The 144,179-nt window shown below is 37.0% G+C and overlaps 10 protein-coding genes across 25 annotated transcripts; 3 read left to right on the top strand and 7 right to left on the bottom strand.

Moving 5' to 3' along the window:
* The first annotated feature begins 3,371 nt into the window (after positions 1 to 3,371).
* LOC126801651 (nucleoside diphosphate kinase 1) lies at positions 3,372 to 4,933 on the top strand. Its single transcript, XM_050529072.1, has 4 exons — positions 3,372 to 3,506; positions 3,888 to 3,936; positions 4,088 to 4,319; positions 4,532 to 4,933. Exons 1-4 carry the CDS (start codon positions 3,456 to 3,458, stop codon positions 4,644 to 4,646), a joined length of 447 nt encoding a protein of 148 aa, XP_050385029.1. The 5' UTR covers positions 3,372 to 3,455; the 3' UTR covers positions 4,647 to 4,933.
* Positions 4,934 to 5,390: 457 nt separating this feature from the next.
* LOC126802104 (uncharacterized) lies at positions 5,391 to 9,824 on the bottom strand. 2 transcript variants are annotated; one of them, XM_050529652.1, is made up of 9 exons: positions 9,590 to 9,824; positions 8,491 to 8,600; positions 8,034 to 8,102; positions 7,716 to 7,831; positions 7,567 to 7,621; positions 6,930 to 7,050; positions 6,298 to 6,345; positions 6,129 to 6,223; positions 5,391 to 5,907 (listed from the first exon to the last, which is right to left on the bottom strand). In XM_050529652.1, the coding sequence occupies exons 1-9, from the start codon at positions 9,675 to 9,677 to the stop codon at positions 5,806 to 5,808; spliced, it is 804 nt and encodes a 267-aa protein (XP_050385609.1). In that variant the 5' UTR covers positions 9,678 to 9,824; the 3' UTR covers positions 5,391 to 5,805. The 2 variants fall into 2 exon arrangements, with proteins under 2 accessions (XP_050385609.1, XP_050385610.1); XM_050529653.1 differs by lacking the exon at positions 9,590 to 9,824 and adding an exon at positions 9,332 to 9,466.
* An 18,795-nt stretch (positions 9,825 to 28,619) lies between these two features.
* LOC126801563 (uncharacterized) lies at positions 28,620 to 34,311 on the bottom strand. Of its 3 annotated transcripts, none has more exons than XM_050528952.1 (15): positions 33,774 to 34,311; positions 33,639 to 33,685; positions 32,586 to 33,473; positions 32,427 to 32,487; positions 32,279 to 32,341; positions 31,948 to 32,011; positions 31,761 to 31,854; positions 31,483 to 31,566; positions 31,303 to 31,392; positions 31,162 to 31,189; positions 30,373 to 30,873; positions 30,238 to 30,299; positions 29,694 to 29,803; positions 29,521 to 29,608; positions 28,620 to 29,367 (listed from the first exon to the last, which is right to left on the bottom strand). In XM_050528952.1, the coding sequence occupies exons 1-15, from the start codon at positions 34,201 to 34,203 to the stop codon at positions 29,107 to 29,109; spliced, it is 2,871 nt and encodes a 956-aa protein (XP_050384909.1). In that variant the 5' UTR covers positions 34,204 to 34,311; the 3' UTR covers positions 28,620 to 29,106. The 3 variants fall into 3 exon arrangements, with proteins under 3 accessions (XP_050384909.1, XP_050384907.1, XP_050384910.1); XM_050528950.1 differs by having other exon boundaries at positions 29,521 to 29,615; positions 29,695 to 29,803; XM_050528953.1 differs by having other exon boundaries at positions 29,521 to 29,615; positions 29,695 to 29,803; positions 32,613 to 33,473.
* Positions 34,312 to 37,660: 3,349 nt separating this feature from the next.
* Positions 37,661 to 102,448, bottom strand: LOC126803036 (RGG repeats nuclear RNA binding protein A). Of its 9 annotated transcripts, none has more exons than XM_050530785.1 (8): positions 96,883 to 97,195; positions 40,470 to 40,514; positions 39,625 to 40,015; positions 39,464 to 39,529; positions 39,201 to 39,333; positions 38,675 to 38,830; positions 38,535 to 38,591; positions 37,661 to 38,012 (listed from the first exon to the last, which is right to left on the bottom strand). In XM_050530785.1, the coding sequence occupies exons 1-8, from the start codon at positions 97,013 to 97,015 to the stop codon at positions 37,830 to 37,832; spliced, it is 1,164 nt and encodes a 387-aa protein (XP_050386742.1). In that variant the 5' UTR covers positions 97,016 to 97,195; the 3' UTR covers positions 37,661 to 37,829. The 9 variants fall into 9 exon arrangements, with proteins under 9 accessions (XP_050386742.1, XP_050386737.1, XP_050386736.1 ...); XM_050530780.1 differs by lacking the exon at positions 96,883 to 97,195 and adding an exon at positions 102,307 to 102,402 and having other exon boundaries at positions 37,662 to 38,012; positions 40,470 to 40,700; XM_050530779.1 differs by having other exon boundaries at positions 37,662 to 38,012; positions 40,470 to 40,661; positions 97,024 to 97,194.
* Positions 46,423 to 49,311, bottom strand: LOC126803039 (protein mago nashi homolog). Its single transcript, XM_050530787.1, has 3 exons — positions 49,057 to 49,311; positions 47,322 to 47,498; positions 46,423 to 46,750 (listed from the first exon to the last, which is right to left on the bottom strand). The coding sequence occupies exons 1-3, from the start codon at positions 49,273 to 49,275 to the stop codon at positions 46,691 to 46,693; spliced, it is 456 nt and encodes a 151-aa protein (XP_050386744.1). The 5' UTR covers positions 49,276 to 49,311; the 3' UTR covers positions 46,423 to 46,690.
* On the bottom strand, positions 49,977 to 50,882 carry LOC126803038 (uclacyanin-2). The gene is made up of 2 exons (XM_050530786.1): positions 50,679 to 50,882; positions 49,977 to 50,555 (listed from the first exon to the last, which is right to left on the bottom strand). The coding sequence occupies exons 1-2, from the start codon at positions 50,833 to 50,835 to the stop codon at positions 50,143 to 50,145; spliced, it is 570 nt and encodes a 189-aa protein (XP_050386743.1). The 5' UTR covers positions 50,836 to 50,882; the 3' UTR covers positions 49,977 to 50,142.
* LOC126802545 (uncharacterized) lies at positions 58,572 to 60,293 on the bottom strand. Its single transcript, XM_050530190.1, has 2 exons — positions 59,231 to 60,293; positions 58,572 to 59,137 (listed from the first exon to the last, which is right to left on the bottom strand). The coding sequence occupies exons 1-2, from the start codon at positions 60,249 to 60,251 to the stop codon at positions 58,572 to 58,574; spliced, it is 1,587 nt and encodes a 528-aa protein (XP_050386147.1). The 5' UTR covers positions 60,252 to 60,293.
* Positions 66,957 to 68,684, top strand: LOC126802544 (flavanone 3-dioxygenase 3). Its single transcript, XM_050530189.1, has 3 exons — positions 66,957 to 67,268; positions 67,686 to 67,933; positions 68,114 to 68,684. The coding sequence occupies exons 1-3, from the start codon at positions 66,957 to 66,959 to the stop codon at positions 68,682 to 68,684; spliced, it is 1,131 nt and encodes a 376-aa protein (XP_050386146.1).
* Positions 102,449 to 103,292: 844 nt separating the features above from the next.
* LOC126803035 (glycine--tRNA ligase, chloroplastic/mitochondrial 2) lies at positions 103,293 to 119,691 on the bottom strand. Of its 5 annotated transcripts, none has more exons than XM_050530772.1 (37): positions 119,434 to 119,691; positions 119,302 to 119,352; positions 119,151 to 119,218; positions 118,871 to 118,952; positions 118,726 to 118,789; positions 117,661 to 117,716; positions 117,346 to 117,423; positions 117,158 to 117,232; positions 117,001 to 117,071; positions 116,131 to 116,247; positions 115,922 to 116,023; positions 114,943 to 115,069; positions 114,535 to 114,618; positions 113,598 to 113,684; positions 113,043 to 113,144; positions 112,819 to 112,882; positions 112,591 to 112,646; positions 111,982 to 112,053; positions 111,721 to 111,803; positions 110,861 to 110,909; positions 110,012 to 110,074; positions 109,780 to 109,869; positions 109,624 to 109,710; positions 108,928 to 108,999; positions 108,763 to 108,821; positions 108,112 to 108,205; positions 107,613 to 107,831; positions 107,399 to 107,493; positions 106,969 to 107,059; positions 106,783 to 106,887; positions 106,357 to 106,395; positions 105,920 to 106,009; positions 105,722 to 105,823; positions 105,016 to 105,097; positions 104,832 to 104,917; positions 104,315 to 104,416; positions 103,293 to 103,624 (listed from the first exon to the last, which is right to left on the bottom strand). In XM_050530772.1, the coding sequence occupies exons 1-36, from the start codon at positions 119,668 to 119,670 to the stop codon at positions 104,318 to 104,320; spliced, it is 3,198 nt and encodes a 1,065-aa protein (XP_050386729.1). In that variant the 5' UTR covers positions 119,671 to 119,691; the 3' UTR covers positions 103,293 to 103,624; positions 104,315 to 104,317. The 5 variants fall into 5 exon arrangements, with proteins under 5 accessions (XP_050386729.1, XP_050386730.1, XP_050386728.1 ...); XM_050530773.1 differs by having other exon boundaries at positions 103,293 to 103,614; XM_050530771.1 differs by lacking the exon at positions 103,293 to 103,624 and having other exon boundaries at positions 103,892 to 104,416.
* Positions 119,692 to 119,731: 40 nt separating this feature from the next.
* On the top strand, positions 119,732 to 123,259 carry LOC126803578 (uncharacterized). The gene is given in 9 exon segments (XM_050531363.1): positions 119,732 to 119,768; positions 119,874 to 120,058; positions 120,165 to 120,203; positions 120,309 to 120,346; positions 120,348 to 120,429; positions 120,540 to 120,682; positions 120,773 to 120,876; positions 121,768 to 121,883; positions 122,605 to 123,259. Coding segments are annotated over 9 exon segments (852 nt in total). The 3' UTR covers positions 122,713 to 123,259.
* The last annotated feature ends 20,920 nt before the right edge of the window (positions 123,260 to 144,179 follow it).

The raw sequence follows: 144,179 nt of genomic DNA, 5'->3' as shown, positions 1-144,179 counted from the left end.
AATTCTCAAAGAGATCGTCTTGTAAGCAAGAAATGAGAAATTTTATTGAATGCCAATCTTTAATACATCACACATAAACTTCTAATTCCAAATTCAAAAGACTATTACAAAGTCAATGAAAATAACAATGGCGGTCGGCCATAACAATACTTGAATCATAAAGCTAAAGAAGCTAAAACGACTAATCAAAGTCGGGAGTATCCATGGTAGCAACCGGAGGCCTAGCTTTAGAAGCAAGGGGCTCGGGTTTCATGGAAATATGGTGAGTCTCGATCTCATGGTCCTCATCCACATGATTCGATTCGGGTTGTAGAAACTTCTTGTAGGCGGAGTAAGCCTTGATCATCTCTTTGCTAGCGCGACAATCGCGATTAAAGTGCTGAAAGGAGCCACATTTAAAGCATGGAGACTTGCCATTACCGGAAGTGGAGGCATTAGGAGGCGCACGGCCTCCTTGGAGTGTGGGACGGGGACGGCCTCCCCTTGAGGGTGCGGCGCCGCCACCATCACGGGTCCATGTATTGGACCGAGGCCGAGATCGGCCTTGTTGCCTCCCACCACGAGAGTTGTTATTTTGGTGCTGATATGGAGCGTTCCTTGATTGATTCTTTTGCTTAGGAGCTTTCCCATAGTTAGACTGTGGCGTAGAAATTCTTTTAGTGCCAACAGGTCTATTGTTGTTGTTGAGGAGAATTTCAGAATGTCTCTCCTTCTTAGCTAAGAGTGCCATTAAGTCGGCAAAAGACCGGATCTTCCCTTCCTCTACATGAGTGTGGTACGTATGAGCTTGAACCTCATAGTTGATTGGAAACGTGTCCAATGTCTTATTGAGAAGATCTAGGTCGGTCTTGATGACACCAACGGTGCCAAGATCGGATTGCAAGCATAGCATATCCTGATTGAAATCATCCACTCTCTTATAGTCCAATAGACGGATGTTATCCCATCTAACGGTCAATTCAGGAAGAAGCTTATCATGAACGTTGTTGTACCGCAAGCGTAGTTTGTCCCATAATTCTTTAGGATCTTTTACGTTCAAGTATTGCCTCTTGAGAGTTGCATGGATGTGACGTCTCATAAAGATGAGAGTCTGAGTCTTAGCCATAGGTGGGAAATCAGCAGGAGGGTCGGCAAACATGCCTTCAATCCCTCGGCTCTCGAACGCGAGTTCCATGTCGGAAACCCAGCGGTGGTATTCCTTTCCTTCTAGATCAAGAAGGCCAAATTCCGGTCGAGATGGCGATGACATCTACAAACACGAATACAGAATCGATTAGATTCAAGTATAATAGGAATTAGAAGGGGTGACGTATATGGTCACAAGAAAAATCGATGCAAGCGGCGATACTCATGATCGCACCCAAAACAGCGGTGCACTCAGGCGACCACACGAAAATCGATTAACTTCCCTTTCAAAACAATCGTGACTCCCCCAGGACCGTCACACAGAAAACATCGACCAAGAGGGGAAACCCATCCCTCTATAGTCTCATCGGCGTTATAAGAAAGGCCGGAATTAAGACAAGAAGAAGGCTAATAGCGCCCGATATAATATATCTATACGTTCAAAAGCGGGAACGTTTATAAAAATTTACCTTGGGAGGTTTGTAGTATACGGGAGTAGCTTCTCTTGAGCGAAGTCCTTGCTTGTGACTTTCACGTCTCTTGCGTGAATATGCGGGAGGAGCAATTTTGAATGCTTTGAGGCGAGCAGCAGGTGCGGCGAGCGGCGAGTGCGGCGAGCGGCGAGTGCGGCGAGCGGCGAGTGCGGCGAGCGGCGAGCGGCGAATGCGGCGAACGGCGAGCGGCGAATGCGGCGAACGGCGAGCGGCGAATGCGGCGAGCGGCGAATGCGGCGAGCGGCGAATGCGGCGAGCGGCGAGCGGCGAGCAGCAGGGATGCGGGCAGGGGCTGCAGGGCTGCGGAGCTGCAGGGCTGCGGGGCTTGCGAGGGGCAGGGGCTGCGAGGGCAGGCAGGGGCTGCGGCGGCAGGGGGGCTGCGGCGGCGGCAGGAGGCAGCGGAGGGAAGAAGAGAAAAAAAAATTTTCGGAAGGCTCTAAAAGATTCAGGGTTTTAGGGTCTCGTGCTGATAACGTGTTTGAGGATGAAATACTTGTCTATTATTGAATGATATGGGGGCCTATATATAGGCATTTACAACACCACAATCCCGTAGGATTCAGAGTCCTAATCTACTACGGAGATGCTAATCTATCTCCTAACAGGAAACCTATTAGGCTAAGACACACACAAGGGTAGAATAGTAATTCTCCCGGAACAAGTTTAAACTTTTTATGAGTACTAAAAAATCTATAGAAAATCAGTCAAAAAAAGTCAATGATTTTAATAATTTTATGAAAGTCTGTGAACTTTTTAAGGAGTACGTGGACTTTCTAAAAAGTCTGTCAATTAAAATAAATCCACATAAATCCAAATACAATGCACCCTCCTGAATCGTAGTCCTACAACTTGTACAAATTGAGTTACAAAATGTGTTATAGCGTTACGGAAATACACATAAAAATTTGCTAATTATTCACTTAGAATAACTTACCCGTGCTCTTTCTAGTTTGATCATGGTGGAGACCGGTGCTCTTTATATTAGTTTCTCTTGGCCCTAGCAACACGCAAGCCTTGTAATTGGACTCATCACTTGATTAAAGAAAAGAACAAAAACACCAATCTAAGCAAGAAAAAAAAACAGTGACACATTAATAAGATCATTTGCCCTTAAAAAAATACTAGCCTCATGCCCATGTGTGTTATTTACTCTCTCTTTTTTGTAGAAAAATAAAAATAAAACCTATAGTGGGTAGTATTTTTTCAAATATGTAATTATTATCTATTTAAACTGAATTGTATAATCGTTGTTTTCTCTTTCTTTTTCTCCTTCTATTCTTTTTTTTACTTTTATAGTTTCTAAATTATAATATTATCCTTAAAACCATAACAAGATAAATTTTAGATTTTAATAAATAACGGGTGTTTTAGGAAATTCAAAACCTTAATTATTCAACTCTCTTTCTGCCTTTATTAATAGAAGATATTCTTCTAATCTACAAATTCAAAAGCAGACCTCAAGAAATCAAATATTGGGCTTTTGTATGTTAAGACCTAAGAGTAGTAGCTCTAAGCTTATCAAGATTCCATTAATAAGCCACTAACGTCAAATTGGGTTACAAACGGTACATCCAGCCGGGGCACAGGCAAACACAAGTAGACCTCCTAATGATTCTGGAGAGCTAGACAGCTATTGGGCCTTCCACTTCCGTGGCCCTTGTAAAATGTAATAGATTCCTGAAACGTGGCGAGAAAATAGCGGATATTCCTGCGTTTAGGGTTTTCTATAGTTTTGGGTGGTTCTGTATATAAAGCCGCTAGAGAGGAAGACTCTCCACACCATTCACTCTCTTGAAGGTTTAAACTCATCCTTAATACAAATCATTAGCCAAAAGAATGGAGCAAACTTTCATCATGATCAAGCCTGATGGCGTTCAGAGGGGCCTGGTAATCATTCTCTCTTTGTTTTTAATCACCTTGTTTTACTGGTGGTTATTGTTAAATTTTGTAGCTTTAGTAGCGTACTGTACAAATCTTATCTGGGTTTTACTTAGCTTGTTTTATAGATTTGAACTTTGTGTATGAGTCTGATGGTGATTAGTTATGTATATGGTGTTTGATTTGTGTGAGAGCTTTGGAAAATCAGAGGAGACTTGTGCATTTTTATTTTGGGGGTCTGTAGATCAAGATAGAGTTAGGAATTTTGAACTGGGATTGTACTTCCATGTATGTAGTTCTGATTATGTTAAATTCATTTTTTTTTTGGGCTTCGTTGGATTTGTAGTTATAAAGTTTTCAATTGTTCTTAGAAAATTGTGTTTGTTTCAGGTTGGTGAGATTATCAGCAGGTTTGAGAAGAAGGGTTTCTATTTGAAAGGTAACTTTTGTTTCAGATTGAAATTTAAACTTCACGGAATGTTTCAGTGTTTTGACCTTGTCCTACTTGTGGATAGTGAATTGGTTTAGGTGCTTACATCAAGGTCATTATCTGGACTATGATTTTAATAACTTTGGTGGTTTGTATTCAGGCTTGAAGTTGATCACGGTGGACCGGTCTTTTGCTGAGAAGCACTATGCAGACTTGTCTGCAAAGCCCTTTTTCAGTGGTTTGGTTGATTATATTATTTCCGGACCTGTTGTTGCTATGATCTGGGAGGGTAAGAATGTTGTCTTAACTGGCCGAAAGATCATTGGAGCCACAAACCCTGCTGAGTCTGCCCCTGGAACTATCCGTGGTGATTTTGCTATTGATATTGGCAGGTAATTCATATTATTGCTTGAAATATTTCAGTAGCTAATAATGATGACTAGGATGTATTTGCAAATCTTGTTCTTTTGAATGTTAATATAAAGGGTTGCTGCATTTTGAAACCATTTACCGTTTTAGTTAGATGGTATTCAATTCCTTAGACAGTACAATAAAAAAGAGTGTTTGCTTGACAGCAGCTTGACAATGTTTCTGTTGCCTGCAGGAACATCATTCATGGAAGTGATGCAGTTGAGAGTGCAAGGAAAGAGATTGCACTGTGGTTCTCCGAAGGCCCTACTCACTGGCAGAGCAGTGTTAGCCCCTGGATCTATGAGTAGTAAAATTGGCCGTCTCTAGATGCCGCTGATGATAATCTATTTTCCATTCCTCCGTGGTTCACTATGTTAGTTTTGGTTTCTATTTAAGTATCGGTGTTGCCTAGTAAGGCTGAGACGTTAAGCTTGTTCTACTGCTTCTGGTTGAGTGTGTACTATCTTCCCATCTAAATGCTTTGTTATGAAGTTTGATCTAGTGTGGTTTAAGCGTTGGTAATTTGCTACCACATGGTGAACATTGGAATCAAGTTAGAATGGCAAAATTAAAAAAGACTCGTCGTTTATCTGTCTCCTAAGATTCTTGGAGCCGGAAGTTCCTTTTTTTTTTCCATGTCAACTCGGTCATAAAAAGAGTGCAAATGAAATGAAATAGGCTCGTAACTTTCACGCAAAGTTGCTCGAATTCAAAACCAAGCATTCTTGCGTCTGGGAATCTATCACCATGCAATGAGCTAAGAAGAAGCGAAATCAAATCGAGAGTTCCTTTTTGCTGAGCCAAAAAAAGTAAAAGAATCACGTCTAGAAGATAATCTTTCGCCACTTATTTTCAGATAAATTATGGCTTCAAGACTTCCAACTGGTAGTTAGAAAAATTGCTTAAGAAGTATTGACGTTTCTGAGGATTACTCAGAGACTCAAACACATAATAGCTGAAAGCTCTGAATTATGAAAAACAGCTCTTTTTCTACCTCTCTTTTTTGGGCAGGCAGAGAAAAGGGGGCTTCCAAGTGCACAATTTCGTGCTCACAGATTATCAATTATCAGTTATCAAAATAATAATATTTCAGAAATCACTCCAAAACTTAAAAAGCCATAACAGAATCCCAGTCCACAATCCTAGACAAGGTAATCATACCTCTACACATGTTTAAAAACCCCCGAAAGGCCATGGGATGCTCTGGTGAACGCCAAACGTATGAGATTATATTTTCTGTATTTCAAACCTGAATCAAATCAAGACCTGGTTCTGCCCTCTTTAAAAACTCTGGGAAACTAAAATCCAAAAACCATTTCAGGGAATCATGACTTGCAGAAGGCAAATCTCAGGGGGTTCGGGTCATGTACAAACACCATCGGATAGTTAGAGAAATAACAGTGTTGTCGACAATCATGTAACTACTTGTGACAGACCGATTTATAGACTCTAGAAGAAGCTACTACACTATCGTGAAAGTAGGCCGTATGAGGGCAAGTCTTCCAGCCGTGCTACATCTTCAGAGAGAAGCTCTTTTTCCAACTGCCGTCGTGTGGATTTCATCACCGTCTGTAAACAACAAAATGTAATGAAGGCAATCATGTCAGCAAAATTATTGTCTAAAAATGAAATCCTTAAACTGTATAACCACCCAACCCAAAAATCAGGTTAAAACACAAATAAAATCACCGAAATAAAATAAACTGTTTTCCCTAACTATCACAGCCCTAGTGATAATCAGAAGGATTAACTAACAGCCAAAGGATATGTTGAAAGGAGGTAATGCATACATTGAAATCCATATAAGAAGCACGCATAGAAAGCCATTGATGGTCCATTAGCTTGAACGTGATGCAATATATAAGGTCAAATGCTGATTCATTTTCTGTCACAAATAACAACGATATTAGTATATATTGAGCGTTATCACAATTATAAGCCTAGTTAAGGACAAGTTACCTGCAAGAAACTTCAAGAATATTGCTCCCACCAGTGTTCGCGGTTTAACTGCACATAAATCCCACAGATAACTTATGAAAGGCTTTTAGAAAAAGAAAGCAATTATTTATAACCAAGACATTCTAAATCATATGAAAACATGTGCATGGACCCTAGACAATTCTGCATCTTCAATTTACGGTATCTCTCATCTACCATGATACATGGAGCAAAATTGAACAAATTTTTGAAGAAATATATAACTGAAGCATATGTTTCAATTTACTGTATCTCTCATCTACCACGATACAAGGGGTAAAATTGAACAAAATTTTGAAGAAACATATAATTGAAGCAATCTAATAAGCCAAACATATTGTTGGTACTTTGTTTAAAACTCACGTCCAACTGCCATATGTACCTAAAGGTCTTAAAATGAATAGCACAATCCAGAGACAGGCAATATCATGCTAAAAAATCAGTTAATAGGAGAAATCAGATTTTTCATTGCACCGTATCAAAACAAGTTAATGAAAAACAAGCAGCGATTAATTTTGACATGGCAATGCTATTATAAATCACAATTCCCGAGACTATCACTTTGGGAACATATCTTCAAAACAAGATGAACATTGATCAAGAAAAACACCAACCTGCTTCAAGATCGAGCATCTGAATAAGCATGAATGTAATGTTAACACCAGCAACGGCAAATGGGTATTCCCACACTGACCTTTCACCTTCTAGCTTTCGAAGAAGATCCTGGAAAGATTTCTACAATGAAAGTTTTAACTTTCAATGAGACACAAGATGCTTATAAGATAGACCAAATCTAGTTCCCTATGAGCTTCAACTTTGAAATAACCAAAAAGAACAAGAACATGTGAACAGATGCATCCACAGAGTGAGAGAAAAGTAGGCTCATAGCATAGAAATGAATACAAGATAAGACCAGCAAAGTGAGACAGTCATCGGACGACTGCTGATATTCATCAGCCACAGGACATAGTGTAATGAAATATATAGGTGGTTTCAATACTTCTCTCTTTTACTGTCACCTACATGCTTGCAGGGGATAAACTTATTTGGTAAGAAGAACAAGATAAATTTGGAACACAACATAAAGGCTTTTCTAGATCTTTCGCTAGCAGAGTGTGTGTCACCTTTACATGTTCTCTCCAGGTTTCAGCTAGAAATCACATTGAGATAAATACCTTTTATTATCTTGTATCTTCTAAAGGATTGTTCTGGCTTACAAACACAGCATGCATATGTATAGAGGGGACGTACCGGGAAATTCCTAGCAAAGAACAACAAATTCTCCAATGATATAAAACCACCACCCCTACAGAAAATTACAACATCAACGGTAAGTAAACCAATATGAAGGAAAAACCGAGGTACAGTATTGTTTAAACAACAAGAGGTACCGGGTCTACCTGAAATCTGTTGATGGATCTTTTCCTTGCCATCCCATTTCCTTCCATTGCTCAGATATCAAACCACGAAGTTCTTCCTCTGGAAATGCAGCACTCCACAAGGCCCTCAAAGCTTCCTGGTGTATTATGAACCAGGTAAGTATTTATCAAAGTATGAGGATGAACTATGTGCACAGCTGAGAAATTATAACCCATGCAAAGAGAACAGATTCACTGTCATTGTGTAAACACAAAAAGAACAGATTCACTGTCATTGTGTAAACTCACACAGAGAACAGATTCATTGTCATTGTGTAAACTCCATGAAAATATATATACCTGGTGCTCAGGGACTGAACTGTCATAGGAAACATCTATCCGGCTTTGTAGTTTCAACAAGCATTCCTCCTGAGAGAATTTAAGGAGGAAGAAAGAAAGTCAAGAATCAGGAGGAATGATATGTATTAACAGGTTGGCAACTAAAGCAAACGGAGCAGAACCAACATAGTAAAGTTACTGGATCTTGTAAACATCTACCAATTGTTTATGTAGATAGTTTTACTAATGCAAATCCCTCACATAATAAGCAGAAAATGTATGGAAGAAGAGAAAAAGGAAACTGTAAACTTTCCATTCTTGAAATTTTGGGTCTTTACAGTAATCATTGGAGGATTAACAATATTATCCCTACTAAACTAAGACTTGTATCTAACAAAGATATCCTAAGCCATATTATCATAAATAGATGCTATTTTATCATAAACTGCAAGTTTATCCAATTACAAGCATGTGTTACCTGGGCAGGGGTTAGATCAAAGGAAGGACGAGCATCACTCTCTCTTCTCTGTGCACACACGCAAGAAAGTCCCCGGCCAAGCCAAGCTGCTGATCCTGCCACAACCTCCGCTGTAACATAGGAAAAGCCAGACAATAAGTCAATAACGTAGTAGAATTTGCAAATCCTTAAAAAGGAGCTCGCATGTTCTACTTATGCAACCATACAAGTTTCTAGCTATTTCAAAAACAGACATTGTACAGTTTCTAGGTATTTCAAATCAGCTTAAATAGAGATGTTAAGTACTTCATCCATGCCACCAACCACAGCTTTTCAACTTAGCAGATAAAGCAGGTAGACAACTCGATAAAAAAAAAGTTGATACACACAATCAGTAGCAGACAAATAATCTTCCAATTGCGAACATAGACTTGAACCCTACAATCACAAGGATATTCGAAAAGTAGCTCTCAATTCACAAATTGCTCCACATCCATACGACTAAGATAATCAAGATGAATCAAACTCTGCCTTCCAATCATCAGTACCACAAACCATTGAAGTTGTACGATAAAAGTTTGCGACATCAAAATTCGGTAAACCAACAGCATTGATGAGCTAATCCTGTGGCGTTATTCACTGATCTTATCATCGATAGTTCAAATAATTGAAATCGCAACCTCGATGGCATATTATCATCAACAGTTCAACAAAATCAACTCTAATTAAATCAAGCATAAACAAGCAACTGTAGTGACAAAAGCAGAGCTCCAATTCAACTAAACCTTGCATAAAACACTACAACACACACAGAAATGAATACAAAATATTTATAAAAAAAATCAGAAATAAATAGACGAACCCCAGCAATTGATAATATCAGAGAACATCAAGTCAGTGATAGATTCGGCTGACAGTCGCAGCAGAACAATTTGATTACCAGATCTACGTTCCGATTTTACTTTTTCTTTTTCTTTATTTGTAAAAATGGATGAACAGCTCAACAGTCTTAAAAGTCTAGAGAGAGAGAGAGAGAGAGAGAGAGCGAGTCAGCATTAAATAGAAAAGCGAAGAATGAATGAAGAAAGAAGGGAAGAAGAGACAAACAAACAAGTAGTACCAGAACTTGAATGGCAGGGATTGCCACGGCCATCGAGACCTTGCGAAATCCTCCTCACCGCCACGAACGAGCCTCCTCTATCGTCCATACTAACTCCTCCGCTACACCATAACCGATCAAATCCACCCCCAGAGACACCTCCTCGCCGCAACCGCAAATGCCGCCGCCCGCCGCCGTGAATCGCCGGACTGCAAGAGAAGCGTGCGAACCGAAGCTTCTTCTACGTCGCGAGAGAGAGAGAGGAGGTGGATTCTTGGAAGAACGGGAGAGAATCTTGAAGAGGAAAAAGAGGGAGCTAGGGTTTCAGGTGAGGATATGGGAGTGGGATTCCATTAGAGAGAGGAGAGAGTCGGTTACGCAGCTCTGTTTCTCTTTCTTGTTTTAGAGAGAATGAGAGAGCATGAGAGTTGGGTGAGCGAGAGAGAGAGAGAGAGAGAGAAGAGTGGAGGTTACGAAAAAACATATTTTTACTTTTACTGTTCGTCGTTTTTGTAGAAAAAGGTAAAAGTATCGGAGTAATTATTAAAAAACCGGCTGCGCTGTCTCCGATCTCGGTCGTGAAATTCTCAGAATCCCTTAAGAGGGGGTTTTTGATTTTCGAGAGTAACGGAATCAGAAAATGTGATGGTGACAGAAAATCATTTTTTTATATTGAGCAGGTATTATTAGTTTCTGTAAAAAAAAAAAAAGGAAGAAAAAGGTAGAATCTTACTAATTAGGAAAGGACATATGATACACATTTAATGTTTAGGAAATGCATGTAAACATAAGTTACTAATCGATGATACCCATTGAATAGTTTTGTCTCTACATGTGACAGTATTATTTTGTAACTCATGTGTATACACATATGTGACTGAATAATTATTCTCATGATGTGATGAGAAACGGTCTTGTTCAGAATATTGAAAGAGTGGATCGGTTTGAAGTGATCGATGGGAGAGGTTGACGCGTAGTAGAAATGAACTAATATAGAGTGTTCTAGAGTGTATTTTATGGCTTTCGATTGGAAATTGGTGCATTTCAATTGTTCGGTAAACACAAGGAAAGGAGCAAGTTTAAGGTGTTGAATCCTCGCACACTCCAAGGCCTTGTTTGGCTTAAGGAATATAAGCATTGAGTTTCTAAGCCGGATAAGGACCTTTAAAAAATTTCATCAAGTTTTAGAGGTTATTGTGGCTTTGGCTCCCAGAGGAGAATTTGATATTGAATCACCCGTTTACGGATCCCGTAATTTAATCATGAACAAGTGAGTAAAATTGCAAACGATAAATTTGTTCATTTTGTTTTTGTTTCTTTATCTCTCAACTTTTCGTTGGACAACTACACAATAACTACTAGACGGGTGCGCAAGTGTCGAGATATCTCAAGAACAAACACTTGAATATGACTCAAGTATCGAACCAACTAGTTAGAGAGATCATTTATCCAATTTCAAAAAAATTTGCGTTATTGAAATTGTAACCTAAAAGGCTCTGTACGAGTTATGGCCATGACTTATGTAACCTTTTCTCTTCTTCCCCTTCTAGTTACTCATGTAGTAGTGCAATGTCATTTTCCCTATTGCAAATGTAACTAGTTTCCTTGTAGTGAGTACATAAGTTTGACCTTTATCAAAAAGAGAAAAAAAAAAGACAAAAAAAGAAGAAGAGGCCCATATAAAAGCAAACTGAAAAAAGAACACTTTCACATGGGATGTAGCCAAGCGTGGAACCATAGTATGATACAAGGAATTGATTTATGCAAAAGACCCTACCGGGGCCTAACATCATTTTGTAGTTTGCTACCATCTCCAAATTTAAGCAACGGTCCACACGCATGGGTCTCCAACACATCACCAAAGTAGTCGATATATCTTCAGAGCCCTCACTCAATCAGTCAATCTTTATGTCGTGGGGACTATAGCATCTAAATAATACCCAAAGATCTTGACTAAACTATGGTCTCATTGGCAAATTTTTTAGTCGCTAACTTATTTGAGATTCTTGAACCAAGATTTTGTGAAATAAGAGTGGAATGTCCAATGGGTGACAAGTCTTTCAAATCCATCTGTTTTCTATGGTATAAACAACTCAAATTATACGAATACAGATATGGTCAGATCCAAGATTTAATAATATTGTGTGATAAGTTTACGCGAAATCAATTTTTTTTTTTAAACTTCATAGCAAAGTAGTGATAATTTCAACATGAAATGATAGCTTATGTCTTTTGAAACAAGATAGAAGACTCAGAATTCAAGTAAAATGATTTATTATATCTACTTTGTGTTGATAGAGAAACCTAAAAAAACAAAATAAATAAACCCAGAAAAACAAAATAAATAAACTTAAAAAAAAACAAAACAAATGACTGAATTTGTACTGTAGTTGATATATACTTAATTTTTCACTCTAAAAAAATGAGGTGGACAACCTATCCCACCCCTAGATCCGTGCATGAATACAGACTATACAGTAGGCTTTAATATGCATAATCTATATTCCAGTTATATGGCTGGATTTTGAATTATGCTAGTTTCGGTATTCATGTTTCTTAATTAGTCCGCAAGTTAATGTGATGGAGATCATCATAACTGCAAGAATAAGCTGATCGAGACAACAACTTTGATATTTCTGGTGTCCTTGTTAATTGCATAAATAAGAATTGGGTGTACCTGAAGCTGCGGACCTTGATGTACATTTTCTATGTCTGTTGTAATTAGGTTTAAAACATGAACTTTCTATGCTATTGACGTACAGTTGCAACGTGTCATTTTGCACTACTTCATGATCTATGTTTTTGCAAGCTGCTGGTTAAATACTGTAATGCCCAAATTAACCATCGCCCATACATGACATTTAACAGTTAACTAACACATCTATATGAAGGGCAAGGATATCGCTATGATTACTGAAAACAAATAAGAATCCCATAACTGGTGGCAACCGGCCAAGAGTACTGCCGGCCGGGGATTCTGATTTCAATATGGTAATTGACTTCTCGATCGATCAATAACAAAGTAGTGCTTGGCACACACGTCCGGTTGTTGGGGGGAAAATGTAGGGTTTTGAATTTAATTAGCTAGCTAGGGTTTCAATCTGTCGGCCAAATGGGTAAAGATGGTAGGGTTTCTGGGATGGAAATCTCTAACACTAGAAGATATTTTGATTATCTGGTGAACAACAACAACGTACAACTTCTTTATTTAATTAGTGACTATATATCTACATATCTATGGATATCAGTTGTTGCGTGCAACTGATTTTGCCTTGCATCTCAAGCAAATCCATAGCACGTAGAAACTTTATAAAATGGCATAAAGTGAGAGACAAAAGATAGAATAAAAGTGACCAACTTTCCAAACGAAAAAAAGTCCATTTTATTCTTATCAAGTCATGTATAAATTTAAATTCAAGAAAAAAGTCCATTTGATTCTTATAGTATAAATTTAAATTCATAGCACTAACGTGCAATTACACTAATGTTCATGTACAACATAATATTGGGACAGTGAGTAACTATATATATTTACTATTAGCTATATATGATATATAAAAGGACACATATTCATTAAAATGCTTAATATGAAGATGACTACTACATTGACTTATAGAAGACTTGGTAAAAGACCACTTCATGCAACTGGAGAGCAGCTAGCGTTGTTATCAAATCTGGTAAACTGAAAGTTTTCAATAGCAACCAACAAAAATCTTAATTAGATGATTGGCGAATCTTACCTAGAGTAACAAGGGAGATTTAACTAAACAATCTCCTAATTATTGCACATTCTAAACTTTTTTACATCACATTTATAAACTATCGCATTAGTACCTCGACTCTTTACCTCAGCTTAATTTTAGTTCATTCCGTCAATTAACATAGTTAATGACTTCATATTCCACCAATTTCCAGGCGTATTTTTGTCCTTTCATTTCCCTCCGATTTTAACTTTTGTTTCCCTCCAATTTTTAACTTCCATTTACAGCTAATGTGTTTGGTGAGATTTTGAAGCCTATTTTTAGAGCTTTTGAATTCTATTATAACAAGAGCTCAAGATTGGGTTTCTTTACCGGGTGTTTTACCTATGGCTCTAACCGAGATTTTTGGAGATGATTTTGTACTACAATTCGGTGGAGGAACCTTAGGACACCCTTGGGGAAATGCACTTGGTGCTGTAGCTAATCGAGTAGCTCTAGAAACATGTGTACAAGCTCGTAATGAGGGACGTGATCTCGCTCGTGAGGGTAATGTTATTCGTGAGGCTTGTAAATGGAGTCTTGAACTAGTTGTTGCTTGTGAAGTATAGAAAGAGATCAAATTTGAATTCGAAGCAATGGATACTTTGTAATCCAACAATTACTAATCATCAATAAGATCAAATCTTTTATAATTATGTGATGGACTCCTCTGGAAAAACATTGGCGTGCGTGTATGGTTGTTGGTTGATGTACATCTACATTATGAAATATATTCAGGTTTATTTTGTAATTGAAACCTTCAGCTTGTTTGTAATAGTTGTGATAAACGAAGAAGGTTTCGTTATTTTGTTATGAAGTGAGGTGTATTAATTAACTCGTTTTTATTATTATATTTTTATGAACTTGCTTGTGGTAATTTAACTTGAAAGCAATTCTTGAAGACAAATTTGATTTTAGAAGTCACCAGTTTTTTGTGCCAAAACTCACAAAACCGAAGGGAAATGAAGGGATGAAATTACCCCCGAAAATTGATAGGAAATGAAACCACTAAAAGTGTTAATTGACATAAAAAATCAAAATTAGATTGAGGTACTAATGCGATAGTTTCTAAATGTAAAGTATGAAAGTTTAAAATGGGTAATCGTTGAGGGTTCTTTTAGTTAAATCTCCTTAGTAACAAATTAGCTTGAGAAGTATAATTTTAATTTATTAAAATTGGATCACGCTACCATTATTAAATTAGACTAAACTCTACAGCATCTTCTTAGAAGCTATTCATTATTCACTTGTTTTAACAGTAGTAAAGTATGGCATAAATCCATAGGAACTGGTTTTTTTATTCTTTGGCGCGCATTACTTTCAACATGAGTATAACGTTCAATAATTATCATAATTTTTCCTTTTCGAGTTGTAGGTATTGGAACTTGCATAATCATTTTTTCCCCTAAAGGAAGAATTAGTGGCGTAGGATTTAGAATTACAACCTACAAGTATACTTCATAATCCAAAAAATTGGTCAAAACTAAGATAGGATGTGTCTGTGATCATGTTCCCCTCACGTCCCTATGATTATACTATTTCCACTCCCCGGCCAACTGAATATTGCGTGGGTTTTTTGTTTGATCAAGACCTTTGTCCAATGATGTATTTCTTGTTTTGAAAACAACCAAAGTTCAGAATAGATAGATTTCTTCCTCAATCCCCTTCTCAAGTTGTCCACTATGGAGTGCCATTACCTACATACGTCATTAAGATAATTATGGTTATCAATTTATCATCAATAATGAGAGTTCAAACTTAAGCAAACTTAAAATTTAACTAAATCAATGAAATCTTTACTTAAACAATATATGGAAGCGTAGTCCATAAATCCAATGGAAACAAAGTAATAGCCAATGACACTATCAAACTTTAGTTCATAAGCTATGAATGTTGATCCATGAATGATCATCATAAGATGAAAAACAAAAGCTCACAATAATCACAATGAACAAATTTAGTTAGCAAAAACAACAAATAGCACGAACTGCGCCTAATTCGAACTGCTCCAGTTTTATACGGAACTACCGAAGACTTCATCAATAAACTAGGAGAGCCAATGAAAAACTAAATCAATTGGAAAGCTAATCATTTCTAGGGAGAATTTGTTTGTTCATCCAATGTTTTGGAGAATGAAGCCACACCACCTGGTGGTGCTGTTTGCAATGCTTTGATGATTAACTGAAAGACAAAGGCCACATTTTTTGGATGGAATAATATTTTTAAATGAATATTCAAATGTTAGTATCCTCAGAATGCTGATCTGTTGAATTCTAGAATCACCTTGATTCAAAATAAAATTTGTACAACTTAATCCAGGATCTTACATCGCTATCATCATCTGAAACTGATGAAGATCTACTCAGTGTAACACATACTGTGAGAAAACAACTCAAACAAGTAAATCTAACGACTAGAAAAACGAACGCACAATTATAATTCAATCATTTTTATTTATACATGTGGTTATCGATAAGTTTTATTCTGTAGTTTTAGGAGAGGCTGTATGTAAAATTGACTCTCAAGTGAGATAATTAATCTAAAACTTCAAATCAGAATACAAAGAAAGAGGAGCTAGAGGTCCTCATATATAGGTATGGGTTTCAACTCCCTAAACGAAATGGTTGATGAAAAATTATATATAATTAAGATACATAAACTTTTAGCATGTACATGAACGAATATCATCTAGAGTCACGACTCATGATACCAACTAGTACTGGGAGATATAGCTAATTCAAATTTTAAACAAAAGAAAGCAGAGGATCAAGAGGTCCTCCATAGCATGGTGCAAAAGCTGGAGAAAGATGTTTTCCTTTTCAGGTAGCATTAGCATCAAATCCATATGCAACTAAAGCGGGTGGATGGGTCTTGATTGTAGATAGCAATTGAGATCTTGCTCCACATATTCAAAGGTTGTGTGGACATAGTTTGAAGGTTACTGACCAAACATAGTTAGGTCGTGAAAGAGATGATTGAGATCACAGTATATGTCACTCAGACTCGATCTATTAGTGGACAAGAAGAGCTCTCTGAGCTGTCCACAGACATTTTTGAGCTTAGTGGTCTCAGTGACTTTTCTGAAATGAAATAATGTAGCCTTAGTGCTTGTTGGTGATCCTTGGGACCTCATCATTTACTCTTCGACCTTGTTTGGTTCACGAAATGGAAAGAAACCAAAATGAATTTATTGCTCTTTTCCATTGTCATGGGAAATGATAAGTCACATCTTTTTTTTTTCTTATGTTTGGAAAGTCTAATCAATGTAAAGGAAAATCTTACTAATTTTTCCATTATACCCTCATATTAATGTTAAAAGTGAGGTTAACTTAGTCTAATATCGTAGAAGTTTGGATGAGAAAGTGATTTTATGGGGTGTGTTGAGGGAACCATTTTCATTCCCTCTTCTTTTCTTTTGTTCCCAAACAAATGAAAAGAATCACATTTCTTTTCTGAAGCCATGATTCCATGAAACAAACATAATCCGAATTTCCAATATTGTGACCTTTAATCCAATGCATTTCTCCCATAAAATGGTAAAAAGTCATGCAGTAGTGCATTTGTAAATATAATGTGGTATTATGATAAATTATGAGTTTAAATTTCACTGGTATATGTGATAGACTGATAGGTACATGAAGGGAATATATTAGTAACTTAAACAATAATTCTTATGAAAGATGAATTAACCATGATCTCAAGGGAATATAATTAATATGGTACCATTTCACAAAAGCTTTTCTCAAATTATAATCCTCCTTTTCTAGGCACAGCAATGGTCCATAATGCTACTATGTTTAAAGGTGGAGTGGACCAAAAAGGGAACCCAATTTATATGATCTGCTTGTCTATCTATTTCTTAATTTAATTTTCTTCAAGGTCTTGTCTACTTTGAAAGTAACACACCCATCTAATGATTCTAATATGCATGTCTAATTTCTAAAACGCAATAGCGAAGGTCCATTTATGAAATTCTTTTTCGCGGCTCTGTTTCGCTATTCAAGCACATGATTTGATTTATCTTAATGGAGTATTAAGCTAGGGTCCCAATCTATGCCGAAAGGGATTGACGAACCTATGGTTTTATCACAAAAAATGTCAAAGAGATGTTGGAAACAATGTGAGACTACTATAAATTCTATAATCGTTTATGTTTTGTATGTTAGGACTAAAGATTTTATTAGTATCTTTAAATTTTGACATCAAGATATATAACTTGTAAAGGTTGATCAATTTTTTTACAACAGAAAAGCCTTGGGAGCGGCTAACTTACCTTAGGACTCATTCTCAAAGAAAACACAAAGAAAGACTAACCTTAGGAGTAGTAACTATACCCCACTGAAGTTTAAAAGAGTGAAACCTCCTTTGGACTTGTAAATTTCCAAAGAGGAAGCAAACGTCGTTCTTGACTAAACCACTGCAACTTACAATTACCATTACCGCAATTAGAAGGAGAAACACTTGAAAATGAAGTACTATTTCACGCTTCGACCTGTCAACTTGTAATGGATTCTAGGCTTGATCGACATGATCAAACTAATATGTTTAGGAACATCCTGATTGTGAATGCTTAATGCAATTAAGCCAATCTAGTTTTATATAACACCTTGACTACATGATGATTTCACACTAATATTTATCTTTCTCATGAATTAAAAAAAAATTGACTTAAATTTAGTTGGAGGTTTTGATGGAATTTACTCAATTTAGATCCAAAGAAACACCTGGATAAAGCCCAACCCAAAACGTATAAATTTGAAGATCTCCTTCTCAGACTCCGGAATAACAGAAAACAAAATCCCCAAAATGTCCTCACCATCCCTCCGCGTCGCCACCACCGCCCACCGCCACCTATGTTTCAACAACTCACTCTCCTTCCCGGCTTCCACTTTCCCCAAACACCCTCGTAACCTCGCCGCCTAGTGCCAAAGGAAACAGGGCAAAGCCAAGGGAGGTGGGTCGATCAAGGTGAAGGGCAAACCGGGAAATGTGTGGAGCGTGGACAATGATGCTGCTCAGGAGAAAGGGAAGCCCATGAGGAGAAGAGGGAAGAGGAGAATTGTGAAGGGGAAGAGAAGCAGAGATGGTGGTGGCATGTTGGTTTCTAGCACTATGTTGATGGAGGTTGAGACTGTTCTTCAGACTCAGGTAGGTAACATTTTCATTTTGTCTATTTGGGTTTGATGGATTTTCAGGCTTTTGAGTTTGAGTTATCAGATATGTATTTAGGCTATTAGAGTTTAATGGGTTAATGACAGAAGTGGAGATGAATGAGAGGGTTACATTAGGTACTTGGTGTAGAAATTGTAAGTCTTTTTATGGAAATGACTTTTTTTTTTGTTGGACTTTGTGTTTTCCTATTGGCACTGGGTGATTGGAGTAGTTGGGGAAATGTGGGAAAATAGAGAGGAAATGAACTTGTATGGTTTGCATTACCTAGTATTGGATAGTCAGAAACTATTTGCAACTTGGTTTGTGTTGATGAGGAAGTTGTTTCTTGGTTGCTAAGAAATTTTGTGAGGACCAAAGGAGGGGAAAGAATAATAAATGGGACGTGAAAACTAATAGTTGGTTTTAAGATTTGGCACCTTAATTGGAAATTGGGTGATATGGAATCTTGTGATTGGAATAGTTGGTTTCTTGTGTTTGTAATGTTGTAGGAGCTGTTGCTGGTTTAAATTGCTTTTTGTAGTGAAGTGTTTATGTATTTTTTTTTATCTGTCATGAACAAAAATGTTGTATGTAAAGTTGAAAATAGTGGAGAGACCTCCAAATTTCAAGACATTATGTCAAATAAAACTTGGCCCAGACATTTTTATTGACACCTCTTCACATAATTGAATTTGAAGTACTTTCTATTGTTGCTGTTGGGAGTGTTCTTTACACTGAAGTTTCTTCAAATTTCTTTGATAATCTTAGTTTTGAGGTTTTCCTCTAACTGTATAGTAAGTGTGAAATGTTAGGATGCTTTGTAACCTTTTTCCATCTGATATTATATTATATTGTTCTACTAATTTTGCAGGAACCTGTGATAAGACCCTTGGAATACATTTTCTAGTAGCGTCAGTGGGATATGGAAGGGTGTTGGAGCAGTATTTTCACCCATCACTACAGAAATGGAGCCAATTGATTTTGGAAGCAGGGATGAACATCTCTATGATTGCTATACTCTTTCTCGCATTGAGGCTGTACCATCTCCTTCCGGAGGGCCTACTCATATCCAAAGGAAAACTAATTGGGACTATTGGGTGACATTAAATCCTCATGGTGAGAAAAACAATATCAATGAAAGTGGAAGAAATCATGTGCTGCCTCAATTTGAGGACTTTAACTTCGAAAGAAGTGACGTGATGGAAGATGTCCTGGGCAAAGAACCTGGTCTTGTTTTCTTTGAGGTGTGCTTGATTCCTTTCCTCTTCTTTGATCGTTTAGTAATCTCTATGTGCACGGGACTACTTTACCACAAATGAGTGATGACATTATCTTGAATGTTTCAATTTTTTTGGACTTTATTGCTGCTGCACTGAAATATTATCTCGACTTTTGTTTTGAGGATGACTAAAGAAAAATAAAATTTTCTTTTTATTATTGTTAAAATATCTAGATGGATCTTTAATATTATCAAGAGTAGCTTGATTTTATGACTTCTTTTTAAAATCATCTACTTAGTCTCTAATCTACAAAGTTTCATAGTTTGGGACTACTGATGGGTATTATTTGTCATGCTGATGTGTAAAATACAGGATGGATCTTTTTCTAGGGGTCTTGTTGATATCCCCAGTTCGTGAAGTTTAGATCATATATAATAGATGATTGTGATTCATATAAGTTTAGATCATACATTTATAGGAGACCTATCTAATATGAAGGGTTTCTTATAAAATACTCACATTTCAATTAGGTAATTAGAAAAAAATCAAATCAGATTTTTAAAATTATAAAAAGTCATTTCTTAAAAATGCTTAAACCGTAGCACATTGTTTTCAATTCAATTTACAAAAATTTCCACTGCCAGTAACAGATCATCGAAAAAAATATCAGATCTTCTTCTCTGATTTGCTACATATGTGACGGAGAAGAAGCAATTGGAGCCCAGATTGTCAAATCGGCCAGCATGGCGCTCAACTGACCCACACTCTTGGCCCCGCTCAATCGTTGTCGACACCATGCTCTCTGTGGTGGAACGCATCCACAAGACCAAAGATGACGCCACCGACTTCACCAAGCCCCTCAGCTTCGTCTCCATCGGCGTCATCATACCCAGCCAAGTAGAGCTTTGTCTCACCACTCCAATTATCTCTGTGGATTCGTTTTAGGAGAAGAGCTCAGGTGGAAGAAAAACAAAGTTTGAAAACTTGGTGAAGAGCATTAGAGTTAACTCAGTCCGCCCAGATCTGCAATTTGCGAAGGCGTTAACAACTACGACCAGGCTAGCGCGCTCCTCCACCGACCGCTGCTTCTTGAATTACAACGCCGCGTCAGATATTCTCTCATGCCTCCGCCGCGATCCCTCTGGAATCCATGGGGTTCTCATTATTCAAAGTTTGAGTCTCAGTAGTAGACACGAGATAATTAACACTTTGAAAGTTGTCTTGATGACTTAAAACCATCAAATCATTACCAAAGAGCTTCCGCTGCTGCTGGTCAAGATAATAAGAAGGAACACCAGGATTGTTTTGCAATTGGCTGAAGATGGAACTAGGGCTGGGTTGAACAATATTCATAGGGTCATAAACTCTTCACTTTTAAATATGTAATGATCACTAGGGATCAGTAGCTCATTGTCAAGGAGTTGTTGCTGCTGCTCTTGACACAAAGAAGAAGAAGCCACATAAGATGTTTTAGGCTCTTTTTTATTTTCAGAATAGTATTGTCACACTACCTATCACATTAATTTTCTGCTGTGACATGTAGTGTAATAAGAAGTGTGATAGGCAGTGTGATAACTATTATGATAGATAGTGTAATACATCACATTAATGTCGTTATTTAGATTGTATGAGTTGATTTAAGAAGTTCAAGATCACATAATATTAAATAAAGGTACGTTATTTCTAGTATTTCTTGTTCTTGTTGTTGTTCTTCTTCTAGTCACAACAGTCACATAAAATGTTGTGACATGAGGTGTTTACAGAAAGTGTGACTGTGACTGTGATTGTAATAGGTAGTGGGACAGTGGTTGTGACATGTATATAGTGTGATAGGGTTTGTGACAGGTAGTGTGATAGGGGTTGTGATAGGTGTTGTGACATGTAGTGTGATATTAGTTGTGACAGAAGTTGTAACATGTAGTGTGATATTGGTTGTAATAGAGGTTGTGACAGAGGTATTGGTTGTGACAGAGGTTGTGACATGTAGTGTGACTGAGGTTGTGACATGGGGTGTGATAGTAGTTGTGACAGGTAGTGTCATAGAATTGTGACAATGGTTGTGTGGCAGGTAGTGTGACAGGGGCAATGTGTGTGCAAGTGGTTGTGACAGTATGTGTGACGAGTAGTGTCATAGTGGTTGTGACAGGTAGTGTGACAGAGGTTGTGACAGTGAGTGTGACAGTTAGTGTGACAGTGGGTGTGATACCGGTTGTGACAGTTAGTGTAAGAGGTAGTGTGACAGTATGTGTGACATGCCGAGAGGAAATGTGGAAATACGCGAAATTTTGTTAAAATTCAAATGAGATTGGTATAAGTATGCTCAGAATGGAGAATAACTAGAATTATGGAACCTTGAACTTCGGTTTCGCCGGAATTGCTTGGAGCACCACCATCGATGGCGACAACCATTTGCGATGGTTGTTGCACCTTGTACGGTTGGTCAATTCAGAGTGGGTAGTATATCAAATGAAAGAGAGGAGTGAGATCTTTCTAACGGTACCAATTTCGTCAAAATATATCACCGGATGGAAAAGTTATGGCCGAAATTAGAAAAAGAAGAAAAAAAAGTGAGAAAGGGCAAAACAGTCAAGAAAATATTTTTAAAGTGACTTTTTCCTAATTTTGTAGACATTTTTCTAATTTCCACTTAAATGTGATGATTTTTTTTATAATTAATTCATAAATAGTGACTTTTTTCTAATATAAGTTGGGAGATAATACTTTTTTATAATTTACCCTAATATGAACACTTAATACAAAAATTAATTACTACAATTACATAAATACAATATGTCTATAAATCAAGAAGTTGTTGTGCTAATACTCCCCTTCAAGTTGGCACATACACATCAATCATGCCAAACTTGTCAAACGAGTCATAAAATGCCTTTTTCAAAACATCTTTAGTTAATATATCTGTCAGCTGGTTTTATGTAAGAACAAAAGGAAAACTGATAATATTGGCATCAAACTTTTCTTTTATGAAGTGACGATCAACCTCAACATGTTTAGTGCGATTATGTTGTACCAGATTCTGTGAAATATCAATTGCTGCTTGGTTATCACAATACAATTTCATGGTAGTTTTTGGTTTGACACTTAAATCACATAACAGGTTTCTCAGCTACAATAACTCACACAGACCATGAGTCATACCTCTATACTCAGCTTCAGCACTAGACTGTGCCACCACTTTTTGTTTCTTGCTTTTCCATATAACCAGATTACCTCCCACAAAGGAAAAGTAACATGATGTCGATCTTCTGTCTGTGATACTTCCAGCTTAATCTGCATATGTGAAGCCACAAACTTCAAAAGCATTGTAGTGTTTAGAAAACATCAGTCCTCTTAAGCTGCATGGAATCGGGTGCGAGTACGTGGAAGCGATTTTTTTGAATTTTTTTTAATCGGGTACGTTTTGGAAGAGTCATAATAAAATAATATATATTTATATTTAAAAATATATTATATAAAACAACAAATTAATTACTAAAACATTATAGAAGAACAATATGATAGAAAATTAGCCCAATAAATATTTTGTAATGACCTAGAATAAACAACACAAACACTTGAATAACTAACATGATACTAGTAGTGTAGCTAACCACAAATGATGCACATCACTTTTCAGTTAATCCATCATACACCTGATGAGCTCTCTAATCACACTAATCAAGTGTGTGAAATCAAAAATGTATGTATCTACATTTTGCAATGAGTGGCGCACCCTAAAGCTGAATGACTTTGTGCTCTCTCTGAGCTTCATCTTAGTCTAGCCCCAAAATCCACATCATTGATTTTTCACTCATCTAGTTTCAATCAGTATCATGCTCCAAATCAAACTCATGTATAATCTTATATGCCCTTGTTGTCTCACACAAAACTAAAAGCTCAAACAAATCTTTAATTCTCATTCAACTTGCTTGAACGACGCTTCAACTGTATGTTTTTTGGGTTTTCATTCAATTCTAGATTTTTATTTATCTTCATGAATTATCGATTCTTAGAATATGGAGATTTTAAGAGGGATTTATATTAGAACCCAACAATTCTCGCGCTTCCACGACCCTTCCAAAATCTTCTTTTTCGAAACTGCGCTTCTGATCGCTTCCGCATCCGATTCCGATTCCGAAGCGGGAAACGGACCTCCAGGGAAGCTTCCGTGCATCGTAGCACTCCTCTTTCTGGAGCTGATTTCAAGTACCTTAAAATCTCACAACAGCATTCATGTGATCCTAACTCGGATTATGCATGAAATGACTTGTCACACTTACTGAATATGCAACATATGGTCTAGTATGAGTCAAGTATATCAAGCGTTCAACTAATCTCTGATAACGAGCTTGATCGGTAGGAACTTGATATGGATATTCTGCTAAACGATGAGTTTGCTCAATAGAGGTGTCAACAGGTGTACAGTCCAACATACATGTCTCTACTAGTATATTAAGGATGTACTTCCTCTGACATAGATATATACCCTCACTCCCCCTGGCTACCTCAATGCCCAAGAAGTACATGAGTGTATCTAGATCCTTCATATCAAACTTTGTGGCTAGCTGCTTCTGTAATCTATCCATCTCAACAATATCATTACCAGTAACTACCATATCATCAACATATATAATTAGGGTTATTACCTTCCTTTGTTGGCGTTTGAGAAACAATGTGTGGTCTGAATTACTCTGTATCTAACCAATCTTCCTCATGAATTGTGAAAACCTTCCAAACCAAGCAAAAGGTGATTGTTTAAGACCATACAAAGATTTCTCAATCTGCATATGAAGTTACCTTGAGAACCAGCTACATATCCCGGCGGAAGATCCATATACACTTCCTATGTAAGTTCTCCATGAAGAAATGCATTATTGACATCAAACTGTCTAAGTGGCCGGTTTAAGTTAGCAGCAAAAGATAACAATACCCGAATAGTGTTCATCTTTACAACATATGCAAATGTCTCATCATAGTCTATACCATATGTCTAGGTGAATCCCTTCGCTACTAACCGTGCTTTATACCTACTTACCGACCCATTTGAATTATGCTTCACTGTAAACACCCAGCGACATCCCACAACCTTTTTTTCCATGTGGTGGAGATACAAGCTCCCAAGTATTGTTCTTTTATAATGCTTCAATCTCTTACTCCATTTTGGGTCTCCCAATGCATCATGCACTTTGTTAGGTACTAATACATCGGATATTTGATTTACAAATGATTCATATGACTCAGTCAATCTTTTGGTGGACACAAAATTAGCTACAAGATACTTAGTTTTGGCCTGAAGGGTAGGTTCATTTTTTTTTTGTTGATTGACCTCGGATAGACTTATTTGGTAAAGTATATTGTCTACTATTAGCCTCACTAGTATTAACTCTAATAGAGTGGCTAACCACATATGAGTGATCTTCTGTACCAGGGAAACATGGGTCATGGATAAAAGTAACAGCAGGGGAGGCATGAGGGGTAGTTGCGTTGTCAACCTCTGGTATCTCTAGAGCAACTGTACTAGAATCATCTGGTGGTGTCTTCGGAGCTTATGCATCAGTGATCTCAACTAAAACTATCTCAGCCTCTTCACGACACAGCTCTTCAAAATATGAATGCTTCTCCTGAAGAGCAGTATCAGAAGAGGTAAAATAGCTCATGTCCTCAGAGAAAGTAACATCCATAGAGACATAGTATTTCCTCGTAGGTGGATGATAGCACCTGTACCATTTCTGATGTCCTTCATAACTAACAAACACACATTTAAGTGCCCGGACATCAAATTTTGACCTCCGACTTTTTGGAATATGGACAAAGGCAACACAACCAAAAACACAAGCAGAGAGATTATGAAATGAGGGCAAGGAGACATGAGATGCAAACACCTCATATTGAAATTTTCCCTGGAGGACACTAGATAGAAGACGATTAATGAGGTGGGCAGATAGCATCACCCCAAAGATATTTCGGCATGTGGGCACTAAAGAGAAGACAACGAGCCATATTAAGTAAATGACGATTTCCCTTTCGGATACCCCGTTCTGCTCAGGTGTGTAAGGACACGTTGTTTGATTAACAATCTCATGTATTTAAAATAACTCTTGAAAAACACAGTTCACATATCCCCCCCCCCCCTCATTGTCAGAACGAAGAATTTTAATTTTTGCATGGTACTGTGTTTGGACATTGGTATAGAAGACGTGAAAATTCGAAAAAACCTCATCCTTGGTTTTAAGAAGAACAATCCATAAAAGACGTGTGCAATCATCAATAAATGACACATGGTACCTCATACCCGACATAGTAGGTTCTTTTGAAGGTCCCCAAACATCAGAATGAATTAATTCAAAAGGAATAACGCTTTTATTAAAAATACTAGAGGAATAAGTAGCTCGATGACTCTTGTCCAAAACACATGTTTCACAACGTAAAGTTGACTCATCTACAACAATAAACAAAGTAGGCATGTATTTTTTTTCATAATACTATGGATGCCATAAGCGACGGTGTTATAACCAAACTTCACTTAACTTATGAGATGGAACAACCTGCCCCTCAGATATCCCCGACCAATTAACTCCCCGTGAGAAGATTTTAAAATATCACATATATGGGAAAAAAAGTCACATAGCATTTAGCTTCAGTATTCAGTTGTGGGATAGATATCAAATGATGAGATAAAGCGGGTACATATAACACATTATGAAGTTTGATTGTGGGAGTAATACGAACTGACCATTTTCCTAACACATGGAATGCCTCACCATTAGCATTAGTATCATAGGGTACTTGTGAAGAGGATAATACGGTAAAATAAGATTTGTCATAAATCATATGATTTGAAGCACCAGAATCGATAATCCATGTATCAGTACCAACAAAGCTAGAAATATTTAAAGTCATACCAATCTTATCACGACATTTACGGAAATTGGTTCCATTGAGTTTGGCCCCCCAAAAGGAACTATTTTCAGAATTCTTGACAGATACTTCAAACTTCTGAACATTATTGGCATGAAAACTTTCTTCTGTTCCAGAACCCATTGTAAAAAAAATCAACAGATCAGTAGTGATGCAGCGGAAAATAACGATAACAACCTGCTTCAGGTGAACCAGCACTATCGGTGCACTTACACTGACAGGGAGAAAACATGTGAACTTACACTAACAGGGAGAAAACATGTGAACTTACACTATCGTTGCACTTACACTGACATGAAGAAAACATGTGAATCTGCACTGACGGTGTAAATGCACTGAAAACTGGTTGAACACTGAAATCAGGTCGGAATATTGGAATCGGGTCGTTGAAGGCTGCAACCAGGTCGGATTGATTTCTTCCAAGGGGACGACAGCATCTGCACAACGGTGCTTGCTTGACAGCCTGGAAGGTTTTGAGAAAGGAGCAGAACGATCCGGATGCTTCGACTACGGGCTTCAACGACGGCCTGAGACACATATGTCGGACGACCTGCTCGGAGAACACTGTCGAACTTCACACAACAATATCGAGACTTTTATCACCGTATGATAAAACACTAATGCCAGACGTGCATAACACTGATTTGAAACAAGAAAATCTTAACAATGAGGTTTTACTTGAAAAAAAAATGAAAAAAAAGAAGAAGGAAATATCAAACCCTTTTGGATCTGCTCTGATACCAAATCAGATATAATATATGATTGTGATTCATACAAGTTTAAATCATACATTTATATGAGACCTATCTAATATGAACATTTAACACAAAAGTTGATTACTACAACTACATAAATACAATATGTTCATAAGTCAAGAAGTTGTTAAACTAATTCCATAAGTCAAGAAGTTGTTGAGCTAACAATATACTCATATGAGCCGGTGAACATATGCAGTGGCACCATTGTTTTAGAACTTTAGGTGTTTCATAAAACCCATACAAGATCTTAGATCCAGAATTTCCAGAACAATGGTGTCGTGCTTGATTGATTGGTTGATATACAGCATCTTTCAGATGCTAAAGGATATGGAAAAGAAAACAAAATGGTTTCATATTTAATTTTAACTTTTCTAATTAAAGTTTAGTTATTTATTTTCTGTTGATCTTGCCCATCCTCTAGTGCTTGGTTAAAGGTTGCCACAAGAGACTTCGAGTTGTTCATACCATAGAAATCAGCGGTACAAACATCCAGATCATGAGAGTTGCTGTGTATGAGGAACAGTGGGTTAGCCCTGTCAATCTTCAAGGCCAAGGGTATTCTGTTTCTACATAACTTGGGTCTTCTTTAATTTCCAGTGATTTCTTGTAGAGTTATTTTGCTCCTTATGTTCTGTGAGTGAAGAACTAATTCCATGCCTGTCATACACCAACCAGTGATCTGGAGCTTGATTTGAGACTATTTCACAACGAAAACGAACTCAGTCATCAGAGCTAGCTGGGTCATGGAAGGTGTTTGAGGTCAATGCTACTCCAGTATATGGCGAGGACATGGATAAGATGGTGTTGGAACAAGAGAATACTATTCCCTAAGTCTATCTTTGCACAGAGACTGAAAAAAACAGGAGCTTGCCTGGGAATGCAGCTTACTTTGGCGAGGAAGAGATGCTAGACATGCAAGTTGCGACTATGCTTTGGCGTCCAGGTGGTGTCACTGCCTATGCTGATGTAAGTAAGGATGGCACCCTTTGTATTGGAGTTGGGTGGTACACTGGTACTCAGATGAAGGGATCAACTTTGTTATGGAGAGGGATTATGGAGTAGATGGGAAACTCAAGGAAATCCGATCGAAGTCTGAGGTAAAAAGGTGGTCGGATCCATGCCCGAGTAAATTTTCTTTTAAAACAGTAATAGTTTCTTTTTATTGTTTGTATATTTTCAGCTTTTCAGGAGTATTTGCTTGTAGGTTAATAAGATTATCTCCAGATTTTGAAATAGCTTGTGATTTACAATTTTACATACTAAACTTCTCAAAAACCTAAAGCAAAGACGAAAAGAAGAAATGGCGCCAAGAATTGTAGCATGCATCGCCCTATCGGCTAGAAGACTCGGATTAGGTTCGTTTACTCTTGCACAGCCTAAACTAACCTAAAGCGGAACAGTTGTTTTGTGGTGTTCGGTATTATTTCATAATACCTCACCAATACCTCACTACTCCGTTGCAGCTTCTGACGGAAGCCTTCACTGATTGTCTCCTCGTCTCGCTACAGCTCGGTCCAGTGCCCGCTTCAGCAGGGACTGTGACATGTTCCTCCTAAGCAGCAACAAGTGAGGGCTTCCCACATATCAATTACTTTTCAAAGTTTACAATAGAGATGGATTTTCTTTTCACTTCCATCATATTGGTTAATTTACCCGTAAAAAAAAAAAACTAGGATGTTTTGGGCCAAAAAGTTGGGGGGTTTCTGCGTCCGAGTCAAGTAAATCTTAATCTTAGGTTCATGTTAATCTAGACTTTATACAATATCATTCTGAGCGCCCATACCGTCCCGCCTGGACATCCTGTGCTTCCTCAAGCTCTCATGGCATGGGGCAAAGAATTCATGACTAAGAGCTTCCTCTGCAGTGATTCGCAGCCTTGGATTTACTGTCAAGCATTTATCTAAAAGATTGAATAATGATCCCGGAATGAGATTGCAAAACTCAGGTCTCCTTGTGTGAGCCTTGCACCAGCTCTGTAATTTCAATGATGGCAAGGATTTGACATCGAATAACTCCTGGAAAGATCAGCAATTATCAACCCATCAGTTGATGCAGGGCAGCTAAAACTTCCAAGATACATCATATGCCCATAACTTTATCCGACAAGAGAAATGCATGTTTCTGCTGAACCGAATAATATATGATCAAACAAAAGGCTAATAACATACCACTGGAAATGACGATTCACGGTCATGTAGCTTGGCCACTTCCCATAAGTCTTCACTGCCCTTTAGCTTCGCAATATCTTTTATATTCCTGTCATTATTGATATATATGATTAGGAAGTCCTTTGGGATGGAAAAATTAGTGAATTATGCTACTATAAAGACGGGTATCTTACTGTTCAGGGTCTCCAGTAAAAGGAGTTCTTCCTATCATCAGGTAGAGCAGGGTAACTCCAGCTGACCAGACATCGACCCTAGGGCCTTGATGCAGAGATCTGAACAACACCTGTAAAATGGTAAAATCAAGTATCAGAGTAACTAAACAATACATACGCTACAGTCCAAGTCATTCCATTAATAAGAACCTCACAGCAGTTATTGTAGTGGGTGCTGTTAGTTCGGCTCTAACTGTAGTTGCTAGCACATTTTCGTTACTGAAACTATGATATGCATCGCTTTAACGCAGATATACTGGAATTAGGGAACATTTGGGTTTGCCTGTGTCCTATATATGCGTGCGGAAAGTCTACTTTGGACTGATTTTCTCCCTATATATACTGTGTAGGTTTTTATTATGTTGAGGGGGAATGGAAACTCATACTGTTGATGCCATAACACAAAAGAACGAAGAAATAAAAAAAGAAGGCACATATTAACAATTGAAAGAAGCATATGTATAAACCGAAAAGCATCTGAGAAATAACAAGGGCAACACCTAACCTCTGGAGCACGGAATCCCTTGGTTCCAGCACATGGACCTTCTCTCTTTTGTTTTCCGTCCCCTAAGACAATTGAAGCTATAAGCAAACTAGTTACTAGTAAAATTACTTAAACCATGTTTATCTGGCTGCACACCTTTGGTTTTTAGTAAAAAGGCACTAGAAACTGCTCCACCGGTAAAATTCAGAGACATTGGAGTTGTATAGATTAGTTTGCTGTCTGTTTTGCCTGGAGTAGCAGCAATCCTTTTCCTTTTGGAAGCAGGAGACTTTTGTAACTCATTGTTTGGACTAAGAATCACATCCTGTGCTAGGTTAATAAGCTCTTTTCTGCCAAGGCAAGGCAGAGGTTCCCTCACTCTTTCTGTGGATGGAGTCTTGTCTGTCAAATCCTTAGTGGAGGTTATACCTGAGCCATCTGCTCGCTGGATTTTACATTTATTCCCACTCATCTTAGGATCGTGATTCAAGCTACCAACCTGAGACCTCTTCCTCAAGTTCCTCTTAGGGTCAACTGTTTTCTTTATCTCTGCAAGATCACTTCTCACAAACTTCTTTTCTCTGCTAGGTGGAACAGATTTACCTTGAGGGAGAGGCACATGACCAAATGACACATGACGATTTGATTTTAAGCTATCTGAGAAATGCATAAATCCAACTAATCAGAGGAAACTTCTAGCACATTAAAGTTATGACTTTAAAGGACAGCATACAACAAAATCAATATTTAGAAATAACTAGTAAGTAATGATATTTTGCTTGTTTAACTATAGCTTTTTGGCGGGCACATCAAATTGTCAAAAGGATATGTTAGTCAGTGGAAATGAAAGTTACTGAATTTTCCAGAGTCACCACTATTGCAATGAAATAGGAGGCAGATAAGACTAATAGCTAAGGAATAGCTGAAAGTCAAAGACCAACTTACTTCTAGTTGCATATTTCTGCTGTAAATCCTGTGAAATAAACAGTACAAACACACAATCAGATTTCCCTTAAAATGGAAACGGAAAAGAAAAAGAAAAATCCCATATGTACAAGACATCACTATCAAGATCAAGATCCTAACCATGGCAAGGTTGAAATCAATCAGGTATCCTTTACTTAGCCTCTTAGAGAAGAGGAAGTTTCCAGGCTTAACATCTCTGTGCACCACACCCTGCAATCACAATTTAAGAAAATTAAAGCACATTTTACAAAGATTACATGATAATTCAATTGATGTATGGCAACTGTAGTAAGATTGTACCTGCTTATGCAAGCATGCTAGTGCTCTAAACAAGCAATAGCCATACCATCGGAGCTCAAATAGATCAATCTTTTTCTTCAAGACCTAGAAATTATAAGAAAATTTGTTAAGACCTACAAAAAATTGTGAGAGTTGTGCTAAGCATTTATGCTAAATAGAGGTTTTCTCATCACGGCAGAGCAACATTAATTTACATTGACAATTCATTTTTTTTTATACATGTACAAGATGAGTTGGATCATCAGCTCAAAGAGACTTGAGAACTACTAAAGCATTACCTCAGGTCTATCATGTTCAACATGTTCCAAAATAAAGCATTCACTGTCACCACTTCTGAAAGAACCTTCGTACTTTATAATGAAGTTCTTACCCCTGCATCAATAAGTCCAATAGCATTTAGAACTCAGCCATCTTATAAATATGATATTATATTATCCAATCTGTGACCACCTTCTGAATACTTACCCAAAACGCTCAAGCATTTTCCGCTCATTTTCAACATGTTGCTTATGAGCTGTAACATGGGGACCTGAAAAGAAAGCAAACATTTGGCATCAATTATTGAAATTCTTATCTAATATACAGGGAGTGCCACTGCTTATAAAAGTAATAATAAATCAAATAAAACCCAAATTTCTAAGCTTTTAAACTGTTGCTTAATACTATTTTTTAACTAGTTCTGTACTGTGTTTCAAACTACATGCTTTCACTATTAGTCAACACCATTTTAAGCAACTAATATTAGAAACGCAAATGGTCAAAAGTATCATAGAAAGGCACATGAAAGATTGCTTACATTTTATTGCAAACCTTTTCCCATCATTCTTCCTCTGGGCCCTATATACAATTCCATACCCACCTGGACAATTGAGTAACGATAGAACAAAAATTAAATTCTGATCTGGTTCATCAGTAAACAGGAAAAGGCATTAAAATCTGAATACCTGAACCTTCTTCTTCCTCTATGATAAAATTCTCAAAGTGAGGTAAGTTCATTCTCTCCAACTGATTCAACAAACAAACCATTACACATCATGTAGATCATCCAATATAACTATCAGATCCAAAAACAGCACATAAATCAGTTCAATAATAACAATTACCTTAGGAGATATAGAGGTAGTATCCACCTTTTTTTCATTTGGAGGTATGCTATTTGTGTCTTTCTTCAACTTATGCTCTACAGACACAGATCTCTGACCACTTTTACATTGACTCTGCTGTTCTGGAGTGTTCAGAACATCATTCACTTCTAATGACTCCACACGAACATGTTCTTGTGAAGCCGATTTCGTGTACATGCTCTTCAATTTTCCAGAAGAGTTTCCAAGCTGCTTCTTAGTAGAAAAGTATCGAGCTGATAGACAGTGCTTAGTCTCTGCATTTTTCATATTTTGGTCTTTCTCCAAGGCTACAACATTCACTGTACTGTCAAAGTCCAAGCAACGTGTTGGCAATTCACCAAATGCATCCACTTTCTCTGGCAGAACAATCTTTTCACCATCACCTTCTGCTCTTAATTCAACAAAATCCTCCATCACAGAAATTTTAACCAGAGGTTCTGGATTGTCCTCTGATTGATATACTGAACCTTCAACAAAATGAGTATCATGAATGGAAACACCTATGTTGCATTGAACTTCTTGTAAGAAAAATGAGCCAGTAAAATCGTTGTCATGCTTTAATCTCTCGTTACCAGCCAAAGTATCCCAATTTGAACTTGGAGGTAAATTCAAATCAAAGGAGCATCCCTCACCTCGAACTACTTGAAGTGGCTGCTGATTGCATAAACCAGCTTCATTTTTGAGCTGATCATTGAGTACATCGTATCCACATACCAATCCAGGGCTTTCCACACGCATCAAAGCACTCGGCCAAACACCACCATCACCTCCTTCCTTGTGTTCATAAAGTACCATCTGAAGACTTGAAGCCTCAGCATTGCAGTCAAGAGGTAAAGGGCTCAAGGCTCTCTCATTACTCGAATTTCCCTACTCAAGATAATAGCAGGCAAAGTAAACTAAAGTCAACACACACATGTTTTTCGATATCAATCCCCAATTTCCCAACATTTTTCCACCTATCATTTTAAGTTTTAACAGTAATAACCTAATGGAAACAACCATCAATACTAAACAGAACAATAAAATCGATACCTCAATCAAATCGTGGAGAGTTCCTACCATTTCATCTGCTTCACCTGCTACAATTTCCACCTCCAACAAATCAATTTCGCAATAAAATCACTCCGAAATCCAAAACTATGCATGATTAAAGATAACAATTCATACCATCCTCGTTCGGAAACCGCAACCGCCTCTTCGCCACCCGCACCTCAGACTCCATATCCGCCGCCTTCCTCTTCCTGACCTCGGTTCCCGGATAGAATTTCCTCAACAGGAATAGTTCCATAACCATTCTACACTCGGGCGCAAACTCTTCTAGAGCAGAAACCGCCGCAACGGCCACCGTGACCAGTCCTTCTCCTTCCTCCGACGACGACGAGCAGATCGGAGAGTTAGGGATCGAGCAGAGGCAGAGGACGAGCTCCGGCGTCGCGGCGAACAACCGGCACTGCGACGCCAGCTCTGCCGGAGCTGCGGGGCGGCGGAGAGTCAATAGAATAGACAGGATGTGCCATGCTTGCTCCGTCTCCGACGGGATTTTTGTAAGGCGGCGGCGGCGGTGGTGGTGGTGGTCGGAGGCTGTGGAATCGGGCATGGTGTAGGAGTTGAATCGGGAGGGGGGGTTTTCTAATCGGGATCGGAGAGTTTGAGAGGTCGCATCTTGGAGTTTGTCTGTTTGTGGATTTGGAGAAGAAGAAGATGGTGGAGTTTTCTGGGAGTTTATTATTATTATTGTTATTTTAGAGAGAATAAATTGGGAAATTGAGATTAGGAGAGGCGGGAAAATGTAGTGGGTGCAATGGAAATATTCAAGGTTTTCCCGCTCTTCGAATTTGGGCAGGCACATTTACAAGAAAGGCCTCTCGGATATCTCGTACGTCATTTTGTAACATGTTATCAACACAGTACCAGGGAACATTTGGTCTACTGCCGTTGGATCCAGCAAATTTCAATCTAAGGGTTGACATATTTAGATAAAATTATTATGTCTTTTAATTATATGATCATTATAACTAAAAAAAATCTCATCCCCGATAACCAACAAATTTTCATCAAGTCAGAATCCCAATTCTCTTTCCAGATTGGTAGAGGAGCAACTTCATAGTTATCATGAACTTCCATTGAGATAGAGTAGCAAAAGGGTCTGAGAGTTGGTAAATTTTGAGCAGCCAACATCCATTGGAGCCAAAATACCAAACTTACAGCCGAAACAACTCAAGCTTATACGAGGAACGGCGGAAGAAGCAAGAGCATCTCCACAAAGAATGGAGCTTTGGATTATATCAAAATTGAAGATTGGGTTCCTGGGAGGAAAATTAGCTACCAAAAAGTGGGAGGGGATATAATTTGAGATTGAATGGGGCTAAGGTGAGAATTGAGACCTGCAAATAGGAGGTAGATATCATGGTGTTTTGGTCGGCTGCGACGGTGACTACGGAGGCGAATTCTTTGGTCTTCAGTCTAATTAGAGACTGGGTTCTGCTGGCTACTTTGGGGATTGAGAGAAAAGGGTGGAGAGTGGAGATATCAAGAGAAGGACGCCTGTAATCGAACGAAGAAGAAGAGGATGGCTGGATTTTGTTTTATCAATTGTAGGAGAAGACGTAAATGTTTCGAGTCATTAAAAAATAAAGTTTATCAAATAAAAACTCATTAAATCTGAGCTCTTAGATTGTATGATCCAACGGTAGTTAACCATACGTTCTCTAGTCATTTGTTGACCATGTGAACGGGACTCATGCTCTATATAGTTGAGGAACCCTCTCTTCGTCCTCCTCCTTAGGCACTACTGTTGGGAGCTTCGCACATAGTAGTGGCGCCTTTCGTGGCCACGCTGCACTTTGCCTTACAAAATCAAGGTATTAAATCTTCTTGATATTTCAGATATATCCTCTGATATCTTCATTTTAAAAAAAAAAAACGATATATTTTAGGGGTAAATATCTTATTTTTTTCCCGTAGCTGCGATATTTCTCCAATAACATAAAATATCTTCGATATTTCTCCGATATTTACGATATATCCCATATATCTTTGATATTTTAGAGAAATGTCTAAAAAATTAACTTAAAAAAATTAACTCAACTTGAGGATGTCTCGGACTCTTCTTGACCTGGAGTTTTGATTAATTAATCACCTCGAGGGATATAAAAAAATAAGACTAGAAGAGTAGTCATTCAATCAACTAATTTTTAATTTTTCATAAAATATGAGGAGTGAAGACTTGAGTCTTAACTCTTAAAAATCAAGCTATACCAGTGACTAGTGCTCTCTTTGACATTGAGAGAATCTAAAATAAAGGGTCACAACGTAGTCTCATGAAGTTGGAAAAACTCGTGTACTGTTACGACTACGTGATAAACGAGCAAACGATAATGTGATCAATAAAAACAACTATATCGATCTACTTCATGTTGCTATTGAACCACTTTATAATGACATTGATCCTCTTCATGATTGGATTATGGCTGCACATCTCGATGATGAAAATGACAACCCTCTTCCACATGTCGTAAAAAATGCAACTAATTTTGGAATTGATGTAAACAATGTATTATCTGATGAAGTTAGAGACCTGAGAAATGATTATGATAATACTAGTGTGTGGAGCGGTGTAGCAACTCCATATAGTTCAGATAGTGATGATGTGGTGGTGGTGGTGGTGGTAATGGTGCTGGTAGTTGTGGAAGTCGACAAGGTAGTGGAGATACAAGGTTTGAATATGGACAAATCTTATGTAGGTGGAGGATTTGAGCAGTTTACTTGTGAAAGTAATTTTGATCATGCTACCCAAGATGAGAATCATAGATCTAGAGCAGGCGGTCATGGTGCGCAATAGCAAAATATGTACGGGAGGACGACAAGAGGAGTCATTGATGATCAAAGTATTTCATCTGATGTTAGTTCAGTTGGCTTAAGTTTTGATTCTATCAGTTTAGGCACAGAGAACAGTGGGATGTCAAACGAATCACATGAAGTCAACTATCAATCAGGTCATCTTATTTACAATTATGGTCAGTTTGGAGACATTTATGATTAATTATTGAGTTGGTTTCATTCTTACTATCTCATTCTCAGAGAAACTGTTGGTAGCTCAAAAAATATATATGACTATCATGTTAACCATTACAATTTGTACTATACGGCTCGTATGTCTTGGGCAGAGTATTGTAGTTTTGTTGACCAACTTGCATCTTTTCAAGCACCTAAAACCTTTTTTGGGTACTAGAGAAAATTAATAATTGTATTTGTTTGTATGTAATTCAATAATAAATAAATAAATAATTTCGGAAGATGAACGATATTGTTTTTCCAATATCTCTGATATATCTCCAATATATCTGATATCTCCTTTAAAAAAACAATATATCCCCTGATATTTTGTGCAAAACCCTAAATCAAATTCGTTTTTCATGGATTTTGATTTTAGTACGAGCTTTAATGGTCACACCCTGTAGATGAGTTAAGGTACTAGACAAGACAAATCCAACGCCACTAGTCTCATCACCGCAACTAGCTGAAAAGTCCTTGAACCGGCTGCTGGAAAATCTAGTTTTGCTGCCGGTTCACTGCCTTCTCGACCTTTGATCACCTCCGGATTTTGAGAATAACTCCGCTCATATGTCAGAAAAGTGTGTTTAAATTTCAGCTCCAAATTCGAAGTGTAGCCTACTAAACCAGCACCCAGAGCAGTTTGAAACACTGAAGTTTTTAGGATTTTCATTCATCTTTTATTGATTAATCTTTCAATATGTGATTGCGATTTATATAAACAGACCTTAAACATGAATTGTATGATGAAAATACTCATACTTTGTCTTATTTTTGAGGCATGGTCAGCACGCACTAAGTCATTAAAGAATCAAAATAGCCGGACTCACTTCTAACCCAAAATAGCTTTCAGAAGTCTCACGGTTGCCGTACGGCAGCCATTAATTTTGTCGTATTGTCGACGCAAAATTCTTAAAACTATTTTACTTTTACTGATTGAACGTGTATTGAAATATATGACCCAACTGGCATTTCATATGATCCAAGTGTCACAAAAACAAGCATAAAGAGGGGGGGGGGGAATACAACTACATGAGAACGTACGAACCGACTGAAATTAACAATTAAGTCATACGTTTTCTAACAAAAATTAACAGAAGAAATCCAATGTTTCAGAAGGAAATTAACCCAAAAATCAAATGCCATCAGGACTGAAGGTCCCCCACTATCTTACTTGACACCCAAGGTCGGATAGTGAGAAGGATCTTCAATTGGTGGGGCTTTCACGCTGCTTCGGGAGTAGTTGCTGCTAGGCCCCCCTCTGAAAGCACGACCACCACGGTCACGACCACGAGATGGGTAAGAGAACCTTTCTCCTTCAGCTGGCTTCAAAAACTCATTGATGCTGACGGACTGAAATGAAACACAACATAGCAATTTAGAAGCAACCAGGATAAGAAAAGGTGGAAAATTCTGCGATACCACAGCCAAATGTTGATACTACAAGACATCTATATTGCCGTATTATATTCAAAAAGACATGCACATAACACAAGCAACTTAAAACCCAAGGGTATGACAATAAAAACTTCAAGCAGAAGAAATACGACAAGGAACCACAAATGTAAAATTTTTATCACTGTTTTCAAAAAGAAAATTTTCCTGACGTTTCAAGTATATATTCCTAAACCAAATAAACTGCCATGATGTTCAGATAAAGATCACTCGATAATAACAATAGTAACAAAAAAGCAGCATAATACAATGTTTTGCACAAACGCCATTAATCCAAATGAAATAAGGTCAAACTGGGTTGCAATTGTACAGGTCCACTTGCAGTGGTAACAAAATTATTTGGAAAGAGTTCCTAAATATCCACAAAATCAAAACAAATCAATAGAGCATATCAATTACAGATATCGTTAGCAGTAGTACCTTTTTGGCCTTTTCTTCCTTCTCAGCAGATTCTTTCTTCTTGTCCTTATCGGATCCCTGTAAAGGAAAAAATCCAAGTAGCACTGTTAGATAATAAGTTGATGACAAGTTTAAGATGAACTAGGAGACCGACATCTCACCAATTTAATGAAGATATCATCATTTCCTTTCTTGTTTGAAAGCTGTTGCAGAGATTCAAATTCCTTGGTATCAACCTTTCTCTCTTCAGTCTTAAGTGCCTGAAGGGCCTTTCTTTTCTCTTCAAGCACCTTCTCATACTCCTCAAGTGTCATTTCCTATTCAAGAATGCAAAATAAGAAACTGGAGTCAGAATCTCTGTGTTGCATCAATGCATTCACTAGAGATAGTTGTAAATAAACTATACAAGAGTGCCTGCCAGAAATTTCTGCAGCAGAAGAAAAATTCATCCAGCAATACAATTGATAGACGGTACAGCCACATGCATTTTGATCATTTCAACAAATATCAACCTAATTATGAATTCTCGTATCATTTTTAACTAATACATGATAAATATTTTTTATCTGGTGCAGACTATCTATCCATATACCATAGGGTTTTAGCATTTCTAATATCAAAGGTAACCATCCGAGAATAAAACCACCAGATAGTAATTCAGGATATATGTTTACTTTGATAACTCACCTTCTCCTCAGGTTCCTTTTCGTCAGGTTCCTTAGCAGTAGTATCTTTGCTGCCATCTGCTGCATCCACCTCCCCCACAGGCTTCTCATCACCCACATTCTGTTCAGTTGCATCGACTCCCTCTTCAGTCACCCTAATTATTAAGAGATGAAAACCAAATAATAAGAACAAACTAACAAAAAAATAAGGCACATAAAGAACCAAATGAAAGGAGGTTATAGAAAGAGGTCTAAAAAAAATAAAGATAATTCAAGAATACTTACTCAGGAAGTTCATCAGTTTGTGATCCCCAGTTTCCACGACCAGAACCTTCACGTTTGAGTTCATTTCTGTACACAGAATAAGAGAGGTGGTGAATATATTGCATGTTTAATACATTACAGATGTAGCATACTTTAATATGAATAGCTAAAATTGTATATACCCGCGTCCAGTCCCACTACGACGATCAAAGTTTCTCCGCGGGCGCTCCTCATCACCAACTTCACCATTACCAAAGCCACCACGGCGGCCACCATGGTAAGAGCCACGAGGTCCACCATAGCTGCGCCTTTCAGTAGTTTTCCCCTCACCATCTCCCCCATAACCACGCCTTTCAGATGGCCTTCCATCACCGTCTCCACCAGAGAACCGCCTTTTAGGTGCATCCTCGAAAGCACCCTGACCAGCAGGGACTGAGTCCCGATTGTACCCACTGTTGTTCTCATTAATGGCTGAATCACGATTGTAGCCGCCACCTCCACGGCCACGCCCGTATCCATATCCACGTCCACCACCACGGCCACCTCGATTAGCTTCATTCTTTGATTCCCTCACTGCACCAAAAGAAAGCAATATCCAATTAGTAAGCCAATTAAACTCCAAATAAAAACTTTTCACGAAACACAGTTTCATTAAGATAAAAAAAAAGGAGACCCTTTTTTCCGAAGATATATAACTTGGTGAAAGTGAAAACCAAGTGTTTAACAAAACAGTAAGGACAAGAACAATCAAAACAAGTGTTAACCAGTTATCTTCAAGAGCATCTTACAATCAAACTAAAGCAGGAACATCATCTCATTCAAATGTTCATTAAATATCTCAAATGAATTGCAGAATCTCACTATTCAAATTTACCAAAAGAAATACAAAGTCCACCATATATTTCATTGGAAAACCACAACAACAAAACTCAAATCTCAAAGACACAAGCTTTCAATCAACAAGAACCCAATCACAACAACTCGCAGCATATTAAAGAATCCCAATAGCCTCAAGAGAAGAACTCACCAGCCTGAGTAGGAGGTGCAGGCTTGGAAGGCAGCTTAGCCGGCTTGGTATCCACGCCGGGCTTGGTGGGCTGGGCTTTCTTGGGCCCGGCGGCAGCAAGCTTCTGTTGCTGAGCGGCCACGAGCAGCGATGGGTCCTCGGCGTCATCGTCGCCCAACAAATCAAAGGGGTTGAGGCTCGCCATGTTCTCACCTAAAATACCCAAAATATCCTTCCTGAGATTCTGACTACCTAGCTCAATAACAATTCCATTGATACGTTGGGGTTTTAAAGAGTTAAGGGACTGAAATCGATCTGAAAGATTGATGCTTTTGCTTCTGGGGTTTGAGAGAGAGAGAGAGAGAGAGAGAGAGAGATAGATAAACCCTAGCCGCAAGAGTAGAACAGAGAAGGTGAGTAGGGGAGTGTTGGGACTAATCTTCTGTAATTCCCTATTTATATGGGCTAATGTCTCGTGTGTCTTTTTACTGGATGTTTGCCTTTCGGACTATATTATAATGGGCCCGGGTCGGATCATACGGTAAATGAGCAGTCACCCTCGCCAAGAGGCCAACTTTCCTTTCTTGTAAGATGAGATTTTTTTTTTAACTGAAATTTTATTCATCAATGCAAACTCAAGCCAAGAAAATTATTACATATCCACCAATTATCACTTATTTCATGATAGACAGAACTTCATGGCATAACACCAAAGTGATATATAGGATATATCATCTATCTAAACACGTTCACCCAATATAAATGAACTAAGACCGATGCCAACATCGACAAAAACAACAAACAAGCAAACAAAGTAAAGAAGTTTGAAATAAAATACAAAGAAACAAAACCAACATAAAAACAAAAAGGCTGACCCCAAAACAAAAGCTTACAAGGCCAAAGCGACTAAGAAAAAAAAACTAGACTTCCTCCTTCCCCTTGGCATAAGGGGTTGGAGGTTTTCCATCAAAGATGTACGTAAGCACTTGGTCACCTAAGATCGGCTTTGGTTGTGGCGGTTTTTTGTTCTTTTGACCCGGCAGACGACTTGGACCACGTTTCTTTGGCACCAATTCCACAGTAGCAAAGAGTGCTTGGAGCTTGAGCAAAAAATACCATCAGGTCGCTCAATCAATTCCAACTTTGGAGTAATTTGGAAGGTAATTCAAGTATCTTCAAATGTTTCAAAAGAGCATCATTATGAGTATTAGTGAGGGTATTCTCAATTTCTCATAAGCAATTTCTTTGGAGAATGAGTAGTCTCCCTTGAGCGCCTTGTAAGATGGGATTGAAGAATATGAATATCATGTAAATTATTTCTTTAATTTATTGCTTTCATTTCCTTCGATATAGTTTGATCCCATAAATTGGTATTTAGAGCCAGTTCCGATGATGATTTTTTTGGTCCCACCGACCTCTGCTCAGTGGCAATAGAATTGTGCGGAGTGGACAAGGTTGGGATATGAGGCTTAGTAGGATTATCGGTAAGTAATTTTATTTGTTTTGCCTTCATTCGTTGTTTGATGTTGTTATTAAGGCTCAGTGGCATTATATGTCCATTATTTTAAGTTCTTTTTGCATCATATGGTATAATTATAAAAAAAATCACTAATCTTATTTGATGTTTAGTAGTTTATTGAGGGTCAATGGTTTAGAATTTGTTGGTATTCATGAGTTTTTGTCATTAATTGATGGTAAACTGTTATTAAGGCTGTGAGGCATAAGAGGTGCATTATTTCCATTTGTTTGGCTCATATTGTTTCATTTACAGAAAAATCATTAAAATTATTGTAGTTCAGTAGCTTATGCCTTATTGAGAGTCAATGGTTCAAGATGCCAACACATTCATGGTTTTTTTGCCTTTAATTGATGGTTTAGTCACTTTAGTGTTCTTATTTAAGATAGTGGCATTAGAGATGCATGATTTGCTCTCTTTTTTTCTTCATGATATGATATAATTTCTTGAAAAATCCCTCAATACTAAAATGTGATTATTTTGGTTGATTCTGCACCCAATAGCATTTAAAGTATTATATTGCATTTGTATGTCTTTCATATATAATGTCATTACTTAATTAATATTACGGAACTGACGGAAGTAGTTGACGGGGGTTTGCGTATGGGAAAAACAAAAACACAACTAGTCTTGAGTAATATATAGCCCAAAAAGTGTACTAATAGGTAACTATGTAATTTTTTTATTATAGAAAATTACTTAATAATATTAGATAATATTTAAATTAACTAAAAACTCACTTTTTATATTTCTTATACAAATTAGAATATAAATCCAAGCCCAAAAATAAGTTGACCAAAACTGTTTAAGTAATTAATGCAAAAATGTCTAAAAAACCATTATTTTTGTGAAAAATTACCAAGCTATTACTCCAAGATCTAACAAGTTTCTCTCTTCTCATTTTTTTAGTTTTTTTTTTCAGGCAAATTTAAGTTTTTCGGCCAAACCACAACAATTTGAAAGTAAGCCAATATATAAAGTTGTTTCTTACGTCATGGGTTTTCATTTAAGTACCATATTGCATGTGTTTAGAGAAATTTTGAAATTTTGAATTTTGCTCACCAAAAACCACAGTAACAGTTAGTTTTCCAGTTGATAGTAGCAATTAGATCTATAGTGGACAGTAGCAGGTACATTCTCTAGTCAACAACAACACCTTTCAAGTCGGCAAGGTTGCTTAATAAAATAGTAACCGTTAGTTTCATAATCGACAATAGCAGTTTATTTCTCAATTGAGAGTAACAAGTAGCTTTTTAGTCGACAGTAGTAGGTACACATGTAGATGTGATATGTGGTAGTGAGAATAAATTTTGAATGATCTTAAATGTGATGGACTAAAAAGAGACAAAAAAGTAAATATCATATGACATGTGACAGCTTGTCATTCTATTGTCCTTATTTGTACATTTTAGTTCTAATTTATTTTATCAAATTACAAAGTGAGTTTTTTATAAATCAAATTGTTGTCTAGTACTTATTAGTAGTCTGTTATATTTTTTTTCCAATTACATTGGATTGAAATTGTAGCAACGTCTTACATGCTCAAAGTATTGGTATTTTGACGATTGACAATATAAAGACCGTTGATTGTCATTAAAAGTAATAATATAATGGTCGAAACTAATGTCAACATGGATGAATATCAAAATTATGAGTATAAAAGAATTTTGTGAAATTATATCACAAACCTAGCTAAATCCTAAACAGTTTTCATTATCTCCAAATTTTTTTTTGAAACCCTTGAGAAATAAGATGACCAGAAAGCTAGAAAGAGATGATAGAGCAAGAATCGCTTCACTTGAAAGCTATCTGCATCGATCTGCAAGTTGCTTGAGAGTCATGGAATTTTTCATACAACATAAATTTCATGCAAATTCATTCAAGATATTATCTTTAGTTCGGACTTTAGATCGAATAGAAGCATAGACGTCCTGCTAATTTACTCTACATGTATTAAGTGCTTCAAGCTATAGCAACAAAATCTACCTCAGGATTGGGGTTTTCTTGTGGTGAAAAAACTGAACAAACAAATTATCATCAATGGATCTATGTTAGAAGAGGAACATCGATCCAGAGATACATGGGTCTCTAACAAAGGTTATCCTGGTTTTTACTATGAAAATTATTTCCAATGTTTGCAAAACTTTGTTGTAATTCACACTTTCAATAGCTGAATAAGCATTGACTGAGGAAATCTCACAATATTTTTTTCGGAAGCTGAGAGCTCGGAGATTTATTATCGGGGAAGCTTCGAAAATTACCCTGTTGAACTCACACCATTGTTTTTCGTGAACACTAAGCAAATGAGGTGAGCTTATGACCTGATCCACACAAGAGCTTATAGCTCCAATGCATGATCACTGTTGTGAACGACTGAAACTGCTAGACTCTCACTTGAAGTTGACACTAGCGTTTGCGCTCATGAAACAGGTTAACGTAAGATTTCTTTGAAGTGCTTCATGAACGTTAATGTGAAAGTTCTGTAGAACGATAATATGAAAACTAATAAGAGAATGCATACACGTGTATAAATAAATGTAATTTATTGAATATCAAGCGCGGGGTTACAATCTTTGTGAACTCCTCTGATTCTATCTCTGTGTATGACTTGGCTCAAGGGTGATGTGCACTTGATCTTGAGAATTTGAGTTTGATTTGGATTTGATGAAGAACGAGCGATTTGGCCGCTTGATGATTCTTCGTGGACTTGAGTTTGGATTTGGATTTGATGAAAAACGAGCGATTTAGTGGCTTGACGATTCTTCGTAGACTTGAGTTTGGATTTGGATTTGATGAAGAACGAGCGATTTGGCCGCTTGATGATTCTTCGTGGACTTGAGAGACTTCGGGATTTGTCGAGAGTGATCTTGCTCAAGTGATTTTTCTCCTTCTTCTCCAAGTCACCAAAATTCCCTCATTCTCTTCATGTTGAAGAGCTATTTATAGTGTCAAAGTTTCTATTTTATAGAATATTTTAATGACATTTAAAATAATAAATTTCTTTAATTGTATAATTAAATCAATATTATTTTCTTATTAATTTAAAATTAGTTATTCTCATAACTAAATTAATCAGAAAATAATTGACTTAATTATAACCGTTAAGAAAATTTATTAATTTAATCAAATGTCTGATTACCATTTCGATCGTCAATGACATTCAATTTCCAATTAAAGTTGGAATCACGTAGCTTCGATTACGATCATCCGTTTATGTGCTGGCACGAGTTTTATTTGGATCTGCACCAACTTTGTTGACTTTTGGGCCACGTGTGCAATTTGTCGGGCTCTTGGTCAATTTAATCATTTAACAAAGATAATTTACTTCATTAAATTTCATGTGTCTACAAGTTCATATCCTACCTTCCAGCTCAAGCCTCGACATTTGATGCATCTATGTAGATAGTTCATCACTGAATAAGAATTGATTGAGAAATCTCACTTCGTATCTCTGCCTCAAGAGGCATGATACTTATTATAGTATGATCCTAAGATAGTATGTTGCATGCAAACTTGGACATATGGTAAGTACCAATTATTCTAGAAATTTACACTCCCAAAATTGTAATCTACACTCCATCTTTCCTCATTTAGTTAAAATTCTTATAAAAAGACTAAAATTAGGTAAGGACAAAATTTAGAGTACCTACAGAGTATAGAGGAGTGAATCGTAGAATTAGGAGTATAAATTGAAGCTCCCTAATTATACTAGCTTCGGCTATATCACATTCTAGAAACAAACTGATTTTCAAACTCACAATTACTGCCACCAGTGTTATTATATTGCGGTCTCTTTTACCTGCCGATGAATGTCCTACATCCTAAGTCTAATGCTTCTCGAATTCATGTGTTTAAATGGCATCTGATCCTGGTTTTGTAAAATATATTTTGATGCTCCTATTCAACATGGAAGGGTTGGTTTTATCATTAGAGCTAAAACACCAAAGGGCATAAACTTTGATATATGAACTAAGCAAACTCGAGCCAAATACAAATTCTTGGTGATGAAAGGAGCTGAGGAACTGACCCTGAAGGCCTGAATTAAGTGAATTCCGATTTTTATTCACGGATGCATGCATAATCATGAAATGTAAAATGAGCCAAGGCGGAGACGAGGGGTGAGATTAAGTAGAAGTAAAATCAGGCTAGGGATCAAAAACAGAAAAATCTGTTTGGCTGACCTATGCCTCTTTCATCACTAGGAAGATGAAGATATCGAGAGGAATTTAGGGGAAAGAAAAACAGAAGGGAAAATTATATGGTGAAGACGTGAAATAACGAGTAATAAAGGTGAGTGATAGTTTATCTCAATCTAGTCCTACATGAAATCTGGTGGCTCAATTTAGAAGTCCTGGACTTAGGATTCCTCACGGAGAGTTCCTTTTAAAAGTACAGTTCAATTGCATCTAATATTAACTTGACAGTAGCTAGTGATTTAGAAACAGGAATTGAAAAATATCTGACAATGTTATGAATGTTTAATATGAGCGGCCAACAACATGAACGAATGAACCACCTCGACCACAAATACTGAAAAACTGGAGCATCTTGCAACACATAGAAGCATTCTGTTTTGCAGACATTCCGAAATTCACCAAGCACTCCCATAATCATCCAAATCTAAATAACAAAAAGTTGCAACTGTCAAATGATTTGCCTACATGGAAAGTCAACTCTATCTAAAAGCATACACAATGGTGGAATGCAACAACTTGTGGTGGTCAACTCATATAGGCTTGATCTTGAAGTGAAGCGAGATGAGCGAGAACACAAAGCACTTCAGATCCTGAAACACATAAAAACAGTATAAAAAAGAGATCCATTAGTGATGATGTTCACTGTTGTCACAACACATGAACAACACAGATCCACAACCCAGCCGTAAAATAAATCATGTTGACATGCTGAGATAACTACAATGTCTCATCTCGGAAATAGAAGTTCCACAATGGACTTATCCATGCAGCAATTGGGGAGCTACCATATATTATTCTCCCCAGAAAAGCGATTCACATTTACCATGAAAAGGTACATCCGGCTCAATAAGCAAACCTTACGACATTGAACTTTAGATTTGAAACAACTCTCAAGGCAACAATTCTATAGAACAAAGTCAAATAGTGCAGCAGTAGCTTACAAATATTAATATGCTATGTTGGACAAGACTGCCAACTAATACTAAATGGTTGCCATGCATATCCAATATAATTCAGGAGAAAGAAAAACATATTCTAAAATCATAAAAGGAGTATTAACTGACCTGAATAAGATAATAAAAGATGCTAAGACCGCATATCCAATATAATTCAGGAGAAAGAAAAACATATTCTAAAATCATAAAAGGAGTATTAACTGACCTGAACAAGATAATAAAAGATGCGAAGACCTTCAGGATCTTTACTCCCCTGGACATCAACGAGGGATCCAATCTTTGAAGTAGTGAAGGAGATATGCTCGTTCCCCATTACAATCTCAAGCTCCTGCCGTCCAATACGGTCAGGTTCAGGCCAGTTCTGATCATCCTCTTTCATGATCTAAACAAAGGCAAAGATGCACCCAATTAGAAAAGCCAGGCGACAGGGATACTGTATGAGACATAGTACAATGACAAACCACTCACAGCCATGATCAAATCTTAGAAAAAGTAAGTTCACAGATTCAACCAATTTGCAGGAATAATCAACCAACGATTAAGTGATGACAACAGTCCAGGAATACAACTAATCTAATCTTCTAATCTTCCACCATTTCTCAGCAACAATACAATTAGTAAATCATTTGGGAAGATAAGTTTTTTGGAAAAGAAAATCCCGAAGCCAATATGAATATAAAAATGACAGTGAAAACAATACAGAAACCTTTGGCCAAAATGAATTGTAGAAAAGAGAGTATCTAAATGTTTAGGGGTTTTCAGGTGTAGGAAATTAACTTCATTATAAATTGTGAGCATTCTCTATACAGGTCAAGGATAAAGCCCCCAATAAAAGTATGATTATCTTACTTGTGTCACTTTTAACTTTGTTATTATACCCACAAAAATCTCATCTTTTTGAAAGGTTTCTCAAGACAAAAAAATAATAGCGGGAGCAACTACTCAAATTGTATTTCATCATACAGATGTAAGCAAATTCACAATCTCAAAATGAATTTAATGGGCCATCGGAACTACTTAACCACAAGGATGGTAACTTTTGTGGCTTTCATGTGCAGTGTTCATCTGCAAGTAGCATCCACATGAGTTGGAAATCAACAGTTAAAAAAACATGTCCTTATCATTCCAATTCACAATGATCCTTCCAGTTTTCCACAATCCATAATATATTAAAAAAATCTCATTCAATAAGCGTGGAACAGTAGAACCTATATTTTTCCATACTATATAGAAAAACATATATCAACTTACAAAATTAAAATAGTCAATTGACTGCAGTGCATTCATGGTCATCAAACTAGGGAACTTAAAAGATCTTTACCAAACAAACCAAACTTATTTTCCCATAAACCTAACAAATAAAAGAGTCCATCTCCTGCAGTGCAAACATGTTCCTCAAGTAACACAATTTAAAAGATCTTATCCAAACTCACTCAGGCCTTATCCCTTAAATTACACGGTATAGTAACAGCAATCCAAAGCCTATAACTTAGACAATAACCTCATATTAACAGATAACAAATCAATAGCCATTAAAAACCCTCTAATCCTCTAACCCCCCCCCCCCCCCTAAAGATCTCATTCAAAATTACATTTAACACTCCTTGCTTCCACCCTGCCTCCCCACAATAACCCAAAACCCCGAAAGTTGACTAGCACCAAATTCTTCTCCACCCTATCAAATTCTCCATTCACAAATCAAAACAACACGCAACCCCTCAAGATCTCCCTAACCAAATTCAAAACTAGCCTCCAAGACAATGGTGCCCATGAGCTCATACTAAGCCAAAATCTCAACTTTTCCACTACCCAACAAAATCAAACATCCCCCTAACCAAACACAAACCCTAATCCACAAAATTAAATCAACAAAAATTTCATAAACCCTAAAAAACCTAATCAGAAATATAAATAGCGAAGGGTCCGGAGTAGAAACGGACCTCGCTCTCAGTAATGATGCGGCGGCACTCTCGGACGACGGCGGGGGTGACGTAGACCTCCTTGCGGATGATGGTGTCGTTCTTGTAGTTGGAGTTGTTGGCGTAGCGGAGCTTCCCGTCGGGTCGGAACTCGAACTCCAGGAACTCGTGGCCGAACTTGCCCTTGTGGCCCACGTAGTACCGAAGGTAGAACTCGCTGTTTTCTTCTTCTCCGGCCATGCCTCTCACTCTCTCTGCTTCTCTCAGAACGATGGAGCGAGTGAAGAACTAGCCTAAGTATAGAGGAAGTGGGGGGTATATAAGGGTCGGTTCTTTACGAGGATCCGGGTCGGGTTATTTGTAAACGGGTATCTAATTTATGGATTTTCCCATGTTCTTAATTAAACTGGTATCCTTGCTCAAGTGGTTCATTTGACGCACATTCTTTTTGTAGGGTTCAATTGTACAAAACATTCAAAATTCTAATTGTTACTCTACATGAATTTTAATATTAAAGATCTGACAATTCGAAGTCATTTCTTTCACTCTTTATGTATCAAATTGTTACTCTACATGGGGTTTATAAAACATTCAAAATTCTACTGTGCACCACTAGTGTGAGTTCCATCCCAGTTCAAAAGGAAAAAAAAATTGATCTCAATCTTTATATTTTGTTGTCATTTACCTTTTGTACTTACAAAGTGTATTTGATGTAATTCAGTCGTTATTCGAGAAGGTGTGAGTGCTTATGTCCATCTTCGTGCAATATCTTTCACTCTACCCTCATCCTATATATCATTGGCTGACCAAATGTTGAGACCTTTTGTGAAACTAGTTTTTAAGGGAATTGAGGCCGGCCGGCTAGCTTAAAAGACCACAGGTTTATAATGGAGGGCCAACTCAGATTATGTCATTCTGATATACGAATGAGATTTGAAAACATAAAAAAGATTCCAATTTCAATTTGAGTTAACAATAATTATTTTATAAACATAAAGGATTCTACCCTCTTTCATGTATGCTCACACAAAACAAATTACACCACGCACATGGTCAAATTATTAAGAGTCCAACAACAAAAGCATAATGAATAGCACTGCCTCCTCCCTAGCACATAAACGCAATCAAAGTTGCTAGCACAAGTGGAACCCCAACCAAATTCATATGAAGACTACTCGCTGGTGAGTTATTGGGTGGTGGCGGTGGTGGAGGCGGCGAGTCATTGTTCGAAGGAGTTGTGGCGGTTGGTGGCGCTGGGGTGGTGGTTGGTGTCGTTGGCGTGGTGGTGGGTGGAGCCGGCGTGGTACTTGGGGTGCCAGCCGCTACAACATCGACCGTAAGCTTCATGCCAGCAGAACAGTGACCTGGGGTAGGGCATATGAAGTAGCGTGGACCAGCTTTAGAGAGGGTGATTTTTGCGGGGCTATCGCTATAGTCCTCGATAGAATTACTTGAACTGCAGCTGTTGTAATTTGCTGAGGTTACCTCATCCACCTCATGGTTACCGACAAAGGTGAACACTGGCAAATTTTATGGCAACATTCTTATGATTAGTATGTGAAGCTGATGAGCACAAGTACGTGTATGAAAGTTGGTGATCGTAAATTTTAGTACAGTTGGAGAGGTTCAGGATGTTTAATTACCAAGAGTGTCGCCGACGGTGAAGGTTTTGCCGGAGGCCCAAGCGGCATAATCTACACCTGACTCCCAGCCCTTGGTATCACCAACAGTGTGCTCAACTCCAAAAACAGCAGCCGGAGCTGCCACGATGAGTATAAGGAAAGCTACTGCCAGGGCCATTTCTATATCTGAGAATGCTTCACGGATCAGAGAAAAGAGGGAGAGAGTGGGAATGTGGGATAAGTGTCTATAAGCATGGAGATGTAATATATAGGCCAAAAACAATTATATAATGCGAAGTGGAAAAGTCATGCACCTACCACGACATGTTTATTTTGTTAAGGTTCATAGAATACCACTTTTTTCTGAAACAAAAAGATTTATATACATAGAGACAGACTAGCATTAGTTGGTGTGTGGACTTGGTGGTTCTCTCTTTCCTTAATATTAAGGGGTCTAGATAGAACTCTACCTGCCAGACCGCCACCCCTTTTTTCAGTACGTATTTTCAATTCCGGCCAGCTCTTTCTACCTACTACATATATAATTCCTCGTGGAACTGATTGAAGAATATTGAGACTTCGAACAGATTATGAGGCATTCAGTGACTTTCTTTCTACCTCTCTTGCTCCAAAGTCGAATCTGTTTGATTTAGTTATAAGGATAATTAATTTTAAATTAATTAAAAAATATATATTAATTTAATTATATAATTAAATAAATTTATTATTTTAGTGTTATTAAAATATTCTATAAAATAGAAGCATTCACACTATAAATACTCATTCAAACATGAAGAGAATGAACTTGAGAAGAAGAGAGAAAATCACTTGAGCAAGATCACTCTCGAGAAATCCCGAAGTCTCCCAAGTCTACGAAGAATCATCAAGCTGCCAAATCGATCGTTCTTCATCAAATCCATATCCAAACTCAAATTCACGAAGAATCATCAAGCTGTCAAATCGATCGTTCTTCATCAAATCCAAATCCAAATCAAACTCAAATTCTCAAGATCAAGTGTACGTCACCCTTGAGCCAAGTTACATACGGAGATAGAATCAGAGGAGTTCACAAATATTGTAACCCCGCGCTTGATTATCAATAAATTACATTTTATTTGTACACGTATCTGCACTCTTATTTGTTTTCAGATTCTCGTTCTACAAATTGGCACGCCCAATAGGACATTTTTGGTCTCTCATCTCATTCTCTGAAGAAGTTTTCAAATTCTTTGTGTGATGGCTTCCAAGAACAACCAAGCCGTTCCATCGACGAAATTCAAGTCCACAACCGCGAGGTTAAGCAGAGAGGTCGTGCCGGTCAAGAAGTCCAAACAAACACCCTCCAAATCAAAGAGTGAACCGATTGCCTTTGTCACCCGGAGCGTGGCTAGAGCTTAACCCACAACATTTATGGCACTTTCTAGTAAGCCTCGTCAACCAGTAATCACATTGGAGAGCTTGGGAGCAATAGAGCATGCCTCTGAGAGTGGGAAGAAGCAAACGTCAAAACAGAAGGAGCCAAAGGAGCAATCTCTTCTATCCGTTCATGGTGATGGTCATATCCTGAAAGACGTTTTCTTTGATGACGAATCAAGCACGACATCATACCATGGAAGTCCCAAAGAAGATGGCGATAAATTTCATTCTACGGTGCATGAATCCTCTTCTGACAATGCGCAGGTCTTGGTGACGGGGACCTCCACAATCGAGGAGTAACTCTCCAATCTGTTGAAGATGGTTGAAACGCTTACCCGAACAGTTGAAGAAAAAGACGTGCAAATCGCTGAACTTTATAGCAAGTTAGAAGATCACGATGTTGAGAACTTCACCAAAGGGTCACCTGGCAGGAGCAAAGTAAATGAAAAGGGAGAAACGTCCAAGAACGATGGCGACTCGCTTAGTTCCTTATCACTCCAGCAATTGCAGGACATCATCACCAACTCAATTCGGGCTCAATATAGAGGTCTTTCTCGTGACTCCCTCACTTACTCCAAACCTTACACTAAGAGGATCGACAACTTAAGAATGCCGCTGGGGTATCAGCCACCAAAGTTTCAACAATTTGAAGGTAAAGGGAACCCAAAACAACACGTCGCCCACTTTGTGGAGACTTGCCGTAACGCATGGACAAAAGGCGATCACTTATCAAGCAGTTTGTTCGCTCGTTGAAGGGAAATGCCTTTGAGTGATATACAGACTTAAAGCCGGAGTATGTTGACAGTTGGGACCAAATGGAGCGGGAGTTCCTCAATCGATTCTATAGTACAAGGCAAATGGTGAGCATGATGAAGCTGACTAACACGAAGCAAAGGAATGATGAACCCGCAGTCGACTACATCAATAGATGGCGCTCACTTAGCCTTGATTGCAAGGACCGCCTGTCAGAGGTGTCAGCCATTGAAATGTGCATCCAAGGCATGCACTTTGATTTGCTATACATCTTGCAAGGAATCAAGCCTCGTTCTTTCGAAGAGTTGGCTACTCGAGCCCACGACATGAAGCTAAGCTTGACAAGTCATAAGGGAAAGAATGAGTCTCTGGTTGACCAACGAAAAGACAAAGTCTTCGGAAGCAGATTTGACAAGGTTATGAAGAAGCCTTCTAGAGAATCAATGGTCATAAATACTGCACCGATTAAGATCTCTACACGGAATAAGAATGAGTTCAATAAGGTGGAATCTCCTCGAACCTACGATAGGAGTAAACGCATGTTGAAGGAGATGGAGCGAAAGACGTACCCGTTCCCAGACTCTAATGTGGCGGGCATGTTAGAGGATCTGCTCGAAAATAAGATAATAGATATTCCAGAGTGCAAGCGTCCAGAAGAAATGCATCTTGTCAACGATTTGAAGTATTGCAAATATCATCGCCTCGTTAGTCACCCTATAGAGAAGTGCTTTGTTCTCAAGGATTTGATAATGAACCTCACCAACCAAGGGAAGATTGAGTTGGACGTTGACAACGTTGCTGAAGTCAATTGCACTGCCTTAACATTCGGGTCGTTTGAGTCAGTTCCACTCACTTTTCACCGATGAAATCACCGTTTTGTTTCACAAAGTAGGCGCGCGAACATAAGAAGACCAAAGAAGTTAAAGAATGTCCTGCTTCCACGCCTATCCTCCAAGTTGTCTCTAATGCCGATGATGAAGGATGAAGATTGGTCACCCGAAGAAGAACTCGCAAAGGTATGATGTCAAAGTCAAGTGTTAAAAGAAAAATGAGGTGTTGAAACAGTTGGAGAGTCTACCTTTCCAACTTAGCCTCTCTGACTTGATGCAATTGCCAAAATCAACGAGATGCGCACTTGTGGAGTTGCTTATCGACGTAGGAAAACACTCCACGAGCATAAAGGAATGTGGCGCATGTGATGCATATTGTGATACCATTCACTTCATAGATGATGACCTCCAATTGGGTTCTAAGCCACATAATCGATCTCTTTTTGTGACAGGGTACATGCGAGAGCAGAAGTTGAATCGCATGCTCATAGACGGAGGGTCAGCAGTAAATATCATGCCCAAGTTAACCATGTCTCAACTCGATATCAACGTTGATGAGTTATCAAGGAGTCGTCTCATGATCCAAGGTTTCAACCAAGGAGGACAAAGAGCGATAATAATGATCAGACTAGACATGGATATCAGAGAGCTAAAATCAAACACCTTGTTTCATGTCATCGATGCAAAGACCTCGTACAACTTGTTGTTGGGACGACCATGGGTACATGAAAATGGCATCGTGCCATCCATTTTACACCAATGCTTCAAGTTATATCGCAGAGGTGTGAAAACCGTGGTAGGAGATACCAAACCATTCACAGAAGCTGAATCATTGCGGATTCTAAATTCTACACAGATGAGGAGTCAATGAAAGAAGTCATTCCGGTCGGAGTACCCTCTACGGGGAAAGCCGCTAAAGTTAGGGAGAATGATGCCAAATCAAAAGACATCGAACTTCATGGTGAAGTGTCGCAAAAAGTCTCATCTGAAGTGGAAACATCGTATTTGGAAAGAAATGCCAGCCATGCCTTTCTGGTCATTCGCTATGTTCCGAAGTCTAGACGAAGGGAGGGGAAGTCTCCATTTGTGGGGGACAAAGTCACAAGAATGTCCACGAAAATTAAAAAAATGATGATATGAAATTGTTGAGGGAGGAGTCAACATTGCCATTAATAAAGGTGAGCAACCGAAATGTCACAAAGCAGCCACTAAAGGCGTTTGTCAAATTAATTCAAGGAAAGACAGAACATGGATCGCTGCCTAAGAAAAGACCAAGTGAAAGGTTTGATCCTAACGCATACAAGCTGTTAGAAAATGCCAGATACGACTTTGGTTCATTAAGCAAATAGGACGACCAAGCTGCATTAAAGATGGCGCATGAGCTCGATGAATCACAAAAGAAGTTAAGAGAGCAAGAGGCAACAATTGATTCTTCTAAAGCTGGTCTCGGTTTCATTTCGAGCAAGCCAATCAGAATTTCAGGAAGAAGAAGGGTGGAGCGATCCATATTAGTGTCGAGGTAGTTGAAGAGAAGAGTCAAGAGGTTCAGTCAGCCCCTCGCATTTCGTTGTTCGATTGCATTCATCCAGGTTCCTGAAGAGCAACATCTGAACGTATTGAAAGATCAATCATAAGGGCGTCGGTTTTTGACCATGTGAACATGAGAGCAAGTAGAAGTTCAGTCTTCAATCGCATCGGTAGTACAACCACTCGGACTTTCGTATTCAAAAGGATGTCAAGTTCAGACCAAGATAAGAAAGATTCAAACCCCATTCCGCGAAATCCTGCATTGGAAATGATCCAAGCACCTAAGGAACGACAAATATGCAAGAGGAAAATGACTTGTAGTCGAGCGGAGAGAAAAAAAATCTGAAGTCTTATCCCGTCACGCATGAAGAGGCATTGTGTGTTGGAAGTGGATTCCACAGATCAACTCAAAGTGAAGCAACATACCATCATATTCACTGGCCAAAAAGGAGATAGCAAACTCGATAATGGCGGTGAGGATGACATTTTCCAAACCTCTTATCATGTCACGGTGGCAGAAGCAAATGCCGTAGATGAAGACGATCATGAAGATTTTGAAATTGAAGTAGACGAAGCTTCTCCAGAACTTGAAGACGGGGGGGCAAGCCACTATGGACGAACTTCAAGAGATTAATTTGGGAATAGAGGAAGACCCAAAACCTATTTTTGTGAGTACGTCTTTAAGTTCCGAAGAAGAAAAAGAATATTTTGATCTATTGCTCGAGTACAAAGATGTCTTTGCTTGGACGTACAAAGAAATGCATGGCCTGGATCCAAAGGTAACAGTTCATCGACTTGCTGTCAAACCGGAGGCTCAACCAACCAAGCAAGCACAAAGACGCTTTTGAACAGAACTTATTCCTCAAATTGAAGTAGAAGTAGATAAGTTGATTGCCGAAGGCTGCATTAGAAAGGTTGAGTATCCCAAGTGGATCGCAAACATTGTTCCTATCGAGAAGAAGAACGGATAAATCCGTGTTTGTGTAGATTTTCGTGACTTAAATGAGGCATGTCAAAAAGATGATTTCCCTCTGCCAATCATAGAGCTCATGGTGGATGCGACAACCGGGCATGAGGTTTTTTCATTCATGGATGGATCATCAGGTTACAACTAGATAAGGATGACCTTTGAGGATGAGGAACTCACTGTATTTCGAACTCCCAAAGGAATTTATTGCTATAAGGTCATGCCATTCGGGTTAAAAAATGCCGGTGCAACGTACCAACGCGCTATACAAAAAATTTTCGGTGGCATGTTGCACAAGTATGTAGAATTCTATGTTCATGATATGTACATTATGGCAGCCACAAATTCTTTCTCAAAGTGGCAGAGGCGATACCGCTGAAAGAAATAAAGAAATAAAATGTTGTGGACTTCGTCATAGGAATCATTATACAACGCTGTGGTATACCACAGTGCATCATCACAGACAACTTCAAGTTTCGAATACCGCAACATAAAAGTTGAGCAAGAAATTCAACTTCAAGCTTCACTTATCTTCTATGTACAACACTCTGGCAAATGGTTTAGCAGAAAATGCTTTGTAACATTCTGAAGAAAACTGTCAGCAAGAGGCAGAGGGATTGACATGAGAAAACTGGGCGAAGCTCTCTGGGCTTATAGAATGACCTATCGGACAACCACAAATACTACACCTTATTCTCTCATCTATGGTGTCGAAGCCGTGTTACCATTAGAGAAAGAAATTCCGTCATTGAGAATCGCTTTGCAAGAAGGTCTCACAAATGAGGAAAATGTCAAGTTGCGCCTTCAAGAGTTAGAAGCTTTGGACGAGAAAAGGTTTGATGCACAACAAAACCTGGAATGCTACCAAGCTCGGATGTCACACGCCTTCAACAAAGGTTTCGACCATGGTCATTTCAAGTTGATGATTTAGTTCTTACTGTTCGAAGACCTATCATTATGACGCACAAGACTTGCCCCAAATTCAAGTCAAAATGGGATGGTCCTTACGTCATCAGAGAAGTATACACTAATTGAGCTTACAAAATTGTGACGGAAGATAGTTTGAGGATCAATCCCATTAACGGAAAATTGTTGAAGAAGTACCATGCTTGAAAACGTCAAAGCATGTTTCAAGTTTGCACGAGCCTAAACTGCACAAGACAAAAAAAATGCTCCACGCCTGCATGAGCTTAAAACTGCATAAGGCACTCAAAAAATAAAGAAACCCTTGAACTACGTGATGACTAGATTCCTTCTTTAGAAGGGTACGTAGACAGCTTAAGAATAACAAATCTTAAGTTCAGTCACACTAAAATAAAAATAAAGGTTTGTCCATCAAAATAGGAGCATCTTTGTCATAATGTACATACTTCAGCATCAAAACGTCTGAACTTAGCTCGTCGCTGCCTGACTTGGGCAATCGGAAGCTGGCTATTTGATGGTTCACTGCATAAGTTCACTACAAGATGAGAGTTGAGCTGCCATAGAATGGAGCTTTAAAAGCAACTGGTCCGGTAAGAGAGGGATATACGGTTAAGGTGGTGCCATCATTTTGCTCATCTTCAACATCGTCGAGGATACTGATTGTCCCGTCCGTGAAACCCTTGAGAACCGCCATGCTGAATTTGATGCGTAAAGCCTAAAATGATTTTATTGAGTGTTGTCAAGTCTATGAAATAGGTCGTTTACGTTCTTCAAACTCGTGAAAGCCGTGATGGTGAATGTGATGCGTAAAGCCTAAAACGCTTTTATTGAGTGCTGTCAAGTCTATGAAATGAAAGTAGTCAAGCGATTAGGTCGTTTACGTTCTTCAAACTCGTGAAAGCCGTGATGGTGAATGTGATGCGTAAAGCCTAAAATACTTTTATTGAGTGTTGTCAAGTCTATGAAATGAAAGCAGTCAAGCGATTAGGTCGTTTACGTTCTTCAAACTCTTGAAAGCCGTCATGGTAAATGTGATGCATAAAACCTAAAACGCTTTTATTGAGTGCTGTCAAGTCTATGAAATGAAAGCAGTCAAGTGATTAGGTTGTTTACGTTCTTCAAATCCACCAGAAATCAACTCGTTTCTAAAACAGTCAAAATGACTATATCGACCGCGACTCTCAAATTGTTGTCAAAATCCTACAAAAAAAGAGAGTCAAAATTAGACTATGAAAAAGAAGAAGTCAAAATCAGACTATGAAAAAAAATGTCAAAATCAAACTATGAAAAAAAAGTCAAAATTAGACCATGACAAAAAAAAAGGGGCATTAAAACAAGAGTGGAGCCAATGGAGCCGATTGGAGCCGAATGGAGCCGAATGAGCCGATTGTAGCTGATTGGAGCTCAGCCCGTAGCCCACACATAGACCACTCACACACTCTCCAATCTTGTCCCCTTGTTTGCTCTCTCTCTCTCTCTCTCTCTCTCTCTCTGTATTCAGTTTTCCTTGACAACCATTTGGTTCTCTGGCACTTCACTCAGGGCAACTCTCCCCTTATCTACCACCTTGGTGTCCTTACTGTCCCCAATATTCAGTTGACTTTTCAGCAATTTCTTAAGCTCCCTTAGACTCTTAGCCTCGAATTCCTTCACATTCTCCTTTGCAACATGATCCTTCTTCATCTCAACTTCCTCAAGGTCCTCATCCTTGTCCATCTCAGTACTAGTGTCCAAGCTTTCCTCATTGTCATCAGAAAAGTACACTGCCGTTTCTGGTCTCTTTTTGCCTGAAGACTTTGCTGAAGTTGGACGAGGAAACTGAGTTGGAAGGTTAACCGGCAAAGGTGAAGATGTTTGAGTCACTTCTGCCTTAGCAGTTTCAACAATCAAGCTATTCTGAACACTTTGCTTTTCTGATTCATCCTCACTAGATTCTTCTTCAGTGATGTCATCATTTGAGTCTTTCTCTTCACTAGATTCTCCTCCAGTGCTTTCATCATCAGAAGCTTCTTCTTCACTTGCTTCACTGATATTATTCATGTTATCCTGAAGCTCAGATGAAGCTGCATCCACCAAATAATCTTTAGAGCCCTCGTCCTCATATTCTCATTCGGTGCTGGAACCAGATTCAAAATCAAATTTTCCACTGTAATCACCCAACGCCTCAGTCTTGGGAGCCTCTTTAGGCTCTGGTATGGTGGAAGCCACATTCACATAAGAAGTTTTGTTTGCCAGACTCTTAGTAGGAGTGGAATTGAGAATTGATGAAATGAGCTCAACACTATTCACAGTAGTTGGTGGTTCATTTACTTGTGGCAGTACAGATGGAGTAGTAATAACACCATCAGACTCTTTGCCAACTACCGCATCATGTGCTCCTTCATTACGAGGTTCCTTATTAGCTGAGCTCTCTTCACAAGATTCATCCATAACCTCTGAAATCATAATGACATCTGAAGCTGCCTTTAAAGTAGGCTCCTCAGATTCCGTTCTCGAACCCTGCATTGGACCCTCTTCCTGCACTTCAGTCACATCCATCTTGTTAACCTTCACCAGAGTTTCATCCACAACTTGTCCGTTTGAATTTATCTCCGACAACACTTCACTAGCATCAATTCCGTTTGAGCTTCCCTCTGATACCGTCTGCATATCTGATCCCTTAACAACTGAGCTCTCAGATTGCTTTGAGCAATCCATGGTATCTGCAGAATGTTCATGAATGCTAGAAGCCATGGTGTTATCCTTATCCAGGCTCATCTTAGACATGGTCTTCCCCAACAACCTCACTGACCGCCGGGTGCTTATACCACACTGCACAGAAGTTGTATCTACTACAGTCTCCGTCGTCTGGCGAGCTGAAGCAGTTGCAACCCTCCTCCTGGTGCTTGGAGCAGCAGGCGTCTTAGATGGAACCTCAGCCTTTTCCTTGTCCACCTCTTCACCAATTGTCTTCTTCGTCGCAGAACAGCTAGTGGTAGTCCTAGCCGCAGTACGAAAGACACTTGCTGATCCAATCATGATTTTCTCTGGAGATTGGTTCATCAACTCTTCAAGCCCTTCAACATGTGGAAGAGCCGAGAGAGAATCGGCCACGGCGACATTGGTGATGTTAGCCGGGATTCCGTTATGCTTGCACAAAGCCTGGAGAGCCTTCCTGGTGAGAGTGTGGAAATCCATGGGTGAACAAAACAAGCTGTTTTGATATCAGAGAAAGTGAGAGGCGGCTACCGGAGAGGGAAAGAGAGCTGGGGAAAGTGAATGGTCTCATAAAGACGGAGCTCAATAGCAATGGGCTTCAATGTTCCCAATGAGACAGAACTCGTTATGGTCTCTGCCATTGTTCTCTACTTTTGTTGTTGTCTTGTTGAAGATGAGATTGATGATGAAGAAATTTGGTTCTTGTTGAATCACGCTGCTACTTATTTGTGAACTAGACAAGTATGATGAGTGCTTTACAGACTGTGACAAGGCTGCTGAAAGAAGAAAAGATGCTAATCATGTATTTTAATCAGATGGGTTGGCCTTCATCATTACCCATTACTGATAAGGAATCATTTGTGAAAAGAAAAAAAAAGTTCTCCACATGGAAGTGTGCTGTCGATGAGAAAAAGATGCTAATCATGTATTTTAATCGGATCGGTTGACCTTCATCATTGCCACTACTGAGAAGGAATAAAAAAAACTGCAATGGATGAATATTTGATGTCCAATAGTTTACTCTTACGACCTGGACTTGAAGAATTTCTTAATGATACTCAGAATGAAGGAATACATGTTGTCATACTGGCATCCTATGGTAAAAGTGGAGATAAAAAAAATTACTGCGAAATTTGCGGAGCCTCGAAAGCTAGCTCCACAAATTCTCAAAATCAAAGTGCATACTTCAAGTAGCGCTTTCGCACGTGACGACGACATGTCTGCAACACGATTTGAAGTTAGGTTATTTGTAGACACATAAAAATTAATGAAGTAAATCATCTTCATTAAATAATTAAATCGACCAAGAACCCGAAAAAATTGCCCACGTGGCCCAAAAGTGAACAAAGTTGGTGCAGATTCGAATAAAACTCGTGTCAGCACATAAATGGATGATCGTAATCAAAACTACGTGATTCCGACTTAAATCGAAAATTGAATGTCATTGACAATTCGAAATGGTAATCGAACATTTGATTAAATTAATAAATTTCTTAACGGTTATAATTAAATCAATTATTTGAATCTGTTTAATTTAGTTATAAGAATAACTAATTTTAAATTAATCAGAAAATACATATTGATTTAATGATACAATTAAAGAAATTTATTATTTTAGTGTCATTAAAATATTCTATAAAATAGAAGCCTTGACACTATAAATACACATTCCAACATGAAGAGAAGGGACTTGAGAAGAAGAGAGAAAATCACTTGAGCAAGATCACTCTCGAGAAATCCCGAAGTCTCCCAAGTCCACAAAGAATCATCAAGCTGTCAAATCGATCGTTCTTCATCAAATCCATATCCAAACTAAAGTCCACGAAGAATCATCAAGCTGTCAAATCAATCGTTCCTCATCAAATCCAAATCCAAATCCAAATCCAAACTCAAGTCTACGAAGAATCATCAAGCTGCCAAATCAATCGTTCTTCATCAAATTCAAATCCAAACTCAAGTCCACGAAGAATCATCAAGCTGCCAAATCGATCGTTCTTCATCAAATCCAAATCTAAACTTAAGTTCACGAAGAATCATTAAGTTACATACCGAGATAGAATCAGAGGAGTTCACAAAGATTGTAACCCCGCGCTTGTGTTTGTTTTCAGATTCCCGTTCTACAGATCCATAAAGAAATTGGTCGTATAAATGGGACCTAATTGAGAAGCTATCTCCCAATAGATTTTTTTCGACCAGTTCTCATGACTCGTAAGAGGTTTTTGGATATTTCATTTCTTTGAACTATCCATAAAGCTTAGGGATATTCCTTACCTTCTCACCATGATCAGCTCTTTGTGTTGGACGATTTGGAAGGACTGTTGTCTCTTTGTGTACCAAAAGAAAACACATGACCCCATTTTCACAATGAGATCTGCTATCTCGTTGATTAGTGAGTTTACTGCTGCTTCTTTGTACTCTTGGAAGAGATTGAGCATCCCTCCCATTTGGACACCTCCATGTCCTGGAAGTTTTAAAAATCAATGTCGATGCGTCATGGTCTCTAGAGAGGACTTGTATCAGTGTTATTATCCATGATTCAACTTGTGCTGTTGTTGGGGGGATTAGCTTTCGAGATGTTAGCGGATCAATCACGGAAGCTAAAGCAATGGCGATTCTTGCTGGTGTGGACCTAGCCGAATCTCTTCATCTTCAGAATTTTGTGGTGGAATCTGATTCGAGTGAGGTGGTTGACGAATTGATCCATAATCAGCAGAAAGTGGATTGGCGGACTCATCTGGTCATATTACAGATTAGATCAAAGTACTCTAATGATGGTAATATTAAATGGGAATGGATTCCCAGAGAATCTAATCGCGTTGCTCATCTAGCAGTTGTGATTAGGAATGGATGTGTGGATCCTTTGCGATGGGCTTTACAGCCACCACCATCCCTGGTTATGGTTCTACGAAGTGACGGCCTCCCGTGCCCTCCAGTTGTTGTAATTTGATTCTGGCAATCTGGTCAGAAACTGTTTTTTTTGCTGCATGTAGCAGAGTTGTGCCTATCCTGGATGTAGCTTAGTTGTTCTGCTCGTGCTAGTCTTTTTCTTTCTGGGCTTTTCTCGGGTTGGTCCCCTTAATGAAGTATTCATTACCAAAAAAAAAAAAAACTTAGGGACAAAATTTAGTAGGGAGCATGGCTTGGTGGAACCAATTGATCCTCAACCTTGAGCACTATACATCTGGATCGGCCCTTCCCAAACGGCCAAACATGATGATCACAATACCAATCTTATTCTATTCCAATATTTACTTCAGCTTCTCTTTCGGCAAATATTGATTTATGATATATATCAACACCATTTCATTCTAATAATGTTTATTTTAGCAACTATGCCAGCGCTACGTTACTTACTTTGTGACTAAAAATATACTGTACACATAAATATAGTCCAATGGACCACACATAAGCTAAAATGTCATTAGATGATTTCACGGTGTTCACCATATCTCTAGTTTCGTACTTGCTTTATCAAATGCGCGCCACCTACCAAAAGGTAAGGGACATCGATCATTATGTAGAGATTAGGTATTCATATGAATCATATTATTCCTTACCCTAGCTAGTATCATTTTGTCACTTAGAAATATAGAATGAAACGTATAGTTATATTAAGAAATGATTCGAAGAAACATGTGGAGTTGTTAAGCCGTGCATTTGTTTAATCAGTACGACTTTTCTTCGTTTCGAATTGACAAATTTTTGAAGCAAAATTCAATGGAATTTACCAGTCTTGATCGGTCCACATTGGTGGATAATACCTATGAACTTGCATGATCAATTGATTATTCAACCTTTGTGATAGGTTATGTTTGAACTATTCTGTCTTCCATTCATTTCTATATATATATCCGACATATGACTAATTCTTATTTTGCACCACCATTTTTAACTAATTCGAAGTTTTTAACAAGTCTACGAGCCTTAACTAATGATCTGTTTTGTTTTGTTTTTTTTAATGGGGCTGGTGCGGCCACCCTAAACTTTTATAAATGAAACTGTCAAATATAAACGGAGATGTGAAGCGTAAATTTATGATTACAAAGATCAAACATTTATACAAACAAGTACTGAATAAAACACCAAGTAGCAAAAAGTATGACACAAATGACGTCTTTATTTATTTTAGGAATAATTTGACATAATGGAGAGATCCGTACGCATGTAACCCAACTACACAACCTAGTGCCAACTAATACAGCTCTACGATTATGTTACCGTCAGAAAACATAAATTTGACACTAAATTTCACCCTGTCACAAAGTGACAACAAAAACTTAACGAAATAAGGAACTCGTTACCTACCTAGAGGAGATAAGCACTCGAGGTTGCCACACCGAGACAACACCCACATCTTATTGAAAACGATAAACAATTAACATCTATTAAATTGAAATAACATACAATTTAAAACTCAGTTGCCCTAAATGGGCTTATTTCCCTAATCCAGGCCAAGCCCAAAGGGCCCAAATCCTAGACTCCTCTCCCATTAAAGCTCTGGCGGCGGCCAAGGCATCACAACCATAAAGCTACCCAAAGACCAGGCCTCCACCACCCACTCGTCGCCAAGCCTGCGCCATAACATGACACCTTGACCTCGCCACCATATCGAACTGGACAAACTCTGATCGGATCTGGGAACCTGACCATAACTGCCCAACCTACTCTGTGTCGCTGATCCGACAACGATCCAAGTCAGATATTACAATTCCGGCTGCCGACACTGATTTGAAGATGACGCGCCGATCTGGTGCTCACATGGTGGCTACGCCGCCACACTCGCCGTAACCTCTCCTTCTCCTAACATAACCACCGCCAGCATCTCCCAAATCAAGGAACGCGATTCGGGAGCCCGACATCACCAAGTCCTACACGGGGACAGCAAAACCTGTCCGACGACAATGAAGGGCTTGCCGCCGGACAGGATAAGAGGCACACGCAAAGCACTCTCTAGTCTTGGGTTTTTTGTTGGAATAGTTGTGTTATGAATCGATTGACTCCGGCGTTTGAAACTAAGGCAGAGGTTTGATTTCTAGCTAGACTGAGGTCAAACTTTCGTGGTACGTAGATCTAGTATTTGAATTGCAGTTTGAGACTGATGCTAGGCTGCCACGGTGGTGGTTCTGATCTGGTTCTTGAATGAAGCTTCTTGCCGACGGTTGTTGGACGGTGTAGGTCATTGATCCAACAAGAGATGTCCATTGGGCCTTGTTTGGTAGTGAATCGATGATAATGGTAATAATGCTTTTTTTTTTTGACCCAGCAGCGGCGGGAAAGAAGTCAAAGCTTTGGAGGCCGAAGTCACTGATTGAACTTGGGCTTAATTTTAGGGAAGAAACCATGGAAGTTCTCACTTCTAATCTTACGAGAGAGGAGGTAGTATTATTTTAATTATGTTGATTTTTCTCCAAGTCTAGTATAAACTAGGGTTGCTTCGTGGGTATCCTGAGATAATCTATGGTTTGGTTGTGCCGCAATTGTGTGTTTATGATATGTAAGATATAGATGTTGTAATCAATCTTGGTAGGCGAAGTATGGTTAGTTTTATGATTGATTAATTTGCTTTATACATCTATTCGATGAAATGTAATAAGTTGTCGGTTTTAATTGGAAGATTGATTATTTACCTGTTGATAATTCTAGAGCGATTTGGCTGTTGATTAATACTATCAACTTCTATATATTCAAAAAAATAAAAACATATATATAACACTGTCTTGTTCACTTCAATATGTATGGTAGTTTTTGAGGAAGTAGTACCAGGCGCGGAGGTAGGACTGTGGGACGTTCCGTTGATTGAGCTAGCCCGCCCCTTCATTTGCAAGTAGTGAGAAATTTACAAACCAAGATGGACTTTAGACCGCCGGAGTCTAGGACCAATAAGGTGCTGAAGGAGGTCGACGGAACCCTCAATATGGGAAAGTTTGAAACTACTGATCGAGGTTTTTAAAATAATATTACGGTTTGGGAGATAGAGAATGGGGCAGGGGGTCGCGCTTTTGTTAATTTCTTTGTTGATGCGGATGCGGTTAACTTTTAATTTGGCTGATAAATAGTAGCTTCTTGATCAAGAGTACGTTTATGCGAGCGTAATTAGTAGCTAGTTTGATTATGCTTGTAAAAACAAGGAAATCCGCATATGTTTATATATACAGATAAATAAATGATTTGAGGAGGGTTGCTGGGGACGGAAGGAACCGGAAGACTAGGCCGGGCAAGTAGCTAGGGCATCCATAATTAGGGTTTATCTCAAACCATGAGAAGACTTATCCTCATGAACATGCTCCGCCGGTACGTGGAAGTTCACCCTTTAACCTGCTCGACAGAAAGTCCTAAATATGATAAGCTCGAGCCATTTGGTCAAAGAATCAAAGTAGCAATTAGCGCGCAGTAGCTTCCGGTCCCATGTCAAGAAACTAAATACCAGAAACAACCAATTGGTTTGGCAAATACCAGATACAAACACAAGAACCTAAAAACCAGAAACAAAAAATGGTTTCGGCCGATACCAAAAACAACCAATCAGTTATCATCGATGCGCGCCGTATTCCTGCATGTACACACCTGCGCGCAACATACAGATCAAAGCTTACTTTCTTAGCAATCTGAATAAAATTTCTGAGTAGCTAATTAAAGATAAATAAGGAGATGGCACCCTCTAGGTCGAGGTGCGAGATATGTATATGAAATTTGGGCTCGTTCGATTATACTTAACACTTAATTGATAGGTAATTAGTAATTGCAAGCTGTAATAATTTACCCAGGGAAGGAGTAATTCAATTGAAATCCATTTTACTACTGCAGAATGTTTTGCTATTCTTTAATTTCTCAAATATTGGACTGCTTGCCTCACTAGGGCTAAAATGTCAATGATTCCCCCCACTAGCTGATTCTCTTATATTTATGTACTTACTACTTACCATATTTGTTCCATACACTGTAACTGTACGAGAAGCAAAAGTATATTCTACCATATTTGTCCCATACAGTGCAATGCTGCACAAGAAACAAAAGGATAGTGATGAAGTTGAGGATATGGAATACACGAATAGTTTCTTCAATTATACCCCTATAAATACATCGGCTATCAGTACCTATAACGTACTTGTAGCTCATTCCCTCACAGAAAGCAAACTAGCTACCCGCTGCGTTTCAATTCTAATAAGCAGATCGAAGAAGTTATATATGGAAGCTGGTGATCATCACGGAGCAGAGAGCTCATCATTTTCCTCTTCAAAAGCTAGCGGCAGTTCTAGACCTTCAACATCATTATCATCATCATCATTTACAAGTGCACTGACTCTAACCCAGCTGGGGGTTTCTCATGTGCCTCAACGCTATGTTCTTCCTCCTTCTCAACGGCCAAGTGCTTCCTATTCAAACCTTTCTACTACTGCCCTTCCCATTCTTGACATTTCCTCTTTGCAAAATTGTTTTCTTAGACCTCATGTCATCAACAATATTCAGACTGCTTGCAAGGAGATAGGGTTCTTTCAGGTATATGCTAGCTCTTGAATATTGATCTGCAACAATACAATACAAATAATCGAACGAAACATATTCAAAATGATCAGGAAATAACATTATTTCAATACTATACTACGTACTATTGGCTGGTACATTAATGTAAATATATATATAGTATTTTGAAATCATATAGCTGTATATTTTATGAAATTTCTTACCCTTTTACGTACGACGATATATTGCATGCATATACTCGCGCTATCATCGTTATCATAACTTCTGATCTCCTTCCACGCTCTTCAGCCAATATTTGTTCATCGCTGTGCAGAATCTGGGTTAAGGAAGAGCGCAAACAACCTCTGCCATGACTATTTTATTTTTATTTTTTTTCTTTTTAATCTAAGTTGTATACTGTTTTACGCTAACCATTACTGTTTCAAATTTTAGGTTATCAACCATGGAATTCCTCTTTCGATGATGAAAGAAGCTCTAAATGCTGCAAATGAGTTCTTTAATCTACCTGTTGAGGAAAAGATGCTTCTAGGGTCTGATAGTGTCCATGCACCTATAAGATATGGGACAAGCATAAATCAAGCGGTTGATAAGGTTTATTTTTGGAGAGACTTCATCAAGCACTACTCCCATCCTATCTCAAAATGGATCCATCTATGGCCATCAAACCCTTCTACTTACAAGTAAATAACCCTAATTCTTTTCCAGAAGCATGCATGTTGATGGTTTTCTGCATGTAATTTGCATGCTTACAATAAATGAATGCATGCATGCATGTCGGCACACTTCGCAACTAGGTAGCTAGCTAGCTAGCATGAAACAATTAAGTTCATTTAATAAACGTGTGTTTCTCTCTTCAATAGGGAAAATATGGGAAACTATGCCAAAGCTGTGCAAGTGTTACAACAGCAAATAATGGAGCTTGTTATAGAAAGCCTAGGGTTAAGCCCTCATTACTTACATGATGAAGTTGAAAATGGCTCCCAAGTGATGGCTGTGAATTGCTATCCCAAATGTCCAGAGCCAGAGGTGGCACTAGGCATGCCTCCTCATTCAGATTACGGCTCCATAACAATTCTACTCCAAAGTTGTCCAGGGCTTCAGATCATGGACCAAAACAAGAACTGGATCTCAGTCCCGTACATTGAAGGAGCTCTGCTAGTTCAGATGGGAGACCAAACGGAGGTTATGAGTAATGGCCGATACAAAAGTGTAATTCACAGAGTGACTGTTAGTGATGAGATGGATAGACTTTCCATTGCAAGTCTCCATAGCCTCAGTTTGGATAAGAAGATAGAGCCTGCACCTTTGCTTGTGGACAGTGAAAATCCAAAGTCCTACAAAGAGTTCAGCTTTAGAGACTTTCTTGATTATATCACAAGTAATGATATTGGAAATGGAAGGTACATTGATACGCTGAAGGAGAATCCATGAACCAGTGTCTAGGATGGTCTATTCATATATATACATGCAGTATACGTTTCGGGTACTAGCGATCTTCCATCAATTTTTTTGAACCAGCCCAACTGTTTTTATTTTTCCTAATTTTTGAGTATGCAACGAGGTCTATCAATATAAATAATGTGTTTACTCAAAATACAGACCAAGTATCTTTATTTTTGTTTTTAGTATATATACATATGTGCGTGTGTACACGCACACCTAGCATTCTCAGAGCAACCAAAATACAACATTAAGGACCCCAAAAAATTAAATTAATCATAAATTATAAACATAAAATAGCCTTAACAAAAAAATATTGTCAAACAAACTTTTATTTCCAGACTGCAAGTCCGAAGAAGTCCTCACTAATTAACTCAGCTCACTATGCCTAGTGTCAACAGACTTTGATTATTTTCCTTTGATCTCATAGTTTTTAGATTTTTTACACACAATCTTTTAGTCATATTTGCACAGAAATTTAAAGAATGTGAAATTGGTATGAGATTGATTTCAAGATCGATAACTGTAAGATTTTGTCATCAGCTAAAAGAGTTCATGATCTATCATGAATTATACCTGATTGGACTGATAATTTCCATATCGCAGAACATAATTAATTAACTACGCAACGATAATCAACAATTAAAATCTCAAAGCAGTACTTTATTGATTTTGATTTACTTCAACAATCGGAAAAAACGAAAAAAAAGAAATAAGTACAAGCAAATTGTTTTGTAGATCTGCTCAAGAGTAAGGCTACTTACAGATCGATTGCTCAAACTATCTAAAACATGCGCACTAATCCTCAAGTCTCTGAACTTAGGTTGTTGCCCGTTATTCTTCTTTGCTCTTCCTTGGCTTTGATCAATGGAGATCAACCCCGGCCTTTGGTTTCTCAGTAATAGATCAGAGATGAAGAATTTTACGAGAGAGAGTCAGAATGTGATGTGATGCTGAGCATGACACTTCGTCTTTCGATCGGGTATTTCAATCTAATGGTTGGAATTCACAACCACATTTATGTTTTTCTTTTAATCAAACAACCTCATATATTTTGGTTGGGGTGGTATAGCATGTGGCAGCTCGTAATGTTCTTTTGGTGTATTAGCTCTTTATTTACATGCAATTCATACAAGCTACAAAACAAATTCTGGCTACATAAGCTGATCAGAATTAATGATCGTCAAATATTTTCGTCACTTCGTTGATGATTCATACAATCGCAAGACAGCTCTCTACAAACATGGACGAACCAAAAATATATCATTGTATAAGCATAAATACGATTGATTTATAAGATTCAGATTAAAATGTATGATCTAATAATACTAATCAGTCCTCAACGTAAAAAATGATCTATATTCATGCCCCATTGCCCCTAGTAAGCGAGTATCCTATCTTACCGGATGGAAAATTTCGACATCGTATGTGCAAGTAGATTTACGAGATATGATACGTATATTCCCCATCAAATATATAGTTAATTCTGTCTATCATAATCATTAAATCGATCCGCAGCGTCCATCGTTTAGGGAGGACTGAATTTCTGGTGTGAGCGACATGGCTAAGGTTGACCTTGTGATTATTTGGCAGTCAGTGCAAATAGATACACTTAAACGAGCTACGTGTCCGCATAACAAGCATTTCGGGGCCACGTTTTGTTGCTCAGTCATGCTGAGCCGTGGCAACTATACCAGAGTACCAAAGCTCGCTGTCCAAACAGAAAAGAGTTACAAATTTGCGCTCTCAATTTTACTTAAATTATTTTAAAATAAATTTAATTTTTAATTTTAATGATAAATATTGTATCTTATTAAATAAAAACTTCAACAACAAAAAGGAATATAAGTTTGTAGATTGCAAAATTAATAATGCAAATTTCACTATAAAGAAACCTATACTAGTCCTCTCATGTAAATTTCACTCATAATTGGAAAATGTTTTAGCGCCATAGTATGACGCAAGATATGGCGCCGCAATCCCACATGGCATGTCACGTCACCTTGTCATGTCAGTAATTACAATAATCACAAAATATTATTTTTGAATGAAAATACAATTTTATCCTTGTTAATCCAACGGCTCTAGATTATCAAAAAAATTGTAGTTATTTTTTATATCATTTATTTTTTCAAAATACTTTCAAAATATAATAAAAAATATGATATATAAAAAATATGTTTGAAATATATAGATATTGTTTAAGGAGGAATAAAACGAGAATAATAACGACGTAGTAGAACAGAACGTAACTCTTTATTGACGATAATGGAGTGTATATATAGGCATTACAAAATCACAATCTCGTAGAATTCGGAGTCCTAATCTATTATAGAGATGCGAATCTATCTCTAACATGAAACTTAATAAGGCTAAGACATACACAATGGTAGAATGGTAATTCTCCCGGAACACTCCCCCTTGTGTCGCATGCCTAGGTTCCATAGTGCACATATCGTTGCCTCGGTAAAAACCTTGTCAAGCAAAATAAAAACCACTTGGGTAAAAACAAAAACTTGAACGAAGGGAAAAAGAGCACAACACACCATCTGCATTTGATAGTATCATGTGAGGTAGACTCCCCCTGAAGTCTACGAAACAACTCCCCCTGATTAGTGTCGTAATCATGGAGTACAAAAAACAACGTATACAACGTTCATTACATGCTTCTCAAACGTAGTCTTTGGCTAATGATTAATCATTAATCTAGCCACACATCCTTAGATCATACATGCTATACTTAGCCAAACTTAGATCTTAGGAAACAAGATTGCATAACAACTCAAAACAAGAGTTTGCAATGAAAATCAGATTCTCGGGTAGAATGACATTCATCATTTAAACGGCCATAACTTCTTCGTCAAAATAGATATCAGCGAACCGTAAAATGTTCTAGAAAGTAGATGCTCGTGGTTTTCTAATAACATAAAGTTCACAACCTAATTCCATCAAAGCAGTTCATAGTGCTCTGTTGAAGTTGATTGACTTGCAAATTTCCGGATAGAACTGTCATACTTTGCTAAAACGGTCATAACTCACTCAATATGATAGTTATGAACAAATGGTTGGTGTCCCGGGAAAGTAGACACATAGAAATTTCCAACGGTATCAATTTCACCATATTTCATTGAGCGAGCTGTCTTGTAGGTCTCGTTGTAGTTGACCAATGAAACTGGACAGATTCTGATTTGTCACATTCAATGTGTCTTTCACAAAGGAATATAGGAATTGACTAATGAATGACTGATTTTGGTCAGAGATGGAATTATACGTATCCTTTATGCTACCAGTGTCAACATCAACAATAACGCGTATGCTAGTGTGCATAAGTTGCTGGCGGCGTTGGTGTGGCAGGAATGTATTGATTCGCTAAATGTAGAACTAGAACCATGTCAATCGAACAATGCAAATCAAATGACGATGCATAGGCGCATAGTTAATCACATCATAATGAAAGCAATAGTGTCCCAACAACACTAACATGTATGAATGTATAGCTCATTGAACCTTTTCATCATCTATACTTAGACAGAATCGAGAATCAAGAATTAGCTTTCATATGAACACATATGGGTATGAGTTCTTGCAACCGATTGTACTACGTTCTCTCGAACGTCGCAATCTGATTACATAAGCTCTCCGTGGTCTGGAGGAATATAAAGTCCCTTGGGCACTCTCATATCTGCGTCAAGATCCCTTTACAGATATTCTATGACCACTATCATATGCTAGAAATCATTTTTCATGGACACTACTAATGATCAAGTAGGGAAAAACAATTATGTCCATAACGAGAGAATATAACTCATCGTAGTCAATACTAGGATAATGAGACAATATTTGCACCATAAATCCTGAAAATATTGCATGACTTCATTTTTCTCATTACACTTACAATGCAACATCATTACATATCCCCATGCAAAAATTTGCAGGTTAGTACCCATATCCAAGTCCGAGCTCTGCTGGACCGTGCAGTGAATGAACATGAGGAATAATATGTTCAACGACGATCCCAGTATATATGCAAAACGAAATCATCAAAGTCGTGGAGGTGAACTCTCCAACGGTATCCAATCAAATAGATTTGAGAGGATGGGAACGGTGGTGAGCCCTTAGGATGATGATCGTAGCTAAAAACGTTAGCAAATGCAGCGTTCAATGTGGAAAGCAAAGCGACGTGTGACCAACGTGTCAATGCTCTTAAACTATACCATAAAAATACTGAAAAATGTCCGCATTCGGTTGGATAGGGTCTACTAATGTCACCTTAAATACTTTATAAGAATGAAATGTTCTCGGTTGGAGCCTTATCAAATAAAGGACTTTCTTGAAATCTAGCAAGAGAACAAGATTTGCAAGATGAGCGATGGGCATCAGAGATTTCCATGGAGGCATTAGAAAACACGGGAGGCATCACAAGCTCCTGTGAAGGAGGGGATACCGCCACCGATGGCCTAAATGCTATGGAGCCGCCGAGAGGGGCAAGCTCGGCCTCACCGTGCTTGGCACAGATAGGCACGGCCTCACCGTGTGGAGCACGGATGAGGTGTCCCTCCAATCGCTTTGTGAACATGAAAAATAGATGATCATTTGAATTTCAAAGAACTCGAATCATCATATCTCATTCCAAATGACAAAAAAATGATCATGTCAAAACTGGGGAGACAGCAAAACCGAACCCATGATTCAAAGAATCTTGAGTTACATAAAACTACTGCTGCAGGTAAGCAAAACTATGTCCACATGCTAACAAAGCTACTGTCACTGAAATTTGACATATTTATTCCTCTCAATTATTAACACAAATATCAAGATGAAAATTCATCATTGGCATGTATGACCTTTAAAACTTAGCAATGCACGAAGATATAGAACACAATCTCCGCACGAGATCCGTAAAACAACTACCTGCGTCGTAGAACAGTGTGACTGGTTACTCAATTAGCAAGACACTCGATTTCACGGCGGGACATTCTCAAAATAAAATTAAGAGAGTCAATGACACGGTGAACTTCTCTAAACAATACACCGTAGAATATTGTCAGAGGTAGGATTGAAACAAAGTGCAATTCCATCGAGTGTATCACATGACAATAGAACTACATACTTCAACTTAAAAGTTGGAAAAACATGGTATTGGAGCAGTTGAATACCAAACAATTTGGGTGGTAAAAACCATCCAATTGGTGCAGGTGGTTACCAATAATAATAAAATCGTTTAAGCTATGAAATGACTTGGAGAAAACCGGAAAATTAATCAGAAAACCATGTCAAAAGCACTAAAAACCGGGTGAAATTTGGACTGGGAAAATGTAACAGTAAAAACTGCTGGAAATATGTCAGAAAAAAATAACGAGAAACGACGAAAAAATCGCCGAAAACCGGCGGCGGTCGGAGCTGGCCGGCAAGGAGGCCGAGGCTGCATGTTCGATAGGGGATGCCGGCAGGAACCGGATGGTGGCGCCTGAAACGCTAGCAAGTGGCCGGAAGGCGGCCAAAATGCTGGAACTGTAACCGGGAAAAACGACGTCAATTTTGACGTTCCGAGGTCCGTTTTCCAAATTTTAAGGTCCAAATTCATAATTTAGTACTATTAGGGTCCCATGTAACCCAAAAACAACCAATTTAAAAACCACGTGAGTTGCAAACGTTGGCCATGCATGCTAAGTCAAGGCAAATAAAATTCTCACGAGTTCATCTTGTAAAGAAGAAATACGAGAAATTTTATTGAATATGCCAATATTTAATACAACACAAAGAAACTTCCAATTCGAATAGACGACTTAAGCTAAGGTCGAGTAAGAAACATGGCAATGCCAACATCATACTTGAAAAATAGTAAGCAGAAAACATAGTCAAAATAGATTGACTAATCAAAAGTCCATAGCAACTAAATCTTGCATATCGGATCGGGCGGAGCCTTAGCCTGAGGCTCAAAAACGTGCTTACTTTAGAATGGAAGAATGTTACTTTTCCATCTCTAAAATTCCCTCAATAAATAGAGACAGGTGCCAAAAATGGCATGTATTTCTTAGATGTGGAGTATGCATCAAGGTCAAATCTGATAATACAACGTCATAGACGTTCATTAAATCACTTTAAGTGTGTCCCATAGAATTTATTATTTTTGTGATCTTTTATCAGCAAATAGTGCTGCATCAGAGTAATGAATTTCAACTCAAATAAATGAGTACGTAGACCTTGGGATTATCATTTATAGACATGAATTTAAGAAAACTCAAACATTCACATAACAGTCGCGATGTCGACGCATCCATAAGAAACGAGGGTTGTATAGGTTTCGAATAATCGGAACTATTCAAGTATGTAACTGAAATTAGAAGGGTTGTGATGTATATGGTCATAAAATAATCGATGCATATCGGCGATTCTCATAATCGCACCCAAAACAGTGGTGTACTCAGCAACCACACGAAATCGATTTCTTCCCTTTAAATAATAACGTGACTCCCCCATAACTGTCACACGAAAAACGTCGACCAAGAGGGGAATCACATCCCTCTTTGGTCTCATCGGCGTTATGATAGAGCGTTAATTAAAACGTCTACAATAAACCATGTATAACATCATCGTTAGTATAGAATAAGCAGGGATCGTTCTTTCCGGAAAATTGAAGGGAACTCTAAACTTTTAGTGTTAAAAAATAATGAGGGGTTTGAGATTGATTATTAACTACTAAAAATAAAACCTAAATTACTATTTACATGATCGACTTCTCTTTAACAAACTTAAACCAAATTTACCATTACACCACATAATTACAAGTTCAAATCTATCATGCATTCTAATTTGACAAATTAGACACCAATACAATTAGAGCCTTAGGGGATCATCTAATCATGCAAGATTTCAATTAACATTTAGATTGACTTAGGGCCTAATCTAAATTTACATGCAATCGTTCAATAACACTTAGAGTAGAAATCAAATAAGATTACATTTAAGCACCAAATCTTTGTTGGAGACATGTTTCATGTATGGCGTCACCCACCATAGTTTCACATGCAAATTTCCAGATTTTTTACTACTTTTAATCAACACAAACCGAACCTACTTAGGGCATGATTCGATTTGTGTCAATATGGTTGATGAATCTAACACTTAAACACAATCTTAGGGACTGCATCCGAGCACTAAATTCATATGGACATATCTGAAAATTATCTAAAAGTATGAGAAAGATGATTAGAACACAACAATAGAAATACAAACTCATTAATTATAGAAAACCATCAATTCGGCAAAGATTCAAAAATCCAATAAAAAAATCTGAAAATTTTGATTCTTAATACAAAATAATAATCCCACACAAACATCATACTACAATCTTCATAGACAAAGTATTGTAAAAAAATCAAAAACAAACAAAATCGTGAAGATGAGTTGCGAGAATCACACATTGTAAAAACCTTGGAAGTGTGTCTTCAATGGTGATTTCGGTGGAGATGAAATTTGTATATGGGGGAGAATGGCTTGCTGTTTTGGTGAAGGATGTTTGAGGTAGTATTTTTGTAGAGTTTTGGCTCTTGAATGCAAATGAGAAGTGATATTATTTGAGTGATGAAGCCATGTATATATAGAGGAAAGAAAGAGGGTAGTTGCATCTTTCCTCATATTATAATGTCATGCTTTAATCCCTAAAATCATGGAATAAACATAAAACATGCCATTTTTATTCCCTAAAACATGCAATGTTTTATGCCTTTAATGATCATCTTCTATTTAATTGTTGCATGACTTGGCTCCATCTTTTTTTCTTTAATTATCTCTTCAATCCAATCTGAAAATAAGAAATAAAATCATAAATAAGAGATAATTAGTTTCAAAACCTAACAAGGATTCCTAGTCAAACTAGGACTCTAGACCAATTATGCGTTTTAAACTCATGTAAGCACAAAAAATGCATACAATATCGTTCAAGACTCTTACTACAACTCAATGACTCAATAGTACAACAATAAGGGTTAAGAAAAGTACAAATTGAGGTAAAAACATGTTAAGAACATCGCACAAAGTGCTCATATCACGTTATAAGAAAGACCAGAAAATAGACATGAAGAAGGCTAATAGCGCCCGATAATATATATATATGTGTGTGTGTGTGTGTGTGTGTGTGTTCAAAAGCAACAACTTTAAGAAAAACATACTTGTTGGTCTGCCAAATAGACCACATATAATTAAATTGTTCTGCAAATCGATCTTCATGCTGGAAGCTGCTTGATGAATTCTTTTTTGATCATCGTACGGATGACAAAAATTGCTCTTGAGTAACGTCCATATCCGACATGCATGTCATCCCAAAAGTATGACAATTGATTATTTTTCCTATACGATCATGTGAACATAGTTAGAAACTAAACATGCAAACAAACGATGTAATAAATCAATAGGAAAAACGAAAAGGAAAAAAATAGAGTTAAAGGGTTACTGAGCTTGGCATGCCAGAGGCCCAAATCTAAGGCGGGCCAGCTATTTTTTAAATCGGGCAAAACCGGTTTGGATCCGGGTCGGCTGCTGTTGAAGATCGAATGCACATCGGAGTGCCGAGGAGGCCGGACTAGGGTCGACGAAGGTTGAAGGATGCAAGCGACGCCGGGTCGAACCGGGTTGGTCGATCTTGATGTCTAGATGTCTTCACCGAATTTTGACAGTGTCGGGTCTAGCAAAACTGGACGTCGGATCTGCCAGCATGGGGTGTCGATCGGGTGGACGGACATGGCAAGAGTGGCGATGCCAGGCGGGGAGGACACAAAGGTCGGGAAGATGTTGGAAGAGGGTCGTCGATGCTGGGCAGACACAGGTCTGCGGAGATGTCCCGCCGGGTCTAGACGTCGTCTGAGTCAGATGCGGGGATGAGGGAGGCGCCGATGACGCTCTGGGTTTCTCTATGCTATGTCGTCGTTCGTTGCGCATTTGGGTAGCGATGCGTAGGTCAGAGCGGCATGGCAGAAGGTCGCCGGCGTGGGGACGATCGAAGATGGGGTGCCCAGAGCAAATTCCTGGGTGCTCACAGTAATTCCGATTTATGATTGTTCTCTATTTTCTCTTCCGAAAATAATTTTGTTGGTGTCTTCTCTAGATCCGGGCGATTCTAAAAAAAAAGAGATTGCCGGAAAAAAAATTCAGGGCTGAGGTTAATTTTTTCTGGTGGCCTCGTCGCTCATACACTTTAGAACAAAGTGTATGATAATGTGTTTGAGGAAGAACGAAACGATAATAATAACGACGTAGTGGAACATAACGTAACTCTTTATTGATGATAATGGAGTCTATATATAGGCATTACATAACCACAATCTCGTAGGATTCGGAGTCCTAATCTATTACAGAGATGCGAATCTATCTCTAACATGAAACCTAATAAGGCTAAGACACACACAACTGTAGAATAGTAATTCTTCTAGAACAGATATATATATATATATATATATATATGTGCGCGCGGGTGAGATATATATATATATATATATATATATATATAGTCTCTATTCAGAGTGAAGCTTTACTCTGAAATTACAGAGTGAAGTTCCAATTTTGGCACACTTTTCGGTAAATGTTTTTAACCATAAGCGATTCAATATTTAGGTATGTTATTCAATATCATCTCTACAAAATTTCATCTAATTCGGACATTGTTAAGGTATTGAAATTAGATTAAATCAATGAATGAATTAAAACTGTTCAATATGAACTGTTCGTGTAAATCTCAATTTTAAAAGCTCAAATCATTGTCAAATTGGATGAAACTTTGTAGAGATGATTTTGAATAACATACTTAAATATTGAATCGCTTATGGTGAAAAAAATTGACCGAAAAATGTGCCAAAATTGGAACTTCACTCTGGATAGAGACTATATATATATATATATATGTGTGTGTGTGTGTGTGTGTGAAATGTCTATATAGTAATTATATTAATTAATTATAGTCATTAATTAATCGTAAATGTAAATAAGAAAGTCATGAATCTTGATATATTTGTCACTAGAAAGATTACCATATACATAATTATATTAAATATGGTGTTAATTAAGATATGTATATTCTAGGAAAAATAACATTTGTTACCTTATATATCCTCTTAAATCGATTATACCCTGACAAAAAAATATTCAATTTCAGAAAAAAAAACAAAAGAATTTTATCAAAAATTTCATCTAAATATAAATATTATAGTTACCTTACATCGTCTGAAATTTAAAAATAAATATATTTTATCTATATATATTTATATATATATATATATATATATATATATTCCATGCATGCATACACATATTTCAAGCATATTTTCGTAAATTTTAATTTTTTAAATTGTATTTTAGAAACATTATTGTGATGAAAAAGAAGAAATGATAAAAAGAATAAAAATATTTTTATAATAATTTATAACCTTTGGATTAAAAAGGATATAATTGTTTTTTAATTTAAAATGATATTTTTATATAATTTTAATTGTTGATGAGACAATGTGACGTATATATGTCATGTATGATTGTGGTACCGAATTAACACTCATCGTTAAGTAAAGTGTTTAAGAATCTCAAAAACTACCAATATATGTAATTATATAACTCGAGAGACGTTATTCCAACAAAGCCACAGATTTCTATTCCTTTCGAGAGCAGGAAAACGTTTTGATAACTCTACGTGGTGATCGAGTATGTGATGGATGGAAAGAAGTATGAAATTGTCATTCGAGATAGTATCCAGATGAGAAACAAAGTCAAAAGTCCATCTGCTACCCCCCATAACAAAGACTGTTTTTACTGAAATGGCAAAACGGAAGTGATATCTCATAATTAATGATGAAAAAAATGAAAGAAAACTCTTACGGTGTAGGTGTTTGGATATTGTAATTTAAAGTTTTCATATAATTTAAAATCATAGAAATTAAAATTTACTAAATTTAAATTCTATTAATTAAGAATTTCATTGTTTGAATTAGTAGAATTTTTAAAATAACAAAAATTAAGGCAATTTGGATTCTATCTTAAATTCTCTAATTTATTTTCCACATAAATTTCACAAAATTTTAATCCAAACAGATAACTTTAAAAGAAGGAAATACCAACTTTTATTTAAATTCCAGGGAAATTAAGGCTATCCAAACATACAGTTAGTGATGGAGCCCTTTAACTATCATTATCGGTCCTCTCTTGTTCAAGATTGTCTGTAATTGTATAGAACAACCCAATAATATAAAATTCTCGATCGCTGAAAGAAAAAATACATATAAACTAAAGAACAAAACTTCTATATCAACTCTCTTCCCAGCTAATTCAAAACGAACAACAAACACAGAAAGAGGAAAAACAGCCCAACAGTTACATCATCTTATTCTCATCCTTCTTTAAAAAGTAACGTTTATATCGTTTTATTCTTTCTCTTTTATGTTGTTAGCGCTTTCTATGCTAATTCACCTGACTTCTGGCTTAAAATTATAGAAGTAACTAGGGCAAAATTATCCAGGTGACTTTCAATCATGTCAATGCAATCAGTTGATCAACTTCAATTTTTTTGGCGATGAACTTGATATTGTAACAACAAAAAGTTACCATTTAAAACAATAAATATGTCTCAATCCCTCTAGGGATGCCAATATTATTCCTCGATCAGGTAGGATATACCATGGGGTAATCGACCCTAAATGTGGATGATTTGGATGTGGACAGTTCTAGCATTCGATCTACCCTCTATCATCGAAAAACTGTAGACAACAATTAAGTGCGTCATAAAAAGTTAATAATAGTACTCTAGAAGCGAAAATCACCCATCGTGCGTATTGACTAGTTGACGTATGATCACTCTTCTCCATCATATATTCATATTGACAGATGATAATTGTTCTTTCATCGCAAAAAAAAAAAATCATTTATTTATCAAAATTGATACGTTTGTTCTAAGGAGGAAAATTCGAATGTGAACTTCATGCATTTATAGAGAAAGCGTGAAACCAAATCTAATAACATATGATTACATTCATACCTCATAAATTGGCACCTACACCTTTTTTTTTCTTTTTCATATTAATATTGAAAAATTCAACGCATGTGAAATGAGAAAAAAGACATTAAGAGTACAAATATAAATTAAAATAAATAAAATAAATTGAGTCTCAACTCTCAACTTCCACGACCTTAAAGATTCAGGAGAAAAAAAAAATTCTTCCCAACATACGAGTGATACAACATGGAAGATATTTGAGATTTTATTGTTGAGCAAAACATCATTTTACAGTCTTCGTACAAGAAGGTATGATTTCGTTTTTAGTAATACTAAATTGATATATAGTATAACTATGTATTTCTACAGTTAAGAATATTATATCGAGTTCTAGTGATATTATAGTTTTGGTTGAAATATATTTGTGTGGTTTTTAGTTTCTAATTACAGTGAGTTTATCGGTTTCACCGCATGTCATGATCAATGATGGGGTTCAAGAACTTGGAGATAAATATATTTGATGATATATTATTACAACAATTAAACATGCTTTGAATCTCGACAAAATTTAAGGACATATTGAATAAAAAAATATCATTGTCAAATATTCAAAAATTAAAGGAGATTTAATTAGACTATGGACATATTGGGAAAAATATAGAGGTCTAAATAACATTTTACTATATTATAAAAGTAAATTAGAGGTCCACTCATCAAAGAGATTTATGTGCCAATTTAAGTGATATGAATAAAAGCTCTCTATACTTGTCTAAAAAAACAATTAATAACATATACAAAACAAACAAGAGTAACACGCTCCCTGGGAACTCACACTTTTTTCATAATCAAAATTCGCAAATGTAATTGTCATTCGACAAACTTGAGAACCACGTACTTACTCCTTCCAATTCCCTATTCTACATTTCTACATCATTTCTTTCGCATCAGGGTTCTCGTATATATGCTATATAAATACATGCATGTATCGGGACTGAAGAATCATATATCAACCATGGTCCATAGAAATTATATTTCAATCAGCTATATATATACGTATGTGTACGGCCATGTGAGCAAGTGCGTACGTACATGCATGTTGAACGTATGTAAACGTGCCATATATATGTCGGTTTTTGTTTGATTCATACGAGTATTGCTCATTAACAGGAAACAAAATAAAAAAGTATTTTCATTCTGGTTTAGATACGACCAGATAACTAGTAAGATTTGCAACCAAAGAAGGAGAACAGAAAAGATATGTATTCTCAATTCCTCATGCGCAAGTATATATATATGAATCGAAAGAAAGATGGAATTGAAACTGTACATTGACAATGTTTTTACCGAAAGGACTACTTATTGACATTCACAAGAAGGCAGGCCGGTCATTCCGAAAAATGCAGATGAAAGCTAAAAAATATGAGAAAAAAATTCTTTCAAATTTCACCACAGAAACTGCTCTTATTCTTCACTAAAAATAAAAAAAAAAGAAAGAAAAAAAGAAGCTCTTATTCGTAATAAAATTTTGATCTAAGACGTTTGGAAAAGTGCCCTCGATCATTAGCTATGAACATGAGATCGAGTAGATACGTTTCTAATATGTTGAAAATACTTCAAAACGATTCAGAAAGTTAAAATTAATTAACCCCAAAATGGTAAAGTTGAGGTAGACATGCATTTAAAAAAATCAAGAATTTTTAAAAGAATATTTTCCATATTATATTTGTTGTGAAAATTTGTATGCACAGCTGGTGAAATTTTGTAAAACGTAAGTCTCATAACTACATTACATACAAATTCAAATGAAGATCGAATAGCCATAAAAGGAGAGCTTCCGATGAGGACCTTATAGCCGTAAAATTTTACATAAATTAAACGGTACAATTTATTCATTTTTTCAATATCGTAAAAATAAGTTATTGAACAACTTCGATCGAAAATTTACTTATAGCCATTGAGACAGATCAAAACAGATCGAAGTAGAAGTTAGTTAGTTGGAAAGACTTTCGAAGGAGAGAAAAAGGCTTGTTATATTCAAATAAATAAATCAAGAGTAAACTTAAACTCAGTTTTCATCCCAAATTAAGATCAATGCATAGTACGTAAAATGCGCTCGTTCAGGCAAGCTTCGGAAAACAGTTTACCTTTGATTGATATAATCCACATGATTCAGCGGAGGCTTTGGATTCGCATGATGCACTTGACTTTGCAGCAAAAATTTGCCTTGTGTAAGAAGCTTGTTAAGTTACGAAGGAGATCTCTGCAAGGCGATCGAAGTAAGTATACTCCATCAATTTTCGATGGATGAGAATTCTCGAACATTGCTATAGTTATGTGTATATATAGCTCTCCTTCTCTATCGAGCTATCTTAATCCAATCAATGATCCATGCACCACCATGCTAATCAAGAAGGATCCACTGATAGTTCAATGGGTCTACAATATCCCATCGAGGAAAAGACAATGTGTGTGCAATTTACACAAGAACAGAAAGATTTTCAGGGTTAGGAAGGATCCACGGTAGTGATGAATAGTTGAATACTACTACAACTGCCTCTCTCATATATACTACGATTAAGTGCTGATGTTTCATTTCTCTGTAAAAACTAAGATTTTACTTATCCTGAAACCGCTTATTAGTCTCGGTGGCACCATACCACATGCCTTGCACAAGTCGGTTTATAAAACCTCAAATGATGTCATCCCCTGGTACCATTCTTAGTTTCTTACTTATTTTATCCTTCTACTGAATACTAATACTGCCCCTGGTATTATTTGGCTTCGTCACTGTGTGATAGAAAACAGCCTTTCTTGTAATTGCATCATGTTTTTTTTATAGAAAATTAAACTCATCGAGTTCCGATGCAAAACCGCTTGTATGGTCTGTGGACTTGTTTTAACTTAGACGTTCAAGGTTTCCAAATTAATTCCAAATGCAAGTTCATATATGAATATATGATACATCTATAGCTGAATATTCACTGTATATATGAATATATATAAATGGACAGTCATGCGCATAGTTTGGAATCAATTGAGTAGTGGATTCATTGGAATCAGATAAAAAAGACAATCCTCTAATATCTAATATATTCATTGAAGCTTAGCTAGGTTCCAACTTGCGTTTATCTTGTAAAAGTTCGAGTCAAATTTCAACAAAAGTAGCCTGAAATAAAATTTGTGTACACATATTGCTGGCAGTATATGTTTTTGTTTATGAACATGCAAGTTGATCCTAGATTCATTCTCGTAACTATCTGAACTTTTGGCCATACTTGATGAGTTGATGACATGCATGTATGGGGGTTTGATTATCAGTACCGTTTTATGTCAAGTTGTTTTCGATTGACCTGATCGAATATGCAGGGGTTTTTGTTGTTGGTATATATTATTGCTTATATCATGAATGGCTAGGGACTAGAGAAAGAAAAGCTAGCTTTCTGTTTACAAGTATATATAGGGATAAGATCGAGCACATGGATCATGGATATGCTAGTTTGCGAGAGTTCAATGAACGTTAAGCTCCTGCATGACACCAGATTTTCTGTGCTTGCAGATATCTCTCTTGCGGCACGATATTGCGGGGTGAGATCTAGGAACCTTTAAGGTCATATTTTTCATAATCAGACCACGCAATGAGGAAATGATGAACATATTTACGTGAACAAGACAACATATTTATCCAAAACAAACAAGGGTATATGTCTCTCTTCCGATAGTCAAATTTTCACTTCACATGGTCAACTTTTTCACTTTGTCATTAACAAGCGCGTAGTGCACGTTAAGAGGCTATGTATATAGAATAAAAATAGGGTTATAAGTAACCTCGAGTTGCTCGTGTTCAGCTCGTTTTTAGCTTATTCGACTCGAAATTATAAAGTTAAATGAGCCGAGTTTGAACAACAACTATTTGGCTTATTCGACTCGTTTAACTCGTGAGCTAGTTCGGTCTGTTTATTAATTAAGCTTGATTTATTAACTTTTATAGTATATATATATATAAAGTATAATTTTATATAATAAATAATATTAGTTAGTGTCATAACCCCATTTTCTGCACCCACGCCTTTAGAAGTGAAAATTTCCTTCCGACCCGACCCAACTTTTCCGGCCGACTCTGGCGGTTTCAGGCGACCAAGCCAACCCAGATAGCTTCGTCTCCTCCTTGCGCGCCTCCCTGTGGTGCTGGATCGTGGAGTAGCACGCTGGTTTTCACGCATCGAAGCCCGAAAGTCGACCCGATTACTCGTCGGTGACCCGGTTGAGTTATTCAATTTTTCGGCGATCTCCTGCGAGTAAAGGTTTCACCACCGGTCTCAAATTGCTTCTCTCAACATCGTCAACAACCCCTGCAAAGGATTTGAGCTAAATCGAAATGTAAGACTCGAACCAAGAAATTTCAATTATAGGGTTCTTGATTTGGGATTTTTCAGAAATTATGAAATTGGAGGTTTTAAGCTTTGATTTAGACTTTGTTGTGAACTAGAAAGTTGTTAGGAATGTCATTTAGATTGTGGTGGTGAAATTTAGTGGTCATTGGTGGTGGTCGGTGAACAGTTTCATGAATAGTACTATGAATAGTAGTTGTGAACAGTACTTTGTGAACGGTTTCCTATAAACAGTAAAATTGAACAATGTTTACTGAACTGTACATTTGAACAGTGTTTAGTAAAACAGTAAACACAACCGCAATGTTTTAAGAACAACATTTAGCTGTACTGAAAATCGTCACCTGATATTTTACGTATCATTTTCTAAGCATTTTATCATGCTATTAGGTGACTGACGAAACGAGTGAGGAAACTACTTTTAGTGTCGTGGAAGTTGCACGTAGGAAATAAGATGAGTAAACCTCACAATGATCATCATGATCGAAGTAGTAATATGATTATTGAATTTAGTTTGAGTTGTCACCATAGTCGTTGCATCACTAATTTATAAAAATTATTTTAAAAATATGTTTTGGTTTAAATTACATGAACTTGATCGTCTACGGTTCATGGGTAAGTGAAACACTATTTTAATAAATGATTTTGAAAAGGTTTTTTGTGATTATGGACTCTGGTGAATGTGAGTTGTGTATGTGTATAAAATGGTAATTACGATACATATATATGGGTTGCTATATTATATATTGTTACGTTCTTATTTCCAAATGAATTATTCTGTGACAACTATATTTATTTTATTTGAGCAAGAGTCGCTTGTTGTAGTACAATAACATGGGTGGATTGTTATTGTACATGGTTTTAGCATTGAGTTTTGTTAAAACGTTTTTTTTTTCGGACGTGTGTTATGTCTTCGGACGTATTTTTCTGTCTTCGGATGTGTTTTCTGTATTCGGACCAGTCTTCGGACGTGTTGCCATGTCAGAACCTAGTCTTGGCCTGGCGAAAGTTACGATACAGTTAGAGCTCTAGTATGTCTGTCGGTGTACTGGCATGAGAGGTAACAGATGGGTTACCGGCTTATGAGTACCCATATTTTTGGATATTGGGTAGCAAGTGGTTGCCTAATGTCTGGCGGCGTACTTCATGAGGGGTAACATATGAGTACTTAGTCTCTTGAGTACTTCATGAGGGGTAATAGATGGGTTGACCGATTTCTCATGAGCACTTATATTTTCAGATATTATTGGACAACCAGATAGGTCGTCCAATGACTCATGAGTATATTTATAATTAAATGTTTTCAGTATTTTTCTTTTGTATTTATACACGAGTTATATTGTTGTTTTACTCATACGAGCTGCAAAGCTTACCGGGTTTGTGTTTACAATCCCGGTGCACCTATTCGATGGTGTTGGGGATAATTCTGCATGTGTGGATTAGCAGAATTAGAGGGTTTTCACTGAAGATTGTCGAAGATTTTCTTTCTGCTGTTTGTGGTGAGGATTGAGTGAATTTTACATTTCCATTGGTTGTGTATTATTCAAGTCGACTGAGTCATGATGTGGACTCAGTTTCAATACACTGTTATGAGTAGATGATTTCAATATATTTGAGATTGTTTTAGAGTTTTCATGGCTTCGAATTCGAAGTTTTATTATTCGAAATTCGGGGTCGTGACATAGAGTATACATATCTTAATTAATACCATATTTAATACAATTATGTCCATGGTAATATTTCTAGTGACAAATACGTCAAGATTCATGATTTTCTTATTTAATTAATTTACATTCACGATTAATTAATGACTATAAGTAATTAATATAATTATTATTAGGCACTCCACACACATATGCACAATATATATATATATCTATTGAAAATATATATCTCACCCGCGCGCACACAAACACACACACACACACAAATATATATATATATATATGTATATATTTCAAGCATATTTTGTATATATCGTATTTTTTATTAATGTAATGACCCGATTTTTCGGGATCAAATTATTTGAAATCTTAGAATTTAATAAAGTCTGTAAAATTAATAAACCGCATTGTGTCATTTCGCAACGTCGTCAAATCGAAAACGAAACCGTCTTCAGAAATCTAAATTGGAAAAACGTTACGTTTCCGCAACGCGGGAGTCGACTTTTACTCCGTCACTCTTTCCGAAAACTTCCTTCAAGAAAGTTGTAGAGCTCGTCGATACAATTTCGTGGACATGTCACGCGTTCTAATCGGACGTCGTACGTGAAAGTTATTAACGACGGAAGTTAGTTTCTGATTTTGAAAAAGGGTATAAAAGGGAAATTTTTGGAGCTAGGGTTCCCAATTTCGGAAACCCTCACCCCGCAGCCCCCTTTCTCTCTCTTCTCTCTCTCTCCCCGACCCTCTCTCCTTCCCTCTCTCTCTCTCTGCCGGCGATCTCCCTCCACCGGCCATCGTGCTCGACACCGCCGGTGTCTTTGAGACCGCACGGCCACGACGCGTCGACCGGTGGTGATGGAGATCGAGCAGCACCGTTGAAGCACAACCTCGGATCCGTCGATCGCGACGTCACCGGCGTCGCAGGAGCTCGGAGGCACGTTGTCGAGCTCCCTCTCTCACCCCTCGACGTGATTCCATCGGCGGTGAGGCTCGAATCGAGCTGCAACGCCGTTGACCTCTCCCCCTCGATTCGAGACTTCACAGCGGCGATTGCAGTTGTTTCCGGCCGGTCCTGGACAAGGGGAAAGTATGGTTGTGTTCTCCAGCTCTTGCTCTTGATTTTCTATGTTGAATGCTTGTTGATTTGGTGGTTGTGGCCGGAGGTGGGGAGCGGCGTGTGAGCGCAAGTGGAGTAGTGCAGGGGCGGCAGGAGGCCGTGGAGGGGATGAGGAGAGAAAATGGTTGAGTTTTGGGTGGCGGTGGCGAGCTACGCGCTGGTTTTAGAAGTGGCGCGTGGGCCCCACGCGCTGCCACTGTTTTCTTAAAAAGATTGAACTATGATATGTATATGATATAGTGGGTTGTGTATGTGTATAAATTGTAAAATCGATACATATATATGGATTGCTATATTATATACTCTCATATTTCCGTTTGCAAATAAGTTTATTTATAGAATTGATATTTATTTATTCGAGCATGTCACTTGATTGTGTACAATAACATGTGATGATTGTTTTGTATGTGGTTTTAACTTGAGTTATGTTAAAACGTTTTTGTTGTCTTCAGACGTGTTGGCATGTCGGAACCTAGCCTTTGCCGGGCGACAGTTACGATACAGTTAGAGCTCTAGTTTGTCTGCCGGTGTACTGGCATGAGAGGTAACAGATGGATTACCGGCTTATGAGTACCTATATTTTTGGGATTATTGGGTGATAGATGGGTTGCCCAATGCCCGTCGGTGTACTGAATGAGGGGTAACGGATGAGTACTCGGGTCTCATGAGTACCCGTATTATAAATGTAATTGGGTAAACAGATAGGTTGCCTGATTTGTCATGAGCCCTTATATTTTCAGATATTATTGGACAACCAGATGGGCCGTCATTTGACTCATGAGTACATTTATAATTGAATGTTTCAATATTTACTCTCGTATTATTATGCATGTTATTTTGTGGTTTACTCATACGAGCTGCAAAACTTACCGAGTTTGTATTTTGCAATCCCGGTGCACCTATGATAGAGCGTTTTGGTTAAAACGTCTATAATAAACCCTGTAAAACATCATCGTTAGTATAGAATAAGCAGGGATCGTTCTTTCCGGGGAATTGAAGGGAACTCTAAACTTTTAGTGTTAACAAATAATTGGGGGGTTTTGAGATTGATTATTAACTACTAAAATAAAACCTAAATTACTATTTACATGATCGACTTCTCTTTAACAAACTTAAACCAAATTTACCATTACACCACATAATTACAAGTTCGAACCTATCATGCATTCTAATTCGACCAATTACATACTTTTTAGACACCAATACAATTAGAGCCTTAGGGGATCATCTAATCGTGCAAGATTTCAATTAACATTTAGATTGACTTAGGGCCTAATCTAAATTTGCATGCAATCGAATTCAATGACACTTAGAGTAGAAATCAAACAAGATTACATTTAAGCACCAAATCTTTGTTGGAGACATGTTTCATGTGTGACGTCACCCACCATGGTTTCACATGCAAATTTCCAGAATTTTTACCACTTTTAATCAACACAAACCGAACCTACTTAGGGCATGATTCGATTTGTGTCAATATGGTTGATGAATCTAGCACTCAAACACAATCTTAGGGATTGCATCCAACCACTAAATTCATATGCACATATCTGAAAATTATCTAAAAATATGAGAAAGATGATTAGAACACAACAATAGAAATACAAACTCATTAATTATAAGAACATAGATTTGGCATAGTCTAAAAAAATATCAAATACAACTGAAATTTAAAACAAATACAAAACCAATATTTCCACATAAACAACAACTTACAATCTTCATAGACAAAGAATTGTAGATTAACACAAATAGACGAAGCCATGGAGATGAGTTGCGAGAATCACACGTTGTAGGAACCTTGAAGGTGTGTCTTCAATGGTGAAACTCGGTGGAGATGATGATGGTTTTGGGGTGGACGGCTTGGCTAATTTGTGAGGGAAGTTTATGGTGGTGTTTTGGTAGAGTTTTGGTTCTTGAATGCTAATGAGAAGTGATGATATTTGAGAGGTGAAGCCATGTATATATAGAGGAAAGATGGAGAGTTTGAAATTGCTTCTTTCTTCCTATAATAATGCCATGCTTTAATCCCTAAAACATGTCATGCTTTAATCTCTAAAATATGTCATGCTTTAATCCCTAAAACATGTCATGCTTTAATCCCTAAAACATGTCATGTTTTATGCCTTTAATGATCATCTTCTATTTAATTGTTGCATGACTTGGCTCCATCTTTTTTTCTTTAATTATCTCTTCAATCCAATCTGAAAATAAGAAAATAAAATCATAAGTAAGAGATAATTAGTTTCAAAACCTAATAAGGATTCCTAGTCAAACTAGGACTCTAGACCAATTATGCTTTTTTAACTCATGTAAGCACAAAAATACATCCAATACCGCCCAAGACTCTTATTACGACTCAATGACTCAATAGTACAACAATAAGGGCTAAACAAAGTACAAATAGAGGTAAAAACATGTTAAGAACGTCGCACAAAGTGCTTCTATCAACCTATTTGATGGTGTAGGGGATAGTTCCGCAGGTGTGGATTAGCAGAATCGACAGACAATTCTGAAGACTTCGAAGTTGCCTTATTTTATTTTGTGGTGAGGATTGAGAGGATTTTTACACTTCCATTTGATATAATGCTTGAATTATAAATTTGGTTTGTAATAATCAATTCGACTGAGTTGTACCATGAACTCAGTAATGATCCGATGTGATGATAAGATAATTTTGATTTATTGAGATTGTTTTAGAGTTTTTCATGGCTTTAAATTCGAGTTTCATACTTGAAATTTCGGGGTCGTGACAATTACATTTTGAAAAAATAAATGATTAAAAAACTATAATTTTTTTATAATAATCTAGAGCCGTTGGATTAATAAGGATAATATTGTATTTTCATTCAAAAATAATATTTTGTGATTATCGTAATTACTGACATGACATGACATATCACGTGAGATTACGACGCTAGATCTGTCCCCATATTATGACGTTAAAACATTTTCGACATATGAATTTACGTATGTACACGTGGCCAGTGATGTAAGTGGAAGTTTGGAGTAAAATTGGAATGTATAGTAACTAGAGATGCAGCAGGTTAGGCTATATGCGAAAATGTTCATGGCCTCGATCAACTACTTACTCATGTAGTTGACACGCGAACTTGCTGTCTCCTATGCACTGCCGGCCTGAGGCAAGACAGATTAGGCACAAGTCTAGGGCCCAATTTTTTGGGGACCTCAACAAAAATTTTCGTATGCTTTAATTTGTTTTTAGTTAAGAATGATTTTTTTTAAATTATGCATGAATCATGCAATATTCACCCGTCTTTCTCTTTCTTATTACAATTTTTTTATTATATTAATTTAAGGCATAAGATATAAGATTTTTGTAGCTCTTTATTTTGTATTATATATATATATATATTTTAGGTATTTTTCCTTCTCTATTTTAATTAAGATAATATAATAAAATCGTAATTAATTGAAAATAAGACTTCATAGGCATTGATATGCTTAGAATAATGAATTTACTTCGTCTTTGTTTATATGGATTTTAGAATTGTCCATATTTCAACTTTTAACAATGAACAATTAAGTTTTTTTATATTCTTCAAACATTTATTTTTGGGGCCTCAAATCTTTTTCGCCTTGAGCCTCCATGAACACAGGATTGGCCCTGCCTAGGGCTGGGCATATATCGGTTTGATCCGGTTTTTGGCCTAAACCGAAACCGAACCATTTTGATCGGTTTTTAGAAACTCAAAGTATTCACCGAATCGAATTAGTCTGAACTGAAACAATCGGTTTAACTGAAATTTGGTTCGGTTTCGGTTCACACCTCATATGTAAATTTTTTAAAATTTTTCAAGAGGTGGGACTCGAACTCCTTCCCAAAGATGATGCCACAAATTGATACATCACACACACTTCTCACTAATAACTATGTAAAGATTATATTTATTCTTATTTTGATATATATTTTCAATAAAACATCAAATATCAATGTTGGGATTCAAACTTCTGACCTAGAATATAACAACTATGCGCTCTACCAACTGCGCTAGATAACCTTCTATGTTATGTTTTGTTTTGTTTTTTTGTACTAATACCCATTATTTATTATTTTTTAAATCATTAAATTAAATTTAGTCGGTTCGGTTTTAAATCGGTTGGTTTGATCACGTAAATCATTTTCAAACCGTTTAAACCGATTTCAGTTCGGTTTTCTTTATTTTCTAAATTACATCTCTTCGGTTCGGTTCGGTTGGTTTTTCTTGTTTAATTTGGTTTATGCCCACCCCTAGTCCTACCCCTATGATCTAAGATTTTGTTCGGAGGAAAAGAAAAGAAAAGAAAAGTGTTGAGATGGCAATGGAGCATGATGTAGCAAAAATGCATATGTACTTGCTGCAATGGAACATAAATCGTACTTTATAGTATGGAAGGTACCTTAATAATTCAACTAAATGATCGAAATCCTTACTGCCACCCTCTAAAGCAGTGACATGGAAGAACTGAAGAAGAGGAGTGATCGACTTGGATCTTCTTAGTTATTGATTTATTTTCAATTGAGTAGCGACTTCGGACTGACCGTGAGAACTGCCGGCCTTGAGGCAACGGTGAAGGAGACTTGTGTCTAAAATTCCCTCACAATTGTGTGTGCTTCCAAATTTGACAATTTTTATATCCAACTCTTGTTAATATCAATTATTTGAGTAGTCGTTATTGACTGCACAATTTCATATGGATGTGACTCACGGAAAACTCATTGTAGTATTCCAGTAAAAAAATAATTTATTTGGCTATATTCTTCAAGTATATATTTAAATAATTTAATACACCACTCCTAGATAAACCGTACGTTTGGAAGCTTATAAGGATTCAGGAGACGGAAAGAAGACACGCACATTATTCTCTTACCTAATCTTGAGATTTCTAGAGGATTGTGAATAAGAAACAAATAAAAGGCTCTTCATATCACCTAACAAGGGACTTTAAGTTGTTATAGATATTTCTCCACTCTGTGGTTGACATTTTGGAAGACATGAGAGTGATAAGACCTCTCAAAACAACTATAATTGCAAGAGGCAAACCTAGACACTCCACCACAAATTTTGAAGAGCATGTCAAAGAGGTCACGTACTTTGCAAGTAGTTTCAGAAAACTATCCATTGGAAGTCGTTTTCGTAGCATGCAGCAAGACTACAAGTTTACCAGTTGTAAGAAGAACGAAACTGGAAGGCCATGGGCATTTGAGATGCACATTCTTCTGCGGGAGTCGGAAAGAGAAAATTAATCTTTGTGCGGTGGTATAATCTCTATATTGGGAAAGAAGTAGTGGAAGAAATTGGAGCCCGTTATTTGTCGATTCAAAGCATTGAAGCAACATAAATGAAATCATTCCGAGCTATGTCAAATGCTTCATACCTTTTTAGTGTTTGGCACCGGGAGAATACCATTGTCTTTCTCGGACACATTGGCTTATGGATTTATATTATTAAGGGCTCTAGATGTGGCGGATATGCCCACTTGATAAACTACCAAATGATCTACGGTAATATTTTAACGCGAGGTATTTGAATCTGACAGTTACTGCAACTTGCAATTAGGGGGCTCCCAGAATTTAAATGGTGTCTTTATAAACTTATTTGGACATTAGAAAAAGTAAGATCGAGGCACTTCCAAGCCAAGTTACTAAACTTGTGACACCTATGATGTAGTAGAATAAGGATTATAATGATTTCAAGATCTTTAATGGGATAAGAGCAGCTTCAAGTATCAGCAAGCTGAAGAAATTGCTAGTTTTTTCAAGAGTTCAATCCGAAGGGAATATCATTATACTGCATTACTGCGAGGGAACACAACGCAATTTACCATGTGACTTATTCCAAAGCTCGCAAGTCCTAATCAATTTGTGCTTGAGGGTAAGGGACGAAAAAGATTTTTTCGAGTTTTTTTTTGTCACAATACACTTTTTTCACCTTCTCCCCACCTTAGAAGGCTTAGTTTAATTCCTTGGAAGGCTTTAGTTCCATTGGGAAACTGCAAAAGGTACCACATTGGTTTTCTTCACCCCCACATTGGGAAACTGATAAAAACGACGATGCCAAATAATCCGACAAAGATTTAACATTTTAAATCAATCATAATTATGCAAACAAGTATCCATTTAAACTTTAAAGAAAAAATATTAGTCTACAAATAAGTCATTTCATATGACCGAAATGTCACAAAAACAAGCACCATGGGGGTGGGTGGTAATAAAACTACATGGGAACGTATGAACAGACTAAAAATAAGTAATTTTCTCACAAAAATTAAAACAGGAAATCCAATTATTCTAGCCAATTTCCTGCTTTAACATAAAGAAATGAAGCCAAACATCAAATGTCATCAGGACTGAAGGTCCCTCACTCTATCTTAGTTGCCACCCAAAGTTGGAAACTGAAAAGGATCTTCAATTGGTGGCGCTTTCACGCTGCTTCGTGAGTAGTTGCTGCTAGGCCCTCCTTTTGAGGCACGACCACCACGGTCACGACCACGAGATGGGTAAGAGAACCTTTCTCCTTCAGCTGGCTTCAAAAACTCATTGATGCTGACGGACTGAAACAATTTAAAAGCAACTAGGATAAGAAAAAGTGGAAAACTCAGCAAGGTAAGAAAATACCACAGCCAACACTACAAGCTTAATAGCATATATCATCAAATGTTGATACTACGAGACATTTAAATTCCAGTAATATAGTAAAAAAGACAAACACATACCACAAGAACATAAAACCCAATGGAATGACGATAAAACCTTCAACCAGAAGAAATACAACAAGAAACCACAAATGTAAAATTTTATCACTTTTAGTTTTCAAAAAGAAAATTTGTCCTGACAATCAAGTATATGTTCCTATACCAAATAAATTGTCATAATGATCAGATTAAGATCACTCAATGATAACAATAGTAAACAAAAATGCAGGACAATGTTTTGCACAAAACACCATCAACCCAGGTGAAATAAGGTTCAACTAACAAAATTACTTCGCAAGACTTCCTAAAAATTCACAGAATCAAAACAAATGAATAGAGCGAATCAATTACAGATATCGTCAGCAGTAGTACCTTTTTGGCCTTTTCTTCCTTCTCAGCAGATTCTTTCTTCTTGTCCTTATCGGATCCCTGTAAAGGAAAAATCCAGGTAGCACTGTTAGAGTGTAAGTTGATGGCAAGTTCATTAGATAAACTAGGAGAGCGACATCTCACCAATTTAATGAAGATATCATCATTTCCTTTCTTGTTTGAAAGCTGTTGCAGAGATTCAAATTCCTTAGTATCAACCTTTCTCTCTTCAGTCTTGAGTGCCTGCAGGGCCTTCCTTTTCTCCTCAAGCACCTTCTCATACTCCTCAAGTGTCATTTCCTATTCAACAATGCAGTAAAAACTGGAATCAGAACCTCTGTGTTGTATCAATGCATTCACTAGAGATAGTTGTAAATAAACTATACAAGAGTGCCTGCCAGAAACATCTGCAGCAGAAGGAAAAATCCTCCAGCAATACAATTGATAGACTGTATAGATACATGCATTTTTAATCACTTCAACAAATAGCAATCTAATTATGAATTCTAGTATCATTTTAACTAGTACATGATGAATCTTATTCTCTGGTGCAGAGTATGTATCTGTATACCACAGGGTTTTAGTATTTCTAATATTAAAGGTAACTATCCAGGTATAAAACCACCAGATAGTAATTCAGGATATAAGTTGACTTTGATAACTCACCTTCTCGTCAGGTTCCTTTTCTTCGGGTTCCTTAGCAGTAGTATATTTTCTGCCATCTGCTGCATCCACCTCCTCCACAGGTTTCTCAGCACTCAGATTCTTTTCAGTTGCATCGACTCCCTCTTCAGTCACCCTAAGTATTAAGAGATGAAAACCAAATAATAAGCACAAACTAACAAAAACTAAAGCACATAAAGAACCAAATGAAAGGAGGTTATAGACAGAGGTCTAAAAAAAAAGATAATTTAAGAATGCATACTCAGGAAGTTCATCAGTTTGTGATCCCCAGTTTCCACGACCAGAACCTTCGCGTTTGAGTTCATTTCTGTGCACCGAATAAGAGAGGTGGTGAATTTATTGCACGTTAAATACATTTCAGATGTAGCATACTCTAAATGAATAGCTAAAATAATATATACCCGCGTCCAGTCCCACTACGACGATCAAAGTTTCTCCGCAGGCGCTCCTCATCACCAACTTCACCATCACCAAAGCCACCACGGTGGCCACCATGGTAAGAGCCACGGGGCCCACCATAGCTGCGCCTTTCAGTAGTTTTCCCATCACCATCTCCCCCATACCCACGCCTTTCAGATGGCTTTCCATCACCGTCTCCACCAGAGAACCGCCTTTTAGGTGAATCCTCAAAAGCACCCTGACCGGCAGGGACTGAGTCCCGGTTGTACCCACTGTTGTTCTCATTATTGGCTGAATCACGATTGTAGCCGCCGCCACCACGGCCACGACCGTATCCATATCCACGTCCACCACCACGGCCACCTCGACTAGCTTCGTTCTTTGATTCCCTCACTGCACAAAAAGAAAGCAATATCCAACTAGTAAGACAATTTTCAAGAAACACAGTTTCACCACAACTAGTAATTGCCATTAAGGAGAAAAAAAAGAGGAGACCCTTTTCCCGAAGATATACAAACCATGTATGACATACAAACCAAATGCTGAAATAACAAAACAGTAAGAATAAGAACAATCAAAACAAGTGTTTAACCAGTTATCTTCAAGAGCTTCTTACAATCACAGTAAAAGGAACATAATCTCATTCAAATGTTTAAATGCACAGTGCATTAAATATCTCAAATGAAGCGCAGAATCTCACAATCCAAATTTACCACCGTATATTGCATTGGAAAAACCACAACAACAAAACTCAAATCTCAAAGACACAAGCTTGAAATCAACAAAGAACCCAATCACAACAACTCGCAGCATATTAAAGAATCCCAAAAGCCTCAAGAGAAGAACTCACCAGCCTGAGTAGGAGGTGCAGGCTTGGAAGGCAGCTTAGCCGGCTTGGTATCTACGCCGGGCTTGGTGGGCTGGGCCTTCTTGGGCCCGGCGGCAGCAAGCTTCTGTTGCTGAGCGGCCACAAGCAGCGATGGGTCCTCGGCGTCATCGTCGCCCAACAAATCAAAGGGGTTGAGGCTCGCCATGCTCTCACCGCAAATACCCAAATATCCTTCCTGAGACTCTGACTACCTAGCTCAATAACAACTCCATTGATACGTTGGGGCTTTAAAGAGTTAAGGGACTGAAATCGATCTGAAAGATGGATGCTTTTGAGGTTTGAGAGAGAGAGAGAGAGAGAGATAGATAAACCCTAGCCGCAAGAGAGAGAGACGGTGAGTGTCCTATCTTCTGTAATTCCTTATTTATATGGGCTAATGTCATGTTTACTATTTTCATTTCATATCGATAAATAATAAAACAATTTGCTCTATTGGTAGCGTGTTGAAAATATTTATGATCTTTTGTGGAGGTCAAATTTGTGAATAAAATTATTGAGGTCATCGTCAATTTTCTTCCCTCTTTATTATATGGATAAGTTGTCATTTTCATCTATATGTATATTTTTAGGATCATTTTCATCTATATATGAACTTACTAATAAGCTCCAATAAAAGTGAAACTAGAGAAAATAAATGACTCTCTTTTCCTCTAGAGAAAAACCCTACGGTCGTCGTCAACGTTGTTTGAGGGAGATGTTGCAAACCCGTCTTCTGGCAGGAAACCTACCCAACTACGTCGTAGTTGTGGTGAAACTAAATGGATTAGGACGGGCCCCAAGGTCTATACTCCTCACTCCGTTGTCAACTGACATGGTTTTTTTGAATCTCTAGTTGGATTGTTTTGATGATAACGGTTGGGATTGTACATTTTGGGCTTGGCAACGTTGTGACAGTGTGATTGGTTGTGTTTATTTGGCGGAGGGTGATTTGAAGATTTCAGATCTGGCGGCTTCTCCGACTGATGTGGACCCAAGATACAACCGATTGTTGGATCGATCTTAACTGCACTATGAGGCTTGTAAGGCAACATCAGTATTGGTGGAGGCGATGGGATTGCCAAAGATGTAGTTAGGACTGAGTTTGCCTAAGTTGGGATTCGACGGTGGTGGTGCGTTGAACAACGACGCCAATGTGTTAGAGAGGGCATCCAAATCATTTTTAGTTTGGGCTTGTTGGTCTTGAACTTGGGGTTGGGTATATGCGATTGATGTGGGCCTTCCTTTTAGTAGTGTAGTGGAGGTTAAACCAGTCGAGATGATGGCAGAGATGGGGCAACCTATCTCTACTGTGCTGGATTATTATTATTATTTTTTTTAAAATTTAAGGACAAGTTCAAGTTGGTGTGGTTGATTCACTTTAATCTTTCTTCTACATCGTCTTAGACCTGTTATTTAAAGTGTTATACACGATTCTAAAAAAATAGGTGAGTCGTAATTATATTTGCTAGTTTTGTTTAGACCCTAGAAGTGTGTTATCTTGATTATACATACCGAATAATATTGACCGACATTTTGATAGAAATGATGAAAAAGAACTTCGGGTTTTTTTTCACCTTCTCCCTACCATAGAAGGCTTAGTTTCATTGGGAAAGTGCAAAAGGTACCACATTGGTTTTCTTCACCCTCACACCCATGCATTTGCGTTGGCCCTAGATATGATGAAGATTTATTATCTCACATGAAGGACTACTATTTTTGGGAAGTCTTACACTTGTTAATGCCTATGTCGAATGATTACTAAACCGATTTGTCTATAGTGCAGCGCTGCACACCATGCAACACATAATCATTACTATTTAAATTTAAACTTTTAAAATCTTATATGCCTCATGACATCTTGAAGTCAAATTTTTAATTGACTTTTTTTTTCATACACAAAACATTTTGCATATTGTGCAACACTGCATAATAGAATTTTCCGTTACTAAACTACAAACACAACTACAAACAAGATTTCCAACGGACTTGTAGTCCATAGGAGGGGGTGGGCATCGTCCAAAAGTACCACATATTAATGAAATCAACCAGTTTTGCGACACATCAGGTCAAGAGGTAGAACCGTAGAAGTCACCTAGAGCTCTTTACCGGAGAGGTAATAAACTTGCTACAGATCCGAATATTGCTGTCCCTATTCTAGTGATGGTTTATAACTTTATATACAGTCGAGTGATGTATTCTGTTAATCAAATCTTATGCTCTCTGCTCAAAAACCTTGTCTGATAAAGCCGACACCAACTCATCCAACAATGATTTTACATGAAAATCAAACAAAATTCTGCAAATAAGTAGACAGGTATCCATTTAAAGAAAAGAATAAACTAGTCTACAAATAAGTCAATTTCATATTTTACCCACGTCACAAAAACAAGCATAAAGGGGGAAATAAAACTAAAAATTAAGTCATAAATTTTTTTTAACAGAGAAAATCCAATGAACTTCAACAGAAAGAAATGAACCCAAAAATCAAATGTCATCAGGACTGAAGGTCCCTCACTACCTTACTTGCCACCCAAAGTTGGAAACTGAAAAGGATCTTCAATTGGTGGGGCTTTCACGCTGCTTTGTGAGTAGTTGCTGCTAGGCCCGCCTTTGGAGGCACGACCACCACGGCCACGACCACGAGATGGGTAAGAGAACCTTTCTCCTTCAGCTGGCTTCAAAAACTCATTGATGCTGACGGACTGAAATAAAATACAGTATAGAAATTTAGAAGCAACCAGGATAAGAAAAAGTGGAAAACTCTGCAAGGTAAGAAGATACCATAGCCAATACTACAAGCTTAATAGCATATATCATCAATTGGATGGACAGCAATGTTGATACTACAAAACATCTATATTGCCGTAATATAGTAAAAAAGACATAAACATAGCACAAGCATTTCAAGCAACTTAAAACCCAATGTTATGACAATAAAAACTTCAAGTAGAAATATGACAAGGAACCACAAATGTAAGATTTTATCACTTTCAGATTTCAAAAAGAAAATTTGTCCTGACGTTTCAAGTATATTTTCCTATACCAAATAAACTGTCATAATGATCAGATTAAGATCACTCAATGATAACAATAGTAACCAAAAAAGTAGCAAAATACAATGTTTTGAACAAAACGCAATTAACCCAGGTGAAATATGGTTGAACTGGGTTGCAATTGTACATCTCCACTTGCAGTTGTAACAAAATTACTTCGCTAGAGTACCTAAAAATCCACAGAATCAAAACAAATGAATAGAGTATCAATTACAGATATCGTTAGCAGTGGAACCTTTTTGGCCTTTTCTTCCTTCTCAGCAGATTCTTTCTTCTTGTCTTTATCAGATCCCTACAAAGTAAAAATCCAGGTAGCACTGTTAGACGATAAGTTGATAACAAGTTCATAAGATGAACTAGGAGATCGACATCTCACCAATTTAATGAAGATATCATCATTTCCTTTCTTGTTTGAAAGCTGTTGCAGAGATTCAAATTCCTTAGTATCAACCTTTCTCTCTTCAGTCTTGAGTGCCTGCAGGGCCTTCCTTTTCTCCTCAAGCACCTTCTCATACTCCTCAAGTGTCATTTCCTATTCAAGAATGCAAAATAAGAAACTGGAATCAGAATCTCTGTGTTGTATCAACACATTCAATAGAGATAGTTGTAAATAAACTATAAAAGTTCCTGCTAGAAACATCTTCAGCAGAAGGAAAATTCCTCCAGCAATACAATTGATAGACTGTATAGATACATGCATTTTTAATCACTTCAACAAATAGCAATCTAATTATGAATTCTAGTATCATTTTAACTAGTAAATGATGAATCTTATTATCTGGTGCAGAGTATGTATCCGTATACCATAGGGTTTTAGTATTTCTAATATTAAAGGTAACTATCCAGTTATAAAACCACCAGATAGTAATTCAGGATATATGTTGACTTTGATAACTCACCTTCTCCTCAGGTTCCTTTTCTTCGGGTTCCTTAGCAGTAGTATCTTTGCTGCCATCTGCAGCATCCACCTCCCCCCCAGGCTTCTCATCACCCAGATTCTGTTCAGTTGCATCGACTCCCTCTTCAGTCACCCTAAGTATTAAGAGATGAAAACCAAATAATAAGCACAAACTAACAACAACTAAAGCACATAAAGAACCAAATGAAAGGAGGTTATGGAAAGAGGTCTAAGAAAATAAGAATAAAGATAATCCAAGAATACTTACTCAGGAAGTTCATCAGTTTGTGATCCCCAGTTTCCACGACCAGAACCTTGGCGTTTGAGTTCATTTCTGGGCACAGAATAAGAAATGTGGTGAATTTATTGTACGTTGAATACATTACAGATGTAGCATATTCTAAAATGAATAGCTAAATAATATATACCCGCGTCCAGTCCCACTACGACGATCAAAGTTTCTCCGCGGGCGCTCCTCATCACCAACTTCACCATTACCAAAGCCACCATGGCGGCCACCATGGTAAGAGCCACGAGGTCCACCATAGCTGCGCCTTTCAGTAGTTTTCCCCTCACCATCTCCCCCATAACCACGCCTTTCAGATGGCCTTCCATCACCGTCTCCACCAGAGAACCGCCTTTTAGGTGCATCCTCGAAAGCACCCTGACCAGCAGGGACTGAGTCCCGATTGTACCCACTGTTGTTCTCATTATTGGCTGAATCACGATTGTAGCCGCCGCCACCACGGCCACGCCCGTATCCATATCCACGTCCACCACCACGGCCACCTCGACTAGCTTCATTCTTTGATTCCCTCACTGCACCAAAAGAAAGCAATATCCAATTAGTAAGCCAATTAAACTCCAAATAAAAACTTTTCACGAAACACAGTTTCATTAAGATAAAAAAAAAAAGGAGACCCTTTTTTCCGAAGATATATAACTTGGTGAAAGTGAAAACCAAGTGTTTAACAAAACAGTAAGGACAAGAACAATCAAAACAAGTGTTAACCAGTTATCTTCAAGAGCATCTTACAATCAAACTAAAGCAGGAACATCATCTCATTCAAATGTTCATTAAATATCTCAAATGAATTGCAGAATCTCACTATTCAAATTTACCAAAAGAAATACAAAGTCCACCATATATTTCATTGGAAAACCACAACAACAAAACTCAAATCTCAAAGACACAAGCTTTCAATCAACAAGAACCCAATCACAACAACTCGCAGCATATTAAAGAATCCCAATAGCCTCAAGAGAAGAACTCACCAGCCTGAGTAGGAGGTGCAGGCTTGGAAGGCAGCTTGGCCGGCTTGGTATCCACGCCGGGCTTGGTGGGCTGGGCTTTCTTGGGCCCGGCGGCAGCAAGCTTCTGTTGCTGAGCGGCCACGAGCAGCGATGGGTCCTCGGCGTCATCGTCGCCCAACAAATCAAAGGGGTTGAGGCTCGCCATGTTCTCACCTAAAATACCCAAAATATCCTTCCTGAGATTCTGACTACCTAGCTCAATAACAACTCCATTGATACGTTGGGGCTTTAAAGAGTTAAGGGACTGAAATCGATCTGAAAGATTGATGCTTTTGGGGCTTGAGAGACAGAGAGAGAGGGAAAGAGATAAACCCTAGCCGCAAGAGCAGAACAAAGCAGAGAGAAGGTGTGAGGGGGAGTAGAACCTAATCTCCAAGACTACAATTATGCTCAATTTCTTTATTTGGGTTTTTTTGTTCGTGGGGTCTTTTCAATTTGATATTTTTTATACTCGTTTATCACACCATGCCTAATATAGTAATATTGTGACTTTTTACCTTTTACCTTTTACCTTTTACATTTTATCTCTTTATGGGGGGTACATTTGTACATACATGATACACCTACATTTTCAATTGATTTTACCATATATTTTCGGAGCTGAAGTTAGATTCTTCCTCAACAGATTGCACATTCTGATCGAGTGTGGTGTTTATTTGGGATCAAATAGGACATGGGCCACCGGTGGGCATGCCGATCAAATGGAATAGTTGAATACCAATCCCAAGAGCCCCATGACTCAAAAACTTATCGAAAAATTAGCACATAATGATCGAGATAACGGGGTGCTTCCTCCATTGAGATCTAATACACCACGGACAAGAGTTGTTCTTCTAGCCAATAAAGACAATGTAGCTCATGATTCATGATTTTGGGTGGGTGCATTGCTGGAACAAGTTTAAGGCTTATCTTGGATGAACGAGTTGCAACAACGTCGCGTTTCAACCATTTTTGACAGTGGCTCACTTTGCATTATTGGCAGCGTGTTGAAAATTTTATGACCTTTTGCGGAGGTGAATTAGTGAATAAAGTCATAGAGGTCATCTTCAATTTTCTCCCCCACGTTTATTAAATGGACAAGTTGTCATTTTCATCTATATATACTTTTTTTGGATCATTTTCATCTATAAATGAACTTACCATAAAACGATGTAACAATTCTTCACCATAACCTGAAATTCAATGATCAAAAAGTACATAAAGAAGTTCATATAAATTTGTTTTCCAAATAATAAAGACAAATAATTAATTACACTGAAGTTTAGGATACATTTTTAATTTCAGAGATAATATTTTTTTTCCAATTACATTGGAGTGAAATTGTGTCACTAACGTAGTTTAATCCCAAGTCCTAACCCAATTTTCATCAACTCCAAAAATATTTTGCTTATTTACATCAATATGGACTTCATCAAGTCAAGATTCTTGGAAAATAACTGGACAAGAAAGCTATAAAGAGATGATGCAGCAAGAATCGCTTCACTTGAAAGCTATCTGCATCTGCAATTTGCTTGAACGTCATGGAATCTATGTTAAATGAATTTGCATCAAAATATATTATCTTGTAGTTCGGAATTTAGATCGAATAGAAGAATGGACGTCCTGCTAATTCACTCTACACGGACAAAGTGCTTCAAGCTATAGCAACAAAATCAATCTTAGGAGTGGTGTGTTCTTGTGGTGAAAAAGCTGAACAAAGAAATGATCATCACTGGATCTATGTTAAAAGAGAAACATCCAGAGATACTAGGAAAATTCTTTCCAATTTTCGCAAAACTTTGTTGTAAACTTGTTTCAATAGCTGAATGATAAATGTCGTGTAAATTACAATCACGTTTCTCTCTCTGTACCTAGGTAACTCACATAACTTTCTCCCACCTCTGTTTTCCCAAACAAATCAGTAACTTGCACAACTTACATTAGATCTTAGTTCTTACAAAAAGGAGAGGTTGCAGTCCATAACTGCAAAAATGGACTTGCACAACAACCACTAACTCTTTAATTTCTCAGTTCTAACATAACAAAGCTAGTAAGCTGTACTGCTGTGGTGCCTTTTTTTTGTTCTTCCTTTAGCAAATTTTTCTCTATGGCAAAAATTGATATTCATTTACTATGAAGAACAGGGATAAGGGTTGCATGAGTTCTGAGTTGTAAGTTTCTTTTTCCTTTGGCAAAATGATGAAAGGAAAACGCAACTGACCATTCAAAATCCGGGCAAAATTGATAGGTCAGCTACTCCTCTTGGAAGGTCAGCAACTCTTTTCAGCAAAGCAAGCCTGTTCTTTCGAATTCTTTCATCTTCCTGCGCATACATAAGAAAAAATTGGCATTCCGTTTTCCCTCAACTCCATGGATGAATAATTAGAAATTTATTGATATCATATGTAGGTTCAAATGCACTATTAACCGATGCAAACAGTGATAAACAACTAAAGACCGTTATGTTGCTCCAAGCAACTGCGCAAGGGTCCATTATGCAATGCATAAATTTGTTATGGAATTCTTTCTCAGGTTTATTTATATGGCCCTTGAGGTTCATATTATTCTCTTTCAGAAATTAACTACGGCAATGTGACTGAGAGTTGAATGACAGCCTAAACAGAACTACAAAAATCCTCATTCTGAAATAGTTTACGGCAACTACTATTCTTACTATTGACACATGTGCTAGCTGTGAAAATGAAATTGATGCAATAAAATGGGTACCGGAAGCATACCACCATTACAAAAACATGATTAAAGAAATCATCAAGCGGTTGTACTAGCTGTGCTGATATGTTGACAAACTCATCAACCTCAATTCCTTGAAGACAAAAAGATGTTGAAGGTTACTTAATATGCTGTCAAAGACAAAACCAACTGTACAGCAGATTGGAATACCATTGTAGATAGGAAAACTACCATCGCATATTTTGTTTGTAACCGATAAAAATGAAATCCATAGATCTCTCTCTTCATCTGTCTCAAAGGCTGCCTCATCCACCTGTTTTTTTATTTATTTAAAGGAATTGCAACATTATCAGCTTGGGAGGAATTCAAACAAATATTAAATTGTGCCATTGAATTAGCTTTTGATAAAGTCACATATCAGGCCTACCTAGCAAGACAAAAGCATCCAATAAAGAACTACCACATTTTGGTGTACTACATTAACACCACATGATACTGTAGTTATAATGGCAGTAAACATTGGACAAATGTTTAATTGCATCCATCATGTGGTTTAAAATTGGTTCACGAGACATGGATACGGAATTACAGCTATTGATACGACAAATAAGAAAAATGGTTCCATATCCAAATTAAATTTCAAGAATCATCAGTTGAATAATTAATATGTTAAAACAGCATATACACGGTAGGATAGAGCAGTTAAAATGACTACATGTCTACATCTATACATAAGTTAAGTAATATTGCAAGTTTCTGTTGATTTCACGTATAACAATTCTGAGAGAAAATTAAACAGCCCCAGACCCCAATATGCATGTTCAACTCTCAAGCTGAAACCGCAAACTCCCATTCATGTTCCAGGATCGTCCAAAAAAAAACTATGTTTACAGTCTTGGAGACCAACTTCGACACAAATATTGAAGAGAAAGAGTACCTCAATATGAGGGTCCACATCCTTTCCACGGACAATTCTTGTAGGACGAGAATATGCTTCAAGAACCTTCGGAAAAAGCTCGCCTTTCAACAAGGCTTCCATCTACAATTGATAATAAAGAGACATGATCTTCAACTGTTGACATATTGTCAAATATACTTCAGAGGAGGATCAGCAGAAGTAAATAAAGAAACTTACTTTACAAGCAGTCCTTGCTGCAAGATAAGGTCGGTTTGCACGCTCAGCAAGGACAGATCGTACCACTTCTGAACTTATTCCCTTATCAACCTGTAAACAAAATGTATCAAAGGATATTACATGACCCCACAATCTCAATCTATGAAGAAAACCTAAAGCCGAAGTATTTTCTATCTGTGCAAGTTAAAATAGTTGGTCTTCAAAGCTACACAATCCCAAAAAAATTATATATATCCATGAGGATTGGACCTTTACAAAAATTCAAATTTTTTTGATATTGGGGTTTGAGAGTTACGAACTTATGCTTCCCTATAATAGACATACAAGCAAGCAATTCCTGTCTGTAACTAAAACTCTCACATACAGAATACTCAAAAACAAATGGAACAAAATAGTGGGAAAGACAACAGAGTAGTCACATGATAAAGTATACATACCAGATATTGTTCTAGTCTCCGAGTAATGAATTGATGTGCCTAGAGAAGGAAAAATATGCATAATATAAGTAGAATGCACTACAAAAATAATAAAAGGAAAACAAAGGCAATGTAGGCACAAATATGTGGAAAAGGCAGTTCTGGATTTTGAAGACACCATGAGAAAAAAGAAAAGAAACGGAGTTCATATTATTAATGAAATTAGATGAATAAAGAATAAATGAGTAATGAAATTTACCACCAACTCAAACCTATAACTGGTTTGAGACGGTGACCCTACATAAGACCCTCTTTGCATCATTGTGTAGCTTATAACAAAAGTGGGTTCCTATTAAAATATCGTGTGAATAGATTTGTTTATTTGAGGTGGTGAATTAGGCTCTATATTTACTATTTATAACTTAGAAAAAGGACTTGTTCTCATACATCTTTTACAGTAGTGGCGTCTACTTTCAAGGGTTGCACATCTGCTGCAAGTTCCAAAGCTTGTTGTAAATCCAGATACTTATCTTTTTCCACCAACACCTGGACCTGGAGGGAACAAATTTCAATTTCTTAGGTTTAGCTAGCAGTGCCTGAGCCTCAAAGTGTCGCAATGATCACAGAACTTACAAGACCATAAGATATTCGTCGCAGGCCAAATGGGTCATTAGTAGAACTGGGCTGACAACCAGCAGCAAATAATCCGACAAGGCTATCTAATCTGAAAGAAACATATAGTTTAGAATTTTGCAATAAGTAGAGTAAACCATGTAACCTTATATGGATAGGGGATAAAGCATTTAAAGATGCATTATTCCATGCAAATATGAGGAACTGATAACAACCTGTATTTGGGTTTTGTTTTCAAAATTTTCTTGAGGAATCAGTCAATCATGGGGAATGTTCTCACAACGTTCACCCCTTCAATATATCTTCTTCAGATATTTTCAAAATACCAAAAATAAATGGAATTGTGAAACAATGTCAAGTATACAGGTGTTTTATGTCCCCACAATCTAACTCCCACGTAAGACTAATAATTAGCAGTTATCAGAATCACCTGTCAGCTACTGACAGAACTATGCCTGCATCAGTTTTAGGAAGCATATCTCCAGAAAATCTAGGAAGCATAATCTCAAACAAAGCCTCTGCAACCTGCCACACCAACAAAAAATAGAGAAAGAGGTATAGTTAAGAAGAACTCAACTTGAGTTTACTATCACGTATAGGTACACACATGAAACAAAAATAACAATTTAGAGTTTAAAACAGACCTGCTCTGAATTGCCATCTCTAAGAGCATAGTGGCGAGCCATTACTCCTGAAAGAGAAGTGAATTCTGTGACAACTGCTGTAGCTAGATCCGACATAGCAAGGGATGCAGCATGCTGGACAATTTTAATTGTATTGTCATCCATTCCAAGGACTAAAGTCAGTTTGCCAACCATATTCTCAAGACGCTGCACCTTCTCCAGCATTGTCCCCAACTTCTCCTATATGGTTTCACATGTCAAAATAAAAGAGCTACAAAGAGATCCAACAAATCAACTCATGTTTCTACATTACGCTGATGCAAAAGTCAGGAACTGCCTTTTCTTAGTTCAAAAACATATACAAGGTATTGTGATCTTTTCCTAAACAATAGAAAGTAATGCCAACTAAACAATGCTAACGAGACCTCATAGACCAATTTTAACATGTCAACTTCCAGTGTCATGTCTAAATGTGAAAGATTGTGCTCTGTTCAATTTGGAGTTCAATAAAAGGACTTACATGGAAAAGAATCCCCTTCAGTTGACTTCTAAATTCCGAAAAACTTTTCCGTGTATCCATCTCATAGAAAAATTTAGCATCTTCATAGCGAGCTCTGCAAGAATAGAGAAACATAATACTTTATCACCGAAATGAGGAAATAGAAGTGGGGGAAACATACGTGAATTTCTACCAGAACACAGTACTTTCCACAGTACTGTTCTTTTCCCAGACACCTTACTAGCCTAGCCCAATAGATTTACCAAAAAAGAATACTTCTTTTTAGCTTTAAAAATAGAAGAAAGGAAATCTGAAATAAGAAAACACAAAAAAAAAAGGTTTAGTTTACTTTTCCCTTTCTACTGAATCACATTCTAGAATTTGAAATGTTCCTGAATACCATTGCATATGATTTTATTAAACTTTTTGTTTTGGTACAGCTCACAACTTATCTTGTGGGCAATTGAACTTTACCGAGCTTTAAAGTAAAGAATGTATTTCCAATAGAATTTTATTTCGGTGTATTGATGAGAAAGTGATCACCGATTCGTGGGGATTTCTGGAGAAGATAAATACTGAAAGTTTTTGTTCCTCTTTTTATTTTTCTGTTGAGACCAGATTAACAAGATCCCAGATCCAATCAATAAACATTTAGTTAGGTCCAAGCTTTACCTCAATACAGCTTCATTTCCTTTTCTAACCACTCTCTCGTCAATTGCTCCATTTGCCACCTAAAGGACAAATCCCGAAGTCACCAACAAAATTAGAAATACCAGCTTAATTGAATCAACAATTACATAACAAGTCAACAACTATATGACTGAAAGCATGTCTCACAGCAATGAAGTAAGGCAACAGCCCTCCATTCTCATTTCTCACAGAAAAGTACTTCTGATGCTTCTGCATAACCTGCAGGATCGCTTAAAACAGTCAACAGAATCAAAATAATTATGAAGATAGAAGTAAAAAATCTACACAACCATTGTGCACAGACAAATTAAATTTTACAGCTGTTGCTATTTAGATATTGGAACAACTTCAACAACTTATGATATTCATGATTCAATCAAGCTAAAAGAGTTGCCCAAGAACTTCGACATGTTTCCACAGCCAAGTACTTCATTATACCAGAATGTTGAGGCTATCAATCACTTCTAGCCATTTGGAATAGACTTTTCAATAACCATCCTAATGCAAAATTCCCCATCAAAAAATTGCAAGGATTCGGGTAAGGTTTTTGAGCAATTAAACTTAAATGCACTAGAGATTATTAAAAATTGCTGATGTAGTAAAGCATGACGTTGAGTACTTGGTCAGTGTCAGAGTATATCAACCTTTATTTAACTTGGCCACTCACATAGGCAGAAAGGACTACCCTTTTTTTTTTGTAATTATAATTATAATTATACTTGTTATTATTATAATTATAATTACCAAAATCAGATACATCAACTCAATGCATGATGGGGCATGCATGCAGATGTAAGGTGAAATGACACTAGCTATAATACTCCATAAAATTTAACCACTTACCATCGTCAGAAGATCGCTAGGAAGCTCTAAGAAGGACCTTTTAAACTCCCCAAGGACTGGAACAGGAGCCTCAACAAGATTTACAACCTACAGTTTATGTTGGCAGATTTAGATGACATGCTTATGTCTGAAACCCAAAGACAACCAAATACCAACCTCATTAAGCAAGCCATCTGGAATAAATGCTTGCCCATTTACACTTCTGGCTAATGTATTTGAACATTCTATTACTTTTTTCTTACGTTCCTGTAAGTATAACAAGCTCCCACCATCAATACTCAGCCTAAAACACGTGCTTGTGTGTGTGTGTGTGTGTGTGTGTGTGTGTGAGAGAGAGAGAGAGAGAGAGAGAGAGAGATCTTCAGAAATAGGTGTCAAATCCCTATACCTCCATTTCAATATTGATCCCTGCATTCCTCATTACACCAGCATACGATTCCGCAGTTTCAACCTGTAAAACTTTCCGCAGTTAAAATTACATAAACTCTAGCATCTTAGAATAGAAAATATAAATTAGCGTAGCATATTAGCATTTGCAAGCCTAAGGTAGAATTTTAGAACTATGTAGTTTATATATTAGTTTGATACATTGCCCTTAGAGCAACCAAGAACAATGCTCTATGTTGAGCGACAATGAACCACAACAATATATAGAGCAACATCAGCCAGGAAACTGAACATGAAAAGAAATTCACAGATGATTGCCACGGATTGGCCTATGATTGAAAAGGTAAGCTAAGGTGAAAAGCTTAAGGAAATACTCTACAAACATATTGCATTGTAAGCTCCACAAAGCAAATGGAGTTAAAAGGCAGCACATACAAAGGGGCAAAGAGAGAGATCTAATAAAACCTAAAATAAAGTTCCAATTCCAAAAGCATAGAGCTAGTAATATCTTTTCAAGTGACATTTAAAATTATGTACAATTAAAGTGGCACTCCCCAGGGTTCTATCTAATTGCAGATTGAATAGAAATCTGGAAAATTAGAGGGAGATTATGAAAAGGAAAAGAAGAAACAAGAGATCACACATAACAGAGTTTCTAATGCATTCCAAAGTCGGCTCTAGTGCTATATTAACTTCGGCCTAATAAACTATAACATAAACCACCTGTTAGATCAATCTTTCTAGGTTGTAACCAATATGCAAATCAGACAACAATCAATTTTGAGAAAAAAAAAACAATGAAGAGGATGATGACAATAGGACATGAAAAAATTTGAAGTTCAACACATACCGTGACAGTAGCGGAAGGAGTGTTACGAAGACCATAAGACAGGTTACCACTGCATCCAGTTAAAAAAAAGAGAGAAAAAAAAGAATCACAACAAGTATAGTGCCCGGCCATATAAAGAAAAAATCACACTGGTAAAAATATCAGATATTCAAATATGGCAACTATTTTATTATTAATATTGTACAGTCAAAGTTTAAGAAAACAATACACTGATTTACATTAAATAGGATTTATGTTAACGAAATATACTCTCCTAACAGGAACCACATCAAATTAGTGCTATACTGCACAGAATTGTGCCATCAATTAACAGTGGCATGAGATAATTCCCATTTGGGACCCAACTCGACAGTTGCACGACCTCACTAAAGCTTAAGGCTGAAGCTCTATGTCATCTCCAAATTTATTTATGATCCACCTACAAACTTAACAGTTCAATACAAAGCTTGGGACAAGGAAATCACATACAAGAGTGTAGTTCAATGTTAATACTATCCTACTTGCCTCACAGGCTGTAAAGTACGATTTACAATCACAAAACATGTATTCTATTTATCCTTTAGCTAAACCATGGCAAAATAAGGTCAACAAAGAGAATGTTTGTGCAAGTTATAGTAGGAAGTTCAGTTGCCCAGACATTGTTACTCATGTCTGTACCAGGCCAATAACATGGGCCCATTTGATAGTTCAAGGGATAGTTACTGGTGCTGAATTTCTTAGATATAGAATACTAAATACTCCACCTTTTATGAATGCATTTCAGTCGAGAAAGACTATTACTTTAACATTTAACTCCTTAGACAAATAATACTGTTGCAAAGTAATGTAATCCCAAAAAGTCCAGCAATCAGCCTGATTACCTCAAAATTTGAGCAAAAGTAAAGGGCACAACTACATCTCCATGCATTGCTAAAATCCAACGAATAGGTCTGGTAAACATAACCTACATAGTAACAAGAAACACATCAGCTAAATGGAACTCTAATACATGTTAGCATGCTCCTCTTATATAAGTGATGATATCTGAAATCAAAGATTTAGATAAGAATAATGCTTAACAGACCATATTTTCTAACCACATTTAAACCACATGACATCATTTCAGCACAATTTTAGCATACCTGAGAGTTCCAACGCATTGATTTTGGAAATGATATTCTAGCAATTGCATTGGGCAAATCCTCAGACAAAACCTATCGGGTAAAGCCAATGATTAGAGGCATCGGGGGCGCAACGCCCTATTCTCAAACTTTTAATAGGTAAAATAAATAGAAAGGTAACAAGTGTATACAAAATTTTCTGTATGCAGGAACTATATGAGGACAGTGAACTAAAGGTCCACAGCAGAGACTAATAGGGTTCAAATACATATGACTAATATACAGGAGAAGGAGATACAACAATGCTTGGAACTATGTTTTAGCATGATTAGTATGTAAAATAAAATGCAGTCATCTCCAGTTCAACATAGATGACAGAGTAATTCCTACCTAGCTGTTTTTCCCCATCAAATGCAAATGATTCACAAAGCAAAGATACATATATACAAAGAGTATAGATAATCATTTTCATTTCTGACTTAAGTAATCAACAGAACAGAACATGGGCATTGCTGAGTGCATGTATTACTACATAACTACATTACTCCACTGAAATAACAAAACAAAAACAAAAAAGTACACAGAATTTAAGAATTAAGGTAATCAAAAGGAAGAGATGAGAAGTCAGACCTCCAAAGCAAGTCGAGCAGACTCTACTACACGAGCATAAATATATTTTGTTTTCCCTGCAAAAGTAGATAACAAAGTTCTAGTAAGAAGAATGGACATCTAGAATGTAGCAACAAAAATTAATTTATCAGTTATATAACAGCTTGAAAACATAACTAGGTATTTCATGCATGCATCTACAAAGTTAAAAGGGAAAAGGTTTTGAGAAGAAAATGGTCTTATACTCACCATCAGTCTTTCGATATAATGAGTTCAATGGTACAGAGTACCTCCGGCAGAATCCCTCGGCAGCCTGACAAATATCAATATTTACAAATCCTTTATCACACAATACCATGAGAATGGAGAAATCCTAGGTAACATTAGCATGCACGAGCAATAACCCTTAGTAGGCAAATAAGATAAAGAGGTACATTGGGCCAAGAAGAGAAGGAGTGGGAGTCCAAAATCACCTTTGTAGGATTTCCTTGATCATCAAAAGATTTTGAAACAGGAGGCCCTCGAACCTCAACGTCATTCTCCAGTTGTTTAGTGCAGAGATTCCCAACAGATACCTGGAAGTGTGAAAGTAAATATCAATCTCAGAACATAATCATAAGAAGTAAGAGAATTCCGTAAGACCAATGTACTTAATTTAATTCCAATTCGTGCAAAAGGTTGATTTTCACATCTTCCTTGGCTTGCATAAACACAAAATTATAAACAATACTTATTCTCAATAAGTACAACATGTGATTATGAAAAGAAGAAGAAGCTTTAGATATATGAGTTGGAATATAAAGATGTAAGGAGATAATATTTGTTCAATTCACAATCCTATAGCAAAAACAACTTCATACATATCTTTGATACTATATAAGTATTAACAATAAATGATGATCTTTGATCGACGTACAAAAAAGAAGAAGTTAAAACACATATAGAGGTTGATCATTGAAATACAAATTCTTAAAAAAAAAATGAAATCTAGAAATATATATGCATAGGGAAATATTATAGAATGATACCACAAGTCTGCGAGGTGTGCTGAAAGCTTGCACTTCACCATGGCCCAGCCTTTGCTTTGCTAGTAACTGCACTATTAGATCTTTCAGCTGCAATTATCAACAGAGCTAAGTAAGAGAAATTCTCAATATGGAAAAACACATAATGTGGAATGCCAGAGGGACAACTCTCACTCTGAGAGAGAGAGAGAGAGAGAGCTGAAACACATTATAACAACAACAACAATAATAATAATAATTATTATTATTTATTATTTATTTTGACAACCTACTTTTGTGGAAAGAACCAAATTTATTGATGAAAAGATGATATCGAACAAGAAGTGGACATCAAGAAAACCAGCATAACTTAAGAGAATACATCCTGAGAAACTAGAAATTACGCAACCACACTAAGTAAACAAGAGCCCTATTTTTTTGTTTTGATTTCAAAAAAACAAGAACCCTATTCCCTAGATACTACGGTGATCCAATCTGGCAGGATGTAAGAACATTTACTTCTTTGAAGACTTAATTCATGATTTATAATTATAATAAAGAGAATACAAAAGACTTGAACAGATTCTTTGGCCTGCAACTGCAGGACAAAACCTTCAAGTGTAATATGACTATATACGAATTCTGGACAAAGTATAAGTTTAGAAAGGTAAATAAAGCTTAACTACAAAGGAAAAGCTATTAGTGATATTTGGTCAACTATACATCAACACTGAAATCATGAAACAAAGGAAAGAATGTCCAAGTGTTGCATTCAGTTGGGGGAACTAGAGAAGACAAGGTTTATAAACATATTAACAGATATTTTCTTTATGAAAAAGGCTAAGACCCAACTCAGTTCCTAAATTTTTAAGTTTTCAGCCAACTACAGAATATAAGAAATAATATAAATTGCACGTAGAAAGAAAATTTGCTTGATAGTTGATATGAAAGATAATTATACTTGCTGGCTTGCATCAACTACGTCTTGAGGTGGCATCTCTTCAATTCCAATCTCTAAAACAAATGACCTTGAAGTATCATGCACCTGGGATGCGAGTCAGCAAAAAAAAAAAGAAAAAAACGAAGGTTATGTTTCGTCTTGATAGAGCTTGTGTACACTAAGTTTGTACTATTTCTCTCTCTAGTTTCTTTAGCTAGAAAAGCTTCCTGGTGTAGCCATAAGTATTAGCTTAAAGGGAACAAGAAAAAAATGTGCCAGACAATGGCAATTGCACAAGCAGTTTCCGGAACCAGTCAATAATGAACACAAGACTTAGAAACTGCACTGAGCCCTTATGGCTACTAAAAAGAAAAAGACTATGGGAGAATATACAGCCATAATATCAAGATTTTCATATAAAGGACTAACCTTCTTGACTGCTGCTTCCACAAGCTCTTTGGGACATATAAGATTATCAGTTTCAGAAACAACACCCAATGGATAACCAAGGGATTCCCTCGTCTTTAACCAAAGTTGCGCACACTGACGAGCTAAACTGATAAAAACAAAATTTACAAATATTAGCAAAACCATACAACCAAAAGTGGTAGTGATAATCTTATATTCTGGTTGCAAAAGGGTTTAATCTCATTCCAGCATATATACCATTCCATAGAACATAAATCACAGGGCTAGGTAGTTAGATGAATTTCTCTGTGCTTAATAAGTTGTTGTCCCCTTAGAGTTCATCCTAAAGAATTACCTGAGTATAATATTTTCTCTGTTGGAGAAATAGAGTCTGGGAAAGATAACATATTAAGCATTTGGTTCTCGGCAGGTTCAGCCCCCATAACGATAGAACTTCAGCTAAATCTTATATATCAATCTATTAGACCCCTCAACTTTTATTCCGAAAGTAGTATTATATTCTGTCTGTTGGACTAAGAAAGTCTGGGGAGAACATATTAAGTGTTTGGTCCTTGGCAGGTCAACCCTTATAATATTAGAACTTCAGCAGTAAAATCTTATATAGTACGAACCGAGATAACTACCTAAGGGAAGGGTTCATATGAACTATGATGAGCGTACATGACAGAAAAAACAATTCTTAAGATAAAATACGCTGCCAGTGGACAGCTTACAGGATGCATGCAATCACAGATAATTTGCAAAAATATGGGATTGCAAAAAGAAATGTCTCATGATCTAGGAATTATTAAGCACAGAGAATATTGACTTCTGTAACTTTTATTATAATAGTGTTTTTTCTAATTTTTCTCCCTAATAATTTAGGACAGAAATAAATTCCCTGCATTGACTTTCTTAGCAAGCAAAGTTACTTTGCATGTACAGTACATGTACCAAGTTTTCAGCCAAATTTATTGGCTCAGTGGGAAAGTAGTCTTACCTACGCATTCGACCAAAGTAACGAGCACGCTCTGTTACCCCAACAAAGCCTCTAGAGTCTAATATATTGAAAGCATGTGATGTTTTCAGAAGTTGATCATACCTGGCAAGTTAACAGGAGAATGGTGAAAAAGGGTATTCACAGTTAACAATCACACTCAGGCAAAGAAGATGGTTGGCAATCGTAAGAGAAATAAAAAGTTGTCATACGCAGGTATTGCTAGGCCTGAAGCAAGCAAGGAACGAGCTTCCTCCTCAGAAAGATCAAACTGTTTTTTAATGTGATGCACACCAGCATGCTCTAGATAGTATGCACTCATTTCCTTCCTGAAATGAAATTGTATTCAATGTTACTGATATTATTCGTGAAACATTTTTAAATAACAATCACTGACAGAGCATACACAGAAAGGGAAAATGGAATTAGAAATTAAAAATTAGAAATGTGCAACTGTTAGAAACATAAGGACATGCATCCAATAAATACTATTAATGAAATGAGAACCAAAAAAGAAAAAGCATTAAGGTATCAAACGATTGAAAACTTTCAAAAATCATTTTCAGAGAAGAGATGCATCCAACACAGTTAGGAGGAGGTTACCGAAAAATATGAGAAATCAGGAATATCAGATCAGTTCAGCATGCCAATCACGGAAAAGAAAAAATGTGAAAGTTAAGCCCCCTCATTAATAAGGCATTGCAGGTTGCATGCAGACCAAGGGTTCAATAGTTGGCTTGTGCAAATCTCTTCCACTATCTTACATGATGGTTCTAGAAAAGAAAAATTAACAATTAATCTGTAGGTTGGGAAAAAAAAAAAGATAAGACCGAATCGCTGACTATCAACTTTGGGTTAAATGTGCTTATTTGAAGAAAGGCGAGAAAGAAAATGATGACATCCAGGGTACAGAGCCCCTGCAGATACAATGACCACTGATCAAGGAATAGCCCCATAACTTTTGAAACTTTAAATTATGACCACTATACATAATTTCTTTGGATCAACTGTCTTAGAAAATTAACTGAATCTCCAATACTGAGGAAAAATAAAAGTAATCAGTAGTTAAGTAGTTTCCTCACTCATTCTCCAAAAATAGCTCCCCGTATGTAATTCCATCAGCATATTGAATTTTCTTAAAATGATCAACTCCCTGCCAATTAGTCAGGAGAATTTAAGTGAATAGAAGCGGGAAAAATATAATTTTATAAATAAACAATAGACATTATCTAAACTAACCTGAAGCAACATGAGGATTCGCTCAAGACCATAAGTGATTTCAACAGATACTGGTGACAATTGAAGACTTCCAGCCTGTAGAGAGAGAGAGAGAGAGAGAGAGAGAGAGAGAGAGAGAGTGAGAGTACAAAACTTAACTTAAGCTAATTCCCCAAAAATAAAAAGTATCACACTGAAGAGGAAGGAACCTGCTGAAAGTAGGTAAATTGTGTGATCTCCATCCCATCCATCCAGATTTCCCAACCCAAACCCCAGGCTCCAAGCACCTTAAAGAATTTTAAAAGCAAATGATATCACATCAGCTAAATGGTATATATTATCCTTAAAACTGATCATGATAAACGCAATACAATTTATATTACTTTTATGTCCATAAATGATTTATTGGACGGAAATATAAAAACTGAGCAAGTCAAATTTGGTTTCACTCAAATGTTCAAATAGACACTGCATAAAACTAACATGGAAAGATTGCTTTTGACCAGCTAATGACAGAATACTACCGGACTCTCCCAGTTGTCCTCCACAAATCGTATATCATGAGAACGGACATCAATACCTGTAAAGGATACAAACATTAAGACTAATCTCAGAGTACATTGCTTCGAATTAGACAGAAAATAGATGCTATGAACTCATTTAATCATGATCCTTGTATCATATTTACCATTTTCCTCTTAAAATGGAAGATTTACTAATCCTCATGCAACGGTGAGTAGCATCTCATGGAGCATGAATTCTCTCTATATAATATTCTCTGATATACCCAGAAATTTCCCAAACCCGAGCCTTGGAGCTGGGGACTCCTGATCAACCTACACTGCTTTGGAGGCAGAAAACTTTATGAAATAGCTAGAGAGGTACCTTGAGCAGGTCGAACCCCAAATCACATGAGAGAAAATCATGAGCCTCGCCGCTATTATGAAACCTTGCTGGTGGATCCCCTTTCTTAATTTGATCATGATTAAAAGAAAATTTAAGTTAATTCTTGTACGATCTATGACTGGTAAATTCATTTTCTTTTCTTCTCTTTTGGAGGTATGTAGACTAGGAGGGGAGTCTGCAACGTATGCCTAAGAAGGGTATACATTGGGCAGTCCGACCTGAAGACACCTTTAAATGGGGGACCACAGTGCGGATAAGAGACTAGGTTTACTCTTATATCAGTTTCACAGACCCAGCACTTGCCGTCCAACCAAAAAAAGGTGCAACCCATCCTGCTTACAAGCACGGAACCCACCCCATTTAAAGGTAGTACGGATTATAACAGTAAGAGGCTCTTAAACTATTCTATAGGAAACCAAGTAATTAATTATCGTTTTATTTTCCTGTTATTAAGGAAAACTGAAACTTCAAATATTGAAAGAGGTATCAGACAATGTCACAAAACTCACAATGCTTGTTAGCTATATAATTATGTGCAGTATTACTTAAGTGATGCTTAGCAGTATTAAAGGCCACTTGGAATAAGTTGAACAGACTATCAATACAGGAACAATACGAGTATGCATTATGCAGATACATGTAAAGATCTGTTTGTAAACTAAGATAACAGTGTGAAGTACTACCTAAAGCTGATAAGCTGCGGATAAAAAGGTCTTGCGAGTTTCCAGGATCAGGCTTCAATATAACCTGAGCCAAACAAAATGTAAATATAATGACTTGTTTCTAAACAATACAGCCATAATGAGTATCAACAAAACTGAATTGAACCTGAAATTGAGTGTGTCTCTGGAGCCTATTCGGGTTTTCCCCGTAACGACTGTCATCAGGCCGGATACTAGGCTCTGCGTACCTATCAGCAAGACATCCCACTGGCAGTTACCACGAATAGCCTCGAAAATAACAAATGATCGACACATTTATCCTCCATTACAAGTAGCGACACTAATACCAGCAAATTTGAAACAATGAAAGCCTAAAACCCTCTGCTACAGACATTAATAAGGAATCAAGTGACTGTATTAACCTAAAAAACTTACGCATTACTTACGCTACGTTCCACGGTTCAGGACCAAGCACCCTTAGGAAAGTCAATGGATTCATAGTCCCAGCTCCAACCTAATCAACATCCAAAACCGCCACATCAATCAAACTAACAGAAGCACGAAATTTCGACATAAGAAACACACAACAAGCACTACCTCAGTGTTGCTGCATTGCATTATAGCGCATCCAACCGAAGCCCAATATTCCTGCACCACACAAAACACATGATCAACAACATATACAAATATATATATTGAATTATTATAATAAAGAGAGAGTGAAGTGACCTGGAGGCGCTGAATGGCCTGTTGGAAAGTGAGGGCGGAGGCTTTGCTGCCGGGCTCGGCGGGGATCGGGTCGGAGTGGTGAGGGAGAGAAGAGGTGGAGGCGGTGAGTGCGGAGACGGGGGTGGTGGAGAAGCGGCGGCGGAGGAGGCGAGAAGTGGGGGCGGGGTGGAGGAGGAAGAGGCGGGAAGAGTGGGGCTTGAGGGCGGAGATGACTAGCGGGAGAGCGAGGATTCCCATTTTTTTGAGGCTCTCGTAATTACACAGCCTTACCCAGTTTTATTGGGTTTATCAGGACATGATGGGGTTTAAACGTTTTGTTTTTCTCAACTCTTTTGGTTGTTGAGACTTGAGAGTAAATCTTTTTTCTTTTTTCTGTTTTTTTATATTAATACACAGCCTCTGGTAGAAAAGTTTTTAAAGTCTAAAAAATAAATAAAAAGAAACCTCGATAATCTCTGATCGTAATGGCCGCCGAGAAGAGGACGTGGCCGCAGAACTCGAAGCCGTCCAGGCTGTCTACGGCGACGACTGCCACGTTCTCGATTCCTACCCTCCCCGCCTCCGCCTCCGCCTCCGCCTCCGCCTCCACATCAAACCCCGCACCGCCGACGTCGCCTCCCAGCAGGTCCGATTCCCGCTTCTTTCTCATCAATTTCTTCCATTTTTTCAACCTCCGTGTTCTTCAATAGTGCCAAATTCTCACTCTTTTTCATATTTTCTTTGCTGTATAGTTCGTCGAAGCTGTAATTGAAATCCGAGCAGGTCCTCAGGTATGGATTATAATGAAAAGAATACTTCTTTTTGAGTTGATTAAACTATTAGATTACTTGATTGTTTATCGTTTTTGGTGGTGTTTGTTGTTGTTTTGGTGCTAGTATCCGGAAGAACCGCCGCATATTTATGTTGTGGATTCCAAGGCAGAAGCATCTAACGAATTATATAAGAGACAAAGCTCTCGAGCTTTCGTCTTGTTTGATGCTTGTGGCTGTTTGTGAGGTAATTTTTGCTTTAGAATTGGATGTTCAATGAATTAGAGTTGAGCTGCTGCGTAGAGATTGTTTGTAACTTCTCTTGGCAGGAGACTGATTCGTTGAATGTGTGTCCAGGAAGCAGTGGAGATGCTGTCGGCTATGAATCATCCGGACGGCGATTGTCCACTGTGTTTGTGTCCTTTGGTGCCGGAGGAGGAAGAGGAGGGTAAAGTCTTGCCGTTTATGAAGTTGATGTCTTGTTTCCATTGCTTTCACAGGTAGTCGTTGTTTGGTCAGTGTGTTTTGAACCTCTATGTAGATTGGTTTCTAGGTTTTGTATTTTAATTTTTATGTGTTTTGGGTGGCAGTGAGTGCATTATTAGGTGGTGGAGTTGCATCCAAACAGAGGCAAAAATCAATGCTTCATCAAGTGCACAAATGTGTTCTGTCAGAGAGACCAGAGATCACAAAGGTATAGCATAGTTGGATCACAATTATTTGTTAGTGGGTTGAATGAATCACCAGAAGTTGAGGAGATCATTTAGCAATAAAAAATTATTTACTTGATATTTAGTGGGGAGTTTTCTTAGGACTGATGGGTTAACCAAGCCAGAGATATGATAAAAAAGATATAATTGTGAAAGCTCAAAAAATACTTCAAGAATAAGATAGTAAAGAAGTTAAAAGCTTCCAACTATTGAAACATGATGATTTGGCCAGAAAAGATGGAATGCATAAGCATATTACTTTTGTATTTGGTCAGTATCTGAATCTTGATTTCATAGGATGACTTTTGTTGTTCTTTCTAATAATAATACTAGCTTCGGTATGAACTTATTCTTTCCTTGAGCTTGGCATGTATGAGAGCGTCTCCCATGATCATAAAGCTTTAGTTAAATAGTTGAGTGAAAAAGTCGCCTAGTTATTGATTTGGAAGGTTGGTGTACCAATAGAGATACAAACGTTTGATTATTTTTGCAGCCCTTTGAAAACCAAGCACTGCTGAGATGTTTCATATAAAGAACTGTAAATATAATGACAATTTCCTCATTGGTACCTAGTGAAATGCTGGTGGTGAGTTATGATCCCCTTTGCATTGCTTGTCCACTACCTAGATTTAAGTTGCAATTGGTCATTCTTTGTTTTTCCATGTATTATAGGCTTCTTGAATTTTTTGTCGAGAACAAATAGATAAATAATTAGTAGATGAGGTAGACCAACTTATCATTTGTCCCATGGTTATGGCCGAGCAAAACATTTGGTGTGATGCCATTCATGTGTATAATACATTTCTGAAAGGAATTGTTGTTTGAGTTTTGTGCTATTTCTTTAAAATTTTAAGCGAGTACTTCGTTGTTGTTAGATACAGGGGGAGCTGTGGAAGAGAGTATGGGTAACTGTCCAGTTTTCCGCAAAGGCTTTCATGCACAGGACTTAGAACATGTGCTTCATTTGGTTGGCAACAAATTCTCTCAAGTTGTATGTCATCTTATGAACTACAAATTGCAATATTTCATTTTTTTAGTATTGAGTTGACTGGCATTACACTTAAAAAATGCATATTAGTATGTTTATTGAAGAAATTTGTGGGCATTATGTGTTTAAACTGGGTACTTTACATTTATACAATTATACTTACACAGTTATACCCAATCCCTCAGTTGTGACAATGTGGTGTGGATATCCCACAAATGATTAGGAAAGATTATGTTAATAGCATAGATCAGGTTGGTTACGTCATTACTCATTCACATTATGTTAATTCAATTGTGTCTAGCCATCTTGACACACGAAGAACAAACTGTTTATATGTGTGTGTGAATGGTCAACTTGTTATTAAATGCCCGGGGCTGCGCTTACAGTCACTGTAAGAGCTGGTCTCAGAACTGGATGTATTGATGCCATTGGATCTAGTTGATGCATGTGTTACAATGATTTATGTTTTGAATGTCCTGAACTAATTTGCAAAGTACTGGATCTCATATATGAGGGAGTTCCAGGTCAACTTTGGCCTGAAAAAGTTCTTTGTTTGTAACCTTATCACTTAGCAATTGTGTAGTAATCTCGTTTCCATCGATTATTTATACGTAGTTGGCTTTGGGACTCTAAATTACACAAACATTCAGGTTTTCCACACGTTATGTATTATTTATTTCTTTTTACTGAAGTTAGATGACAAGTTGTTATATGTTGAATTCAGAGCTTGGATGAAACTGAAGACGATGACACTCATGACAGTGCAAAATTTCTTCAGTCTGATACAGAGAAGGCTCGAAGAGAGAACTTTGAGGCCATATTTAAGTTGTAGCAAGAAAACGGTGGTCTAATTGAACCTAAGAAAAATATTGCCATCGTACCTGGTATGTTTCTTACACCACCAGTTGCACCCTCCAATTCTGGGGCAGCCAAAGAATCTCCTGATGAGCAACATAGAGAACCCCCTGTCACCCCGACATGCATTCTGGTGGTTCCTCGCGTAGGCATGAGACCAACGAGCACAGGAGTTCCAGCTCGAGGAAGCAGAGAGCAAAGAGGACATAATCCAAGACAACCTGCCAAACAGTGGATTAGAAAAGAAAGTGACAAGGCAATGTGACCAATTGGTATGAATGGTTCATCTGGGAGCGTTTTCTGTCCCTGAGGTACCTAAAAGTTATTCAAGTAGTGCTATATATGAACAATGTAATTTGAAAGGAAGTTTGAAGAACACATGTAGGCTGTGCCGGAGCAAAAGGAAAAACCCCCTCTGCTCTCAGCATCATCGGTGTCATCACCACATCTGTAAGCTCGTAACCTTTCCATCTGTGAGCTCATGCATATTGAATTTCAAGGTATGAAATAGTGCTTTTGGTGAAGTTTCTTGTCGGGATAGAGAAAAGATGAAGCGCGATTGCGCTGTTTTAAAAAAAAATGAATCTAGAAAACTCTTATGTAATATACAGATTTGTCTTTGTTTTTGTAAAAAAATAAGTGTGGCTGTCTTTGGAAAAACCAGCGATCGAACCCTTCTCCAATCTCCATAACTATCTGGCCATCAACCTTCTCATCATCGTACTGGTACATATTTCAAGTTTCAACAGTCGACTAGCAATGATATCGACAAAACGATGGCGGCGGCTGGCGACTTCACTGATCAACTGATAAATTACACCATTACTACCACCACCCTCCACCATCACTTGATTGATGAACTTACGGACCGTTTACCTTAGATACGACTGTAAACGCTACCACTACCATACAACGACTAAACAACCGGTGACAAAGCTGACCAATCGTTTTGAGCTCAAACTTTGAAAGAAAACATTCAGTTTACTATTTCAGAATAAAAATAGCTTTCCATGAAACACCGCCATAAGGATGCAATTCCATAGCATGATCACACATGAATCACATTATCATATATATTAATTGTAGTTTGTTTCATATATTAAAATCTTACACACCAGAAGTCCATGCCATAATTTAGTGAGTATAGACTCTTCCCGAAGATCTTTTGACCCTCACTCAAACCTGCATTCTCAAAATGATGGCGGTACAGATCGACTTTGAATAACCAATTCATACTAGTGATCGAGACGTACATTTCTTCTTGCTAAGTCTTCAAAGAATCCAGATTAATGTTGAGCCATACAAGAAAGCAGATATTAAAAGCTTCTTGTGGGAACTAGCATCCATGTCAATTGTCAAACATACTGCAGATCATCAATCATTCAAAACAATTGAATGGTTAGGGTTTATATACGTTGTCGCAATCTGAGTAACACCAAAATTGAGTATTTCAAACTAAACCAAGGGTTATGACTTTATATATGTCAATCATTCTACTCAATCTAATACAAACACTATTGTCATATTCTGGAGGTGATTCTGTTGAGGTATCTTAGAGACCTATCTTGTCACACACAATGGCCTGCCGGGTGTTTCTACTTCACAAATTTCCAACCGAGATGAAATAACAGTTCAATGGCCAAAAAGTTATGCATTTTCATACTGAACATCACAAAAGTTGGCGCCACTTGCATGCATGGATTTGATTATTTAGCATCATACCGATTGCTTCTTTGACAACACAAGTGTCCCCGATCGCTTTGCCTTGGCATGGGCCAACTTTTTCATGTCGATCATTTCCTTGCAAACATCCCTGGTATATTCTCAATCTCTGTCCCAAACAACAATATTGGCATGAAAATGATGATCAGCTCAGCTGTGCAGCGATCCACTTCCATCAAACAATATATACGTCCTACATTTAGAAATCTTATTTAATTACTATCAACTATAAGTCTAGAACCGATTTCAGATGAATTGCATGTATATACTTCGACAATGTGTTTAGGGCATAGTTTCATACTTTGATTCTTACGTCGTAGAGTACGTACGTACTTACTTACTGTACTTTGATATAGAAGATTTGGTCGGTCATCACAAGATACAATAATGGTAAAGGCGTAGAACATCTCAACCCCACAAGAAATCCAGGAAGTTCTGAAAGAACCCCATTTTATTAAAGTTTGGACCTCATTACATAATGGCGTTGAAAAACTCGAGGAACACTTCAATCATGCATCTAAGAAATTGCCAGAATACACCCCTATTTCTCTTGCTATTGCAATTGATGTCCGTTTGTATTTGCATTTGCGGATGAATATACTAGTAAGGAAGTAAAAACGAAAACCGAAAATGGTTCAGTTCAGTTTCGGGTTTATAATCCGAACTGAACCACTCGGCCGAATCAAACCAAACTTTATACAAAGCGATGTCGTTTTGGTGGATATATATACATCGAACAAAAAACCCTAAACTCGTCAATTATCTCCCTTTATCATCTCTCGCAAGCCGCAACGATGCAACCTCTCTCTCTCCTCGTCTCTCTCACTCACAGTCCTCTCTCGCTTCATCCCCCTTGAACAATCTCTCTCACTATCTCACAGTCCTCTCTCGCTTCATGTGCGTCTTCTGCAAGTTCGACATGTTGTCCTGTTTACATGTTTATATGAGCTTGATTTTCTTTATCTATCGGGTACTAATGTGTTTTCAAGATGATTTTGTCTGTGAATTCTTTTGGATGATTTCAAAATCCATGTTTATATGGATCAGTTGTATCCAAGTCCTTACTTTCCTCACTGTAAATGATTACTAGGATTGGCCCACAGATTTTCAACTATTTTTATTTGATGTCAGTGTTCTTAGATAATAGATATAGTGTGGTTGGAGTTTTGAATTGCAATCAATTTGAATTGAGTTGAAACAAATTGAAATTTGGAGATGCCGAATTCGATTGTGAATTAGGCCATTAGTTGTAATTGAGAATGATACTTATTAGTGTGCAAATGATATAGTATGGTCTGGGCTCTGAATTTTAATCAGTGGGTATGGTCATTACTGATCAGGTAATTAAGTATCAATAATGGTGTTTTCTGCAACTAACTGCACTTGCCTTTTGCATCAGCTGATTTGATTTAATATTTGAGCATTTATATGAAAGTTGTTTGGATAACAACCTAATACTCACTTGACAAGTTGATTATAAAAGCCATTGTTTCTTTTACTTGTGTTTATTCAGCATATCTTGTACAATATATTGATCTTATGTCAATTAGGGATATTTCAATGTGCCTCTGATTGTGCATTTATAGAATTGTAGTTACTGTTCACGAACTCTAAATATTTTAACAAGTATGGTCATTGTTGCAACCTTGCAGGAGAAACATTTTCTTTTGAGAATGGTGGCAACATAAGAAAATGTTACCGTAGCACCACATGGCAAAATCTAATGGTATACTCTTCCTATTATAATTTTACACGCAAGATTTAATCAGAAAAAAAAACTAATTTATCAAATATTATTTTGGGTTTATTTCTAAACTCTAACCCTAAACTCTAAATTCTAAAACCCTAAACCCTAAGTCACAAACCTTAATCTCTAAACTCTAAAACCTAAACCCTAAACTTTAAATCCGAAATTATAGTTTAAATTCATTAATATCCATAAAGGTCATTTCACAAATAATAATAATATCTGCATTTATCATTTTGATGTAAAAATTTTACGTGTCAAAATTTAACAGGTAAGAAGTACTATTAGACATTATCACGTAGTACTACGATAACATATAAAAATTTCTCGCTAGAAGGGCCGGCCGGGTATGACGATTTAATTCACATCTTAATGCTGCCCTAAATGAGACCTGATCGATTTCAGTGATTTGTCTATATTTTCACTCATGATCCCTTTGTGTTTTCAATACATGTTATGGCATGGGTATCTCTTTTCTTTTCTATATTTTAATTGGCAGTAATGAAGATGTTCTTTGCTCTTTTTTTGTAATAATTAACAGCCATTAAGAACACGTTCACCCGTTAAGGTAGCAGGTCCAGACTTTTGAATTTCAGACGAAATCTTGTTAAATCACTTAAATGAATGAATATATGTATATACTTAAATCAAATATAATAATTTATCGATCTGATTCAAGATGAACCAAATCTCCAGAACTTTGTTTTTAACAAGTACGTATATGTTATATGTTAGGAAACGGATTGTATGCACCTGCGGCTTTTTCGGTGTTTGGATACTGAACCATTGCGCATGTGACACGTGGTTTCTCACTTTGATTAAATTAAATTATTTCATCAGTTTTCATCTTTTACCCTTCTCTCCCCCTCTCTTTTCTCCCTGTTTCTCTCTCTTTTCTCCCTCGTCTTTCTCCCTTCCCAGAATTTCTTCCTTCGATTCAGAAACAAGATCTCTCTCTAGCATCATTCTCCTCTTTTTTTCAGGTCAATTTCCTCGGTTAAAATTTTTCTCCAAACCACCATAAACATTCAATCAAAGGATATGCAAACTGAAGATGATTCCATCATTGATGAGTAACCCGATATATATATGGTGCGGTGTTGTCAATTTGGGCAGAAGATCGTAATTTCTTTGGGTTTGTGTAAAAGAATCAAGATCTATTTTCTTTCCTAGCCTGGGTCTTGATTGATTGAGGTACTGCACTCAGTGTTCTAAATATCGGGATATATCGGTGATATTTAGAACCGATAGGATAAATGCCATATCGCCTTAATATATCGGTCAACTCAAAATATCGGGTCAACATGCGATATATCGGGATATATCGGGATATATCGGTGGATTTTTGTTTCGTTTGACTTTTTTTTTGTGGACTTTTTTTTCTGTAGATTTTTTTTATAGACTTTTTTTCTGTGATTTTTTTTAAGGAGACAATGTCATTTTGAGGAATTTCAACGCAAATAGTCAGAAGGTGATTTATGAAGATGATTTTATCTCAGAAGATGAGGATGAAGATAATGGAGAATATGAGTTTGACTTTGATTCTGATGACGAGAGAGTTTATAATGCATGAATGCATAATCAATATCTCAATCTATCTTTTGTGCACTTATTTTTGTTCAATTAGTACTTAGTAGTTAATATTATTTAGTATATTTTGAATATTTTGAAGTATATGTTTATAAATATATTAAATTTAAATTAAAAATTAACAAAAACGATAAATCCGATATAATCCGATATATCTTGATATATTCCCGTTATATTCTTATTTTATAAAACCGATACGATGCCGATAACCGATATTTAGACCATTGACTGCACTGCATACGATTGCATGTTAAAATCCATGTCTTGTGAAAGCAAATGGCTCATCAATCATGATTCCAATGCTACAACTTCGAAGTAGGTACTTGCAATCTCTTACAGCCATGATTGGAGCAAATAATCAATTGAATCAAGAGATGTACTTGCAACAAAGAGAGAATGGTAAGAAGAGGGTAAGAATGGAAAACTGAAACAATGCACTACTATCATATAAAAATCATAAACTCACGTGTCAAATAGAGAATTAAACTTGTAATTGTGAGCACACGCCGATGGAGCAGACCGGAATAGACTCTCTATATGTTATATTAAATCTCTTTGTCTTGATTGTATATTAGATCCGCTTAGCTATCACCATATATCATATATGTATATATTAATGTAGGGTGCCTTTATGGTTTGAATGGGTATATCTCTATTTATTTTTGTTTTGGTCACTTATCATTTTGTTGATTCATTGGCAATCAATAATGTGGATCGATGTTTTGAGCTCTCTAAATTTTTTCTCTTTGCCCATACCGAAATTAATATTTTTGTTGCTAGTTCAGCTGTCACAGATATAGTGATATACTGTAAGATAAACCATAGTCCACAGAGCAATATTGCCATACCTAGTTCTGTAAGGGAACGTTATTTGTCTAAAAGAGAAAATATTGAATGAGAGAGAGAACCTCCAGCTCAAATTTCCAACAAGAAAGATGATCATGTTGTAGGAAATATGAAATTGTTTACTCATTTCATTGATACTCCCCTTTATATAGGAGTCAGAATTACAATAGAAATAAATGGTAATTAAAATTGTAATTAAGACTACATAATAGTGATTGATCTATTACATCCGTTAACTATAAACGTCATTAACTCATTTCGTTAACGAAGGCACACTAACGGTGTTTTTCCTTCAGCACTGCCCATTGTGCCGAGTTGAAAATATAATGGTGCATAAGGTATTGTTTCATTAAAAAAACCTTGCCAAGTAACAAAACTCAATGAGAGAAAATAAAATCTTGGTCGAATGGGAAAAGAGCACAACGCACTTATTACATTTGAGATGAAAATATATGTGCTAGACTCTCCCTGATGTCTGCACCTTTTCCTGATCTTTACATTAATCGTGTGAGCTTTGATAATTTTTGCATATTTACTTTAAGCATATCGGGCAACAACGTAGATAGTGTTCATCTTTACCATGTTGTATTCTCTTTTCTGTATAGGGACTAAATAAGGCTAAACTTTTAGGTATTGTTGTTGCGTAGGCGCAGAGCTATACAACGAATGAGAGGTTGAGTCTTGCACATTTTGTTTAAGTGCAATAATGCATATTTGCACTTGTATGGAAAATCTTATTTCTCAACACGTATTCGTCATCTTCTATTTAGACGAAAACAGATCTATCTTTAAAGATTTCGACTGATCATGGGAGTTATAAGAGCCTCATTTTTAAATTTTAGAGTGCCTGAAGCCGATTGATGGTTAGTCATCAATATTACAGTGCTCAAGATCCATTTTGAGACTATGTCTTCCCAATGATCTTTTTCATTCTCGACTTAGGATTTACAATGACGACATCTTTTTAGTTCATCAAAAGACTGTGCAAATCTATATTGAATACGCAATGACATAATTCATTTGATCTCTATTCAAAATTAAGTATTTACTTCGTGCACGTTTCAATTCCTTTTATAGCGTAACATGGTCAGTACCATTTCTTGGGTGAATAAAGTCAGTTCTATGACTTTCATGTATATTTCTTAATTTCGATCTCACATAGAGATATCTTGTTTCAACATTCATAAGCTGCATTTATCAGTTTTTCGGAAAACTACTAAACTGATAAAGTAGTGGAGTGCAATGACATCCATTACAGGAATATCTCATTGTGGTCCATTATAAATGAATATCTCCTCATAGTCGATTCCAGTGCGTTAGTGAGAGACCTTGCGCCATAAGTTGAGTCTAAACTCTTATTTCTCATACGCATCCTAACAAAAATATATGATAGGGTTTACACTTGCGGTGTCAGCTTGACCTGCCCAAATACCTATCTTTTTGTTAGTGAACCTTAGTTCATGCTGGATCGCTTCTTTGAAATTCAATTTCTTGATCTGTATCTTCAATTTTTGAGCAAACCCCAGCGACCAAGCACTCCTGCCCCAAACTATTAGGTCAAAATTACTACGTTGCTATTTCTCAACGAAGTACGGTTCGATATCAAGACTCAATATCCTACATCTTCATGTGGTTTGTATTTGTAGAGATCTCTATATTTGCAAGGATTTGTTCTAACATCTGAGGCATCCCCCAGTGATAACCAAAATCCAGGAAATTCTTATGAGACGGATTTGAGATTTATGGATCAGTGGATCCAATTGTGCCAAACTCGCTTTCTTCCTTTAATCGAGTATATATCGAACATAAGGTGGTCTCTCCCTATTCTTTGGAGAGCCACAGCCTATGACACCATTTATGCCACTTTATGATGTCAACATGTCACCATCTATGGTGGCAACGCAATGCCTAATTCCCCTTGGGTGGCGTCATGTCCTCTTCTTAGGACATTAAAACCTTGCAAGTTATTTACAGCTAATATCTGTGATCTCATCACTTTGTGCAATAGTGAGGATCAAGATGAGACACAGTGGGGACAAACCACGATAATTTATGTCATTCCACTTGAACATTCTTTGTTCTTATCTCCCCCTAACGATGGGAAGACGACTCATCAAAGTAATATTCCACATATCTAGCGGAAAAAGAGATCGATTGTCGAGGTTGCAATATAGCGGACTATCTGGATGCTCATCTCCAATAAGAACACTTATTCACATTAATTGGCTTCACCATTATGCGATGTGGCATCGCAATTTGGCAAGTAGATTAATCTAGTTGAGCTCAAGGACTGTAGATCCATGTCAATCCTGGCGAGGTCAAGGATTTTGATCATTCGATGTCATGAATTATTATTCCTTTTACAATGATGATGGTGATGGCCGGGCAGTAGTGAATAAGAGGCTGTATATGCGAAAATTATACTATCCTAAATGGAAAGATTGGTGCGTATTACCATTTACCAATATAAAGACTAGTACTTTAGTCATTTTCCGTGAGACTAAGTGAGTTTGTAAGTAGCATAAGTAACATTAGTTTTAGTAGTGAATAGTGTGATGACACGTGACAAGAGTGTCGACACCTCAAAAAACACCATAAATATTTAAGGTGTCTGCAAATTGGTTGAATCAATCCACATAATTGTTTCATTGGATTCAATGGACTGTATGAACATAATGAGAATGCATATATCATTTGCATAAGATGTCTCAATCCTAATTTCTTAAAGTGATAGGCTTTGAATGATTAGCTTTACAGACATAATCACAATGAACATAAGAAGCTTAATATAGAGTTAGTGCATATACTTCTGCATCAAACATTTGACAGTTCAGCCGCAGGGGGGCTATGAAATATGAGGTTGAAATCACATCTTCAATTCCTCCATAAAATTATATTTTAAGGATTTTTACAGTTCTTTGTTTTTTTTGTTTTTGCTTCTATTTATCTAAGACGTGAGTGTCCGTATGTAATTCATTAAATTTACAGACGCACATATCACAACCTGGGTATCCCAATGAATCATGTTAAAGCCCAAATATGTCAAAAATCTCAAAAGTCATTTTCTTTTGACGTTGTTGGATTCAATTTAGCAATTACATATATACTTGCTAAATAGACATATAAACTTCTCTAATTCTCTATTACATCCACAATCATTAGAGATAATGCAAAGGAATTCAATTATAATCTCACTAATTCTTTTCACATGAAATAGTCGTTGACATAAAATACTCCAAACATATAAATGTTTGATTGTCTCTTGTTGGCTCTTGTTACATAAAGTATCAATGGACATACTTAAGACATAAAAAGTAATTTGATAGAATCAAAAAACGATATTGACATCCCATAAAGTAAGTATATTGTGAATCTCGAATGATTAGAAATTATCAATCTTTATTAACATTTTTAGTTATATCCACAGTTATACCTATCATTCTTCAGTATTGCTACTGTGGGGATCACATGATGCATTTCTTTTCATTCAATTATTTATGTCATACTAATATTTTGTAAAGTTTTTTTACTCTATGCGGTACTTCGCAAAGTCAAAATATTAAAAATTGAACCACGCATATCACTATTAATATTTGAATATTCTCAATTTATTAAGAAAAAATTCATTACTTTGGTTATATGTCAACGATTGCATCAATGTCTTGTCCAATCCAAAAAAAATGCTTCAATACCTAAGTCTAATGAAATTCTTAGGCATATATAATAGCCATTACAATTATATCTTGGAAAATTAGTGGCAAACTGTACTCCGAAGTCTGAAACATTTTTAATTGACCTAGATTTGTGTCGCTCTTAAAATTGAGGAACTTTCTCTTTGTATATACTTTTTTAAATTACCGTATTCTCATTATTCTATACTCATTTTGTAAGAGGGTATTTCATTGCTCATGTCATATACCCTATGCATTTTTCAAACGGTACATTGTTATCAAATGCTATTGATCGATTTGTATGAACCTACATGTTCATAATATATATTTGCCATTTTCTTTATGTTTATTACTTCTTTATTATCCATTGTTCGTTCGGAGAAAACTTCTTTGACTTGAGAGACATTTCTTTTTCATTCAAGATTTTAATTATGTTTCCAAGTTACGTGCATGAAAACATATTTGCTTAATTCGATCATGGTTGAGCCTTAGTTAGCTTGTAGGGGAAGTTGGTACTCAAATTCATTATAGTCCAATATATGTTATGCTGGTTTAACCAACTGTAGATAGAGTACGAGACTTATTAGTTTCGCATTCTAAAACTCTAAATAGACCTACACAAAAATTAAACATTACAAGATACATTATGGTCACTTTGAAGCTTTATGAAGTTGCTTTATTACAGTAAAGATATACAATTTTATTAATTTCCAACAAATACAAATCAGATTACAAGACCAGGAATTGAAATGGTCGTATTTTTCGATGCTTCGTGAAAATATGTTATCACAGTAATATGTTTGTCCTTTATTTACTTATAAAATGCTCATAAAATTTCATTATCATGACTATGTTTATTTCATATAACATGCTAAAAAAATAATTAACATAGGCATAACATGTATAACAAGTATTGCATAACATTTAACATGGTTAAATAATTCACACAACTAAGACAATTATTGTACTCGCAATGCATGTCAAAGACCATGTATAAATATAATACTTAAAACGTAAATCATGGTATTACGATTCAATTACATGCTAAGCAATTAAATTTTAAAAAAAAATCTGCATAGCATATAACATGTAATGATATTTGGAGACTACATTGTTCACGTAACATGTATAATTTCATGTATATGAATGAAATTTAATGACAGTGGCAACACTAATTTAGATCTTACTTATAAATTTGCCAAATAAACTGCATATAATATGGTTGTTCTTACATATGTCAAATTTGACCGTCGTGTGAAACGGTTGCTCGCACGATTCCAATATGAATGACAATTGATTAATCACATGCAAAAACAACCATATGTAAATGATTAGTCACTTGTAACCATACAAGTCTAATCTAATTTGCCTTTGAGTAACAAAAGTATATAGTTTTATTATAAAACCAGTAAATTAGATTTACAGTAGCTATTTAATTGTCGTAAAATAGCAAATAGTAAGCAGTAAATATTATGAACTGTTGGGTAATTATTTAGAATTACCTTTGAATATTTACTGGAAAAGGTCAAATGCCCTTTTTTGTTTGTGGGTCGGTCGAGTAGATCCGGGTTGGGTGTGACCGGGTCGAGGTCTGCAGCGGCAAATCTGCATAAGATGTCGTCAATGGATCTAGACACCATGTAAGTTCAACGAGCCACGAGATGCAGTCGCTGGTACTGGGTCGCGGGTTCTTCGTCAGGGCCGGCCGGAATAAAGCGAAGTCGGCTTGTCGTCGACGCTGGGTCATTGACGACTGGTTTGGGTCCGGGCGCGGCGTCGTCGCTGGCTCGTTGCTAAGCTAAGCAGGCAGCTACAAATTTGAAGACTACACTGATGCAAACGCCACTGCGGCCACGATCTGGGGTGGAAGATCTGATCGCCTTGATTGGAAATGATGATAGCTATGCAGATCGGCTCCGGCTGTTTTGGTGCCCATAGTGGAAATCTGGGTGCCCAAAGTAAATAACGACTGTTTTTTTTCTTCTTCTTTCGCCGGAGTAAAGGACTCAGCAACCGTATGAAATTCTAGGGTTCTATTTCTTTCTTTCTCTTTGGCATATGGACTCAAATCTTAAGCAAAAGTGTTGATAACGTGTTGTAGAAAATATGAAATTGTCTACTCATTTCATTGATACTTTCTTTTATATAAGAGTCAGAATTACAATAGAAATAAATGGTAATTATAATGATAATTAAGGCTACATAATGGTGATTGATCTATTATGTTCGTTGGCTATAAACATTATTAACTCATTTCGTTATTTACTTTAACAAATGCACACTAATGGTGTTTTTCTTTCAACAAATCACCACTATTCATAACTCCATAAGTGATATGAATCGTCGTTTCAAAACTACTTGCATTGGTTAAAAGTCGGAACCTAGCTAGTGCATGGTTAATAGATAAATTTTAGGAAGCAACAAATGGAACCTACATATCTCAAACTGGTACGAGTGCTTGTCTTTTTAATCTCATTTTATTTCTTTGTTTTACCATATTCTAGGAAGCCGTGAGCTCCGTTGCTCCACCCTTATGATCGATCAAGTTGTCTCCATTTGCTGATTCTGTGATCTTAAAGTTAGGAGAGATGCATGTATGCTTAAAGAAAGTGAAGTTAATTAGAAATGAATTCAAAGATTGTAAACAAATTCTTGGACCCATAAATTGTAAGCTTACAGAAACTGACGCACATAATATCTAGTACACTACCAATTAAATCACATATACATGTACACTGCAATCCAACTGATTAAGTGCGTGTAGTATAAAGAATCTATACACTTCAGAGTGTATTGTTTTGATTTCTCTGGAAATAAAACAATATATGAGAAATGTACGGTGAATAGTTTTCACTTTTAGTATTTTATAAATTAGTTACCCGGAGTTCTCGGTGTAAATTAAGTCTCATCATTACATGCAACTGAAAAACAGTAGATACCTTTAGATTCTTTATACTATTGGCATTAGTTGTTGAAGCTTGTTACCTCACCACTCAGGCTCAGTATCTTAATTTACTTCCAGTACGTAATTAAGTCTAATCCCCTTTGACCTGACTCTATCTAGCTATACATGTTGGCTAGGTCTCAGCATATATATAGATGCATTTTTACTAGCTAGTGCAATGAATTTTTGACAGATACATCGATAAAGAGAGTGTTCTGTGTTTGTTTTGGTCTTCGATATGCATCAGAAATTGCATGTGTTGTTAATATAACCTGAAATCTTTTGTTTAAAGAAAAGAGAAGAAAACGACCGAAAACAAAAGAAGTAAAGAAGCCAAATTAAGAAACCGAGTGGCCAATTCACTCTTGCCCTGTTGTCCATTTTTGATTTCCTAATATAGAAGGTATTGATCGAGAAACCAAGAGCACCAGAAAGATGTGATTTGTGGACGCTGAGGAGACTACACGATATTAATTATTGCATCTCATTTCCATAACTCACTTTCAATTTGATCTTTAATTGACCGGTTTCTTTGTTTCTTGTGGTACATTTTTTGTGTGTTTCTTGTGGTATTTTTAACTCTACAATTATTAATCTATAATTGGTTTTTTGATACTAAATCTATAATTGGTCCTTCAGCTAGGGATTGATGGAGATCGTTCAGTATATATGTCTGCAAAGTGGTTGCGAAAGAAGAATGTTGTAAGAAGTCACTCCTAATCTCCTATGACGAATGACTCTTATGCTTGGAAGAGTATTGTAAAAACTAGGCCTCTACTTTTAGAAGAAATGAGATGGATGGCACGAAATGCACTATACAATTCTGGCATTATGATTAGTTATTTACATTCCCTTTTACAGATGCATTCATGATCAAATCCCATGTCAGCCTTCTACTAGCGGATATATATTCTTGGCAGCCAGAGAGGGGAAGCCTTCTAACGTACATGAATTTCCAATACGGATTAGTCTCTTGGCACAGAAACTTATGAGAATTCCGTGTGATGCAACTGATGTCGATAAAAAAAACAAAAAACAGAAACCTAGCTTCCAGCAGTGGACTTTATTCTTTCGTACTTATCAGTTAATTTTCAAGGTGATGGCCGCGGCATATTCTAATTAATTAAGTTTCTTAGCTGGCTCTCCTACCAAATTGGCTCCACTCGCGTCCTACTTTGGCAAGTTTGATATGGCTTTGTATTGGGTGCTCACGCCCTCGTGATATGTTTCCTCGTTTGAATGAATACCATCGAGATGATTATAAGCTACGCGGTTCCTGCTCTCACCAAAAGGGTGAAAGAGTGCCCAGGGTTAATTGAACAGGCTAGCTAATATATATATCTCGTGGAAAATTAGTCTAATAGTTAGGGTGTCCAATGGGTCCACGATCAAGTAACTTGGTGGATTCTGTTTGGTGCAAGCTCGAAACAAACTAGGCAAAATGATGTTGAGGATAGATTGGATCGTAACATAACTCCTAAATTTCTATATGAGGTATTTGTCAGTAACAAAAAGTGAAAACGCCCCCACTTGAAGACCGAACATACATAGGATAATGCAGTAATTGAATATAGGATTTAGGGTTTTATACATGAAAAGGGGAATTCTCATGCAATTCATGCACCGCATGCATTTGTTTTGCAATGCCCTGATAATTAACCACCAGCTGCGTATTAAATTTCTTCGTTCTCATTTTCATGAGGACATGTATTATTGTATTATATGCGTGCGCAAATACTGTACAAATTTATTAGTCACGTCGACGTTGTCAACATCAAAAGGATGCATTGTGAGTTCAATTACCATGAAAATCTGCCTGTGCATTTGTAGAAATATAAGAGTGAAAGAGTCGAAGAATCGTTTTCCAGCAGTACGCAAGACCAAGCTGCTACCTATTTCTTTATGATAGCAAACTAATAATATTATTGTTTCACAAATAAAACACAAATATGTATTAATGTATATATATTACTTACATGGCGCGTAAAAAATCATCTTAAACATACATACATAATGGTAATGAGCTAATGATCTATGCGCGCATTAGTTGCATGCAATTTCAGAATAATAATTAATTAATAACCTGAAGGAAAATTTAAGTTTAACAAGCGAACGCTAGCTAGCTATTTTGAGAGTACGGCAGCACAAACCTAGCTGCCACTCGGATTCTAGATGAATTTTAGCCACTAATTTACTCGTTAGAAGAGATGTCTTTATAACAATCTAGCTATACAGTCGGACACGGATCTAGGGGTGAGTTAGGGTTTGTTGTAGCACACTTCATTTGGAGTGAAAAATTGAGTATACATCAACTATGGCTGCCTAGAAAAAATTGAGTCATTTGCTCTGTTTTTTTGGGTTTCTTTATTTTGTTTATTTGAATTTATTTGCTCCGTTTTTCTGGTTTTCTTTGTTTTGTTTTTAGGATTTATTTGCTCTATTTTTATAGGTTTCTCTGTCAACACAAAGTACATATGATAATTCTTTTCACCTGAATCTCAGTCTTCTATCTTATTCCAACATGCATAAGCAGAGCCAGTACTGAGATTTTCGGGACTATAGGCGGAGCGAAAGATTGGCTCCTTACCTTTTAATGTAGTCACAATTTTTTGTTCACGAACACAACATAGTTTGTGAATTGAAAAGAGTTTGTGAATTGAAATTTGCAGACATGACTTACCCACAAGTTGAATTCAATAGTTTTTTTTAACAAAAAAAACTACAAAGGAGCCCCCCTAATATGACTGTTAGTGAATAAATCAAGTTAAATAGTTGAATTAAAATTGTTTTTTCTCTATTGCCCAATTTCCAAATATGTTGGAAACTAAAAAATAAAAAAAAATTATCTTTCATGGAGGAGCAAATGACAAACAATTAAAATAAGATAAAAATAATCATGGATATAGCCGATGAAATAACAAGATCAAAATACGACTGTATGAAAACTAAGAAGAATTAACTAAAACTCACAGAGTCGCAGCAGCAAAGAAAATTTTAGAAAACCTAAAACTCTCTACTTCACCTCAATCTTATATCTTTTTATTAATAAAACAAGAAGAAATTGACGTGTTGACTGGTTAAATTTTTGAACTACCTAAATTACCCATGATTTATTAAACTCAACTTCTCTTGGTCTATTGTTGAATGTGCATGATGGTAAATAACACACGCTAAATCTAAAATATAAAAGCCTCTGACAAAGAATTCCCTTTTGAAGGAGTAGAGATTATCAAGGTATGAACTGTACGTCATATTGGTGTTCATATTTTAGTATATTTTATTTTTCTAGTTTCTTAAATTAATTGATCTAAATTTATCAAAAGATTTTATGACTTTCTTTCTTAATTTATCAAAGATATTAAGCACACATGTGTGCGCGGCCATTTTGTACGTGTATTGTGTGTGCATGAAGACGATACATGTGCATGAAGACTAGTATATATAAATAATATTATTTTAACTAAAAAATATACACGGTTTATTTTTTGGGCCTACTATGGTTGGGGGCTCTAGGCAGCTACATGCTAAGCCTAGCCCCAAAGCCGGCCATGTGCATAAGCTATTATTTTCATGTTGAAATTATCACTATTCTGTAATGAAGTTCTTAGGAAAAAAAAATTTTGCTTCGCCCAAAGTTAACACACTCTGTTATTAAATCCAGGATCCATCTATGTATGCAATTACCTCAAAGTCGTCTGATCTGCTCAACTGCACATCTTTTGAATTTACTCATATATGCAGGTGACTGAGGTGAATGAGTTGATGGCGTGATGCAGCCATGCAGCAATATCGTTGGTAATAGTAGCTCATGAGAATACTTAGTTACTTACTCCCGCGTGATGCAGCCATGCAGCAAATATGATATGCAGCAACAACGTAGTTCTATTATCATATTTGCTCTTCATTGTTCGATCATTATTTGAACGGATCAAATCATATTCTATGGACATCAAAATTTCTACACTTCTGGCGCGCGAGAGGCGGAGCGTTATATAGTGGTGCTCTATAATCTCAGCTTCTTCCAAAAAAAAAATTCTAGCACTTTACGGACAGTACCGAAAGAAAAAAAAAACCAATGCCCATATATAAATATAAATTCACGGCAGTGTAAATCCAATAATTAGTCATTACCTATATTAATATGGCACGAGTTAGTACGGCTCTTCTTTCTTCAAGTTGTTGATTATATGATCCCTAATGTGTGATATATTCTGATTAGTTCCAGCTCAACTACTCTGCTACCGAAATGTTTCAACTATTGCATCTTTGCCCTTTTGGGGAGAATTTATATATCACTAGCTAGCTAGGGCATTTGGATTTGGCCCAAAGAACAAGGATAGAAAACTTGACAGACCAGTCTTGGTTAGCGTCAGCTGATCATGGCCAATAATATAATAACACATGTCTGTTTTTTTTAAAAGAAAACTCATTTGCTCTTTCATTCTCTTCCACCAAATCCCGACCATCAGAAATCAAATTCGTTCTTTCTCTCTCATCGATCTGAATGGAGCAAATTCCTTCTCTTCCTTCCGGCCTCTCCCTTGATTCTTTTCCTTCCAGCTCTCTTCTTCCTTAATCCCCAATTGCTATCCAAATTGAGACTTAGAAGGCCTTGAATTTTTGACCTGATCTAATTGGCATGACCCTTTTTGCTTCTTCTTACTTGTTTGATTTCCTATCATTTGGTTGTTACTTTACCCACATATCCTTCTTGTGATTGTAATTATCATCATCAATTTGTTCTGGCTATTGATTTAGGATCAGGTATTGACCGTATTTCTCGAAGGAGAGAAGAATAATGGATCTGATTTGTTCTTCTTATCCTAGCTATAGCTATCATTAAAGATGCTTCAGATACTTCACCACACCAATAACATACAAACATTTGAGCATACCAGCTTGTGAGCAAGCCAAACGCCCTAACCACAGAGCTAAAGGGAAAGCAAGAATGAATCTTATTTTCCAGTGGCCGAGGAGAGAAAAACTGAAAAGATCAGTCGATCAGCTGTTTGGGAAAAAGAATTTAAAGGGACACATGTCATTCTATTATTGATAGTGGTCGGCTAGAGCTGACCATAGCTGGTCTGCCAAGTTTTTCCCAAGAACAATAAAACAGTAGCTCAATGTAAAAGATACTGTCAATAATAATGTACAAACCTTAACGGCTTCTGATCGCGCACAGAAATTAACACAGGGGAGGCAACAATTAATTTAGGATTATGATTAATTACAGTAAGTTAATTTCTGTAATTCCTGTAAAGAGTTGAAGTAAAAAACAAAGAACCAGATGCCCCATAACGACGCCGCCATACGTACATAAATTTATGAATCAAACGGCTATTGACTATACAGTTCCATTATTTGGTGACGAAATCGAAGATGTAATTTGGTGCCTTTGATGATATCTTATAAAACCGTTCGTACGTAAGCCATGCAATAACCTCGGTCAGTTCCTCACTCCAATTGCCAACTTGATCATGCATTCATGCCCATAACTAAAGTAGTGAAGTAGGATATTTTTCATATGCAAATGCTAGATCGATCAATATCATATTCACAAATGTCCAAGAGCTTCATTCCAGATAAAGTGGATTAACGTAATCAAGTTTTGTGGGGATGCATTAAACTAGGGAATAACTGTTGCATTCCCTAAAACTAGGGCATATATATAGAAGCATCAAATTATATTGTTCAATTTTTCTAAAGGACTATGTATACTAATTATATATATGAGTGTCACATTGACCGGAAAGTGGAAGACCACATATATTTCGGGTGTCTTTCAAATGTTATCACATTATTGCCTGCATCAAAAAGAGAAGAAGTTAAAACATCGACCAAGATTTTAACATTTTGAATCATAGTCGAGCATAGACTAAACAAACTAGAAAATATATCTCACACGTGCATCCTACATATATACGAGACACATGGGACTATCGGAGGTGATCTCTATATGTGTGTGTATTGTGATTATTACGAAATATAGGGGAGCGCAAATGATAAAAGTACAGTGTCAGATTTCAATTACTGCTATATATCTTGGTGATGTGCTGTAATACACATCTTCAATTTTACAAGTACAAATTAAATGTAGGTCGACGGTGCTACACCAAAGATTATGGGTGTGCGGAGTGTTGGAGTGGTTAATTTGCAGGATTAATGTTATAGGTATGGTAGAAGCAAGGAAAATATTAATATTGGTAATTATCAAACTCCCAACTCCTAACTCTGATCTATTTCAAAACGAGGTTTTGAGCTCGGATATAACCATGTTATTTCGCATATATTTCGGTCGAAATCCCTTGGTTTAATTAGTAAAACTAAAAATGGAAATTATGCTTGCTCGATATATTTGGAAGGGGTAAAATATAGACATAGTTATCTACATGTACCTGCCAAATTATAAGTACGGATGGAAGTTGATCATCAAGTTCTCTAGCTTGCTCTATCATGAACTCATGAAGTCCTTTATTTGCGCATGTTTAGTTTTTCCATTCAGTGTGACACCAAGGAATCGAATACTAATTGACTGATATCCTGATAGTTCTCATGCTTGACTCGTAACACCAACGAACCTCTTGGTTCAACCCGATCGATCACCTTAATAAAATCCTAGCTAGTCTCATGCTTAGTTTCATAGACTGTATGGGGCTTTTATATATAAAGAGAAATGACACCCACTAAGAGTGCGATGTTCGACACTTACATAGTTATATATCTAGGCTATGACTCTATGAGATATTTGAAGCTAATCTGATAGCTAGGAGCATTATAGATTTTTTACCATGTGAATCCATGTGATTGGTACGTGCAATTTGGAACTTGCAATCTTGCCTTTCAGGCTATGACATGGGACCAATAGTTCCTTGTTTTGCTCAGATGTGTTGTGTTATGAACCAGTAAGATAGATATTTAGAATAATCAAGTTCGATCAGTAGGATTACTTAACCAAATAGAGCTTAAAAAGAGGTATAACATTAGGGTAAGCTTATATATATTATGACTTAAAAGACATACGAATTAATCATGTTCCGTTAGAGTTGATTTGTTGTCAAATCCTCTGCCTTTTAGCTGTGAAATTTAAAGGCATGCATATGGCTTGCGTAGCATATTAGTATTCCATTATAGATAAATTAAGTATTCCGAGTATTAGATGATGATATCTTTTGTCTTAGTGTAGTTTAATTATTGAAGGAGCTGGGTACGTCGATCGGCTCTCCTCATGCTTGTATATATCATCCTTTATTTACAGCAAATCTTTTACCCCACATTAATAATTTCCTTATTCGAATATTCTTTTAGCTAAATAGAAAACATATGGTTAATTATTTCTGTTTACAAATTTTGTGACCATCATTCAGAGGCAATCCACAGGTGAGCGGATAAAAAGTATCAACAAATACATATTTTAAGCCGGATTCTTAATTCTGTCGGGATTAATCACTGACCACCTTAAGAAGTTCATTAACAACTTAAAAAGGGTATGAAGATAAACGTTAAAGACAAATGTGACTACTACCTGAAACAGAAAACACCAAAATGGAACACGCAATGGTGGTTGAACCGTACACACAAATAGTTGAGATGAAATGCGATATGCATATTTTTATTCTTTTCGGGTAAAAGATATCATGTAGCTTCGGCATATTTGTATCGGGGCAATGAAGCACTGAAATTAGCACATGTTTGCAATTTGAGCATGAGTTTTTATTTCTCTTCCGAGGAATTGAAGCATGAGTTTCGCATTAAAGTTGTACCTTGAACTGGCTAGCTCATGTTGTTCCTTGAGTTCTTAGGTTAAATCTCCTTCCGGTGCATACAGTACTTGGCTTATTAAGTCAAACAAAACCCCCGTGCCAATAGTGAAATGTTTATGTCCTTTACCATGAAATCAAGCGGACCGAACGGAACCCGGTGGGCGGGGCGGGTCAGTTGAGCTGAGCAGCCTGAGCTTCATATACTCACTAGCTAGGGCCATAGCTCGTCTTTCATTCTAGAATAGCTAGGGTTTGTCCTTTAACTTCTTATCATTGAGTGAGGATGTCCAAGTCTGACCCTACATTTGATATCTCCTCAATCATACATCAGACTGTTAATCTTTTTATCTGTTACTATTTTCATAGCATTCAGTTTATCCAGTTACTAACTCTCTAAACTAGGCTCAAACGGCATAGTACATACACAAACATAAACGTACTATACTGTACGTGTTTCTTTGAAATGGCTGCTCCTGCTAATTACAATCACTTAAATATTTCGTCTGTATTAATGATTAGCAAGTCTCAAAAGAAAGTTTTGGAATGCTTTTAGAGTGGTGTAGGGTAGCGATCCATAAATAAACTTAAAAATTTTCCAAAACTTTTCTGAGTTTATTTGTTCATACTTCATAAAAACCCAACAAAAATTTGTGAAAACTTCGTTATAAATTGCACCTACGCACTCGTAGAAAATATGTATGGTACACACATGTCATACAAATATTGCACCTACGGACGCGATATTTTACTTCTACCTCATGAGTTTCTAAAATACACGGTGAAAACTCCATGAAAGTAAATGTTTTTTTTTTTCTGAATGCCCGGCCTCTCTCATTGTGGTAACTATTTCCAAGTATAGGGATGTTAAGCCTTGCACCACCGAGTACTTTTAGATTTTCCCAGTACTTACGTACTTCTCATGGTCCAGCACTCCAGCCCATCTCTAATTAGACATTTCCTTTTGGTGAATAAGTAGCCTACTATTCTCTTCTCCACTTAAATGGTATTTTCTTGCTCTCTCTAGCCTCCCCTTCTAAAAGTACAGGTGTGAAACACTTAACATCTCCAATTTTCTGTTCTTTTTTCCTTCTCATATCAAATGAACCACTAACTGTTTCTCTTTTCTCTCTCTTGGTCATTCTGTATCTCTCTCCCCTCCGGAGT

The sequence above is a fragment of the Argentina anserina genome, chromosome 7 (assembly GCF_933775445.1).
Source record: "Argentina anserina chromosome 7, drPotAnse1.1, whole genome shotgun sequence".
NCBI classification, from domain to species: domain Eukaryota; kingdom Viridiplantae; phylum Streptophyta; class Magnoliopsida; order Rosales; family Rosaceae; genus Argentina; species Argentina anserina.
Note: the sequence above shows the minus strand (reverse complement) of the source record. Positions and strands in the feature narration are given on the sequence as shown.

Excerpts from the sequence above, each read along its gene's own strand:
- LOC126803036 (XM_050530782.1), bottom strand. The coding sequence starts at position 102,259 with ATGGCGAGCCTCAACCCCTTTGATTTGTTGGGCGACGATGACGCCGAG. Across the intron at positions 96,375-102,075 it reads TGCACCTCCTACTCAGGCTG|TGAGGGAATCAAAGAACGAA; the intron begins GTGAGTTCTTCT and ends CTTTTTGTGCAG. Across the intron at positions 94,389-94,901 it reads AGGAAGAAAAGGCCAAAAAG|TCCGTCAGCATCAATGAGTT; the intron begins GTACTACTGCTG and ends AAATTGTTTCAG.
- LOC126803035 (XM_050530772.1), bottom strand. The coding sequence starts at position 119,670 with ATGGGAATCCTCGCTCTCCCGCTAGTCATCTCCGCCCTCAAGCCCCAC. Across the intron at positions 117,233-117,345 it reads AATTTACCTACTTTCAGCAG|GCTGGAAGTCTTCAATTGTC; the intron begins GTTCCTTCCTCT and ends CTCTCTCTACAG. Across the intron at positions 110,910-111,720 it reads ACTTTTGCTCAAATTTTGAG|TGGTAACCTGTCTTATGGTC; the intron begins GTAATCAGGCTG and ends AACTGGATGCAG.
- LOC126803039 (XM_050530787.1), bottom strand. The coding sequence starts at position 49,275 with ATGGCCGGAGAAGAAGAAAACAGCGAGTTCTACCTTCGGTACTACGTG. Across the intron at positions 47,499-49,056 it reads GCATCATTACTGAGAGCGAG|ATCATGAAAGAGGATGATCA; the intron begins GTCCGTTTCTAC and ends GCCTTTGTTTAG. Across the intron at positions 46,751-47,321 it reads TCTTTTATTATCTTGTTCAG|GATCTGAAGTGCTTTGTGTT; the intron begins GTCAGTTAATAC and ends TATGTGTTTCAG.
- LOC126803038 (XM_050530786.1), bottom strand. The coding sequence starts at position 50,835 with ATGGCCCTGGCAGTAGCTTTCCTTATACTCATCGTGGCAGCTCCGGCT. Across the intron at positions 50,556-50,678 it reads CACCGTCGGCGACACTCTTG|TGTTCACCTTTGTCGGTAAC; the intron begins GTAATTAAACAT and ends AAAATTTGCCAG.
- LOC126801651 (XM_050529072.1), top strand. The coding sequence starts at position 3,456 with ATGGAGCAAACTTTCATCATGATCAAGCCTGATGGCGTTCAGAGGGGC. Across the intron at positions 3,937-4,087 it reads GAAGGGTTTCTATTTGAAAG|GCTTGAAGTTGATCACGGTG; the intron begins GTAACTTTTGTT and ends GTTTGTATTCAG. Across the intron at positions 4,320-4,531 it reads TTTGCTATTGATATTGGCAG|GAACATCATTCATGGAAGTG; the intron begins GTAATTCATATT and ends TGTTGCCTGCAG.
- LOC126802545 (XM_050530190.1), bottom strand. The coding sequence starts at position 60,251 with ATGGATTTCCACACTCTCACCAGGAAGGCTCTCCAGGCTTTGTGCAAG. Across the intron at positions 59,138-59,230 it reads TCCCAAGACTGAGGCGTTGG|CTTCATCTGAGCTTCAGGAT; the intron begins GTGATTACAGTG and ends TGGTGGATGCAG.
- LOC126801563 (XM_050528950.1), bottom strand. The coding sequence starts at position 34,203 with ATGCCCGATTCCACAGCCTCCGACCACCACCACCACCGCCGCCGCCGC. Across the intron at positions 33,686-33,773 it reads GCGGTTTCCGAACGAGGATG|CAGGTGAAGCAGATGAAATG; the intron begins GTATGAATTGTT and ends TGGAAATTGTAG. Across the intron at positions 30,874-31,161 it reads GCAGAAATATGCAACTAGAA|ATAGCTTAAAATCAAATCGT; the intron begins GTAAGTTGGTCT and ends TGCATTTCTCAG.
- LOC126802544 (XM_050530189.1), top strand. The coding sequence starts at position 66,957 with ATGGAAGCTGGTGATCATCACGGAGCAGAGAGCTCATCATTTTCCTCT. Across the intron at positions 67,269-67,685 it reads AGGAGATAGGGTTCTTTCAG|GTTATCAACCATGGAATTCC; the intron begins GTATATGCTAGC and ends TTCAAATTTTAG. Across the intron at positions 67,934-68,113 it reads TCAAACCCTTCTACTTACAA|GGAAAATATGGGAAACTATG; the intron begins GTAAATAACCCT and ends TCTCTTCAATAG.
- LOC126802104 (XM_050529652.1), bottom strand. The coding sequence starts at position 9,677 with ATGGACGATAGAGGAGGCTCGTTCGTGGCGGTGAGGAGGATTTCGCAA. Across the intron at positions 8,103-8,490 it reads TTGATCTAACCCCTGCCCAG|GAGGAATGCTTGTTGAAACT; the intron begins GTAACACATGCT and ends AAATTCTCTCAG. Across the intron at positions 7,051-7,566 it reads TCTTTGCTAGGAATTTCCCG|AAATCTTTCCAGGATCTTCT; the intron begins GTACGTCCCCTC and ends CTTTCATTGTAG.